This window comes from Chenopodium quinoa, unplaced genomic scaffold, assembly GCF_001683475.1.
Source record: "Chenopodium quinoa cultivar QQ74 unplaced genomic scaffold, ASM168347v1, whole genome shotgun sequence".
In the NCBI taxonomy this organism is placed as follows: domain Eukaryota; kingdom Viridiplantae; phylum Streptophyta; class Magnoliopsida; order Caryophyllales; family Amaranthaceae; genus Chenopodium; species Chenopodium quinoa.
Genome location: NW_018742484.1, coordinates 3375272 through 3519086, shown reverse-complemented (window position 1 = coordinate 3519086; position 143815 = coordinate 3375272). Strand labels below are relative to the sequence as shown.

The 143815-nt window shown below is 36.2% G+C and overlaps 10 protein-coding genes and 4 long non-coding RNA genes across 24 annotated transcripts; 6 read left to right on the top strand and 8 right to left on the bottom strand.

The window, feature by feature from the left end:
• Window positions 1–19246: 19246 nt before the first annotated feature.
• LOC110719424 lies at window positions 19247–21105 on the bottom strand. Its single transcript, XM_021898364.1, has one exon. It carries the CDS (start codon window positions 20402–20404, stop codon window positions 19397–19399), a length of 1008 nt encoding a protein of 335 aa, XP_021754056.1. The 5' UTR covers window positions 20405–21105; the 3' UTR covers window positions 19247–19396.
• Window positions 21106–45939: 24834 nt separating this feature from the next.
• Window positions 45940–49422, bottom strand: LOC110719423. 3 transcript variants are annotated; one of them, XR_002511095.1, is made up of 4 exons: window positions 48788–49422; window positions 48203–48271; window positions 47627–47761; window positions 45940–46801 (listed from the first exon to the last, which is right to left on the bottom strand). It is a non-coding gene; the product is annotated as an uncharacterized LOC110719423 (long non-coding RNA). The 3 variants fall into 3 exon arrangements; XR_002511093.1 differs by lacking the exon at window positions 45940–46801 and having other exon boundaries at window positions 47577–47761; window positions 48788–49411; XR_002511094.1 differs by lacking the exons at window positions 45940–46801; window positions 47627–47761 and having other exon boundaries at window positions 48118–48271; window positions 48788–49421.
• Window positions 49423–63228: 13806 nt separating this feature from the next.
• Window positions 63229–65186, bottom strand: LOC110719268 (expansin-A7-like). The gene is made up of 3 exons (XM_021898161.1): window positions 64894–65186; window positions 64100–64430; window positions 63229–63757 (listed from the first exon to the last, which is right to left on the bottom strand). The coding sequence occupies exons 1-3, from the start codon at window positions 65180–65182 to the stop codon at window positions 63445–63447; spliced, it is 933 nt and encodes a 310-aa protein (XP_021753853.1). The 5' UTR covers window positions 65183–65186; the 3' UTR covers window positions 63229–63444.
• Window positions 65187–70271: 5085 nt separating this feature from the next.
• Window positions 70272–76440, top strand: LOC110719421. Of its 4 annotated transcripts, none has more exons than XR_002511090.1 (12): window positions 70272–71235; window positions 72151–72503; window positions 72596–72664; window positions 72943–73609; window positions 73734–73869; window positions 73955–74044; window positions 74201–74967; window positions 75094–75283; window positions 75388–75480; window positions 75583–75939; window positions 76019–76091; window positions 76170–76440. It is a non-coding gene; the product is annotated as an uncharacterized LOC110719421 (long non-coding RNA). The 4 variants fall into 4 exon arrangements; XR_002511091.1 differs by having other exon boundaries at window positions 72151–72664; window positions 75583–75735; window positions 75833–75939; XR_002511089.1 differs by having other exon boundaries at window positions 72151–72664.
• Window positions 76441–81963: 5523 nt separating this feature from the next.
• LOC110719159 (expansin-A7-like) lies at window positions 81964–83387 on the bottom strand. Its single transcript, XM_021898063.1, has 3 exons — window positions 83219–83387; window positions 82477–82804; window positions 81964–82276 (listed from the first exon to the last, which is right to left on the bottom strand). Exons 1-3 carry the CDS (start codon window positions 83385–83387, stop codon window positions 81964–81966), a joined length of 810 nt encoding a protein of 269 aa, XP_021753755.1.
• Window positions 83388–88615: 5228 nt separating this feature from the next.
• LOC110719420 (histone deacetylase complex subunit SAP18-like) lies at window positions 88616–92728 on the top strand. The gene is made up of 6 exons (XM_021898363.1): window positions 88616–88900; window positions 90453–90485; window positions 91423–91533; window positions 91644–91739; window positions 92095–92169; window positions 92300–92728. Exons 1-6 carry the CDS (start codon window positions 88730–88732, stop codon window positions 92330–92332), a joined length of 519 nt encoding a protein of 172 aa, XP_021754055.1. The 5' UTR covers window positions 88616–88729; the 3' UTR covers window positions 92333–92728.
• On the bottom strand, window positions 92680–96489 carry LOC110719419 (PGR5-like protein 1B, chloroplastic). 2 transcript variants are annotated; one of them, XM_021898361.1, is made up of 11 exons: window positions 96158–96489; window positions 95454–95575; window positions 95259–95355; window positions 95041–95141; window positions 94824–94880; window positions 94494–94570; window positions 94094–94145; window positions 93871–93981; window positions 93692–93789; window positions 93526–93602; window positions 92680–93000 (listed from the first exon to the last, which is right to left on the bottom strand). In XM_021898361.1, the coding sequence occupies exons 1-10, from the start codon at window positions 96351–96353 to the stop codon at window positions 93533–93535; spliced, it is 981 nt and encodes a 326-aa protein (XP_021754053.1). In that variant the 5' UTR covers window positions 96354–96489; the 3' UTR covers window positions 92680–93000; window positions 93526–93532. The 2 variants fall into 2 exon arrangements, with proteins under 2 accessions (XP_021754053.1, XP_021754054.1); XM_021898362.1 differs by having other exon boundaries at window positions 92690–93017.
• A 1652-nt stretch (window positions 96490–98141) lies between these two features.
• LOC110719267 (leucoanthocyanidin dioxygenase-like) lies at window positions 98142–99783 on the bottom strand. The gene is made up of 2 exons (XM_021898160.1): window positions 99275–99783; window positions 98142–98725 (listed from the first exon to the last, which is right to left on the bottom strand). The coding sequence occupies exons 1-2, from the start codon at window positions 99778–99780 to the stop codon at window positions 98152–98154; spliced, it is 1080 nt and encodes a 359-aa protein (XP_021753852.1). The 5' UTR covers window positions 99781–99783; the 3' UTR covers window positions 98142–98151.
• Window positions 99784–102033: 2250 nt separating this feature from the next.
• On the top strand, window positions 102034–104681 carry LOC110719418 (sulfiredoxin, chloroplastic/mitochondrial-like). 5 transcript variants are annotated; one of them, XM_021898357.1, is made up of 6 exons: window positions 102034–102215; window positions 103041–103119; window positions 103218–103369; window positions 104057–104090; window positions 104219–104312; window positions 104399–104681. In XM_021898357.1, the coding sequence occupies exons 2-6, from the start codon at window positions 103050–103052 to the stop codon at window positions 104505–104507; spliced, it is 459 nt and encodes a 152-aa protein (XP_021754049.1). In that variant the 5' UTR covers window positions 102034–102215; window positions 103041–103049; the 3' UTR covers window positions 104508–104681. The 5 variants fall into 5 exon arrangements, with proteins under 5 accessions (XP_021754049.1, XP_021754048.1, XP_021754052.1 ...); XM_021898356.1 differs by having other exon boundaries at window positions 102035–102215; window positions 103036–103119; XM_021898360.1 differs by having other exon boundaries at window positions 102041–102215; window positions 103036–103119; window positions 104412–104681.
• A 2695-nt stretch (window positions 104682–107376) lies between these two features.
• Window positions 107377–109892, bottom strand: LOC110719417 (glyoxylate/hydroxypyruvate reductase HPR3-like). Its single transcript, XM_021898354.1, has 2 exons — window positions 109027–109892; window positions 107377–108037 (listed from the first exon to the last, which is right to left on the bottom strand). The coding sequence occupies exons 1-2, from the start codon at window positions 109498–109500 to the stop codon at window positions 107513–107515; spliced, it is 999 nt and encodes a 332-aa protein (XP_021754046.1). The 5' UTR covers window positions 109501–109892; the 3' UTR covers window positions 107377–107512.
• Window positions 109893–112398: 2506 nt separating this feature from the next.
• Window positions 112399–116135, top strand: LOC110719416. Its single transcript, XR_002511088.1, has 4 exons — window positions 112399–112615; window positions 112811–112936; window positions 115445–115705; window positions 115833–116135. It is a non-coding gene; the product is annotated as an uncharacterized LOC110719416 (long non-coding RNA).
• Window positions 116136–124077: 7942 nt separating this feature from the next.
• LOC110719265 (transcription factor bHLH36-like) lies at window positions 124078–126215 on the top strand. The gene is made up of 3 exons (XM_021898158.1): window positions 124078–124517; window positions 125183–125521; window positions 125995–126215. The coding sequence occupies exons 1-3, from the start codon at window positions 124155–124157 to the stop codon at window positions 126058–126060; spliced, it is 768 nt and encodes a 255-aa protein (XP_021753850.1). The 5' UTR covers window positions 124078–124154; the 3' UTR covers window positions 126061–126215.
• A 7294-nt stretch (window positions 126216–133509) lies between these two features.
• LOC110719264 lies at window positions 133510–134517 on the bottom strand. Its single transcript, XR_002511052.1, has 2 exons — window positions 134237–134517; window positions 133510–133800 (listed from the first exon to the last, which is right to left on the bottom strand). It is a non-coding gene; the product is annotated as an uncharacterized LOC110719264 (long non-coding RNA).
• A 5815-nt stretch (window positions 134518–140332) lies between these two features.
• LOC110719263 (transcription factor bHLH118-like) lies at window positions 140333–143295 on the top strand. Its single transcript, XM_021898157.1, has 3 exons — window positions 140333–141647; window positions 141895–142260; window positions 142492–143295. Exons 1-3 carry the CDS (start codon window positions 141231–141233, stop codon window positions 142552–142554), a joined length of 846 nt encoding a protein of 281 aa, XP_021753849.1. The 5' UTR covers window positions 140333–141230; the 3' UTR covers window positions 142555–143295.
• The last annotated feature ends 520 nt before the right edge of the window (window positions 143296–143815 follow it).

Here is a 143815-nt window from a genome sequence, read left to right as displayed (position 1 = left end):
CAAATGAAAGCGTAATTCATGCATTGTTAAAGTATTTAAATTAAACCTAATCATTTGATTTACAAATCTTAATATGTATTCCAGCAAAATATTTTAATGCATCTTACAACTTGAGCACAGCTGTAACACATTATTCATCTTAATTACTCATTTCGAAACCCTTATATAAAGGGTTGATATAATCCTACCATGCATATCATAAAATTAAAATCATAATTACTCATCCTTGTATTTTTTCCTCTCTTAATTACATATCCTACTCATTTTTCAAAGAGTTCGTGCTAAAAATTCTAAACAAAATGGCTCCACAACTCACAAAGTCTTTAATTTTCTTGGCAATGACAATGTTTGTCATGGCCTATGCTGTCTCAGCAGCCCGAAACCTGGATGAACTTCCAGTGTCAGTGACAGTAGATGCTAATGTAGGGCTCGTTCGTGCGTCCGGCACAACAAAATCCCCAATGAACGGTTGTGTGAATGTCGATGCGCTTGCCGTCGAAGCCTGTGGGAGCATGGGGCCTCCCATTGAAGGCCATGTTAATACGTTTTTAGATGGAAAACTTCCTGGCCAAAACTGATATTATTGCCCTCATCACCTCTAGTTGCATTGATTTCATGCACGGCTCTACTCACTATTTTACGTCTTGTTATGTACGATACCAATTTCAATTGGTAATAAAGCTCACAAATGATTTATGTGTTTCGATTTCAGTTTATTTTATACTTTGTATAATTTTTAAATTTGTATATAGGCCTTTATGTATACAGAAGGTGTTTAAATTAAATGTAATAAAGTTTAAAATTTTATGCTTTTTGTTAAAAAAATATTAATCTAGAAAAATCTAGAATATTTTGTAAAATAAATATCTAAAGGGTAGTCTAGAAAAATCTAGGAAGTATTATGTAAAAATATTTATGTAAAAATATCTAAAGAGTGTAGAAGATACCTAAGAATAATCATGACATGTAACATGTTGAGATGAATAATCAAACACATCAAATAAAATCATCATATTATCACATTACCACTCTCTCCTTTTGTCTCCCAATATTATCAAGCATAAATCCATCTCTAAACGTTGGTTAAAGTGTGCCTTTTTTTTTGAAACATTAAAGTGTGCCATTTTGTTTGGTTTGCATTCTTATAAAGTTATAATAGTTTACGTATAATAGATGTGTATGAGGTTTATTATCAAGATTATTATTTATTACGTTAAATAAATACGAGTAACTTTGTTTCCATCTCTAGCTATCTTCTTTACTTGTAATAACAATCTATCCCAATGTTAGGTTTACTTAAGATATTTAAAACTTTTGGTCTTTAAATTGGATCAGAGCTAGATTTTTTTGAAAGTAAATTAGAGCTAGAATTATAATATGTGAAGAAATGGAAGATAATAAGCAATAAAAGATTGAGAAAAAAAAAGTAAAAATTATTATTATACAAAAACTAGAAAAGGATTAGAACCCATAAAGAAACATGAAAGTATTACTTTATATATTTCAAATCTTATAAAAAACTACATTATAGAAAAACTGTTGTAAGAAAGTTCCTTATAAAATACTAATAAAGGAGGTGTTTGAGCTTTTTGGACCAAAAAACACTCTTTTTCTTAAAGCTTATATAAGAAGCTATTTGAAAGAGCTCTTAGTTTTTTGATTGTTTGGAACTCTAAAACAGCTAATAACAACAATTATTTAATTACCAAACACTTTTATACAAATAACTAGTCAAAATGACTAATGCAAACATCTAATAGCCGATCAAAGCAACTAATAGCTAAGAGCTAAAAGCTAATTGTCAAACAGAGCTTAAATGTTGGTTATTTGGATGGTATACTACAAGAGGGGGGGGGGTGAATTGTAGTATGTTCCTAGTGCCTAATTTTTGCGGAATATAAAACAGTTATTGTTAGGAACTTAAATAATGCAAAGCAGATTTTACGACCTATTACACACGGACCTTTCCCACAAGTTCCTACCCAGAAACTTGCTACACTCACAAGCTCCTACCCGGACACTTGCTACCCTCACAAGCTACTACCCGTATGCTTGCTACCTCACAGGTTCCTACCCAAAAGCCTACTACACTCACAAGTTCCTAACCGGAAACTTGCTACCTGATAGGACCCTATCCTACCCAACCTAAGTACCACACTTAGGTTTACACTGCACTCCCAGAGTGATCACACTCGGCTTCTCACTAGAAGCTCACTCATTGTGCTCTCACAGCTACAATAATGAGAATCCCCACGAACTCTCACACCCCAATTTACAAAACACTCAAACCCTTTTTCCCATTACAAAATCTCAAAGCATAACTCTAAATACATATATATGAATATAGAGAAAAAACTAATATGTTGGACACTCAAGATCAGTTAAAAACTCACTAGACGAACTGAAACCAAACCCTGATAGGAACTTTGACAAGGAGGACTGACTTAGCTTTGTGGTGAAGGATGAAACCATTAAGTACGACCACTTCACTTTGTCAACCTCTACTTTGAATGAATACATATGAGCATATTTATAGTACACTCGAATTATTCATTTCATCTTGAAAAAGATAGGTTTTATCAAAAGATAAGTCTAAAAGATATTTTCTAATAATAAGTTTTCCGAAAATATATCTTTTTGTTAAGAATAAAATCTTCCAATAATAATAAGATATAATTAACGTAAAAATCAGATTTTATTCAAAACTTATCTTTTTGTTTAAAATACTTTCTAAACAAACTTATCTTTTTCCAAAAGGGATTTATTAGAAAATAAATGTCTTTATCAGTAAAATCAAATCCCTAAAAGATATGCATGTATTAAGTAAATATCTATATCATTAAAACCGACTTTTAAAGACGTGCATACTTAAGTTCCTATTAGAATCGCAACTCTGACAATCTCTGAGTTCCTGATGAGTCAATAACTCTAATTTCATTGACTGTATTGAGATCCACTTTGGTTCCATAGATTGTTCCAGATCGACTTTTATGTCCAACATACTTACATGAGTCCTAGAGCTATATACTTCAATTTCTCTGTCTTCATGTTGCTTCTCTGAAACTCTTGTTCCGAAATCTTGTAGTCTTGATGTATTTTGGGTCTTGGGGAAACGTTCTACTTCTGGAACCGTAGGCCATGTTCCTCTAGAACTTGTTGTCATCTTCGCAGTCCAAGCTTTACTCTTCAGCTTGCCACTACAAGAATCAGGTTGAATACCGACGGACAGGTTCCGAGGAACACGTAATTCCGTCGAAAAAATCGGAATTGATTAAAAAATTCCGTCGGAAATCCGTCAAAAATTTTCGACGGATTTTTCGATCGGAACATTAAATTTCCGACGGAATTTCCGTCGAAATCTAATTTAAAAAAAAAGAAAAAAAACAAACCCTAAACATCCACCCCCCCTACTTCATTTCCACCTCTTCTTTCCACTTTCTCCTTCTCTTTTTCTCTCCTCTCCTTTCCTCTTCTTCTCGATCTCTCTTTCACTCCTCCTCCCTCCTTTTTCTCGGTCTTTTTCTCCTTCTCCCTCCTCTTTCTCTTCTCTCTCTCCGTCTTCCTCTTCTCTCTCTATCCACCACCAACATCAAGCACCGTCAACAACAACAACGCTACAACGTCTTCCTCTTCTCTCTCCGTCCACCACCAACATCAACCACAACAACAACGGCGCAATACCAACGACAACGGCGCAACAACAACAAAGCCGACAACCACCGTTGTGAGCCACCCACTCTCAAGGTTTTTTGTTTTGTAGATCTAGTTTTAATTTAGGTTAGATTGTAGATCTAGTTAATTTTTTTATGTAATTGTAATGTTAATTTATAAATTTTATTAGATAATTGTATATTTATATATTTCCTTTAATTTTTGTTGTTAAATTATTGTTTTTTTTTTAATTTTTTTTATGGAATTCTGATTAAATATGCAGATCTACTGGTTTTGGATTTTTTTGTGTGGTATTTTTTGATTTTGTTGTGTTAATTTTCGTTTTTTTGGGGTTAATTTTAGGTTTTTTTGCGTTTTTTTTTGCTAAGTTTCATTTTTTTTGGGGTTAATTTTTGGTGTGGTGATGGCGGCGGTGGTGTGTGAAGGTGGGATAGGGGCTGGTGTGAGTGTGGTGGAGGGTGAGTTGGTGGTTGGGGTCGGTGTGCAGTGGGGTCTGGTTGGGTGGGTCGGTGGTGTGGGCGATGGTGGTGTAGTTTTTTATTTTTTTTAATAGGATTTTTCGACGGAATTCTCGTCGAAATTTTCCGGTGGAAAAATTTCCGTCAGAAATTTCCGGGCCGGAAAATGTCTTCTGACAGAAAAATTCCGTCAAAAAACTGGTTCAGACGGAATTTCTGTCGGAAAATGTCGTTTTTCCTATAAAACCTCTTCTGATGGAAATTCCGTCGAAAAACAGGGTGTTTCGGGAAATAGCCTATTTTCTAGTAGTGTGTTGCCATGCTTCTGTTAGGAAGCTCCTTGTGTATACCTGGTAGGGAACACCTCGTGTACTTGTTAGGGAACATGCTCCAGCTCTCGTGGGAAAGCCAGCCAAGTTCCTTCTGGATCTCGTTGGAGAGTACCTTTAGGTTCCTTCGTGGTTTGGTTCTCGTGGAATAACCTGCTTTAGGTTCATTCATTCTCTCTTGTTCCTCTTGAAGTCTTCTATGTTCCAACTCATTGACTTCACCTAATTCAGTTCCTGTCTTCACATAAACACTTAAGAGAACATTAGATTGAAGTTTATTTGTCATAATTTAAACAGACTTCAAGTGAGAGAACTAATTAAAGTTGAAGCCACATATTTTTGTATATTTATATTTATCAAAACAAGAAAGAAAACTAAAACTAAACTAAACTAAACTAGAGCTAACGTAAAAGCAAACTAGAAAAACTAAACTAAATTAAAAGACTCCTACACATAAATGACCCATGTATGCATAGGATACTTACCTCATGAAGCTAACATATGCAAACACCTATTTACATAGTTACCTTCATGGTTCCTTAGCCGTCATCATGCTTATCAACCATAACACTCATCATTGTTCTTGTTCCTCTATTACACACACACACACACACACACACACACACACACACACACACACACACACACATATATACTTGTCATTGCCCGGGTTCCTTGTATCTTGTTATGAGCAGAACTTGTTCTTTCTATGCACAACTTAACAAACACGTTAGAATAATAATCATCATTAGTTTACAATCATCAAAACCTAATTACTCAACAATGCTGTAAGTTGCTACCCCGTGCCAGATTTGACAATGAAAGATAAGGGGAATTGGGGGCTGTAAGGGGGCTTATTTGGGAAACTAGGCGGGAAAAGGAGGATAAAGGAAGGGGAAAAGGTCATCATTTGTCTCTTATTGTAATCCCCCGTATTTTTAAATATTTTATAAATGAAATTTTATTTTATTTATAATATTTATTTGTATTTTTCCATAATTTAATTTTCAAATTATTAATTTGGGTCAAAAATTATTTTGGGCTAAATTATTTTATGTACATATATCCTACAATCCATTACTATAAAAACAAAGCCTAACCCATTTGTTTATTTAATTGGCCCATTATTTTCATGAGACCCAATTCTACCCTACAATTCTCTCCTATAAATACCCCATGAATCCCCAAATTTTCCCCCACACAAAAAGGTTAGTCTTATTTTCTTCCTCCCTCTTGTTTTCTCTTCTTTTGTTAATTCAACCCAAGTTTAAATCTTTATCAATTTTTGTTATTTAATTGTTATTATTATGGTTTGATTATGTATATGAATTATAAAAGGTTATAAATTTATAAGTTTTATTATGTTTAATTTATGCATCAAAATTTCAGATTTATTTAGTTAAGAAATTAGGGTTTAAAACTTGATTTTCATGGTTTTAGGGCTTAAAAACGTGTTGCTAAAGTTATTCAATTTAAGCATGATTATATTGTGATTCTACTATGATTATGGCGATGTTTAATTCAAAAGCAAGTTTTCAGTTTTTCGTAATCAATTTCTGATTTACGTTCTTAATTTCTATTAATTACGTTTAGATTCTAACTCGTCTGATTTTTGCAAAAAAAAAAATAGTGTTTTTCGTGTGTAAACAATGTTTTAATCAAAACTCATTACCTTTGGTAGTGAGCACCACCTTCTCGTGGCCAAATTCAGCCTCTAAATATGGTTTTCGGGCAGTTTTTGATTTTTAACGAAGGTTTAATGTTTAAAATAAATTTTCAGATTTTTATAAAGCTTTAAACTTGCTGTAATTTTATGAATAAGTATGTATTTTAATGTTTTTATGTAGGAAATTTTAAGAATAATATATAAGCTTTTAATTCTAGCAAAAAGGAAGATTTGAAAGTGTTGTTTAATTGAATTTTGAAGGTTTGATTGAGTTTTTATGAAACTAGTTGAACTCTAAATATATATTTCAAGTTTAGATTGTTGTATTCATACATTCTACTATTAAATTAAATTTTCAGATTTTTTATCTTGGTTTTAAATCATGGTTTATGATGGATTTTTAGGTTTTAAACATACTTACCTACTACATGATGATTATTTCAAGAAGAGATGTTTATGAGGTTGTTTTATAATCTTAAACTAAATTTCCGGATTATAATCCTTACTTTAAAGTTGCTGGAATTTTATGTTATAAGCTATATTTTCATGATTTTAACATATAAACTTATACTTGAACTATTGAATTATTAACTTTGACTATTGTGAGTAATTTAAAAGCATTATTTCAATGGTTTAAGGGGTTTTAAAGTAAGTTAATATTGCTGTAAATTATATTGCTTGGGTATTGATTGAATTATTATTGTTTGGTTTAGGAGAGGGCTTTGTAGAAGGCGATTTTTAGTTCCGTAAGTGGCCAACCAATTCGTGTACTCAAGGTACGTACAAGGATACGAAAACCTTGACTTTAGAAGCATGTTTAAGGACTTGGAAAACCTTAGAATCATGTTAGGAAACTTGTAGATTGGTTGGAATTGTATGGTAGTAAGTTTGATTGGTGATTAATGTGGTGATTGGCTTTGTTTCTTGTATGAGAATTGCGTATTAATTTATCTTGTAAGTATTATTTATGCATTAACATGCAAGATGAGCTTAGAGGCAAAGGTACGTGAATATGTGGAATGAATTATTGAATTACTCGTCCATGATTAATGAAATGGAATGAGTAAAGGAAGATTTAAAGTCTTATAAGGCGAGGTTGAGGATTGAGGTGCCTTATGCACTTAAGGTGTTTATACACCGAGGTAGTTAAAGGATTTAATACTAAATATTGTTTGTCACTAATAAATCAAGAATTGAATTGGAAATTTGAATTGTTTGAATGATGGATGTATGATTGATTGTATTATCTTGCATTAGAGTCATCACCAAGTTTGAACTGGTAAATCACATAAAGTGCAAGAAGGATGAGCAATAAAACTCTGGATTTGTGCACATCTGGAGTATTGACAAACAGGGGTTGGGGTACATGAGGTATTAGCCGTGTACTTTTCAGAGGCCGTCTGATCTACAAGTCTCTTGTTTTCAAATACTTTTAAAATTATAATGAGTTAGATGAGATCTCATACTAGCTATGGCCACGGAGTTGCGCCCGTCTGCCATTGGATGTTTATTAATGTTTCCGAAAGGAGGCATAAGGTTTTCTTTTATTAATGTTCCGAAATGGAGCATAGGGGGCAACCTGGTCTATTGCTTGATCCAATCAATGAATGAAATGAATTATTTATTATTAATTAGTGAAGTCTTAGTAATGTTAACAATTGAGTCATGTGTTCGAGTCAATGATTATATTGTGTGTGTGTAGATTGATTTTTAGTAACATGGTAGGGCTCTTTGCTATATTTCGTAGCTTGTATATACTCAGCGTTGCTGATTGCGTGCTTTTGTGTGTCTTTTCTTGGTCATGGCCTTCGCCTATCAATGACTCTGTAATGATCCAATTTTTACACTTGTAATATTGGGGAGCAGATTAATCACATGTCTTACCTAATCAGAACTTGCATCAAGGTGATGGGATTTTGAGTGGAGTGTTGGTTAACCTCACAGTTTATTACATTTCATAAGTTTGGATTTAATTAAACTTTGGTTTGATTTATTTACTACTTTTTATTGGGTTTTGAATAAGGGCCTTAATGGTTCCAACTTGTAAGACTAAATTTGGTTTTGAAACTTATTGATAACTGAGTTAGTTTTTCCTGCTGCTAAATTCTGAACTAGCCTTAATGTTTGAACACGTGGCAGTAGCACGTCAGTAATTCTCTTGCAAATTATTAAAGGTATTTACAAGTTTTTAAAGAGATAATTATTGGGGTGTTACATAATCAATGCAACAATCCAGCTGAGGGTAACTTCTTATAACATTGAGTGATTTATAAGTTAGTTTCTTTCAAAAATTTTGTATAAGTTAATTTTTCAAAAAAAAAAATAAAAAAATTATTCTGTGATACGGCACTCATATTAAACATAATATATAAGGAACTTTAATTACAGATTAGATATTCAGTGGAATCAAATGCAATCAATTAGCCAATGGGGTTATATGCAATACTTTAAGTGTGAAACTAGGTAATAATGTACTATGTGAGTCTAGAAGGCTCATGTGTTCCAAATTTTCATTACAAGGATCATCGTTTTTACAGTTGATAAAATGCAAAAATTGTGGATGGCAAACCAATTAGAGAATATTAATGCTAAATACTCCCTCCGTGGCTCTATATTTAAATAAGTGAAACGTTTTGACTTTTAATTTTTTTACTATTCATCAAATTCACTTTGATTGATGTTTGTGATTTATACATAAAAATAAATATATTCTTGTGAATACTTGTTGAAATCGTTTTAATGAATAATTTATTAATATTCAACTATTATAATTTAATTTTTACGGATTGATAAGGGCCAAATTTTCATGCTCATAGAGACAAAAAACAAAGCTTGCAATGCAAGCAAGTTTGATCGCTCAGATTAGATATTTGTACGTGTTAACCATTTTCATTTTGGATTTCAAATTACATTTTAAAAAAAGGTAGATGTTAAGAGCCTTGATTAAACGGGGAGGTTTACTGTGTCTTTTTTTTTTTAAAAAAAAGGCACCATAATATGATGATGTGTCATGTTATGATCAGTCAATTTTTTATTTATTTTTGTAAATACATGTTTTTTTTTTAAAGAATACGTATTTATAGTATTTTAAAATCTATTTTTATCTTTTTAAAATCATTTTTGAAAATTAAATTATAATTAAAATTTAGAAGATAAAAAATTCATCATTGTTCTTCATTCATGATCTTAATTAACCACCCCCAAAATCTTGTATAAGTTATTCGGAACTCAGACCAAAATTCCATCCAAAGATCGGATTTATTATTGGGTTTTGAATTTGTTTCCATGATTCGTATACAAATTTCGTTTTAGGGTTCGATTGATAATTTTGATTTATGTAAAAATCAAGTTGTTCGATAGTTTTGAGGATGAAAATAGCCTTAAGAGTGTGTATTATGATGATCTAAAACACAGATCTTTCAATTTTTTTTAACGATCAATGGATAACGAGGATGTGCTTAGAGTTCGATTTTTTTTTTCGCAAACCTATTTGATCTAGAATCGAGATCTGCGATTTTTGTAATCTGTTTGTGGTTAGGTAATTACCTATATTTAGTTAGGTCATTACCTGAAAAATTTATTTTTAATTACAAACAGATTATATATAAAACATTGTTTACCTTATGTAATGACCAAAAATAGTTTAGGTCATTACCTAAGCCACAAACAAGTTCGCGAACAAATCATTACATTTTTACGGATCAAACAGAAGGGGCTCGAAAAGAAAAAAAAACCGAAAGGTTGTCTTCTCCGATTATACTTTAGGAAGAACGCCCATCATTCAACCTAAATCACTATGCCACCGTCCACCGCAATATTGTAAAACACCTGTATGATTCTTCCTTAACAAATGCTTAAAAATGATATTGTAAATGAGAATTTTTTAATGAACAAAAACCTAAAATGAAATACTGCAAAAATTAAAACGTAAAAAACACAATTGATATACGAATTTTAATCCCGAATTAAGGCATTTTTACATAAATCAACAATTAACAATGATTTTGGGAATGGGTGGCTAATCTATGACATGAATGAAGAACGTTGATGAACAATTTTAATTTTGGTGTTTTTAATTGCAATTATAATTTCAAAAATTAATTTATAATAATGTATATTTTAAAAATACATGTATTAAAAAGAATACATTAAAACAATACAATTTTAATACATTATGGACATTAAAAATAATTCAAAATTAATATAAAAATTAATAAATATGGGCCATTCAAATTTTGCCACAACAACAAATTGTGGTGCCTTTTTTAAAGAATGACATTGTAGAATTTTTTTGATTTTAAACCTAGACAACTTAATACAATAATACTTATCCATAAATCCATTATGATCTTATATTTTTATATATTCATATAATTTTCCTTTGAAAAACAGATGATACATATGCAATTAAATGCTGGCTCTTAATCATCTCAAGCCTGTCTTACAAATTTAATAGAGAATATGCAAATGAAACGAAAGTGGAATTCACGTCCTATCATAAAAATACTTGGTATTATATATACAGCGAAAATCATTTGAGAATCAAATCCAACTCATAATCCATGATAAATTTTTTTTAATGGATCTAATATAACAACCTAAGCACAGATGCTAACCTTTTTTTTTTTTTTTTTTTTTTTTTTTTTTTTAAGGATTGTTCGTCGTCCTTACTTCCATTAAGTCTTCAAATGATAAATTATTTCGATGAAAGATGAGAAGATGGAAGAGTGGAAGACCATGTATTCATCTCATTGAGCCCTTATTAGGCCTTAGCTCCATTGTTGCCTTCATCTATTGTGAATTAATTTGGATCGTTCTCTGATAAATGTACGGGAGTAATACTTATGTTGAGTTCAGTTAAGTTTGAGCCTCTAGGGTTTGACGATGGCAAATTATGTTATTGACTAACATGGTTTCTATTTTGTGTTTTTTGATACGTCATCTTATCTTTTCACTTTTTATTTTTTATTTTTTTTGTATGAGAAAATTTAAGTGAGATAGATTAGGTAATGGTTAAATAATAGGGATGCTTTCATATATAACTCATTGCATTGTTATGTGTGAACTAAAAGAGTATTGCGATACAATCAACCAATAACATAATACTAAAACAGACATCAGAATTGACACGTGTCATTTCATGGTGCTGTTTTTTGCCTCCAAAACTCACCCTCCCTTTTTAGCAAATAATATTCTTTTATTTTTGGAATATTCTATATAATACAACTATAATAATATTATTCCAAATCTAATATATTATCTTTACATAAAAAATATTTTCGTTGTTTGATTAATATTTTCATGTTTATTAAAAGTCATTTATAAATAAGTCTTTAGTCATATAGTCACTAGATTGTATAGTTTTATTGGGAATAATATGCATCATTAATGTAATATAATGTATATATACTACTTTAAAATATTTTCAACACAACTAATAAAAAATATATTTTTTTTTCTCAATTGTAGTTTTTATAAATTTTGCCTAATTATTTTATTTTTCTATATGCATTGCATTTGTTTATTTTCCACATGAGTTGCCTCATTTTTATATTATTATATCATAATTAATTATGGGAAAAAAATTATTACTACCGTGCATTGCACGGGCACTAATCTAGTGTGATCTAATGAAAAGACCGAATGATATAGAAGTGGAGTGGGAAATGAAATCAATTAGGCAAGTGCTCTATGCTGATTAATTTGATAATTTTGTAATATTTGCATTTATGATTCTAAATGTAGATCATGTATATGAATTTAACATCTCGTGCCCGACCGTGTCCCCTTTTTTTAAATGACGTTTTCCCGTATCTGTTTTATATTTGTATCAGTGTCAATACCTGTTCTCGTGCAATCTAGCTGGCATCCCTAACTGATATTTGTTAAATTCAGTTGATGATCGAGACTAAATATTCCAAATTCCAATCTATAGTTCTATACTTATAAGATACAGATCAACTGAAAAGTGGAATTCACGTATTATCATTATAGTATTACAAAAAGACTGATCATTCATTTTATTATTGTTGTGCGACAGCGGAAGCAAAGGTCGTAAACAAACAAGAAAACAATAAAGAAATTCAATGCAAACAATAAGAACAACACCAAGAATTTACGTGGTTCACTATCGATGTGATAGCTACGTCCACGGGCACCGAGATCGAATGATTTCACTATAAACTGCAAAGATTACAAAGATGATTCTTGTATTTCTCAAGAACGGCTTTTCACTCTGTCTCTCTTAACCCTAATACTGATATTAGGGAGGTTTTATATTAATCCCTAATTAAAAGATACTTGGGCAAAAAGATAATAAAATAAGATAACCTAAAACCGCAAAATCCGCGTTCCGTATTTTTCCTTCTCCGCCCGGTCAGACCGGGCAAGGTCTGCCCGATCGGGCGCGAGAAGAAAACTCCATACGAATGCTTCAACGTATCCAACCCCCACCGCCCGGTCAGACCGGGCAAGGTCTGCCCGATCGGGCGAAGGCTCGCCCGGTCGGGCGAAGGCTCGCCCGGTCGGGCGCGAGAGCAGCTTCTTCAACGAATTTGCCAGGCACCTCTTCTTCTTCCGCCCGGTCAGACCGGGCAATGTCCGCCCGATCGGGCGGACAAAGCTACGAAGTACGAGTCACCTAATATACTTATCAACAATCTCCACCTTGACGAGAACTCGTAGTCAGCAAACGACCCCATCAAGACATAGTGAAAAAACATCTCAAGCCAAACCCGATGCAGGACTCATGCATAAGCCATACATCCCGATAAGTCTTCAACCAAGACCCATCACATACTCGTCTCCAAGTATAACAACTCATAATGCTCCACCTGCATCACAAGCCCCGGGCAAGCTCCACCTTAATGCCAACACACCTACACCAGGAGCTCCCCAACTTCGCCCCTCAGGGCCTACTACATCACGTAGTAATCAATATTTAGCAAGTCTAAGCAATGTTTAAACTTGCTAAACGGAACAGGCTTAGTGAAGAAATCAGCCGGGTTGTCAGCAGTCCCAATCTTCTTCACCTTAATCCTCTTGTCAGTACGTAAGAAATGATACCTGACATCAATGTGCTTCGTCCGATCATGGTGTACTTGATCTTTAGCTAAGCAAATCGCACTTAGACTATCACAATACACTGTAGCAAAATCCTGTGCAATACCCAGTTCACCTACTAGGCCTTTGAGCCAAATAGACTCCTTAGCTGCAGAAGTTAGAGCCATATACTCAGCTTCAGTAGTTGACAACGTAACTGATGACTGCAATGTAGACTTCCAACTAACCACAGAACCACCCAAAGTGAACACATAACCAGTCACAGACCTCCTGGTATCCACATCAGCTGCATAATCAGAATCACTGTACCCAGTGACCAAGCATTCCTTACCATTCCCGTACACAAGACCAATATCAGCTGTCCCTCTCAGGTAGCGAAAAATCCTTTTCACCCCTTGCCAGTGTTCCCTCCCAGGTCGAGCCATAAACCTGCTTACAACACTAACAGCATGCGCAATATCCGGCCTAGTACAGACCATAGCATACATCAAACAACCAACCGCGTTTGCATATGGAACTCTAGACATATAAGACAACTCCTCCTCTGATTGAGGTGACATAGACAAAGACAACTTACAACTAACAGTAGTTGGCGTACTTATAGGCTTCGATTTTTCAATTCCTGTCAAAACCTTGTGAAACCATAAAAGAATCAAACCTTTTGTACCACTGTCGGGGGGATTGCTTAAGTCCATACAATGACTTTAGCAATCTGCAGGCATAGTGTTCCTTTCCAGGAACTTCGAATCCTTCGGGCTGCTTCATCAGAATCTCCTCCTCCAAATCGCCATGAAGGAAAGCCGTTTTAACATCCAACTGCTCCAGCTCAAGATCAAAATGTGCTACAATTGACAATAACACACGGATAGAAGTATGTCGAACCACAGGTGAGAATATCTCAACAAAATCAACCCCTTCTACCTGACTGAACCCCTTAGCAACTAGCCTAGCCTTAAAACGTATTTGCTCAGTTTCCGACAACCCTTCTTTCTTCTTGTAAATCCATTTACAACCCACAAGCTTCCTCCCTTCCGGTACTTTTACCAGTTCCCACACTCTGTTCTTGTAAAGAGACTGCATCTCTTCACCCATTGCGGCAAGCCATTGCGCAGACTCACTACAACTAATTGCTTGTTTATATGTGGCAGGTTCAAATGACTCTACATCATCAGCTACACTCAATGCATAACCTGTCATCGCATCAACACAGCAATTTCTTCCCTCCATCTCTTCAATCAATCTAACAGGCTTCTTGATAACTCGTTTAGGCATCTCAAGAATGGTGTCAGGTTGACTAGATGACCCCTGATTAGATTGCTCCACCTCATCCCCAGAGTTAGAATGAGTAGGAGTAATCTCAGGTTCAGGAGTACCCGGCACTGGAACATCAGCATCATCATCAATATATTGTACCCGAGGTAAATCAGCAATGGTAGACTGATGTACCTCAAGTACCCCATCTGTCTGTAATAAATTGTCTCCTTCCCTTCTCAAATCTGAAATCTCTGCATTTTTAATTGAATACATGGTGTTTTCATCGAAAGTAACATCCCTACTAAGAATGACCCGACCCTCCGAAGGTGAAAAAATTCTAAACCCCTTCACACCATCCCCGTACCCAACAAAACACCCCTTCTTGGCTCGTGGATCCAGCTTACCCTCAATAACATGATAATAAGCAACACAACCAAAAATCTTCAAATTCGAAAAATTAGGCAACTTACCACTCCAGATCTCAAACGGAATTTTGGAATCAATTCCAGAATGAGGACCCCTATTAATGACATAACAAGCTGTTAACACAGCTTCACTCCAGTACCTCCTCCCAAGCCCTGCATTAGAGAGCATGCATCGAACTCTCTCTAGCAGTGTCTGATTAACCCGTTCTGCTACACCGTTCTGCTGTGGTGTCTTCCTGACAGTATGATGCCGACCTATACCCTCATCTGCACAGAACTGATTAAACTCGTCTTTGCAAAACTCTAGCCCATTGTCCGTTCGTAGCTTCTTGATCTTCCTTCCTTGTCGATTTTCCACCAAAGCTTTCCATTGCTTGAAAACTTTGAAGGCCTCATCCTTTGACTTAAGCAACCTAAGCCATGTGTATCGGGACTTGTCATCAACAAATGACACAAAATAGTGGTAACCTCCCATACCTTCAACTCTAGATGGACCCCAGCAATCTGAATGGATGTAATCGAGCACTGCATCAGTAATGTGAGCACCCTTGCTGAACTTTGACCTGTGTTTCTTACCAAACACACAATGCTCACAAAATTCAAGGTTGGCAACCTTGACCCCGGATAGAAGACCCCTCTTGGACAATAGCTGCATCCCCTTCTCCCCCATATGACCAAGCCTCATGTGCCAAATCTTAGTCATCTCCTGGTGAGATACAGATGCGCAAACCGCAGAACTAGGCAGTGTAACACCCTCAAAAACATAGAGGGTGTTCCTTTTGATACCCTTAAGTACCAACTCAGAACCTCTGAAAATACACAACTCCCCATCTGAAAACACACCATTGTACCCCAAGTCATCCAGGGTACCCAATGAAATCAGATTCTTTCCTAAAGCAGGAACATGCCGTACATTAGTCAAAGTTAACCTCCGCCCATCAACAGTCCTCAACCTCATGGAACCAATACCTGTGACCTTACATGGAGCATTGTTACCGACTATAACCATACCCCCATTGCGAGGTTCATATGTATCAAACCAATCTCGACGTGGACACATATGGAACGAACACCCCGAATCTAGAACCCAGTTATCAGATAAATCATCAGACCTAGCAGAACTGACTAATGCTAAATCTTCCTCTGAATTATAGCTCTCATTCGGTTTCTCTTCAACTACAGCAGCCTGGGACTTGTTTTTCCTCACCGGACAATTATTCCTAAAGTGACCCGGTTCTTTACAGTAATAACATGTTTTAGTAGTAGTTTTACTAGATCCATCCTTGCCGTTTCCAGCACCCGACCCAGCATTGTTCCCCTTGTTAAACCCCTTATTCTTTTTAGACTTTCCGGACTTAACAAATAACCCACTACCATTATCCCCATTATCACTCGTAGCTTTCATTCTGAGTTCCCTAGTATGAAGTGCTGCCTTCACTTCTTCTAAGGTTATAGAATCCTTACCAACAACAAAAGACTCTACAAAATTCTCAAAGCTAGACGGTAGAGATACAAGTAAAATCAACGCAGCATCCTCATCATCAATTTTAACATCTAAATTACGTAAATCAAGCAAAATAGAGTTAAGTTTTTCTAGATGTTCCCGTAAGGAAGTACCTGACTGCATCCGGAGGCTAAACAACCGCTGTTTCAGTAATAATTTGTTGGTCAACGACTTAGTCATATACAATGACTCCAGCTTCAGCCACAATCCAGCCGCCGTTTCCTGATCAGCAACCTCCGTGATGATTTGATCATCAAGACTAAGTAATATGGTAGAGTGTGCCTTCTCTTCCATAACTTCTAACTGCGAGTCAGTCGGTCCGTCTCCTGACTCCGAAGTAGTACTCTTTGGAGCCAACGGACGCCATATCTGCTGTTGTTTTAACAGAGCCTTCATCTTAATTTGCCATAGCCCGAAACTATTTTTCCCGGTAAACTTCTCAATTCTTATTGTTGAATCTCCTGCCATTGTTATCTTCAAGAAACTCTCCAAGGATTGAACCTGAGCTCTTGATACCAATTGTTGTGCGACAGCGGAAGCAAAGGTCGTAAACAAACAAGAAAACAATAAAGAAATTCAATGCAAACAATAAGAACAACACCAAGAATTTACGTGGTTCACTATCGATGTGATAGCTACGTCCACGGGCACCGAGATCGAATGATTTCACTATAAACTGCAAAGATTACAAAGATGATTCTTGTATTTCTCAAGAACGGCTTTTCACTCTGTCTCTCTTAACCCTAATACTGATATTAGGGAGGTTTTATATTAATCCCTAATTAAAAGATACTTGGGCAAAAAGATAATAAAATAAGATAACCTAAAACCGCAAAATCCGCGTTCCGTATTTTTCCTTCTCCGCCCGGTCAGACCGGGCAAGGTCTGCCCGATCGGGCGCGAGAAGAAAACTCCATACGAATGCTTCAACGTATCCAACCCCCACCGCCCGGTCAGACCGGGCAAGGTCTGCCCGATCGGGCGAAGGCTCGCCCGGTCGGGCGAAGGCTCGCCCGGTCGGGCGAAGGCTCGCCCGGTCGGGCGAAGGCTCGCCCGGTCGGGCGCGAGAGCAGCTTCTTCAACGAATTTGCCAGGCACCTCTTCTTCTTCCGCCCGGTCAGACCGGGCAATGTCCGCCCGATCGGGCGGACAAAGCTACGAAGTACGAGTCACCTAATATACTTATCAACAATTATATTACAAACAAATAAACAAAGTCGTAGTCCATGGAAAATTATTGAAAGCATCTAACAACCTGAGGATTAATCTTAGGAATTGATGTTAATAATTTTCAATCCTTTTTATTTGCGGCTCAAATCCCCTATAAATATATTCAATCTTGGTTATATTCAAATTCAACCTACAATATCGTCTATCAAACTTCTTTCTATTCTTAGAGTCTATTTATAACTTCCCATCTTATTTACTCAACACGAAAATGGCTCACCAACAACAGCTAAAAAAGTCTTTGGTGATCATGGCAATGGCAATGCTTGTGATGGCCTTGGCTGTCGGCTTCCAGACGCCTTGAAGAACAACTGCCTGTGTCTCCTATAACAGTGGACCAGGATGCAGGGGTTGTAAGGGCGCATGGTACTTCCAAAGCCCCAATGAACGGTTGCCTGAATGTCAAAGCGGCGGGTGTCAAACCTTGTGGCAACCTCACAGCTCCCGCAATCGGTGGCGGTCCGGCCCAGGTTGCAACCCCACCTCCTCCTCCTTCTCCAGCAGCCGAGACTGGATACTGATCATGTCATTCTATTGCTTGCTCGATAGCTCCCATGTTGCTGCATATATGCATGCATGCATGATTCATCATTTTCATTTGCTTCTTCTTATGCCGTTAATTATTACTCATTTATTTACTTCTTTATTGATTTTCTAAAACTTTTTTACAGCAATTACTTATTAGTCCACGTCCAAGTGAGGATTCGTAAAACAATCCCTCAAATTAAATAATTTGAATTGGACTAGTTGGTTAATGTATACCATTTTGGTTTGGTTTGTAATCTTATTAATAAGTTTACAAGAGGTGTGTGATTGTGATGAAATTATAACTTTATTATTCTTATACTAAATAAATTTATAAATGAGTTCTTTCGTTCTAACTAACGTGTGATTTTAGCTCCAATTCATTACTCCAATTACGGATTATGGTACTAATTTAATACTTTCATCGTTTCATTTTATTTGTCCTATTTAACAAAAACTTTCACAAAAATAACCAAACATTGGTAGTAAATAAGGTGAATGGAGTAGCATTTGAAATAGAACTATGGGACTAAAAGCAATTAGTCAAGACTTAAGAGTCCTCTATAATCTATACGACTCACCTATCATACATGGGCTGGTTATCAAGATAATGATCCTCCTTTGGCCCAAATTAATTAGACCATATACTTATCAAATTGATTGATAACGGATAAATTAAGACATGAAATATGCAGCCCTGTCTTATCATGCAATCGATATTAGACAAATTCAGCATTAGGCCTTGATCTTATGCTCGAACTCAAATGAAATTTTAGAAATCGCGTGCATCTTTTTTGATTATCAAGAAGAAAAATCCAACATGTTGAAGATCGTTTAATTAAAGGGCATCTTACCCGATTAGAATCACACGATAATCAACAACTAACCTTCTAAAGATCAAAGACAGAGGCATATTAGCTTGGGTGGGGTCAATTGACCCTGTAAATTTGATAATTTTGAAAATATTCTCTGTAAGATTTGAAATTTTATTTTAAGTGTTTCAACAAAACATTAAATCCATTCAAACTTAAATTTTTTAATTGACATCGATTTTTTAGATAGGCCACTATATGTTCATGTGTGTGATCGAAATAATTTCTATGGAAATTGATGTGGTATGTAAATGTTAATTAAGGTGTATTTAATGAGACACAGGGAATTATATCATACTATAAACAATATTTTCTTACAAAACTAAAACTTAACTTACAAACTACACTTAATTATGAAAAGAATTGATTCATCAACAAGACTAATTTTTAATTTAACAAAATTCAAAAGTATGGCGGTCTATAATCATGTTCAATTATGGGCACAGTTCTAGTTGCAGGAGCAATAGGAGCCCTAACATGCCCAACCATGCTAACTTGCAATGCTTCCTCTTCATAAGCCCTTCTTACCATTTCTTCCAATTTCGACCTCTTCTTCGCCTTCACAAGCATAGCAATCAATAACAACCCCAACAAGAAGGCACCCAATGCCGCCCCTACTGAGCTCCCTAGCGCGATTTTCCATCTACTTATCCCCTTCTTGTACTCCACCGGAGGAGACGGACGAGTTACCTTGATCACCAATCCAATATGGCCTTGCCTTTTGGCTTCACAAACATGAGGTGACACCATACTTGTTAGTGTCACCTTACCTTTGCCTTCAAAATTAGCACAATATGGCATTATACCCTTAATACTCCTCGAATCGATTCGACTCACATTGGTGAAATCTACCTTGATTGGATCTTTATCAGCAATAATCCGAAGCTCAAATGGGTCAGGTCGACTTACATTTTGATAATCATCACCACCATTGTAAGCTAATAGGCCTAAAATTGGTGTAACAAGTTCATACCCTTGTAAATTATAATTATCATAGTACATGTTAGACAAATTTAATCCTAACTCTTGTCTAATTAATATAACTCTCTCTACACAAGGAGTAATCTGAACTCCTTTGCGTAAGTAAAACTCTTTAACTCGAGCACCGTACCTTCGTAGGCTACCACATCGAAACCTCGCTGTATCAACCTTAATGCCGGAGAGATTTGTAGGTAATTGTACATTGCTCACCACTCCTGTTTGGAAGTTGTTCTTGTCGAATAACCCGACCGTGTAGTCTCGAACAACAAGATCAAGGAGACGAGGAGATCGAATGTTAATGACTGTTTTACCCTCCGTCATTGTTAGTCTCTCCGTACTTGATGATGGTGATAATGCCAATGACAAAGGTGGCAATGCCAATGATATAAGAGGAAGAAACACCAAAAACAGGGGAAAAACAGAGCCCATATGTATGTTAAGAGGGAATAACAAGGGGTTATTAAGGTGTGATTAACAAAATTGATTATGATATTGGAGCGGGTTTCGCATCGAAAGGAGTGTTGTTAATGAAAGGTAGCAGCCTTTTTGGGAAAAATCAGGGGGAATGAAGAAGAGTATATGAGAGAATGAGAGGGAAAGGTTATAGAAGAACAGAGTTGAAACAGGGAAAGAAAGAAAAAGAAATGGGGAAAGTAAAGTAGATGTTTGTTTTTCCATGGCATGGAAATTAATTGAGATAGAATAAACATTGAGTTGGGCCATGATAAAAACTTTATGTCAAAAGATTTACCTCCTCTTATAGGGTATGTGAGAGTGGCAAATGATTATGGGAGCATTAAGAGCTTTTTGCATGTTTTTGTAGGTTTTCTTTTTAAGCCATGGGTTGTATGAGATGATTTATTTTATAAAGTGACTAGTTTAGGATTGGTCACTATCTAGTGGATTTAATTGTTTTTTCTTATATGGGAAAAGGGGGTGTATAGATATATTTTTATATATTGTATTGATATTTATCATGTATAGACATAAATGGAACTAGACGATAATTTCTTGTCATAGTATGTGGACAATGAATTGAAGGTAAGTCCAAGTGGATTGAGCTTGAATAGAATATGGAAAATGGGTCACTTGGATTGAAATTAGTTCATGATTATTAGTTACATGTTATTTTGATTGAATATAATCATGTATGGACATAATAGGACTAAACAATGGTTTCTTGTCACAATATATGGACAATGAAATGAAGAAGTGATTGAGCTTGAATAGAACATGACAAATGGGTTGATTACTTGATTGGACTGAATTTAGTTTGCATTACTTGATTCAAGTTATTCTTTTGATGGTCATTTATGTTAGTCATTTAAGTTCGATGCACCTCATCACATATTCAAGTCTATTGATAATAATTAAAATCAACGTATATTATGCAAACTTTTATAGTAAGTCATTTCAAGTCTTGTCAAAAATTGTGTCATCTAGTTTTGTAACTATTCGAATTTAATCTATGTTTATTTCGACATAACTTGACATATCTCATACAAAATAGTTCAGGCTAGGCAAAATAAGTTTATATAGCTAACTTCAAACAAATTAAGTCAAATAAAAGTTTTAGATTGTGTTAGGATCAAAGTCAAATATGAGCAACTTTTTTTAATTGCACTTCTTTGCATTAATCCCTTCTTTGTCTATTAAAAAAAAATTCAACAATCAAAATACTTATGAATCCATAATTTAATGTCCTGTAAAGTTTAGTGTACCACAACTACCTATCATGTTTGTGGTTGTAAAAAAACTTTAAGCGATTATCTCCAATTTAATTTCTCAAACTTTTTGACAGAATGTACATTGCTGACAATGGATCTTGAAAAGCACTTCTAGTGTTGATCACGGTTTTTAATTTAAATAATTTATTTAAATCAAAAGTGGTGATCATAGTTAAGACTTATAGCAATGTCAAAGTATATAATTAAGCTAGTTGATCAAGTTAATTATAATGGGGTGTTTACTCTATGACCACTGAAATTTAAAAACTAATTAGATTGAGTAAAAAAGGATCTAAAAAGGAGAAAATATTGACTATTGTGGTGGAAAAGGTGAAAAGTAAGGTGACAAAAGAAGCAAAGGAATGATTTGGAGCATGAGAGTGATGATGATAATTCATATGATAAAAGGCTAATAAAAAAGGAGACTGGGGCGTGCTGGGAAGTACTTATCAAGGGATAGGAGAGAGAAAAAAAAAAATAGCAATGCATATGCAAGTTTCTACCTTTAGGGCTCAACTAGTTGATCATTGTGTTGGTGTTATGTCTCCTTAATCTAACCTCTTTTGTGGGGTGTGGTATCATCTTGTACATTTGTACTATGTTGTTCTAGGCTTTACGCTCTCATGTCAATGTTCTCGTGGACTCGTGGTCTATAACCACGTATCAAAGTTTTCGTGGACTCGTGAATTGTATAGAAATCATGCAACTTAAAATCATTAAAACTAAGTGTTATCATTGTTATGAGGTGAATGAAACTTGATACTCATGTTCAAAACTCGTTTATATTACATTAATATCTTTATGCCTCTATCTCCACACACATAATGATATTTTAGTGATGTATGGATACAACAAATTAAAGAGCAGAGTTGAAATAAATGTAAAATCAAATCAAACTCATGTTTAGCCATGTTAGAGTTTGGCTTAGCTTGACTCATGGTTAGTCTACTACAAAACTTTATTAAATGGCTTTACAAATATGCTCTTCCAATAATGTTATACGAATTATGTAAGACGGTTTTCCATTTTATAAAATAAAATTTCCAAACAAAAAAAAAATGGAAAAAAAAAACTACACTTGCTACATTTGTCAATAATAAAAATACATCATATTTTTTGAATGTCAAGTACAATATAAAACTACTATTTAGAGTTTGAAGTATAAAGAGAATCTTGTCCAAAAAGATTTGACAATACTAAACATAAGAGATTGTCGGTGAGAAGATTGATTTCATTCGAAAAAGAAATGTCAGTAATAGAAATCAACTCCAAACGCCAAAAAGGACACTATTTGATGAAAACACTTTTAGTGTTTTTTGAAAGATTGTTGATCCATAATGATGCATGAGCTTGGCAATTAAAAGTAGCTAGGCATGCATGCTTTATCCTCTGTGAATTGAACAATTTTACAAATAACAAGGGTGTCCAATTAGTGAAGTTGAGGCTTGAGGGATAAAAAAATAAAAAAATGTGTGTAGGCTTGAGGATTGAACAATTTTACACATAACAAGGGTGTCCAAAAATTTGTGTAATTTGACTCTCTGATTTTTCCATCGAAATATTCTCCGGCCTTTAAGAATTTAAGGGAACATCGATACCAAATCTGTTACTCATTGTCATTGTCAATACCATATAATTCTTGTAAGGCATCTATCCTAAGTGTATGTCTACCATGACATTTTTGTAATTTTCGTCAAAAAATAGAACAAACTCTTGTGTGTACGGTGCTAGGAAAGAGAAGCAAAGGCATAGATAACGAAAAGGGAGAGAAGAAAAATTGAAAGAGAGGGGAATACAGATCAGATGGGAAAGAAAAAGTGAAATCAGAAACATTACATTCATTGATAGTAAAAGAATGGGAGGGGAGAATAATATACCACAAAAAGATTTTACCTATATTACGCGAAGGTTTCACTTGTACCACTAGATCATTCAGCGGTTTAATTTACCACTCCATAGCTTAATACAAGTAGTTGTATATGGTATATCTTGCATGTACATCAAAATCAATGGTAATTAAAAGATGACATTTTTTTTTATCTAAAAGTCGTGGTATACATGATAAGCTACATATCATTAGGTAGGCAATATCACCAATATATTTCTTAAACATGGCCCATATCCTCCAACATTTCTATCTAGAAAGTAAAGGAGAAAACTCAAGATTTACTCTAAAACGAACTTAACAATATGAAAAATTGCATTAACATTTGTATCTTCGGAGCCACACATTTTCTCAATCGGCTACACTTAAGATACAAGAGATCTATTCAAGGGTCAATAGGCAATACATCTAAATAGGCGATGTTGCTACAACATTGACCAACCAAGGGAAAATAAAAATAAATACAGAAAATCAAGGGTGATGATTGAATCATCGGAAGTTAACTTTGGCTTGATAAGTCATGCCTACACTCCAATAAGCTGGGACAACGTTGTAAGCAACGATAGTTTCACGGGTGGAGTAAGATTGGATTTTGAAAGAAAGACATTGGCCTCCTAATTGACCAAATGCTTGGTATGATGCTCCCCAATTGTGGCTCATGCTAATCCATCCCGTTCTAGAGCCTTTCACCCACATTTTGGCAATGTCGCCAGCACCACCAACATTCATTACCGTCGTTAGTAGCCAGTAGTTGTTCCCTTGGAGGCTAAATCTTATACCTCCTTTCTTTCCACATGGAACCCTGTTCGGCCACCAATGAATATAAAAATGATTCGAATTGATTATTACCGATTATAAATAAGTTTTGACCAAATTATTGATCTAAGCTACACTTATGGTATATAAAAAAAGCTTTAAGAGAGCATAACAAAAAAATATATTCCTAAGAACAAATAATAGGGCTAACAAATGATATGAGCAAAGTTTATTACCTCCTATATTGGACTGGAACAATGCCGGCCCTATAAAAGGCGATTTTCTTGAATGCAGGCATGGAGAGGTCAAAGTGGGCTCTAGGAGGGTTGCACCACCCGCCGGCATTGCTATCCTGGGCCCAATTTGGAGGGCATAGGTTAGTAGCAGTGACGGTAATGGAAGTCGAGCCATGGCCATAACCATTACGGTTGCACCATTATGACCCAACACACATTATTTGATAACAACTACCGCAACCATATCCATTGTTGAACAATACGGTGCTTAATGCAGCTGTATTGGTACCATACCCATTGTTGAACAAATTTCCATATCCACATGCTCCTCCTATAAATAGAAAAAAAATTCATCAATAATTCATAGATAATAGTTATAAATCATACTTTGTACGACGTAAATGATTTATTATTTCACTAGGGTAAAGTATAAAGGGAGGCATTAGGCTCAAACATGCATATTTGTTCTATTTACCCATAAAGGTAAGAGAGCCATGCACGTCTATTTAAATTACGAATAGAAAAAGCTAGCCATCTCTAATAAGAAGGATTAGAATAACTCATATTTCATATAAAGTTAAAATTACACATCAACACTAGACAATGTTAAACAAGGGTTATGTACTCGTGTGAATTGAAGTGTTTCATAATTTAAAAAAAATAAAAAAATTCAATGATTTAGATTTTACCCATTGTTTCAGAGGCACTATCATCACCATAAAAAGTTGCATGAGCGTATTTCCATTTACTTGGCTTGAAATAAGTAGCATATCCATTTGACAATCTCACCATTCCTAATACTACCACTACTGAAAACAACAAGCTAAATCGCCTTGATTTTTGCAAAAGAGAAACCATAATTATGATTAGATAAATTGTTTAGGGATTTGAGATCGTCAATTATAATTCCTAACAATATAAGATTAAGAGATGTAGGGATTTTGAATGATGATTTAGTTAAAAGACTATGCAAGTTTTATATAGTGTTACCAAATAAAAACAAATGGGAATGTACCTAAGCTACAACTTAGTGATTCCCACGAATAATAGTAAGGCCGAATAATAGAATATACACAAAATAAAGTCTACGTTACGTTGATCCGTCTTAATCACAAATGTTCAATGTTTGCGGTGGAAGATCAACGCTATTTACGTGCTAGCAAGTTATATTTGATTATCTTATATGACTATATAGTAAGTTGGTTGGAATAATTTTGTTTTATTTATAATGAGCGGATATAGTTATATAATTTCACGATTGTTATTTGATCGTTGTTAACAGTTTGTGAAACATGCACAATTTATTTAAATACTATACGGTTTAACCACCCCATTTTTTAAAAGTTAAAGTCACGTAGTAGCAGCATATAAGCATCTCCTAGTCAATTTTTCTATTAGAACGGGTCAAGCTAAGAAATATTGTTCTAGCTAGTAGGAGTCAGTTTCCTCGCCCTCGACCTCTGTTGAACCTTAGTAGTTTTGATGAGGATGGAAAAAGCAAACTTCAACTAATGAGATTTCTCTAAGTATTGAACTAGTGCAGGTGAAATAGACTCAGGAAGTGGAAGTGTAATCTGATTATAAAGATTCCTAAGAAAAATAAGAGAAAGATAGAAAGTATAGAAGAAGAGTTCCACACTGGAACTAGACAGTGACCCTTAACATGAACACAAAGAGAAGCTTCCTAACAGGAACAGGACAACAAGCTAAGAAGACTAGCTTGGACTGCGTTGAAGACAACAAATTCTAGAGGAACTTGGACTGCGAGTTCCAGCAAGGCGCTGAAGGAAAGAAGACAGCAGGATTCCAACCCTGGTATGCGAAGAACCCAAGTTCCAATAAGCATTACAGAGCTCGATGAGACAATCCAATGATAAACTTGAAGACTTTCATTGAGGTTTATGATTTTATGATAAGTTAATTTTATTAGGTTTGTTGTAAATACGTGTTGGATTAATATGCATGAAACTTATAAGAAATTTGATAAAGCTTGGCAAGCTAATAAAACCTGAAGTTTTACAAAAGATAAGTAGTTATGATCTATGAAAAAGATTTTTGGGTGATTTAATCTTATAAAATCTGGTTTACAAAATATTTATCTTTTTCTACATTTTTGTACTCGGTTTTCATAAAGAATTTCATGGAATGATTCATTTCGTATTGGGTTTTAGTTGCGGCAGCTTTTAATATTTATCTTTTTATAAAAAAAACCTACTTAGCGAATGAACACCTCTTATAAATAGGAGAATTATTTTTCCAAGATTAAGAGCTTTTATCATATTAGTTTCGGGTTTCATGTGTAGCTTTCCAATCACATATTAGAGTTTAATTGTTTGTATTGTTTTGGGATTTGGGTGAGTGATTTATAAAGCATACATTGAGTAGGCTTCTTGTGTGAAGCTGAGTGTTAAGTGCTCAGGGAGTACTGAGTGGAACATAAGTCCGGGAGTTAAGTTGGGTAGGATAGGGTCCTATCGAGTAGCAAGTTCAATCTGGAACTTGTGAGTAAAGGTCTGTGCTTAATAGGTTGTAACTAGGTGTGTTACCCTATTACAGTGGGTAGGTTTGGTGTTTGAAATCCCTTGGAGGGTCGAGGCTTTACTTCCAGTTGGGCCCTGGAAGGTTTCCTCGTACATCACTGTGTGTTTTTCAAGTTCCTTTTACATTTGTTTTAAATTTCCTCAAAAGTAGTCACTTAGGAACTCAGTACAATTCACCCCCCTTTTGTAATAGTTCGTCTCAACAAACAACCTCTTTCTTGAATAAGCTGATATTACGCTTGGGTACGTAGTTACGTACTTGCCCATGTCAAGCCAATCCACAAGCCTCATGTTTGTATCAGAGCGCTTAACTACGTACAATTAGATGGTAACATGGATTTTAAACAAAAAAAATACTTGTAAAAAAAATTATAATAGATAACAATATAAAATAAAGTAATGTGAGCTAATAAATATTACGGATTTTTCACCACATGCCCCTAAGCTATTCATTTATTCACCATATATATACCCATGAAACTTACAAAATTCACCATATATCTTCGAGTTTCACAAAAATGCCATCAAATGACTCACGGACGTTAACTCCGTTAGTCATTAAAGGTAATTATGCCACGTGGCATCCTATGATGGGCTCTTTTTTCAATTATTTATTTAAGTAATAAAAAATAAAAATAAAAAACTTCTAAAAAAACACCCTAGCCCCTCCTCCACCCCTACCACCTTCCCAGAGTCCACCCCTGCCAGCCTCCTCCCCCGCTCTAGCGCCGACACACTCCCTCCCGCCGGCGCCAGGCCTTCCCCACGCCGGCGACCACCACCTTAACACCCCATCCCCACTAGCGACCCCATGCTCTCTTCCCCCAATCTCTCTCCACATGCACAAACCTAGCTCCTTCCCCGCTCTAGCGCCGGCACCACCTCCACCTAGCTTATCCCGCTCCCCTACGGCTGACGCCGCACCCTCCCTACCCAATCCTGTCGCCCCCTTCTCCTTTCACTACTAAAAATTAACTAACGTTTTTGCGACTGCTTCAAACGGTCGCTGAAAATAGCAAAAATGGTCGCTGAAAATAATTGCGACCGTCAACGATCATAACGTGGTGGTCGTTATTCACTTGGTCGCAAAAAAAAATTATTACGACTGGTTGACGGTCGCAATAAGAATTGCGACTATTTTTATTATTTATAACGATCGCATGGTAAACGGTCACAAATTATTATCTTTGCGACCGTTTTCACAGCGGTCGCAAATCTGAAAAATAGCGACCGCCAAAAATAGTTTGTAAAAAAATTGAAAGAAAAAAAAAAGAAAAAACCCGCGTGCCAGTACTTTGCAACCAGCACCACCACTATTCCCACCCCACCCACCACCATTCCCACCCAAACCACCTCAACCCACCATAACCGTCCACCCTAAACAGCCTCTACCCACCATCGCCACCCACCCAAAACAACCCTTAAACAAAAAAAAAACATTTGAATTTATTAAAAAAAATAGACCTTACAAAAAACCACAAATTTATCAAAAATCCGCAAAGATAACGAAAATCAAACTAAAATTAATGAAAATACGAACAAAATCCACAAAACATGAACAAAATCAACGAAAATATGAACAAAATAACCGAAAATATGAACAAAATCAAAGAAAATTCGAAATCAAACACAAAGTCAACGAAATTCAAACCAAATATGAACAAAAGTTCACGAAAATTCGAACAAAATCAACAAAATCTCAAAATCAAACCCAAAATCAACAAAATTCGAACAAAAACTCAAACAAAAATCGAAAAAAAAAACAAAGAAAATTGGTATAAAATAAACATGAAATTCGAATAAAAAAAACTAAATTAAACCACATACCTTTCCCAATATTTCTTCCTCTTTGGGTTAATATGGTCAAATTCGACCATGAAAACTCCAGATCTGGAATTTCTATGATCGAATTTGACCATAAACACCATAATTATTCGTTTGTTGACGAAAAAAAAACCGAACACCCAAAGACGTTTGTTGACGAAAATTCGAAGAAAAAGAAAAAATGAAAAAGAAAAAGAGAACGAAAATGAAGGAAATGGTAGGTGCTACAAACGCCGGTTAATGGAGCATAGAGAACGGAGAGAGGATAAGGAGAAAGGGAAAAGAAAGGAAAGAAAAGGAGATGGAGGGGCGTGAGAAAGGAAATAGAAGAAAGAGAAAGCTAAGGAAAGAGAAGGAGATGGATGGGAAAGAGAAGAGAGAGAAAGGAAGGAGAAGAGATGAACGGCGTGCGTGAGTGCTGAGTGAGAGATTAGGGTTTGGGAGAATGGGGTATTCTTTTAAATCCTATTTCTTTTTTTTTTTTTAAAAAAACCCTTTTGCGACCGCTAAAAGCGGTTGCAAATTACGACTGTTTCATTAACGGTCGCTATTTACGACCGTTTTTAGCGGTCGTAAAAAGGGTTATTTTACTTTAGAATTATTTTTAATTGGTCAAACATCCTTACGACCGTTTAAAAGGCCAAAAACGGTCACAATTTGCAACCGCTTTCAAAACGGTTGTAAAATTGCGACCGCGTAAAAAATGGTCGCAGATTTCATATTTTGTGACCATTTCCATGACCGTCGAAGAAAAACGGTCGCAATTTAACCGAATTCTAGTAGTGTTTAGATTGAAATCCCTTCACCCTTTAAACCATAGAATGAAAACCGGGTATAGTGGTTTAAGGGGAAAGAAGGGGGGGGGGGGGGGGCGACGCCGCAACATAGAGAGAGGGAGGGGAGAGGAGGGACCGCCGGCGCCGGGGGAGGGGGTGTTGGTCATAGGAGTGTTTTGGGCGGGGCTGGTGGTGATGGGGTGGGGAGGGTGGCTGGGGTTTGGGTTGAGTTTTTTTTTTTTTAATAATTAATTAAATAGATTCAAAAAACCAACCAATCATAGGATGCCATGTGGCACAATTAACCCTTAATAATTAATAGAGTTGATGTCCGTTAGTCATTTGGGCATTTGGTGACATTTTTGTTAAAATTGGGGGTATATGGTGAATTTGGAAAGTTTCATGGATGTATGATGAGTAAACGAATAATTCAGAGGTATATGGTGAAAAAACCGTAAATATTATCAACTACTTCCTCCGTTTATTTATAGTTGCAACACTTAGCTTCCCTAAAATGGAAATGTCACAATAGTTGCAACACACTATAAAGGAAGGTTTTTATGGTAAAAATTGTACAATTACCTTTATTTAAACTTCATGACCCACTTGATTATACTCCTAACAATCTTTTAATCCCATTTTAAGTGTATTATATCATGTGAGGTCCACTTTTCTTAAATACCGTGATAAAGTATGTGTTGCCATTGTAAAGAAACGGAGGAATTATATTTTAGTGTATTATGTTTATACTTTCATGTGATAAAGTATGTTGAAAATTTAAAATTAAAACTTGATCTGACACGTGAGGTGAATTTTGAGGCAGATAAAATATAGGCGGTAAGGTAATCAGATTGTGGACATCCAAGTGGGGGGTGTGAGGTTGGATGAATTTAGTTTTGTGTCTAGGAGAGTAGTAGAGATGGGATGAAGAGAAATTTCGTACCCGTCGTGCGTGAGAGGTGAGTATAGGGATGAGAATTATCGGTGATGATAGGGACGAAGAAATCAACATCCACATCCAATCCACCCCATTCACTACACGAATAGAGCAAATTGGCAACGGTTCAAACCCCCCCAAAGGCAACGGTTTTGAACTGTTGCGTATTAGAGGGTTGCCAAATCCCAAAATAATTGGCAACGGTTCAAAACCGTTGCCAACTCAAGCAATTGGCAACGGTTAACCGTTGCCAACTCAACAAATTGGCAACGGTTAACCGTTGCCAATTGCTATGGCGCCTTTTTTTTTAATTAAATTTAATGCAGTTGGCACCGGTTAACCGGTGCCATTGACTTGTTTTTTTTTTTTTAACACTTCAAAATCAGCATAAACATACACCATAATTGTTTCGGGGTTTTCTGATGTCCTGCGGGAAAGTTACAATTCCGAGACTGGAACCGGACGCCTGTACCTGCAAAACAACGGAGACTCCTGGTGGTGGGAGCTCCGCCTCCAACGGTCAAGTTAGTACTTGATTAAGGAGTAATTAATGCGGAAATTAAAGTGATTGGGTCTCTCTAGGTGAGAGTGTTTAATGTGAGTTTTTAGCATAATCTGCTTCGTTAGCGTGATCAGCCTATTATCTCTGTAATTAATGTGTAATCCCCCTTAATGAGGATTAAGGGAGGTATTTATAACCTTGGGAAATGTGCCAATCCTAGGTTTAGGATAACCTAGGGCTGATTGGGCTTCCCTCGGAAGTTGGGCCTGGGTGGCCGGTTTCTCCATTAGGCATGGAGTATGCCACGTGTCATGACATAATAGGTCCAAGGTGGACAAATAAGCGCGTGCCACGTGGCAAGCCCTGACAGTTCCAACTGGGGGACACTTGGCAGGACCTGATTGGCCCACGTGGCGCATTCCGATTGGTGGGAGCAAAATCCCCTAATCATTTTCCCCTCACAGGTGGCACGTGACTGGTCACGTGTTACATGTGACAGGTTTCGCACTGTAATAGGCGACGGCCTGCTACAGGTGTCAGTCAGCGAAAGGCCGAGAGATTTTCCCGCCCAAATTTTGAATTCTGAAAGTGACCCTTCGCCTTCTCACTTCGCCTATATAAGGGAGTGTTGACTTCAGTCATTTTCACACTTGAGAACTTTTTTAGAACATTCGGACCCCTGAACTTGCTCTGACATTTTGGACCCTTTCTGCCTACCGCCTGTTCTGACAAGCCGACTGCAAAGGATTTTCAGAACTTCATCAACCGTCACTCGTTCAGGTAACTGTCGGTTCTCTTACTCTTAATTTTCTTTTTATTCTTTTTTTGAAATGGCACCACGGAAGCACACGACACAACCTAGGTTAGTGATCAGCCAGTCACCGGGGACGGCTGAATCTAGGATTAGGAGTACCGCCTGCCCTTTTCCGGACCCATGTTTTCCCTTTATACAAAGTCCGACTGTATATGTGTCTATGCAGAGCAGGATGGCCAGAACAAAAAAGACTGCTAGGATCTCAAATTCAGACGGCTCCTCCCACAGGGTGCCGATTAGTGAAACATCTGACCAGGCGCCAGATGTGGAAGTGAAACAAGGCGGCTTGAAAGCCGGAAATTCTGAGGGAGGAGTCATAGTGACCCCTTCCCATTTTACAGTTAACAATTCTGCTCCTTTTCAAGGAGAGGAGGCGGGCCCCTCCGGGAGAGGGGAGGAGTCGTCCTCTTCGGACTCGTCAGAGGACGATTCCGAGTCTAGCTCTTCTGGCCATGCTTCTCTGGACACAGAAGAGAAAAACAGTCGCCTGCAAGAGGCGAGGCTTTCTCACGCAGTTGAGAAGGGGGACAATTGGGCGGAGCCATCCGCCTCTTACCGAGAGCAAAATACCCCCTACTACTGCACGGTACCTCGGGGCCGGATCACGGCCATGCAAGAGAAAGTGGAGAGCTTTATCGCAAACCACACAATGGGCCCCGACTTTTTAGTGTTTGTGCCGGATCCAGAAGACACAGTCGTCTGGCCGGCTGGTACCAGTTATGATAGCGCCTGCTTTGGCTGCTACGAGGCGGCCATCAAGGCTGGGCTGCGCTTCCCATTACATCCGGCTGTTCAGCGGATCTTGGATGGGTATGAGTTGGGGTTATGGCAGTTAGCCCCGAACTCCTGGGTCAACGTACTCGGCTATGTGGCCGGGTGCGAACTGCACGGGGTGGAGCCGAGCTTCGAGGCTTTCGCCCACATGAACTACCTCAGCCGGACCCCTAAGGCAGGCGGTACCGGCTGGTATCAATTGACGAGCCACAGGGGCTACCTCATGACGAGAGGTAAAGCAAACAAATGGAAGGACTGGCGGTGCACCTTCTTCATCATTGAGATTTTAGACACAGAGCTGAACAAGCGCCTCAACAGGTGGAACAGGAATCCGCCCCTTCTTGCAGGCGGTCGCAGCATGCCGCCTGTTCCCCCCAAGGCTAAGAAAGAGATCCTGGATAAAGGACTCTTTAAAGTAGAGTCAAGGGTCGACTCTACTTCAGGGGTACGAGAGCAAGTACCCCTGCACTGCGTCCCGAGCTTCAAATGGCTCTATGACGAGTACTTTTTGGCCGCCTGTGGCCTCAGCAGTTGGTGCTCAAGAGGTAGTCGGCCTGTCGAATACTCTGTTGTTCCATACATTTCTTGTTATGACTTATTAACTTTGCTATTTGTTTTTGCAGCGGACGCTATGAGCAAAATTACCGCCTCCAAGACTGCGGCGGCCATGTTGCGGGCCTCCATCATGAAACAAGCTTCAACCGACTCCCCCAAGAAGGGGGCACCCTTGGTGGGCTTCGAACCTTTCACCCTTTTTTTTTTTTTTTTTTGGAGTTGTGTTTATGCATATACTGACTTTTTTTTTTTAGACGGGTGCTCCAAGGGCTTCTTCTTCCCAACAGCCGGACCCCAAGGCCCGGAGGACGACTGTTGCGAGCTCTCCTGGTTCTGCCAGGAAACATGTGGCGGCTGAGAAACAGCCGGCCACTTCTTCTAAAACTCCAGCTGGGCCGCCTAGAAGTATGAAGTTGTCCTTGTAAGTTTTAGACTTGCTCCCTTTTTTACTAGGTCTAATCCGTTTGTTTATGCTTGATGCAGCCGGCCCTCAGGAGCCTGACTTGGTAGAAGTGGCCAAGTCTATGATCAGGGCCGTTCCTCCAGCTGAAAGGGAGGCGGTCAGGGGTGTCGGCACCCTTGACCTAGACGGGATTGCAGGGGTCCTTGCTGAGGTATACTTAGCATATTTTTGAGTAGTTAAATTCCTAGACGCCTGTTTTCTTTTTGTTTGGAAACTGACGCCTGTTCCTTTTTACTTAGGCCCTGCTACGAGTGAACGGCCTTCGCAAGCCGCTTGACCGGAAGAACAAAGAGGTAAAGGCTGCAAAAGCTATGGCCGCCTCCAACTGTGATAAGGCAATGTTTCAAATTGCCCAAAATGAAGTTCTGACCATTGATATTCTTTATTATCAGGCGCAGGCTACCGCCGCTATTCGGGCTCAGTTAGAGGCGGCCCAGAAGAGGAATGGCGAGCTGGAGGCGACCATCACCAATCTCAAGGCCGAGCTGAAACCTCTTCGCCTAAAGATGTACTCATACGAAGCCTTGGAGAAATCCTTGGCTAACGTAAAGGAACGCCTGGTGACCTAGGAGAAGAGTCTTACTCAGCAGCTCTCGGAAAAGGCCGAGCAAGAGAAGAAAGAGCTGGTCCGGGAGATGATGGAAGACTCTGCTCAAATCAAGCGCATGACTTGGGGCCGCCTCTTCCCCAATGCCGACTTTGCCTCATGGGAAAAAACGTACCGCCAGTGTTCTGATACATATAATCAAGAGATCCTGGCGGCTGCTGAGGAAGAGGCGTTGGAGGAAGCGTTGGAGGAGGAGGAGCCGGTAGTGGCGCTTGTACCGCTTGGGGGTAATGCATCAAAAAAAAGATGCAGCTGAAGCCGAGTCCAGCAAGAAGAGTGCTGACCAGGCGGCAGCTGCTAATATTGAAGATCTGCCCCCTTCTTAAGCTTTATGTCTTCTTTCCACGGCCTGCGTGCCGTTTGTTTTGTATTTACCCGGCCAGGGGGCCGGGGCTCTGAATATTTTGTCGGTCTTTAATGACCGGCTTCTTTTTAATGAATTTTTGTTTTGCTTCAAATTTGTCTAAGTATTGAATATTCGGATATCCAATTGTTCACTATACCGACTGTTTTACATGGCCGATAGTTGCAGACAGGTACGGATAGTTAGTCATACCGCCTATGCCCTTGGACGACTGGTTGTCTGTTTCCAGGCTAGACGATCAGTCGGCCATTTATCCAATCGGTATTCGAACCATTTTAAAGACTGAATCCCATTTAGGCAGGCGGTCCTGTCATTTGTAAAATTAACCAAGTAGGAAAGTGGTCTGACCAAGTAAACATGATTGTCACCTAGTTGCCAAGTAACTGAGTAGTAGAGGTATCAAGCGGTGGGTACCAATTGTTCACTATACCGACTGTTTTACATGGCCGATAGTTGCAGACAGGTACGGATAGTTAGTCATACCGCCTATGCCCCTGGACGACTGGTTGTCTGTTTCCAGGCTAGACGATCAGTCGGCCATTTATCCAATCGGTATTCGAACCATTTTAAAGACTGAATCCCATTTAGGCAGGCGGTCCTGTCATTTGTAAAATTAACCAAGTAGGAAAGTGGTCTGACCAAGTAAACATGATTGTCACCTAGTTGCCAAGTAACTGAGTAGTAGAGGTATCAAGCGGTGGGTACCGGTTGTTCCCTTTTATTCGCCAATGTTTGTTGGCTTTTAACTCACAAGTTGTTAACCTAGCAGGAGTAGTGGTTGAGAGCCCCTGTTTGCTAAAAACAGGCGGACGACTCATACCTTTTAGGCTCCATATTAAGTTTGAGAGAGTGACTATGAGTTAATTTTGGAGTTACTCAGTCGCCGTCACTCCTGCTTGAGTAGTAAAGGTACCAGGCGGCGGAGGCCGGCTGATCCTTTTGATTCGCCAATGTTTGTTGGCTATTAACTCAAGAGGTTACCTAGTAGGAATAGGGGTTTGAGTGCCCTTGTTTGCCAAAAAAAACAGGCGGTCTACTCAAACCTTTTAGGTTCCATACCAAGTTTGAGGGAGTGACTATGAGTTAAAGTTGGTGTTACTCAGTCGCCGTCACTCTTGTTTGAGAAGTAGAGGTTCCAGGCGGCGGAGGCCGGCTAGACCCCTTGATTCGCCAATGTTTGTTGGCTATTAACTCAAGAGGTACCCCCTGCATTTACCCCAAGTAATACAGGCGGTCATCTGACTCAGATGTCAACTGCTACCACTGGTTTGGTTAGTGATAGAGTTATCCTTGTCTCAAAAACGGCTACGTGGTTGCCCTTGGGGGCAGTCATATAGGTGTCGTGTAATTAGTTTATAGAGCAATGTTCCACCCAAAAGGGAGCTTCTCTCTGCGACGAATTTCATCCGGAGGGATGCCGCCGGAGGCCTGCTATGATGTTGGGACAGGTCGTATTAGTTTTGAAGATTTGATCAGTTGGCTTGGCGCCTGGTCTGATCATTCGGCCTGTGGCCTTGGTTTGTTCTTTGTGAACGTAGGTGCTAAGTAAAAGGAGGGTAGCCGCCTGTTAGGCACAGGGTCGGCCAGGCCCTAATCTTTTTAGCTAAGTATTAGGGGGGTGGCTATGTGTTTGGAACCAGTCGGCCATCTTCTTATGGAGAGTAGCCGACTATATGTCCAGACGACATGCCCCTATGGTGAGTAAAATACTCAATGGAGAGTAGCCGACTGTAAAGGTACAGACGGCATGCCCCTCTAAAGATAGAGTAAAATACTCAATGGAGAGTAGCCGATTGTAAAGGTACAGACGGCATGCCCCTTTTCAATAAAAATTAAACATGGAGAGTAGCCGACTGTTTTTCAGCAGGCATGCCCCTCTTAATACAAAATTGAACATTAAGTGCAAACTTTTATTAAGTAGCCCTTGACTATTTACATCATTCAAAAGAAATATTTCTTAAGATTGTCTACATTCCAAGTTCGAGGCAACGGTCGGCCGTCTGGTGTTTCCAGACGGTAGGTACCGTCCCTGACCTCGTCACAGATTCGGTAGGGTCCTTCCCAGTTGGGAGTTAGTTTGCCAGACTCATTAGCCCTACCAACTGCTTCCATTTTTCTAAGTACAAAGTCCCCCACTTTGAGTGGACGCCTGTGTACTTTTTTGTTGTATGATCTAGTCATTCTCAGGCGGTAAATTTCATGGCGCAAGACAGCATTGCCCCTCCTTTTAGGAAGTGAGTCTAATGCCAGGCGCATGGCTTCCCTGTTAGCCTCTTCGTCATATAGCATTACTCGAAGAGTCGGCTCGTAGTGTTCTATTGGAAGAACAGCTTCCGCACCATAAGTTAGGAGGAATGGAGTTTCTCCAGTCGCCCCTTTTTCAGTCGTCCTAATGGCCCAGAGAACATGTGGCAATTCATCCGCCCATAGGCCGCCTGCTCGTTCAATCTTTTTCTTGAGACCGTCTGAGATGATTTTATTAAAGGCTTCTACCTGGCCGTTTGCTTGTGGACGTCCGACAGATGCAAAGTAGTGTGCAATTCCTTGGTCACCCAACCAGCTTTTGAGAACAGGCGTCTCAAATTGGGGACCATTATCAAAAACCATAGACATGGGAACCCCGAACCGAGTGATGACATTTTTCCAAATGAATGAAATTACATCCTTCGTCTTGATTCCCTTTACAGCCTCCGCCTCTACCCATTTAGTGAAGTAGTCGACGGCAACAAGTATGTACCTCCTTCCGCCTGTAGCAGGCGTATATGGGCCCAGAATATCCATGCCCCACTTAGCAAACGGTAGTGGGCTATGAATGGAAGTGAGGTCAGTAGCCGGACGGTGAATTAGCTTGCCAAACCTTTGGCACTTGTCACATTTTTTCACCATCTCCATTGCATCTGCTTCCAAAGTAGGCCAAAAGTAGCCCTGCCACCTTGCCCGTTGAGCAAGCGTCCTACCGCCTATATGAGAAGCACAGTAACCAGAGTGAAGATCGTCTAGTATCTCTCGTCCCTTTTCTGGAGTAACACACTTTAAGAAGGGTTGAAGGTACTCCTTTTTGTGAAGTTCTCCTTTTATTATTTCAAAACTGTTTGCTCGTTTTTTCAGTGCTGCCGCTTGTTGATGATCATCCGACAGGGTACCGTCTGTCAGATATGCCCTGATTGGATCCATCTAGGTTGAGCTTCTGTCTAGGATTCCAATAGGGTCTTCCTCGATGCTTCTCTTCTCCATTACTTCCCAAAAAAACAGTTCGAGGAGTATCAGAGGAGGCGGATGATGCTAACTTTGAGAGTGCATCCGCCTGGTTGTTTTCTGATCTCGGCACTTGGATCAGATGGAAATCCTCAAGGGAGCCGACTGCTTGTCGGACCGCCTGTAAATACTTGATCATGGCCGGATGGGTTGCTTCATATTCTCCATTGTACTGACTCACTATCAATTGTGAATCGGAACAGGCGTCTATTTTTCTTGCCCCTGCCGCCTTGCACATGCGGATCCCGGCTAGTAAAGCTTCATATTCTGCCTCATTGTTTGAGGCCTGAAAACTGAAGCGTAGAGCATACTCGTACCTGTCGCCCTCCGACGACTGACATATGACGTCTGCTCCACAGCCATTTGAAGTAGAGCTTCCGTCCACATATACCTTCCAGACTTGGTCTGGAACTTAAGAGTCAGGAGGACGAGTCATCTCAACGATAAAGTGAGCAAAGGCTTGCCCCTTCACTGCTTTTCTAGGCTCGAAAGTAACTTCGAGGCTCTGAATTTCTATGGCCCATTTGATCATTCGGCCTGACGACTCCATGATGGTCAGTGGTCGCTTGATAGGTTGGTCTGTATACACGACGACTGCATGTGTCAAAAAGTAGGGCTTCAATTTTTTAACAGCCATGAAGAGTGCAAGACCAAATTTCTCCACTAAGGGATACCTCAACTCGGCATTTTTCAGTACATGACTGACAAAGTAGACCGGGAGCTGACAGCCGTCTCTTTCAGCAAGGAGAACAGCGCTTAACGCATGATCAGAGACGGTCAGGTACATGTAGAGTACTTCTTTGGGCAAAGGGCTGACCAGCCTTGGCAAGGAATGCAAGTGAACTTTCAATTTCTGGAAGGCGGTCTCAGCATCCGGCCCCCTTTAAAACCTTGCCTTTTTCTTAATTGCCTGGAAAAAGTATAAGCATTTGTCGCTTGATCGGCTTAGAAATCTTCCCAAGGCCGCCAGACAACCTGTTAACTTCTGAACCTCTCGGATGGTACGAGGCGACTGCATGTCAATGACCGCCTGCACCTTCTCAGGGTTCGCCTCTATTCCTCTCTGATTGATAAGGAATCCGAGAAATTTCCCAGACTCAACTCCAAATACACATTTCTTGGGATTGAGCATGACATGGTGCCGCCTGAGTGTGGCGAAAGTTTCTCGGAGGTCCGACAGATGATCTATTTGAAGCTTAGTCTTGACAATCATATCATCAATGTATGCCTCGACGTTTCTCCCAATCTGATCAAAGAACACAGTGTTTATCATTCATTGGAAGGTAGCCGGGGCATTCTTAAGACCAAACGGCATGACCGTGTAACAGTATAACCCCTGATCAGTGACGAAGGTCGTCTTCTCCTGATATTTCTTCCATAACGGAATTTGATGGAAACCAGAGTAGGCGTCCATAAAGCTCATCAAAGCATGGTCGGCTGTTGAGTCGACCAGGTTATCAATTTTAGGCAGAGGGTAACTGTCTTTGGGGCACGCCTTGTTTAAGTCTGTGTAGTCTACACACATTCGCCAGGTGCCATTCGGCTTTTTAACAAGCACCATATTTGCAACCCAGTCTGGGAAGTAACATTGCCGAATGAACCCTGCATCAAGTAATTTTTTAACTTCGGCGGCTGCCGCCTGACTTCTTTCTTCGCCATGGTTCCGCTTCTTCGGCCGTACCGGCTTCTTTTTCGGATCCACGGCAAGTTTATGTACCGCCAGATCAGGACTAATGCCTGGCATTTCATGGACTTCGAATGCAAAGATGTCCTTGTATTCTTTCAATAGTTTGTGAAAGTCGTCACCAAGGTCTCTCAGAGCAGTCGTCCCAACTTTGACTGTTCGCTCAGGACATGAGTCGTCTAAGATCAAGTCCGTATGCTCACCAGCCGGCTGAGGGCGGAATTCATCCGACCGCTCCTCTGCCAATGATTGCTATTTTTTGTCTTTTCTTGCGGCCCCTGTCTGGGATGCCTTTCTCTTCTTGCCGCCTGCTCTTTGAACAGGCGCACTCTCCTTGACTTTGTCAAGGTCTGTTTTTCCACCAGTTGACCCAGTGGCCATAACAGTGGGCTTGACATCCGAGAGATAGCACTCTCGGGCCATCCTCTGATCTCCCCTTAGGGAGCCGACTGTTCCATTATCCCTCTCAAACTTGAGCAACATAAGAGATGAGATTATAACAGCCTTGGAATTATTCAGGGTTGGTCGTCCCAGAATCATGTTGTAGGCCGAGAGTTCTTCTACAACCAGGAACCGGACTACCATGTGTCGTCCTTCCCCTTTTTTCGCCCAGACGGATGGGTAAATCCACTCGTCCCACTAGGTGGACGACTCCTCCTCCAAACCCTACTAAAGGGTGGGAGGCCGGATGTATGCAATCAGTCTGATATTTTAGTTTCGACAGACATTTGCTACTGATGAGATCTGAGGAGCTTCCGGTATCTATGAGGATTCGGCCAACTCTCTGGATGGCCACTTTACATTCAATAACGATAGGGTCGTCATGCGGCCCTCTTACCCCTCCTAGATCTTCTTCAGTGATGACAATCTCAGGAAATGAATATTTGGACGGCCGTTCTTGGTGAACGGAATTTACATCTAACCGCCTGATATTGTCTTTGTTGCCCCTAATAGTGGGGCCGCCTCCTGAGAAGTCGCCTGCAATGGTGTAGACGACTGCATCATTTGTATCGGAGCTGTCGGCCTGTTGATTCTTTTTGGCCGACTGCTTTTTGGAGGAAGTGTTCCCCGTAGATTTCTTGACATAAGTGTCAAGATCACCTTGCTCAGCCAGGCGGTCCAGATACCGCATGAGACTGATGCAGTCATTGGTGTGATGACCAACATCATCATGATAAGCACATAATTTTTCTTGGTTCCGGTTATTTGCAGAACCCTTCATGGGGATCGGCTTCTCAATTGAGATCCGTCCCTTGATTTCTTTTAGGATAAACTGGTTATCCTTGTTAAACGCATACTTTGGGGAGTATGGTTTGAATTCTTTTTTCTTTTTCTGGGCCGGCTGTTTAGAGGAATCAGCCGCCCAGACCTCTTTTCTTTTCTCGTCTTTGTTGGACGACTGCTTCTGTCGTCCTTCTCTTTTGTCGGACCTTTTACCGTCCGACTGTTTTCCCGTACTACAAAGATCAGTCGCCTGTATATAGGCTTTCGCTTCAATAAAGGCCTCTTGAAGAGTCGCCACCCTCTTTCGGACCAAATCAAATTTGAAGGTCGACCCGTCCTTGAGACCTCTGAAAAAGTCAGTATAGGCTACTTCATCCGGTAACCCTTGAATCTGTATTCTCATCAGGTTAAACCGCCTGATGTAAGAACGAAGCCCCTCCTTCTCGCCCTGCTGAATTGTTCCTAATCAAGGGTCGTTTTCTTCGCAGGGATGTTCATGGCGAAGTTGGAGGTGAATAAGTAAGCAAGCGTCCTGAAGCTATTTACACAACCAGTCGGCAGGTTGCCGAACCATTGTTGTGCGATTCCTTTGAGAGTCGCTGGGAAACACTTGCACCAAGTGGGATCATCCAACCCTTGAAGGTACATCAGGTTGGTGAATGCCATCAGATGGTCTTCTGGGTTAGTAGTGCCGTCATAGGCGCCTACTAATACATTTTCACTTTGGCCGGCTGAGCGGCTTCAGTAATTTCCTTGGAGAAGGCCGACGGCTGTTCACCAAGTCTAAGCAACCGTAGCTGCCAGTCCATAGGTTGGACGTTTTTTGCTGCATGTCCACCAAACGGAGGTGGCTGCAAAAAATACTGTTGTTGCGGCACAAACGGTAAGTTTGGTACCGCCTGGTCGCTATGAAAGCCGGACTGACGGGAGGTGCCGCCTGACTGACTCTCATGATACGACTACGTATGCCTCATTGAGGTATTTCGTAGACTGTGTTGGAAGTTTGAAGTAGAGATCGATTCTGACAATCGGTCACTCTTCTTCTGCTCTAGCAGTAGCCGAGCGTCTGTGAATGTTTGCTTCGACCCGTCCGCCTGGATATGACGAACAGGTTTCCTATTTCCTGTAGGAAAACGGAATTTTGTGAAATCAAGGGCAGGTGGCTCCCGTTTCCTAGATTTAGGATGAGGAGACGCCTCTCGCCCTTGAACTGGCCTCCTCTTCAGTGAAGTGGAGGGTTTCTTAGCCGACTGCTCCTTCACCAGAGCAGGCGGCTTCTTGTTGATCAACTCTTGAATCTCTCCCTTGAAGTCCCTCATGAAGGTCATGAGTTCGTTCCTTGTGATGGGAGCAGACCCATCAGTCGGCTGTTGCTGAACAGGCGGTGCGCCTGCTGGCTCGCTTCCTGTATGAAGATGTTCCCGTTCCCTCCTTTCGGTATGACGGGTACGTCGGGCCCTTAGGGTCCCGTCTGAAGCTGTGTGAGCTTCAACTTCAAATTCATCCTCAGTATCATGGTCCGACTGAACTTGAGGGTCGTCTAGGGGACGCCTCTCTTCAGGAGTCAGTACAGACTTGGATGCCATCTCAGAAGTACTCTCCCCACAGACGGCGCCAAATGTTTCGGGGTTTTCTGATGTCCTGCGGGAAAGTTACAATTCCGAGACTGGAACCGGACGCCTGTACCTGCAAAACAACGGAGACTCCTGGTGGTGGGAGCTCCGCCTCCAACGGTCAAGTTAGTACTTGATTAAGGAGTAATTAATGTGGAAATTAAAGTGATTGGGTCTCTCTAGGTGAGAGTGTTTAATGTGAGTTTTTAGCGTAATCTGCTTCGTTAGCGTGATCAGCCTATTATATTTGTAATTAATGTGTAATCCCCCTTAATGAGGATTAAGGGAGGTATTTATAACCTTGGGAAACGTGCCAATCCTAGGTTTAGGTTAACCTAGGGCTGATTGGGCTTCCCTCGGAAGTTGGGCCTGGGTGGCCGGTTTCTCCATTAGGCATGGAGTATGCCACGTGTCATGACATAATAGGTCCAACGTGGACGAATAAGCGCGTGCCACGTGGCAAGCCCTGACAGTTCCAACTGGGGGACACTTGGCAGGACCTGATTGGCCCACGTGGCGCATTCCGATTGGTGGGAGCAAAATCCCCTAATCAATAATCGTTATTCTCAAAAAAAAAAAACACCAGAATCGTATCATCATTCAGCAGTAATCACTAATGAACAACAATGAACACCATAATATACATGAATATATTATATTAAATAAATTGTTATTTTGCAATTTATAAAAAAATTATATAAATAAAAACGTAACAATGAAAAACAAAACACCAAATCCTTGGATCTTGAATCCTTCGTCTATGAGAAATTGTTGTAGTTGTAATACTACCTGCATCAATTAAATTAAAACCCCAAAAATCAGAAAAAATTTCGAACCAATAACCTGGAAACTAATAAACCCAGAACTTTAAACAAAGAAAAAACTATTGTTACGTTTTAGTCTAGAACCTAATAAACCCAGAAAAAACCAATAATCTAGAACCTAATAAACCCAGAATAAACTAACAAAAAACTAGAAACAAAAAACGCAGAAAAAACCAAAGTAATTCGAACCTAGAAAATTCGAAAAAAATTCGAACCCAGAAACCCAGAAATTTAAACAAAAAAAAACTAAAAAAATTCGAACCAATCAAATTCGAAACCCAGAAAACAATCCGAACCCAAAAACCCAGAAAAAACCAAAGGAATTCGAATCCAAAAATTCGAAAAAAATCCGAACCCAGAAACCCAGAAATTTAAACAAAAAAAAACCAAAAAAATTCGAACCAATCAAATTCGAAACCCAGAAAACAATCCGAACCCAAAAACCCAGGAAAAACCAAAGGAATTCGAACCCAAAAATTCGAAAAAAATCCGAACCCAGAAATTTAAACCCAAAAAATTCAAGAAACTAAGAAACCGAGAAAAAATCGAGAAAAAACAAAAAAAACCAGGTATTCGAACCTAGAAAAACCCCAAAAAAACGAAAAAATTTCGAACCCAGAAATTAAAACACGAAAAAAGCAAAAAAAAAATTCAAGAAAATACCTTGCTTGGTAGCTATAATTGAAGAAGAACGAAGGATTTGAGAGTTTAGAGAGATCTGAGGTGCATGCGGATGAGAGATGAGAGAGAACGAAGGAGCTCTGAATGAAAGATCAGAAAATAAAAGGAGAGAGGGTTGATGAGAGAGAATGAATTTGAGAGAGAGATAGAGGGGCTGAGGGAAGGAGAAGCCCGATTTTTTTTTTTTTTATAAAATCCTTTTATTTTTTTTTATTTTTTTTTTTTAAAATAATCAGTTGGCAACTCTAACCCTTTTATTTATTTTTTTTTTTTAAAAAAATTATCAATTGGCAACGGTTAACCGTTGCCAACTCTTACCTATTTTTTTTTTTTTAATTGGCGCTCATTTTAGTTGGCAACGGTTTTCATGAACCGCTGCCATAGGGGGGTGCCTATTTAGTTTTTTCTACTAGTGATTGTCATTCCTAGCCTACGCCATGTTGACACGTGTTGCGCTTTTCACAATAGTTGGTAATGACATGATCTATTTATTAATCAATAGTTGCACTTTTCACGTATGTTGTTGCTCTATTACACCTGCATGTAGTTGGTGTTGTTGAAACCCAATATTACCTTTATTATAGGGTTAGTTACATAATATAAATTTAGGGTCATTATTCATATATTATTTAGGGTTATTATTCATTTATTATAAGTTGGCTGTGTTTGGAAGGGAGATGACGGTTGGGTATAAAACCCATTACTTAGTCCCAGAATGTATGCAAGCAGTGTATGAAGCACAGCGTGCTCAGGTCGTTGCAGCTGCTCAACAGAATTGAAGTGCCAGGAAGTCTTAGCCATGGATGTCTTTTGTTTTTGGGTTACAATATGAAGTTGTAAGTAATCTCAGTAGGAAGTTTATAACGGATGTAGTTTTAGCCTTAATCTTAGGCATCTTTTGTTTATGCATCAATTTTCACTATAAAAATCATGTGGTGCAAAATGTAAATAACTATGGCATTAGCCTTTTAATATAATCTATGTTCTCTTTTTGTAAAAAAAAAAAAAAAAAAAAAAAAAAAATAATGAAGATATAACTTTAAATAACTATTTAATAGTCTGATAGTAACACCCTTAACATGACTTAAAGTTTTTGAGTTATATGCTAGAATGCACTACAAAAAATTGTCCATATAGAATCGGAATTCTAGCGACGGAATTCAATCTGTTTCTGAATTAGAGACGGAATTAAAAAAATCCATCTCTAAATTAATTTAGAAACGGAATTAAAAAACTCGTTTCTAAATTATAGATAGAATTAAAAAATTTGTCTTTAAATTAGAAACAGAATTGAAAATCAGTCTCTAAATTAGAAACGGATTTTTTTTCCGTTGCTAAATTAGAAAATGATTTTTTTTCGTTGCTAAATTGAGAGACGGATTTTTTTTTTCCCGTTACTAAACTAGAGGCGGATTTTTTTTTTCCGTTGCTGATATGAGCGACGGATTTTTAATTCCGTCTCTAAATTATTTTCGAAACGAATTATGTAAAATATTACTTTAGAGACGAATTATGTAAACTAAAATCCGTCTCTAAACTAGAAGTGGATTTTCAAATCCGTCTCTGAACTAGACACGGATTTGAAAATTCGTTTCTAAACTAAAGACGGATTTTAAATTCAGTCTCTAATATTTCTTTCACTTATTATCAATTATGTGCGTAGAAGTAAACAAATAATGTTTGGTATATTTACACTAGGCGAAAAATATAAATGGGCACCGGTTCAAAACCCCCATTTCGCACCGGTGTTGAACCGGTCCTTATTTGAGGGATGCCAAAAACCAAAAGATTTCGCACCGGTTCTTGCTGTGAACCAGTGCGAAAAATGGCCCAAAAAAATAAAAAATAAAAACTTTTAGCACCGGTTCTTTTTCAAAACCGGTGCCAGAAATGCCCCAAACAATTAAAAAAAAAAAAAAAATTTGCTTTTTTTTCACTTAAATTGATATAGAAACACTAACGTATATATAAAGTTACATATTTTCATTAAAAAAAAGGCTATAATATTACAATTAACCAGCACTTCAACATCTTTAGTTTTGGCTTTTTCTAACTTAAAATCAGCATGTGTTGCAACTTAAAACCAGAGTTACACCCTAAGCATACCAATGTTGCAATCTAAACCAACACTTGAAAATTCCATCAGTAATCCAGTCATAAGTTTAGAGTTGCTTGTAGGTGCTCAGTGGGCACAAGGAAATACCTTTTGATTTAAGTCAGGTGGCTGTGCAGCTTCCGGTTTAGGCTGCTGGTGTTTTGTTGCTGTTTAAGCTGCTGTTTTCTGTAGGCTGTGTTGCTTGCTTTGTGTGTGGTTGCTGGTTTCTGTTTGCAGGATGTGTTTTAGCTGTTGCTGGCTACTGCTTTCTGTTTCTGACTGCTTTGGCTCTGGCTGGTGTGTGCTGGTTGAGGCTGCTGGTTTCTGTGCTGCATGCTGCTAGCTTGTCTCTGCTTCTGCCTGCCTGTTCTGTTGCATGCAGTGTGTTGCAAGGTGTTCTGGCTGCTGTGTGTCTTTTGTCTACACTGCTACTGTTGTCCTGCTTCTGCACTGCTATGCTGTTCTACTTCTACTTGATGTTGTTATGACTTTTGCTACTGTTGTTTTGTTGTCTGCTCTGTCAGCTGTTGGCTCTGTAGCTGTTGTTCTGTTGCCTGCTCTTTCAGCTGTTGTGTTGCTGCTGTTTGGTTGTTGGCATAGTTTTGCAAAGCCTGTTGGCTATCTGCAGCTGTTGTCTGGTGTTGTGCCTGCCTGGTGCTGGCTGTTGCTGCTGTTTTGCTGGGCCTGGTGCTGTTACATTCACAAGCATAATCAAATTAAGGGATTAAAAACCAATAGAAATCTTCAACACAAAACCAAACAACCAATAGAAATCTTCAACACAAAACCAATCATTCAGAGGTAAACAAAAAGAGCAATATCCATGTAATCCTAAGAATCTTACCTAACATATCCAAACAATGTGCTACTATGAATCCATCATTAAGTAAAAAACAATAAAAATTGAGATCAATGTCAAAACCAATCTTCTATTCTAACTCAAAAGATATCTAACACATTGTTCGAATTCCCTAACCTGCTCCATTTGTTATTAAGCTATTGCTACACAGGTTTCATCACGAAGATCATTAGGAATAATAAGTTTAGACAAAAATAATGCACCCTTATAGTCGTTATAGATAGAGAGATGTGCCTATCTTTCATCTCTTCAACCAAAGCCGTATAAGACTTTAAGAGTAGTTTGTCTACTGTTATATGACTCTTAATCACTCTTAACCTGCTTTTTTTCTGCCCTTTCAGACTGATTACAAGTAATCTCCTCTGTAGCTAAACCCTCAAAAACAGAGAACAACCCTCACAATCAAGCACAGCTTACACATCTTGATCTTTAAAAAGATTAAACATTGACCTGAAGAGTTTTTCAAAAGCTAAGCTAGTGTTCACATTAGAATATAAACTACCAAATCAGACGTATCAACCAACAAGAGTGTCTATAACGCTACTTCAATGGCATAGAGGAAGAGATAGAAAGTAGCAACATTCAAAGAAACTATACTCTCAAGAAAGACCCCAAACATATAGCAGCAATGCACAACTATAGCAGCAGTGGCAAACCTTGGAGCATCTAAAACACCTTGCTTTCTCCGACCAGCACTTTTGATAACACGAACTTCTTCAATTTCAACCAACAGGCACTTTGGCGCTTTCTTGTTATGAGATAATGTCATCATAAGTCTAAAATTTGATTTCCTGTAATTTCAGAATAAGAACATTTGCATACACTAAAATAAGTATGAGCTGATGTAGCAAAGTATAGTACACTAAAAAAGAAAGTCCAAAATACACTTCCAAACAAAAAAGATTGGCTTTGAGCTCCTCTAAAGTATGATTTCAGCAAGTACACCTGTTTCAAGACTAGCATGGATTACCAAAAAATAAGAGCCAGAACTAATGCTACATATCGAAAAAATAGCCTTTTTATACCCCAAATTCAACCCTCTGACACTGATCAAGGTTCATATATAAAGACTAAAAACAACAAGGAAAGTATGATGCTCTATATGATTTATCAATATAAACACAATAATATGCATAGAAACCTTCACTGACAAATAGAACCCTTCATAAGACAAGAAACGTACAACCAAGTTCAAAACGTTTCAGTAAAATCTGATTTAAGAAGAAGAAAACCTTCAATGTTAAAGCCCATGCGTGGTTCCTCCAGCACAGCTTATACAACCACGAACACCATTTCCTCTCCTTCAATGAAAAGTAGCGCAAATCAGAATGCCTTCAAGTACAGACCAATGATTATAATTAAGCTAAAAAAGTTATAAGCTAAGATTAGAAACAACGAGACATAGACCTCACTAATATTTGAAGGGTCAGAACAGAAGCAAAATGCATCCACACCCAAAAGAGAAAGAAACCTCTAATTAACCCAACAAATATGATATGTAAATGGCTTATCGTAATCAACAAGACTACTCAAACTTCACGAAATTGCATAAGCACATAGGCCATTTGAAAAAGAAAAGTACTTAAAAACTAAAGCAACTTTGCAGATGAGTTAATATTTTAAATTTGAGTGTGCAACAGCAGACATGTAGCAAATTCTGATATTATTGAGCATCCAACTCACGAAAAAACAATGAACATAAGAACATATGATTACTGCCCATGAATCACAATCTATTGACACAATGTCTTACCAATATTTTGTCACTCATCCAATTAAACAAACGAAATATAAGAAATGAAGAAATAGAAACTAACCTGCCACCATTACAGCAACGCTTCCAGCCTTCCACCATCGGCGCACAAAATCAGAGCAACCGCACTAAACACCCACAACCACACCATCAACGCACAAAATCAGAACAGATCGCACAACTTTAGATTAATTTTCAAATGAAAATCAAAAAAATTAGATCTAATATAACTGAAAATTAAAAGCAAAACTAAACATGAAAACGATTAAAGGGCTAAAATGATTGAGGACTAAAACGAAAATCGATATTAGAATTAGAATAAAATCGAAAACTTCAGATCGAGAAAAAAAAAATTATCTCTGAATCCGCAAAAGTTCAGCAACAAACTATCCAAAAAACCATTACCCAGAAACTTAAATCAACTCAAAACTACATAAATTTGAAAAAATAAAGTTAAATCAACTCAAACAATCATCGGTGCTATTAACTCATTTTTCGCATCGGTTGGTTAAAACCGGTGCGAAAAGTCTTTCCCTCAATCCCGCCTATTTTTTTTCGCATCGGTTCTTAAAAATCGGTGCGCATTTTGCGGTGCCTATTTCATTTTTTCTACTAGTGTTATAGACGGATTTTTTTTTTCCGTTGCTGATATGAGCGACGGATTTTTTTTTTTTTTCGTTGCTAATACCAGCGACAGATGAAAATAATTCGTCGCTAAAACCAGCGACGGAAATAAAAAATCCATTGCTAAGTTCAGCAACAGAAAACAAATACAACGTCGCTAGTCTCATTTAGCGACAACAATTTTGCCAACGGAGTATTCCGTTTCAAAATCTGTCGCTACCTATAATTAGCGGCAGAAAAGTACAATTTAGCAACGGGTTTGATTTGTTGCTAAATGTCTATCTTTTTTGTAGTGATGTTACTTCTAAACATTTATCCCATAAGAAAAGAAAACATTGGAAAAGAAATTATTAACGGCTCGTTTTCGTTTTAAAGTGCATTAGACATTCATAACTTGGAAAAAAAACATTAGGAAACCCTTCTCATGAGAAAAATTCCTAGCGTGCTCTAATTTGAGAATAAAAAATAAAGAACTATTACAACAATGATTATCGATGAAATAACTAGATGACCAACTTTAGCAATTCAGCCAGTCCACTACTTGATTTGCCTCTCAATATATATGTCGTTGAATGCTCTAACTAGTCGGCAAAATTGTTTAGAGTTTAAATATCGATTATAGTATGCTTGATTTTTCATGCTTGATTTGCTTTTGCTATGAATGAAAATATGAGAGGAATGAGGAGATAAAGAGAGGGATAATCCCTCCATCTTTCCCCCAAGTGGTTGGGGGTTCGATTCCTCACCCAGCCCCCATCCCCCAATCTTGTGATAGGGTGGGGGGACCACTCCGTATCTTACCATAAAAATATACTTCCTCCGTTTCTTTTTAATTGACACGTTTTAGTCATGTTTGCTAATGCACAAATTCAATCGTTAATATCTTTAATTATCGATAACCAAAACTTATAAAAAGTTGATATTTTGAAAATATACATCCTGATAAATCTAACAAGACCCCACATGACTATACATACAAGGGTTAAAATATAGTACCTCTTAGCTTCCAACATAATACGTAATACCTTATAACAACGTTCATCTTCTTCCCCCGACTTATCTCCCCTGACTACTCTGTAAAATTGAAGCAACGACTAGATGAAGCAAAATCAACCATTAACTCTGAAAACATCAACCATTAGCCCTGAAATCAATGGGTAAGAGCAATATCTTACACTTTGTTTGGTTAGAAAGAAATAGAAGGAAAAGTAGAGAAGAGAAATGGAGGGAGATAAATTCTCTTATTTGGGTAAAGGATTGGGGGAAGGAAGGGGAAGGAGAGGGAGAGATCCATTTTCCCTCTCTCTTCAATAAGCATAATCCCTCCAATATTGGAGAGATTTGGAGGGAAAATGGAGCTCACCTCCCCTCCCTTTCTTTTCCCTTCCCTTCATTCTTTTCCCCTCCCCTTCCTTTCCTTCCTTCTTTGTTATCCAAACAAAGTGTTAATTTTTTCTACCAAATCTATTAACAAATTACTGCAAATTTTCTGACAAATCTATTACTTTTGATATTTTTATGAGCTGCAATTGGATTTTTTACCTAGATAATGAAAATTTAAATTTATATATTATGCGGTAAAGTGATTATCAGAATTCAAATGCAGTGAATTAGGCTTTTGATGTAGATGACAATATATCAATATGGAATTTTAGTCTAGCTTTATTGAAATAGGAAATTTCGAAAATTGTTGCTTATTCTAAATTTTGTAAAAGTATTTTGTTAGATGATACTCTTATATAGAAAGGATTTGCAATCACCAAAAGTTATTATTAGTCTTTGTTTTATGGTTCATGATTTTGGTCCTACATATACACCTTCTTAAACTGGTAGATACAGTAAGTGTTCAAAGTAGGTACAACAGTGTAGTACTAATTTGGGATTTGTTCAACATTGAGATACATCAACTAATCCGTATAGATACTTTAGCTTACATATAGAGATACATCGACAAGATCATAGGGATACACCATATAAAACTTTTAGATACATCATTGTAACATTTTAACAAGAAATGAAAAGTGTTTATTGATGTTCCTCATTATTTTTACTATGTTAGTCCTAGCTTAACTATGAAAGTAGCTAGATATTCGAAGAGGCTATAAACCTTGAAATTGAGATATTTTAAGTAGTATGTAAATTTAAACTCTTTGTTTACCTAGATGGAGATGATGTTCAGTGATACTTACGACCATTACATAGAGATACGTCATCTCAAACTTATAGATACATCATTCTAATATTGTAGCAGGAAATTAAAGTGTTTTAATTTTTTCCTGATTATCTCTATAAATATTGTTGTGCGACAGCGGAAGCAAAGGTCGAAAACAAACAAGAAAACAATAAAGAAATTCAATGCAAACAATAAGAACAACACCAAGAATTTACGTGGTTCACTATCGATGTGATAGCTACGTCCACGGGCACCGAGATCGAATGATTTCACTATAAACTGCAAAGATTACAAAGATGATTCTTGTATTTCTCAAGAACGGCTTTCACTCTGTCTCTCTTGTGTTTCTCTCTCCGTTACCCTAATAATGATAATAGGAAGTTTATATAGTAGTGATTCCTAATTAAGATATACTTAGGTTACAATATCACAATATGATAAATATTAAATTCGTAATCGCTGAAAAAACCCAGATCGCCCGGTCGGGCGAAGGCCCGCCCGATCGGGCGCGAGAACACGTCTTTTCCAACAACCGAAGTACTCCAAAAAACCCCTTCCGCCCGGTCAGACCGGGCAAGGTCTGCCCGATCGGGCGAAGGCTCGCCCGGTCGGGCGAAGGCTCGCCCGGTCGGGCGAAGGCTCGCCCGGTCGGGCGAAGGCTCGCCCGGTCGGGCGAAGGCTCGCCCGGTCGGGCGAAGGCTCGCCCGGTCGGGCGCGAGAGCAGCTTCTTCAACGAATTTGCCAGGCACCTCTTCTTCTTCCGCCCGGTCAGACCGGGCAATGTCCGCCCGATCGGGCGGACAAAGCTACGAAGTACGAGTCACCTAATATACTTATCAACAATCTCCACCTTGACGAGAACTCGTAGTCAGCAAACGACCCCATCAAGACATAGTGAAAAAACATCTCAAGCCAAACCCGATGCAAGACTCATGCATAAGCCATACATCCCGATAAGTCTTCAACCAAGACCCATCACATACTCGTCTCCAAGTATAACAACTCATAATGCTCCACCTGCATCACAAGCCCCGGGCAAGCTCCACCTTAAGGCCAACACACCTACACCAGGAGCTCCCCAACTTCGCCCCTCAGGGCCTACTACATCACGTAGTAATCAATATTTAGCAAGTCTAAGCAATGTTTAAACTTGCTAAACGGAACAGGCTTAGTGAAGAAATCAGCCGGGTTGTCAGCAGTCCCAATCTTCTTCACCTTAATCCTCTTGTCAGTACGCAAGAAATGATACCTGACATCAATGTGCTTCGTCCGATCATGGTGTACTTGATCTTTAGCTAAGCAAATCGCACTTAGACTATCACAATACACTGTAGCAAAATCCTGTGCAATACCCAGTTCACCTACTAGGCCTTTGAGCCAAATAGACTCCTTAGCTGCAGAAGTTAAAGCCATATACTCAGCTTCAGTAGTTGACAACGTAACTGATGACTGCAATGTAGACTTCCAACTAACCACAGAACCACCCAAAGTGAACACATAACCAGTCACAGACCTCCTGGTATCCACATCAGCTGCATAATCAGAATCACTGTACCCAGTGACCAAGCATTCCCTACCATTCCCGTACACAAGACCAATATCAGTTGTCCCTCTCAGGTAGCGAAAAATCCTTTTCACCCCTTGCCAGTGTTCCCTCCCAGGTCGAGCCATAAACCTGCTTACAACACTAACAGCATGCGCAATATCCGGCCTAGTACAGACCATAGCATACATCAAACAACCAACCGCGTTTGCATATGGAACTCTAGACATATAAGACAACTCCTCCTCTGATTGAGGTGACATAGACAAAGACAACTTACAACTAACAGTAGTTGGCGTACTTATAGGCTTCGATTTTTCCATCCCAAAACGAGACAGAATCTTTTCAATGTAGCTTTTCTGAGTCAAGAAAAGCTTACCTCTAGCCCGATCCCTGTAGATCTCCATACCCAAAATCTTCCTAGCTGCACCCAAGTCTTTCATGTCAAACTCCGAGTTAAGCATCTCCTTTAATCTTTTGTACCACTGTCGGGGGGATTGCTTAAGTCCATACAATGACTTTAGCAATCTGCAGGCATAGTGTTCCTTTCCAGGAACTTCGAATCCTTCGGGCTGCTTCATCAGAATCTCCTCCTCCAAATCGCCATGAAGGAAAGCCGTTTTAACATCCAACTGCTCCAGCTCAAGATCAAAATGTGCTACAATTGACAATAACACACGGATAGAAGTATGTCGAACCACAGGTGAGAATATCTCAACAAAATCAACCCCTTCTACCTGACTGAACCCCTTAGCAACTAGCCTAGCCTTAAAACGTATTTGCTCAGTTTCCGACAACCCTTCTTTCTTCTTGTAAATCCATTTACAACCCACAAGCTTCCTCCCTTCCGGTACCTTTACCAGTTCCCACACTCTGTTCTTGTAAAGAGACTGCATCTCTTCACCCATTGCGGCAAGCCATTGCGCAGACTCACTACAACTAATTGCTTGTTTATATGTGGCAGGTTCAAATGACTCTACATCATCAGCTACACTCAATGCATAACCTGTCATCGCATCAACACAGCAATTTCTTCCCTCCATCTCTTCAATCAATCTAACAGGCTTCTTGATAACTCGTTTAGGCATCTCAAGAATGGTGTCAGGTTGACTAGATGACCCCTGATTAGATTGCTCCACCTCATCCCCAGAGTTAGAATGAGTAGGAGTAATCTCAGGTTCAGGAGTACCCGGCACTGGAACATCAGCATCATCATCAATATATTGTACCCGAGGTAAATCAGCAATGGTAGACTGATGTACCTCAAGTACCCCATCTGTCTGTAATAAATTGTCTCCTTCCCTTCTCAAATCTGAAATCTCTGCATTTTTAATTGAATACATGGTGTTTTCATCGAAAGTAACATCCCTACTAAGAATGACCCGACCCTCCGAAGGTGAAAAAATTCTAAACCCCTTCACACCATCCCCGTACCCAACAAAACACCCCTTCTTGGCTCGTGGATCCAGCTTACCCTCAATAACATGATAATAAGCAACACAACCAAAAATCTTCAAATTCGAAAAATTAGGCAACTTACCACTCCAGATCTCAAACGGAATTTTGGAATCAATTCCAGAATGAGGACCCCTATTAATGACATAACAAGCTGTTAACACAGCTTCACTCCAGTACCTCCTCCCAAGCCCTGCATTAGAGAGCATGCATCGAACTCTCTCTAGCAGTGTCTGATTAACCCGTTCTGCTACACCGTTCTGCTGTGGTGTCTTCCTGACAGTATGATGCCGACCTATACCCTCATCTGCACAGAACTGATTAAACTCGTCTTTGCAAAACTCTAGCCCATTGTCCGTTCGTAGCTTCTTGATCTTCCTTCCTTGTCGATTTTCCACCAAAGCTTTCCATTGCTTGAAAACTTTGAAGGCCTCATCCTTTGACTTAAGCAACCTAAGCCATGTGTATCGGGACTTGTCATCAACAAATGACACAAAATAGTGGTAACCTCCCATACCTTCAACTCTAGATGGACCCCAGCAATCTGAATGGATGTAATCGAGCACTGCATCAGTAATGTGAGCACCCTTGCTGAACTTTGACCTGTGTTTCTTACCAAACACACAATGCTCACAAAATTCAAGGTTGGCAACCTTGACCCCGGATAGAAGACCCCTCTTGGACAATAGCTGCATCCCCTTCTCCCCCATATGACCAAGCCTCATGTGCCAAATCTTAGTCATCTCCTGGTGAGATACAGATGCGCAAACCGCAGAACTAGGCAGTGTAACACCCTCAAAAACATAGAGGGTGTTCCTTTTGATACCCTTAAGTACCAACTCAGAACCTCTGAAAATACACAACTCCCCATCTGAAAACACACCATTGTACCCCAAGTCATCCAGGGTACCCAATGAAATCAGATTCTTTCCTAAAGCAGGAACATGCCGTACATTAGTCAAAGTTAACCTCCGCCCATCAACAGTCCTCAACCTCATGGAACCAATACCTGTGACCTTACATGGAGCATTGTTACCGACTATAACCATACCCCCATTGCGAGGTTCATATGTATCAAACCAATCTCGACGTGGACACATATGGAACGAACACCCCGAATCTAGAACCCAGTTATCAGATAAATCATCAGACCTAGCAGAACTGACTAATGCTAAATCTTCCTCTGAATTATAGCTCTCATTCGGTTTCTCTTCAACTACAGCAGCCTGGGACTTGTTTTTCCTCACCGGACAATTATTCCTAAAGTGACCCGGTTCTTTACAGTAATAACATGTTTTAGTAGTAGTTTTACTAGATCCATCCTTGCCGTTTCCAGCACCCGACCCAGCATTGTTCCCCTTGTTAAACCCCTTATTCTTTTTAGACTTTCCGGACTTAACAAATAACCCACTACCATTATCCCCATTATCACTCGTAGCTTTCATTCTGAGTTCCCTAGTATGAAGTGCTGCCTTCACTTCTTCTAAGGTTATAGAATCCTTACCAACAACAAAAGACTCTACAAAATTCTCAAAGCTAGACGGTAGAGATACAAGTAAAATCAACGCAGCATCCTCATCATCAATTTTAACATCTAAATTACGTAAATCAAGCAAAATAGAGTTAAGTTTTTCTAGATGTTCCCGTAAGGAAGTACCTGACTGCATCCGGAGGCTAAACAACCGCTGTTTCAGTAATAATTTGTTGGTCAACGACTTAGTCATATACAATGACTCCAGCTTCAGCCACAATCCAGCCGCCGTTTCCTGATCAGCAACCTCCGTGATGATTTGATCATCAAGACTAAGTAATATGGTAGAGTGTGCCTTCTCTTCCATAACTTCTAACTGCGAGTCAGTCGGTCCGTCTCCTGACTCCGAAGTAGTACTCTTTGGAGCCAACGGACGCCATATCTGCTGTTGTTTTAACAGAGCCTTCATCTTAATTTGCCATAGCCCGAAACTATTTTTCCCGGTAAACTTCTCAATTCTTATTGTTGAATCTCCTGCCATTGTTATCTTCAAGAAACTCTCCAAGGATTGAACCTGAGCTCTTGATACCAATTGTTGTGCGACAGCGGAAGCAAAGGTCGAAAACAAACAAGAAAACAATAAAGAAATTCAATGCAAACAATAAGAACAACACCAAGAATTTACGTGGTTCACTATCGATGTGATAGCTACGTCCACGGGCACCGAGATCGAATGATTTCACTATAAACTGCAAAGATTACAAAGATGATTCTTGTATTTCTCAAGAACGGCTTTCACTCTGTCTCTCTTGTGTTTCTCTCTCCGTTACCCTAATAATGATAATAGGAAGTTTATATAGTAGTGATTCCTAATTAAGATATACTTAGGTTACAATATCACAATATGATAAATATTAAATTCGTAATCGCTGAAAAAACCCAGATCGCCCGGTCGGGCGAAGGCCCGCCCGATCGGGCGCGAGAACACGTCTTTTCCAACAACCGAAGTACTCCAAAAAACCCCTTCCGCCCGGTCAGACCGGGCAAGGTCTGCCCGATCGGGCGAAGGCTCGCCCGGTCGGGCGAAGGCTCGCCCGGTCGGGCGCGAGAGCAGCTTCTTCAACGAATTTGCCAGGCACCTCTTCTTCTTCCGCCCGGTCAGACCGGGCAATGTCCGCCCGATCGGGCGGACAAAGCTACGAAGTACGAGTCACCTAATATACTTATCAACAAATATCATGACAGAAGGATCCACAATGGTAACATCACCACAACTACTACCGCGTTCTCCTAGACCTGAAACACATCTAACTCCAAGTGGTATTAAGGAGTGGTTTCCTTGTTGTCCTGAAGAGGCAAAACCATGTTTGGGAAAGAGTTTTCAAACTCTACAGGATGGTATCGAGTTCTATAAGGCAGGTTTTAAAGAGGTAAGAAACAAGAATAATCAGGTTGGTCAAGATAAGAAAAGTAACACTCGTCGTCGTAGAACAAAGATTATAAGAACGGGTTGCAAAGCAAAGTGCATTCTGAAATACTATTCTCAAGATGGATTATATAGGGTGTTGGCTTTTCATAAAGGTCACAATCATTCTCTTGCTAGTCCTGTATCTTCTCAGTACTTGAAAAGTTCAAGAAAAATGACAATCTTGCATAAAAACTTCATAGCTAACAATGCAAGAGTAAATGTAGGTCCAGTTAAGTCATTTCAGATATATAAAGAACAAGTAGGATGCTATGGTAACGTTGGTGCTACACTTCAGGATTTCAAGAATTTTCACAGGGATATGAAAGAATACATCAAAGATCAAGATGGGAAGATGTTAATTGAAAAACTTTCTTCTGAAAAGAGAAGTGTTTGATGGATTTTACTTTGATTATGAACTTGATGAGGAGTGTCATATATCTCGACTATTTTAGGCAGATGCTATTTAATTTGTCGAAAGAATTATAGGTTGTTTGGTGATATGGTCTCTTTTGATGCTACGTACGACACTAACAAGTACTCGATGGCTTTTGTGCCTTTCACAAGAGTTGACCATCATAGGTCATGCGTTACTTTTGGTGTAGGTTTCATAGGAAAAGAAAATACAATCATTTGAATGGTTATCAAGGACACTCCTTCAGGCAATGGGTAATTATGAGCCTACGTGCATCATCACAGACCAAGATCCTGCAATGAAAGCTGTTATAAAGCTAGTGTTTAAAAACACTCAACACTGACTTTGTATGTGGCACATCATGGGTAAGGTATCTGAAAAAATCAGCTCAGAGCTTTGCCAAGATAAAAACTTTTTGGAAGTACTCGATGCTTGTGTGTGGAATTTGGACAATGAACCCAAAGAATTCGAATCTGAGTGGTGGGCAATTATAGTCTAATATGGCCTAGAGCATAATGAATGGTTTAATTACATGTTTTCAATTAGGGAATCATGGATACCAACATACTTCAGGGATCTCTTCTTAGGTGGAATCATGAGGACAACTTCTAGGTCTGAAAGTGAAAACAGTTTTTTCTGTAACTTTACAAATCCTCGTGTCACATTAGTTGAGTTCTTCATGTGCCTTGAAAGAGCAATGGATTCCCAATGACACAAGCAAGACAAGCTAAATTATGATTCCAAGCATTCACTTCCTCAACTAAAGACACATTTGCCTTTGGAAAGGCATGCCTCTAAGGTATACACCCATACAATCTTGTATATATTCTAAAAATAAATAACTATATCGTGTTTCTATTGTGGAATAACTGATATAACCAAGGAACATGATAAAGAGAGTTTTATAATGAAAGATTCTGCTAGAAGTAAGACTTATATTGTGTTATTCATTGCACAAAATTATCTTATATCTTGCTCTTGTAAGTTGTTTGAGCGACTTGGCATCTTATGTAGACATGCAATATGTGTTTTGAAAGCAAAAGATATAGAGGAAATACCAAGATCATATGTACTTGGCCGTTGGACAAAAGATGCACCGAAAAACCCTTTTTTCTACATGGATGATAATCTACTTGAAGAGTGTCGACAAATGAATACTAAGAAGAATCTTTTATGCGAGTGTTGGTCAGAGATATATAATTGTGTGACTCTTGGCGGAAAAAAATGAAGATGACTTGATTAGTCTTGTAGAGATTCTGAAAGGTTATAGCAAGACAATGTTGGAAAGAACTTGTAGATACATTAGCAAAAACTTGTAGATACACTAGCAAAAACTTCTAGATACACCAACTAAAATTTGTGCACACACCTAAATTTGGAATAATGAACTTGCATGTACATTACATAAAATAATATGTTGATTAGAAAACATTACTTACAAGATCGATATCTGAAGTACCAGGATAACCGGAGCATTTGAGCATGTTGGCCAATCTAAATTTAAATTCAATGCTACTCTTCACTATTTGCTTTTTTTCCAGAAGATTTTGAGTCACATCAACCTGTGAATGAAGTCATTTAGATATCCGAGTTCATTAAATATTCCACTTTTAATAATAATAATTTATATGTACAACTTGTATACTTACATAAGCTGTGGCACTATAGAAAAATCTCTTTGGTGATGCGAACCCACGACCTAAATCCTTTTGATTCAAAATCAATGCCTAGATATCAATAGCATTCTTTGTCACCACACCTTCCAAAAGTAATAAAACATGATGAATGTTCAACATAAAAATCTCCATTATGATAAAAGACCTCACTACATCCAATAGAGGAAAAAAAAATTAGCAAATTTGAGTATATATTAACAAATTAAATGCAAAAGAAAGAATGTTATCTTACTTCGAAACTCCGATATCCAAAACATGATTGCACAACATATTCTCAACCTCGGTCATCTTTTTTAGCACATCAATGTCACGATCATAATAAGGAGACCTATGATACGAAGGAAGGTTCTTTGGCTTCCTTTGAGGGCAATCTCTTTCAGCTTTATATTCATTTGTGCTTTCAATTTGATAAGTTGAAACATCTTTTTTGCCTTATGTCTTCCCACCTCGTTGATTCTTAACCACTACATTAATGTTGGGTGGCACGTCCACAGGTGGTGTGAGATCAATACCTAGGCTAAATGATGGAAGGTCATTCTCTTGCCAAGTCGGTGGACATGTTTTCTCACAAGCCTTTTTCTTAGAAGTCTTGTTAGTCTTGTCATAAGACTTCTCAATACGATCAATTTCTTCGAGAACTCCTGGTTGTCCAAGAAAAGCGTCAAAATCACTAACATCTGCTTGTATGTGAGAAACTTTAGTAAATTCCTCTGTGGCAACTCTTTGTATCTTCTTTATGTTTCCAATGCCGGAAAAATCCTTGTCACCCTTTGCGATCACTTCTCCTAACTCGACAAAAATCTTTGCTATTTGGTTGATAATAGAACAAACCTTTTTAGCAAAATCCTGAAATTTCAAAGGTTTAAAAGTTATAAATCATGGAAAATGAATTGATATGTTCATTGTGAATAAATAAATAAATAAATAAATAACTATAACAAGTGCATACCTCTTTTGACGAAAGGGATAATCAGCTTCAGATACATTGCTTGCTTCTTTCCTTTATTCTTCTTCTTTCTAATATCACTCAAGGAAGGCAAAATCCTGCCTAATCCAAACCTTCCTGCATTTAACTCGTCTGTAATTCTTTGTCCTATTGTAGATGAATTCCAGCATGAAATAATAGGAACCTTCCTATCCACTTTTCCTCCAATGAATTCTACTTTATCACAGTAGAATAACTGCTCAATAAAAAATGGAATGTATAAATAAAAACAAAAAAATAAAGAATAATACCATATAATACTTGCAGATACACTAACTATAAATTTCAGATACACTAGCTAAAACTTACAAATACACCAACTTAAATTTACAGATACACTAGCTAAAACGCATAGATACATAAGCTAGAAGAGTATGTGCAGAGTAATTACCATGAGAAATAGCACAGAGCCCTTAAAATTAGCACCTGGGTTCTCTCTCCAACACAAGACAACATCTACTAAGCTTTGGATTGTGTATTGGGACCAATTGAACTAACTTATCTCACTTGTTTTCATCTAAGAAAACAATATCTTATAGTTGCACTTTGCACCTTTATGACCATTCAAACAACTAGAAACAACAAAAACCACAAAGTTCCTTTTAAAACATCTTCATATCCGAGATTAAGAATCTTATACAAATTTGGCTTGTAGCAGGACTGCCGATCTTCAAACCCCATATATTCCTCCACTTACTTAGTAACTCACTAAACTCTTCTGTTTCATGATCATTTTCTGCTTCTTTCACTACTTTTGCACCCATCTGAAGACCAAGAGTCAAATGCACATCCTCTGCATCAATATTGATTTTCCCATCTTGTAGATACAAAGTGCAGCTATATGGGTCGAAATTCTGAACAAGCCAAAGGCTTAATTTAGGGAACAACTCCCCAAAACCTAGAGTGAGTAAAGCACCAAACCCGATCTCCTAGACAGCTCAACGTCGGTCATCATTTAATTTGTTGATCATATAGTATAGTTTGGCAGGAGACATCCGAGTACAAAGTGTATTTTGATTTTGTGTGTCTAAGTTAGGTAGCTTTTGGATTACCGTGCTTGTACTAGTATGTGGCTTGGACACTTCAAGATTTCTCACTCGTCTTTCCGTTGGAGCTTTTACATAGGTACTAAGTTCCAATCCTCTTGCATCTTCCTCTCGCGAAAGAGTCTTATGCTCAATGACACTCATATCGATCTACCATAAAATAAGAGAAAAAGTAATAAGACATTAAAAGTGTCATATTAAAGTGAACAATAAACCAATTTTAAAACAATAGGTACACAAATTAATTTCTACAATTATATATATATAACCAATTTCTACAATTATATATTAGTAAACAATATCAGATACAATAGAAACAGTAGCATATACATTATATAGATGATCAATCAAAGTTCAAGAACAGAGCCAAATATTGGATTCCAGCCATATTGTTGTCCAAGTTCCAGCCACAACTATAAGCATAAATTAAATAAAGACCATAACAATATTCTAAGAAGGCAACAGGAACCCCAACACCAGCGAACTCCACCTCCAGGGAAACAAAAGGACAGAAGCTCGAACTGCAGCTCCGCTAATGGAGATCTTCCACCAAGTATGACTAAATCAGATTAAATAATTATACAACTTATATAATAATCAGATTTTATATTATATAATTTAGTGAGTTGGTCTTATAAAGAAATATTAGATACATTATAATAAATCAATAACACATAAATTACAAACCAACAATGATATGTCGCTTGCTGTTTTTATGAACTAGAATTTGTCCACCATCATAAGCACTATAGTAATAATTTGGGATTTGTTCAGCAAATTTAACCAAAATTTGAGTCAGCTATAACAAGTTAAGATCTACTTAAATGTTACATAGGTAGGACCCAATAATGTATCATGCTCCTTAATGTTTTTGAAGTAAACGAAAGCTGACTAAATATTTTGCATCAACCATTTTAAGATTTGATTTCTACTAATTATTTTTCTGCAAAGTTTTGACAATTGATGAAAATTTACCCAAAAAACTAAGTATTTCATGATAACTACAATTGATTAAGTACCTTGATTATAAGCAACAATTACAGCAAGCTAAAGTGAAATTTAAATCAATTTAACATCAATTTGGATTATTACAGCAAGCTAAAGTGAAATTTAAATCAATTTATTAGCATCAAAAGAGGGAAAATCAAAACCTAGATTAAGTAAGCAGTAATGTTAAAAGTAATCTAAGACAATTAATCAAACTACAAAGTAATCTAAGACAACTTATCGATTATCCATACTGCAATTCAACAATCAAACTAAATTTAACAATCACAAAATATAACTATTCTATCAATTTACCACATTCATGAAATTAATCAAAAAAATTAACCCAACAATTTTTTGTGCCTCTAGTGATGGTGCTGAATTGTTAAGATCGGACTAAGCCATTGATTGAAATTAAGTTTAAAGAAATTGTTATGGCGGCATTTTTTAAGTAACTAGGATGGTGATCGAGGAAGGGTGAGAAAGACAGAACCTATTACTTGAGTGTCATTATATTGCACTTAGTTTGTGCACAAAGTGAATTTACTAATATAGTAGACAACTAGACATGTTATCTGCTCTCAAAAAACACGTTAAAAAGACAATTAATAAAATTCAGAGAAAATCAAATATTTACTAAGAGTATAAAACATCAAAAATGGAGATTTTGCATTAACTTTTGTATCTCGGAGCCACTCATTTTCACAATTAGCTACACTTAAGATACAAGTTTCCAAACAAAGGTTCTAAACCAAAATTATACAAAGATAAACATAAGATCTTACTAAAGGTCGAATATGACATTGCATCAAAAAATGCGATGAGTCATTGACCAAAATAAAAATAAAAATACATACAGAAAATCAAGGATGATTATTGAATCATCTAAAGTTGACTTTAGCTTGATAAGTCATGCCCATAGTCCAATAAGGTGGGACAACATTGTAGGCAACAATAGTCTCACGAGTAGAGTAAGACTGGATTTTGAACGAAAGACATTGACCTCCTAATTGAGCAAAAGCTTGGTATGAAGCTCCCCAATTGTGGCTCATGCTAATCCATCCCGTTTTGGATCCTTTCACCCACATTTTGGCGATGTCACCCGCGCCACCAACGTTCATTACTGTCGTTAGCAACCAATAATTGTTTCCTTGTAAGCTAAATCTTATGCCTCCCTTCTTCACACATGGAACCCTATTCCGTCACCAATGAATAAAATGATTAGAATGATTTTTTTACTAATAAAAGTATGTTTTGACATAAATACAAAATTAAACAATACTTCGTATAGTAATTTAAACCAGACTTAAAGTTGTATCCAAGTAAAGCCAGCCTTAAGACTAATCCAGAGCATTAATTAATGAAATTTTTGTTATGGAGTACTTTTATAAAAATAGTGCTACAAACAAATAGTCAAATAGTATGTAGCTTAGGTTGGCAAAAAAGATGAGACCTAATATAAATTTAATTTGTCTAGTTAAATAATTAAATGAGCATGTAGGATCGGTGTATTAGTGTATATATCTTAGTTAATACCTTCGGTATTGGACAGGAACAATGCCAGCCTTCCAAAAGGCAAGTTTCTTGAATGCAGGCATGGAGAGGTCAAAGTGGGCTCTAGGAGGGTTGCACCAACCACCAGCATTGCTATCTTGAGCCCAGTTTGGAGGGCATAGATTTGTAGCCGTGACGGTAATAGAAGTCGGGCCGTGGCCATAACCCATACTGTTGCACCATTTTGATCCGATACACATTATTTGATAACAACTACCACAACCATATCCATTGTTGAATAATACTGTGCTCAATGCAGCTGTATTCGTTCCATACCCATTGTTGAACAAATTTCCATATCCACATGCTCCTCCTATAAATAAATATATAAAAATCAGCGTTTCATATTTTCATATAATAATAGTTTATATTACTTCACTAGGTTAAAAACTATGAAAAGAGGTATTGGGCTCAATCATTTGCATTTTTATTTGTACCCAAAAATAAAGAGAGATATGTATTTAATTTCTATATATATGTTAATTGCATTACGAGTATTACTAAATCATTATGTATAGTTACATTTCTCATAATAAATTTAAACATACTTCGCATTACATAAGCAATTATGTATTTATTTAAGTTATTACACTTAATGTAGCACTAGTTTTAAATAAGATATGTGAGGGTTAATTTCTCAACCATCACTAGCTATATAAAATAAAAAGTTATACCTCGCGTATATAAAGTGTTACAGAAATAAAAAAGAAATAAAAAAAAATAAAAAAAAAAGAAAAAAGAATAAATAATAAATAATAATGATTTAGTATATATACCCATGGTTTCAGAGGCACTATCATCACCATAGAAAGTTGCATGAGCATAGCTCCATTTACTTGGTTTGAAATTAGTAGCATATCCATTTGACAATCTCAACATTCCTAGTACTACCATTACTGAAAACAACTGACTAAATTGCCCCGATCTTTTCAAAATTGAAGCCATAATTATGATTAGATTAAACACTTTGTGAGTATTTCGTTTTTTTACAATAAGATTAGGAGATGTATGAATTTGGAATGATATAGCTTGATAAACTATACATGGTTTATATAGTGTAACCATTGGAACGTATTTACGTACCCAAACTTAGTGCCACCCACGAATAGTACGGCAAGATAATAGAAAATAAAACACAAAATTAAGTCTAGGTTATTTCGTTTAATTAGTTAATCACCAATGTTCAATGTTTGGCGGTGGAAGATCAACGCTATTTACGTGCTAGCAAGTTATAATGAATATAATTATATTTGACTATCATAATTTGGTAGGAATAATCTTTTTTATTCATAATGAGTGGATATAGTAATATGATTTCATGAATTATATTAGATTGTTGTTAGCAATTTATGCAACATGCACAACTTATATAACTACTATAAGGTTTAACCACCACATTTATTAAATCAAAGTTTATCAAAGTAGCATATCACCATCTCCAAAATAATTTTCTATTTTTAAATAGGTTAAGAGACATTATACTAGCATTTTTGGTGTTTAATTAGAGAGCCACAAGGACGAGTTAATCGATCCCATAGTCTCTTAAAATCGGAAAAGAAGTTCTAATCACTTGAGTTATCCCTCAATTTCATTATATTAGCTAGCTATTACATACTAGTCAATTTCCTAATATTTGAGAAATTGAGATTACACTTGCATTGTTACGTACTTGATCATGCTTGAGCCAATTTACAAGCTATCCAGTCTTAACCAATAAGATAATGATATGAATATGAATCGTGCAATTTTTGTCGTGGCATGTCAAGGTAAAATTTTACTTCACTTAACTACATACATCATTTAACTATGTAAGTGGGTCAATTTCATTGGTGTCCTAGGCCTATGAAACAATCGTAACAATAGGTTTTTTAGTGCTTCAAAACGATATATTTGTTATTTGACTTTGTTTAATTTATGATGTCATATTCAATGTATGTTTGAAGTCGCTCTAATTCATTTATTTATTTTATTGCTACCTAAGCTCAACATATTATATATATCAAACACAGAATGTAGAAAACTAATTTATGATAATTTCATATTCAATGTATCTGTGTTTGAAGTCACTCTAATTAATTTATTTTATTACTACCTAAGTTCAACCTATTTTATACTCCGTATATCAACCGCAAAGTGTAGAAAACTAATCATTGCACTTACATGAATGACATCCGAACTACGGAGTAGCTTAGATACATAAATGATTCTTGTGTTGTTATGTATTAGCATATATGGGCCGGAAGGACCTGTAAGAGGTTCCGACCTCTTTAGACCCTTCTCCTTATCAACAAAAAAAAAATGTATTAGCATATATAATTTTATGAAGTATATATGAACTGTTACTTCCGTAAATCTATTTATCTATAATTATATACTAAAGGCGAATCAGGAATGTATGACACGTGTCATCTCCTGATTAAATATTTTCCCGCCTTTTTATCCTTTCTTTCTTTTTTTTTTTTTTTTTTTTTTGGATCAAACCTCAATATAGCTATACTATTTTCTTTCCATATTTTAGGTACTACTTCCTCTGTTCATTTTTACTTGACCCGCTTTGACTTTTACAATATTCACCACCCCTCCTTTGACATCTTTTGTGAATAATATGTAAGGAAAAACATATTCACGTGGGATCTTTTTGACACTATTAGAAAACAACCAAATTTCGACGGACACATTATTCCGTCGGAAAAGTCGAAATTTCCAACGGATTTTTATTTCGTCAGATATTTCCGACGAATTCAACAATTCCGTCAGAAATCCGTCGAAAAATTCCGACAGAATAAAAATCCGTCGGAATATTTGTACTTTCCGACAGAATTTTTCGTCGGAAATTTCCAACGGAATATAATTTTTTTAAAAAAAGAAAAAAAATAAACACCTTTAGAAAAACCTAAAGCCCTTCTCTTTTCCACCTTTTCTCTCTGTCTTTCCTCTCCTCTCTCACCTCTCCTCTTGTTCTCCTTCTCTCTCCTCTCCTCTCCTTCTCTCTTTCTCCTTCTCTCTCGTTCTTTATCTCTTTCATCTTCTCTTTTTCTCCTCTTCTTTCTCTCTTTCGACCACCTTATATCTCTCACCACCACCGCCAACACTAACCATCGCCGCAACAATGCCATCAACACCGACATCAACAATAACACCACCAACACCGACATCAACAATACCAATTTCCACCTTTTTTCGCCCTTTCTCTTTCCTCATGATGAAAACAAAGGTTTTCAGGTCAAATTCGACCATGAAAACTCTAGATCTAGAGTTTTTATGGTCGAATTTGGCCTTGTAAACCCAATTTCAAGGTTTTGTATGGTCGAATTAAGGTATGTGTCTCTTTTTTTTTATTATTAGAATTTATTGAATATATATAGTTGTGGTGGCTGTTGGAGTTCGGGTTTTTGGGGGTTGGGTTGGGATTTTAATATTTTTTCCTTTATTTTTATTTGTTAATTTTTGGGTTGTGACTGTTTGTTTTGGCGGCGATGGTGGTGGGGTTTTAGGTGGATGTTAGGGTGGTTTGTTGTGGTTTGGCCGAATTTGTTAAGGTTAGGGTTGTAGATCTGGGTTCGTTTGGGTGGTAGATTTGGATTTGGGTGGGTTAGGGTTAGGTGGGTAGGGAGTCTTGTGGAGGTTTTGGTGGTTGGGTAGTGGGTGGCGTGGGCTGGTGGTACGGGTTAGGGGGGCTGGTGTGGGCTGGTAGCTGGTGGTGGGTGGTGGTGGGAGGTGTTTTTTTTTTGTTTTTTTTTAAAGAATTTCCGACGGCATTTCCATCGGAAATTTCCGGCGGAATACGTTTCGTTGGAAATTTCCAACGGACTTTTCCGGGCCGGGAAGTCTCCGTCGACAAACTGAATTTCGTCAGAATTGAATTTTCGTCGGAAAAGGCCGTTTTTCCTACAAAATGTTTTCCGACAACCAGTTCCGACGGAATTTTTTCCGTCGTTATTTGCCTGTTTTCTAGCAGTCTGAATTTGTCTCAATAAGTACTATTATAATATATAACTTTTATAATTTTTACCTATGAAGAATTAAAGTTATTGATCGTTAAAGTTTTGCATTGGCAAGCGTGATAAAAGAAACAGGTCAAATAAAACAAAACAGGGGACGTATATAATTAGAATAGTATTTTTTAGCCAAGGACGGTGTATAATCATTCATTTTTATTTTCTCCAACTTTATTAATTTTGGCAATAAAGTATATTTCGATTAGTGAAGAAAATATTTTAGTAACATATATAATTTGTCGGGAATACAATTATTCCTTCCCTACTTCAACATAATAATGTTCGCAATAACCTATAAAAATTTAATTAAGAAAATGTTATTTTATTAATAAAAATTTATATATACTACTCATATATTATGTAAAAAGCTCTGAAAAATCAATAACTCTAAATAAAAAAAAATCGTTATTAATTATCACAAAGTAAAATAAAATAAAATTAATTTTCATAAAACATTATGTCGAACAAAATATGTTAACAAATTAGGGATAAAGGGTATATCCATGTATGTGTGTATCATATGGATACTAATCTAAATATTGTATAAAACCTCATAGTCCATACATTTCTTTCATTTTATTTTATTTGTTAAGTCTTTTTCATCAATAATCTTGACGTCTTTGGCATGGGTATAAATTAAAATTCTAGCTATTTTGTTTCCTTTAAAAATATACTCCGTATTTTTTGGTACATAATTGTTGCAATATAATTCACTATAAAATTTAGTAAAATCGTGCATGGCACGGGACTTAAGCTAGTACTGATGTTAAAACTCAATAATATTCTAGCACTTCTTATTGAACATTGTATGTGATAATTTAATACGTAAAGATACACTTTCTTTTGTACATATCTTGACAGTTGACACTATTTATAAGTTGAGAGAATTTTCTAAATCAATTACTATACTCAATATACTATACATAACATATTCATGTCGGGTCTTACTTAATTTGTGTGAATGAGTAGTTTATTAATATATATAACGGTTATATTATTTACTAATATGCAACTACAAATATTTATGATCAAAGTAATTTATTAACGGACATAGTTAAAATGGAAAAAACTTTTATGATTGAAAAAGAGTATGTACTGTCAAAATTGAGTTAGAAGCAAGAATAATGAGGGATGCATCTTTCAAGTGCACTGGGATGGTGAGGAAGGGTGGGGCGGGATAAAAAGATGGGATTTGATAGGCTGGGATGGAAGATAAAGAATGGTAAGTGTAAGATAGGATAATTCTCCTTGGAGGCTTCCGTTCATTATTCACAGAGTATATATACATTAGCATTCTATGGTTTACACACAGTACCCTAATAATTTTTTTTTTTGAAACCAAGAAAAAAGAAGCTTATATTGATAACTTGTACATCAAAACATACAGAGAAACCTCACAAGTTCTATGGTTCTCCCAAATTTGTTCACAACCAAAAGACGTTAATCGGGCTAAATTGTGGGCAACAACATTCCCACTCCGCTTAATGTGGCTCCAAATTACAAAATTAGAAGAGGAACTAGAAGATAAAATATCGTTCAAAATAGAGTCGAAATCAGAGAAAAAGATAGCTCTCTTGCTCAGCTGTTTGATGAGGATATCATTCACAATAACCTAATATATTCCAAGGCTAATATGGACTAATAATATTTACATATTATTATGTTGAATGAGGGAGAAAGATCTTTGAATATATAGGTCTATATAAGAGTGAAGGATAGCTTAAGTGGTTAGAGTTTCCTTCCTAATGTCAGGAGATCCTGGGATTGATTCTCATCACCCCCGCCCTTGTGGCTCTCTAAACACCAAAAAAAAAATTCATAGAACTATATTGGAGTTCCCTTGGAGAAAAAGGCATCTATAGTGTCAATGTGCCATTATGTTGTACTCTGTACTTAACTTAGCTTAATCAAGTGAATAATAGATACTTTCTCTGTTCTTTTTTACTTCACCTGTTTCATTTATCACGCTTGCTAATCAATAACTTTAATTCTCCATGATTAAAAATTATAAAAGTTGTATATTATGATAGTACTAATTGAGACGATTCTAACAACATCCCACATAAATATGTTTTTCATTACATATAACACACAAACGACGATCAAAAAAGATGTGGTGAATAGTGTAAAAGTTAAAGCGGATTGAGTAAAAAAGAATGGAGGAAGTATGTTACTAACTCCCAAAAACACATAAAAAGACGATAAAGAAAATTTAACTTTAAAATTCGAGACTTTGCATAAGTTGTTGTATCTCGGAGCATAAGTTGTTAAGGTTATTTGAGATTGGCCCCAATTTGATTTTTATTGTTCCTGATTTGGAAATTTGGGATTTAGGGTTTAGGGTTTGGAGTAGGGTTATCTGTTTGTTTGTCCTCCTTTTGTCAGAGTTTGTTTGATAATTGAAGATTCTCTAGGCATAATTGGATTAATTGATGTACTTTGGTACCGAGTTAAGGTTATTGTTTCAAGAGATTTTTTTTGATAATTTTGAGCTCTAGTTCAATGCTTTTGGTGTTTTTGAGTTAAAGGCCTATAATTTGTCGCTAGACTATAATAGGAACTCGTAGGATGTTATTATCTTGATTTAATTCACAGAAAGTGGGTAATCATTATACTCTGCCTATTAGGTAGCATTGCATATTTAGTATTTTTTTATACTCTGCCTATAGTCATAGCATTGCATATTTAGTATTTTTTTTATGCTAATGTAGCCATAATATAGCACATTGTAGCTATGGCAATTAGTGTGATGTCATTTGATGTGTAAGAGTTGAGCAAGTGGAGTCCATCTGGGCGCATAGCTGTTATATGCATATAGAAGGGCATAAAGGTAAATTATCAGCCATTGGTGAAATAAAAAAACTCGCTCACTTCTTTTTGATCCCGTTATTTTTTGAATTGTAACAGTTCCTCGTTTTTGGCAATTTTAATATTAAAGGTGTTTTATTTTCTCTTTCATAGTTTCTAAGTTAGTCAAATACTATTTTCACTCTCTCTGTCATAGGGGATATATCGCATGCATTGGTTGCCGGCGGTGTAGAATAAGGTGGTAGCCTGGTGCGGTGGTTTGAGGACAAATAGTTTTCGAAGTTCGAAGTTTTCTGCGTTGTTCTATTGAAGGTATGAGGAAAATTTAAATACGTGAATGATGATGGTAAATATGTGTTTGTAGATGTAAATGGAGTAGTTCATAAGTGTGAAATTGTTCAATTTGCGAAGGTATATGTAAATAAATTAGGGTTTTGCGCGAGTTCAATTTAGTGATTTAGGGTTTTTGGGTTTTGTATTGAATTCATGATTTTATGTGAGTTGAATTTTGCGATTAATGTTTTTTGGGTTGTATATTGAAATTAGGGTGTAGTCAGAGTTGAATTAAGAGAATTATGGTTTCTGGGTTGTGTATTGAAATGAGGGTTTTGTCCGTCTTGAATATTTTGATTTTGTGGTTTATGGTTTGTGTATCATTTGTAATTTGAGTTGGTGTGAGTGGTATATATTAATTTATGGTTGTTGTGGGTTAATGGAATTGTGGTTAGTTTAGCTATTGTGTGTCCTGCCGTGGTTGATTATTAATTGTCTACTACTAGTGTTAACAACTATTTTGAGTGTTGTCGCTTTCTGAATATTTTCTTATTTGTTAACCTTATGAAAGTATTAATTTGGAGGAATTGATAATGTTGGATTATTAGTAAAATCCCTTAACTTTTAATCATTATACTCCCTACATGTATTGATAATGTTTGAGTTAAGAAAGTAAGATTATACTCTTTTATTGTTGATTCTTATTATATGAATGTATTCATATAATGTTTTTTGAATATGGGTATAACATATGTATTGAGTTAAGGGTTTGGAATATGGGTTTGCGTTTTTGGAGAAGTTGATTCATCTTGGTTATGGGGACATTATAGGAGTCATTGAATGAAGAGGAAGAAGGGATCTGAATTAGTGAGTTACTTGGTAAAATGAAACAGAGTATGATTCTTCATTTATGGTGTAGTTTAATTAATTAAAGAAGAACTTGTATGCGTGTAGGTGAGGACAAAACCCGTAAAAACTCGGGAGGATGATGGCTCTAAAAAGAAAGTTGTTCCTAAAAGGAAGAAGAAGTTGAAGGTTGACCCTGTATTTGATCAAGAGGATTACCAGATTCAAATAATGAAAAGTTTGATGAAAGTGCTTCTGGTGGTTGTAGTTCTAGTGACAATGGTTTTGGTGATGGTGAGTCAGATGATGTTGAGGAGGATGAGTCAGATGAGGTATAGGAGAAAGAACCAGCAAAAGAGGGGTGGGAGGATTTGCTTATAGAGTTGATGCAAGACAAAATTGGAAGTGGAAAACGGAAGGGAGGTCCTTCTGTCAAAAATAAAGGAAAGGAGAAGCAAAAGGTATGGGTAGTTGGTTCATTGGAAGTTTAGCTAAATTTGTAGATGATGAGTTTATGAAGGAATTAAAAGTGTAATGTTATGACCAAGTACAGAAGACGAAGGGAGAGAAGGTGATCGAGAAAAGGGTTGTGGTTAAAACCCAATCACGAAATACGCAGAAGGTAATATTTTAAATTACTTTTGTGGTAAAAACTATGCTATGGTTGTGGTTACTACTTGTTTTGAAATGATTGTATGATTTGTTTTTGAATTGGTTGTTGTCATGGGTAAACTATCATGAATATATAAAGTAGTGAAGATGTTGAAAGTGATTTTGGTTGATGAAACATAAAAGGTTTTTAAAATTTTACAGAAAAATGTATGGAATAAAATATAAATCCCAAATGTGTATGGTTTTCTTTGTGAGTGAGTTGTTTTTTGTTTTTGTGAACTGGTGTAGGCCCCTAAACTGAATGGTGTGAAGGCTTTCGGTAGTGTAGTAAAGTTGTTTGACCCTTCTAAGCAGAAGGTGGTCACAGAGATGGGTTTTGGAGGTTTGTGAAGTATACCACTTACACATTTGCCCCATAAATTTGCTTATTGGTTGTTGACAAGGGTTATGGGAGATGGTTCCTTAACTTTTAGAGATGAGTATGTGTTACCCTTGAGTGCTGTTAAGATCCAATGTGTACTTGATTGGGATTCCAATAGGTTCCAAGGTAATGCCTTCTAGTATTCTTGAGGATGATTTGGAGAAGCAGGTGAAGTCGAAGAGGAATACGGGGTTGTATGCCAAGGGAGATAGCATTTCACTAGCTAATGCGTTGTCTGCATTGATTCGGAAGGATGCAGAAGGAAATGTGGTGCCTCTGTCAAATGCGGAGAAGGGTAATTTCAAGGTAGCTTTTCTTGTAGTGACTCTGGGTTACATATTGTGTTCTACGACAAATACAAGTCACCTTGCAGTGAAGCTTATACTGGCGTTACTCCTGTATGATGAAACGGAGGAGTATGACTGGTGCACTTTTATATATATATGGATGTGTACTGCGGCACGGAATTTTCAAAAGAAATTTGCTCGAGAAGGATTTGTTGCTGGATCAAGTGGATGCATTTTGTTCGTGTTGGTAAGTATTGTGGGTTATTTAAAATGAGCTTTTAGTCCTTAATTGAATATGTAATTTGGTTTTCAATTCCAAAGGCCATGTTATCAATCGATTCAATTGTTGTTTACCTGTATGTAATTTACAGATTTTTTATCTTGATCCCCTTAGTCGCATCACTTTGTCGGGGTGTGAGACCGAGGTAGAAGGCATGGTGTCAGGAAAAAAGCAGTGAAACTGTTGCTGATGACAAAAAAGAATCTAGTGACTATGGATGGCTGTCGGTCAGTTCTATCTTCATAGTGTTGTGATTTCATATTCCAAATTCAAGTTTTATTTAGGTTGATATTTTGTGGATTTGTTTTGAAGTCGCTGGATATTGCTTATGGTGAAGAACATCCATTGGAGCCTTGGGATGTCTCATCGCATAGTATTGTTGTCAAACAGGTTATATAGCAGGTATATTAAAAACGTTTGTTATGTATATATGTTGTACGCATTTGATGGTTGATAATTGTAGGGATATGACTTTTACTTATGTGTTTGTAGAAAATCCTTCATGTTTGATTGCAAATTGTGACATTGTTTTTCCCTTTTTGTTTTGGTTCTTGTAAGGTGATTGAAACGATTACTCCAAAGCTGATGTCTGCTATAGACAGGAAGGCAGATGAAGTTTTTTAAAAGTTCCACGGGATGTTGTCTGTGTGTATTAAAACAACCAACGGTTCAAGAAAATCAAACTTGCCCAAGGAAATTGTGAAGCAAGTAGAAGATGATGGTAATGTGAAGGTGATTGATAAGATGCATGAAGTGGTGAACCCTACAACCAAAGATGAAGGAGTTGTAGTAGAAGTGATAGACAATTCTTTGATTGAGAAGGGTTTGCAAGCACAAGATGCGTTAGGTCTTGATAGTAATGGTTCTCAGGCATCTGATGATACAATTTCAGGTGAAGGGGATCTAGGTCGTGTGGTTGGAAAGATTGCGGTTGATCCATATTTTGCAGAGGTTGGGGTTGGGGTTGGGGTTGAGGCTGAGGGTGATCAAGGTGTTGGCTCGGAGTTCTATAGCTCTTCTGATACTGAAGTGGAAGATGAAAACATTGTCCCTGGACCTCAAATTGTTGTTGGTTTGGTTGGGATGAGGGGAACTACTGTGTTGGTTGATGCTTAGTGCAGTTTGCCAAATTATTCTTCATCTGAACAAGAAGATGAGTCTATTGGGAAGGGGGGCGGAACTGTGGATAAGAGGGTGGTGAAACCTACAGAAGTTGCCTTGTCAGCCATGTTCACCAATGTGTCAAACACCCGAAGGCATACAACGCTCGAGGAACATTTTCTCCAGTTTGTAAAGCGTTGGAAAGGCCTGAAGGATCCACTTAGGTAATTTAGTCATGTTTAATGAAGTTAATAATCTCTTGTGTTGCCTGCCTTTTCTCAATTGTTGGTGTTACTTATAAATTCTAATATGATTATTTGTATACTTGCTGTTATGTTGTTGGTTGATAGCCTTGGCACTGTCTTGATAAAATGTGACCACATGGAAGCCAACCAAAGGGATTTCTTTGAAGTAGTGCACCATAAATCGCGAGTGTCCAGTGATTATATAAGAATGGCTAGTGTGCTATACACCAAGCAATGGGAGACTAAAGACTTTGTGAATAGAAGCAAGCGTATTTTGCTTTACCTAAGCTTTGCAGTAAGAGTTTTTTGCTTCATCTTATCTTTGCTCTATCATATTTACATGCACAACATACATTCATGGTTATTACTTTTTTTTTCTTTTTTTTTATTGCACCGTAGATGCAACTTATGTTGAAAGCAGGAAATGAAGAACATGTTGCTAATAAGTATGTCAAAGTTCTACTAAGTTCTAACCTTTCGCAGATTTGAACGGTTCGTTACTTACTCTCATACTTTTATTACAATGTACGCTACTTTCAAATGTCTTTCAAGTACTTACTCTACATTGTGCTTATGGCATTGGCAATCTATTAGGTCTTTGTCCCAGTGCTTTAAGTTCCCAAGGATTCCCCAAATGACTCGCAGTGGTGGTGCTTAGCTTTGGACATGAAGAGTCGAAAGTTATGGATGATTGATTCTATGTACCCTGACTCGTTCACCATGCATGCCCCAGTGTTTAGTCTTCTGGTGTTAATTTATATGCTTGTCATGTTAATAAACTAAACGAACATGTTAGTTAGTGGGAACCATTTGGTTATGTGTAATTTGTTTGTGAAATCCACAGGTTAGTAGTATCGATGTCCTTTTTCAAATGAGTGACTCAGAATGGAAAACCGGTCAGCTAAAATCTTGGACAAGATGCACTGTTGAGATCTTAGAGCCAAGGGATAAGTAGGCACTTCTGTCTTTATTTGGTTAAAGTGCAAACGTTTTGTAATTTTTGGGTTGATGGTGGTCCTCTAATGTGCAGCTCATATTGTGGTGTCCTGATGCTGGCTTGTATCTAGTTCTTTTCTCGAAGATTCACTAGTAGGTTCAGTGTGGTAAGTGGTCAAAAAATATGTTTTGTGTATGAAGTTCTCTGAAGAGGTAATTTACAGTGTTTGCTCATAAATTTATAGGGGAAGATTCCTAATGCTCGGAAGAATTTGTTTTTGGACGATGTGCTGTGTGATTTGAACGAACTGAAAGATGGTTTGGGCAATTTGATTCCAGGTTCTAAGAAAACAACGCGAAATCATTGATGATTTATGTCAATGGCCTTAATATGATGGTTTCTTTTTTTTGGGTTGAACTGTGGTGGTTGTAAGTAGTTTGTAATCAACATGTTAATACTTTTATTCCAACGTAATCTTCCATTAGGTGAATCGTTAAAAACCCATTTTTTGGAAATCGAAACAGATCCGACCTAATTTTTTCTAACCCGAAACTGAACTGAACCGAATTTGTGCGAATCGTTACTAACTCGAACCGTTATCAAGTCAAACTGTTACAACCCGAAACTGACAACAATTGGAACCGATTACTTCTGAACCCGATAATAACCAGACCCATTTTTAACCGAAAATCGTTTAAACCCGGCAAAAATCTGATAAACCTGAATCGGTCCAACTTGTAACCCGTTGTGATCGAACCATTTATAACCTGTAACTCGTTGGGACCGAACCGTTTCCAAACTATAACCCGTTGAGACCGAATTGTTTACGACCCGTAACCTGTTGAGATTGAACCGTTTACGACCGGTAACCTGTTATGACTGAGTCGTTTACAACCCGTAACCCTTGTTTATGATCAGATCCTCTTCAACCCACTACTCGGTAAACCTATCTTATTTATGACTTAACTTGATTATAACATGACCCGTTCCTACCCATTATCTGACTAACTCGATTCGATAATGATCCGACTAGATTTTAACCCAATATGATTTGGACTGAAACCCGCTTTAAATTGGGTAAACCCATTTCAAACCTACCAAGTTCAATCCAAACCGTTTATGACAAGAACCGATAATGATCGGACCCGATTTCACCCGATCTGTTTTGAACAGAAACTCATTTTCAAACCGACCCAGTTTAACCCAAACTGATTATGACCCAAACCGATTACAACCCGACCCGATTAGGATCCGAACTGTTTTGAACCGAAACCCGCTTTAAACTGGCTAAACCCGTTTTCAAACCGACCCGGTTCAACCCAAACTGATTATGACCTGAACCAACTACAACCCGATCGGATTAGGACCCGATCCGAATAGAAATCGTAATAAAATATAAAAAAATAAAATAAAAACAAACAAACCGAACTGACCCGATGTTTTTCAAAACCGACCCGCTAATCATTTCAACTCGTTATAACCCGAAACTGATAAACCCAACCCAAACCCGAACTGTTTACCCAAATTGACACCCCTATTCCTTGCACACAAGAGTCAAAAGAGCACATACTACATACTAAGGTGGCAACTGACAAGTCATGCGCTTATCCTTTTTTATATAAATAGTGTTGAGACTATTATACCTTCAAATATTTATTTACGTATTTACCCCTTTTAAAAGTATGACCACACTTTATGAATAGTGTTTAGACGATTATGTCTCTAATATATTTATTTACATATTTTCCCTCATTAATGTTATACCCCTAAAAATATTTTCTTACATATTTTCCCTAATTAATGCTAATAATAACTCCAACCGAAAGAACTTCCGGACATGGCTAGCTATGCGTGCACATGGAGCACGCTAGCCGCCCTAGCTAGTTAAAAGTAAAATTTTGAGTAAGCGCAACATATATCTGAGGTAGGCGCATGGTGAAATTTCTAAGGTACAGGCGGATGTACCCTATTTGGTACATTCTGCTGAAATTTCTGTTTAAATATTACTTGTGTTCTTTTTTATATCTCATATGTTCCTTTTGAATATCTGTCACTCCATCCGTTTCATAATAATCGCAACATTTTCCTTTTTCATCTGTTTCATAATAATTGCAACACTTCCTTATTTGATAAGGACCCTATTAAATTTTGAGATAATATGAAATGGGTCTGGACAACTCGAACAAGGAGGGAGTTTGGTCCACAAACAAGGCTAAGGAGGTTCCATACTAAAACCAATTCAATTGGCAATAGTAGGAGTAACGCTTCTACCTTATAAAGCGGAACCTTCTTTTCTCTTTCTCCAATGTGGGACACTCACAAGTGGGCTACAATGGGTTTCAACACTCCATCTCACTTGTGAGTGTCCTTAGAATTAGAGCACACTAGAAGGTACAATATAATCCTCATTGGGAATGAACATCGAATAAAGGCCCTTTAACTAGTGGCTTGACAAATGCCTAGTTATGAACGGCTCAACAAACCTGGGCTCTGATACTTGTTAAGTTTTTGAGATAATATAAATTGGGTCTGGGTAACCCGAACAAGGATGAGGAGAGTTTGGTCCACAAACAAGGCTAAGGAGATTCCATACTAAAATCAATTGGCAATAGTCGTAGGAGTAACCCCTTTACCTTATAAATTGGACCTTCTCTTCTCTTTCTCTAATGTGGGACACTCACAAGTGGGCTAAAATGGGTTTCAACAAACCCACAACTATTTTATTATTTCTCTCTCTTACAATTCTACTTATACTACTTTATTATTTCTCTCTCATAGTAACAATTAAATATATCCTCACTAAAAAAAATAAAAAAAAAAAAAATCCTCACTAAACTATACGGTTTTATACATTAAAAAAAATTCTCCTTTTGCTTCCCACCCTATAATTTTCTTAAAAGCTTGTGACAACCCTACTGTTCGGGCCGATTATTACGAAACGGAGGGAGTAAGTTCTTTTAAATGTTTTGTTTAAATATTACTTATGTTCCTTTTGTATATCTCTTATGTGTTAGGTTTTGCGATGTCCGGCACCGCGCGGAAACAAAACCCGATAACCGGATCACATGCATAATAATTACAACATTAACAAAATCACGCAAAAAAACACAAACACAAAAGAAGAGAGAGAAGAGAGAGAAAGGATACTCACCCTAGAAGCGTGCTTCGCTCAACCGATGAGCTCAGACTTAAAAGCTTCAAGTTCCGCAAGTGCGAGAACCTTCGACGGCTCACACCCTCGCTACCAAACCGTAATCGGCCCCTACCTCGTATCTTAGACGGGGCTAGACCAAAAATAACTTAGAGTTTACGAACTAAGGTTTTCTCGTTTTTGGAGATCCTTTAGAGTTCACCAACTCAAGTGAAATTTCCAATATCGATTGATGGGTATTTACAGGGAAATGTTTCCAAGATTTCCCATCATCTTTTAATGTGGGATAGTTGGTAAAGTGAGAAAATCCATGAATTAATTGTCGATCTAAGGGAGGGGTTAGATAAGGACCACAAACCCTCCCCTTGGAGAGTAAGCTAGCCTCAACAACCCCATGTGCATGGCATGCCCCTAGCCTTGGGCCTCAAGGTATGGTGTGCTAGCAGCCATGGCCTTCGGCTGGGCCTGCCTCACAAGCTCAGCTCGCTGCTGGTGCTTGCGCCATTGCGGGCTGGCCTCGTTGGCTAGCAGCGCACACAAGCGTGCTGGCCCAGCAGCGTTGCCGAACGCAACGGCGTGCTGGCCTAGCACACTTGTTGTGTGCTTGCGAGCTGGTGCTGCTAGCTAGCCTACTCGGCCACCTTGCCAAGCCAGCGCACATGTGTGTTGCTGGGCTTGCGGCCAAGGCAAGAACATGGCTAGCAACCTTGCTAGCCTAGCGCGCTTAGTCTTCGCTTGGCTAGGCCAATGCGAGGCTAGGTCTTTGCGCGTTGACTTGTTATTTGACTTATTTTCTTGTCTTCTTGATTTGTTGAATTGACTCGACGTTCGACACTCGGTTTTGACGCTCTAAGCTCGGAATCCGATGTCTTAGTTCGTAAAATCTATATCAACTTATTTAATCCTCCGAATTGATTTGTCGCTTCGGCTCGGTTACACGATTGGGTGTGACCCGAAGGATTCAGTCAAGATTAAGCTGTAATATTAATTATACATTAATATTACTGATGGAAGCGGCCTCCAACTAGGCATTCCGATCACTTGACCTCACTGAAATAATTAGCTTTCTAATTAATTCTGAACCCTCTATTGGAATAATACACTTGTTCGAAGGACACCATACCTTTCATTATGTTCTTTCACATGTTCTGTTTAAATATTATTTATGCTCTTTTTTGTATATCTCTTACTCCCTCCGTGTTTAAATAAATGAAACATTTTAACTTTCACGGAGTTTTAGAAAGGTTAGTTGAATTTATTAAAATACAAGTAGTGGGGTATAAGTTGAGGAGAGAGAAGAGAGTAAGAGGTTTTGTGGGGACCATTAGTTAGTAGAATGTTATTAAATAATGGAGAGAATATTATTCAAAATAGAGAGAAGTTAATAAAAAAAAGAAACTTTTCATTTATTTAAACACGGCCGGAAAAAAAAAATGTTTCATTTATTTAAACACGAAGGGAGTATGTTATTTTGTTATATACCTTATATTATTTTGTATTATCCCTTATGTAGTTATTCTAAGTTTTTGTTCAATTTGTTAGTCTTGTACTATATGTGTTTTAGCGCCGAGGTTCTTTGAATTTAGCCCTTATATTTTTTTTTTTAATTTGGCTATTATTTCTTTGAGGTATTGAGATACACATAATTTTGTTTTAGCATGTGTCATTCTTAAATAAGTTTTTAGCGTCATTTTTAATTATTATAATATAAATTTTGAATGTTATTAACTAGTTCAATGTTTTTTTAAGTATTATATACCCACCATGATGTACAGAAAAAAAATTTAAAGAACATTTCACAATAAGAAATAACAATGTGACAATAAAAGTACATTACACTTACAGTCAAAGAACATAGATATTTAAAATATTTTATCAAAAGATTTGATAAAGATCATTATTTGATATAATAATAGACATATGGAAAGAACATAGTGTTAATAGCTAATTGTACATTACATACAAATATATAAAGTACATCATGTTTTCTGATAAATAAAGAACATTATTTAATCATATAAAGAACATTACAAGGAATACACACGACAATCATTAAAACGTACAAAACATATTATAATTAAATATAAAATAACTATAATATTAATAAACATGATATTATTCTGTAATGAACATTATTTAAATTTAACGAACATGATCCAAAGACAAAATTTTGAACAATGAACAATTAGATTTTAAATTTTGAATTTTGAAAATGAAATCTTGAATTATTAGTAGAAGAAAATAATTTTTAGAGAGAAAATTATTCAGTGTAATTGAATTTTAAAAAAAATATTTACATTAAATGCGGGGTAAGAAGATATACTCCGTATTAATTATCTTTTACTAATTTAAAATAGCCGATAAAATTTTTTCGTATTTTTTTCACTCTAGCTATATGTTCATTAATTTTTTCACCTTTTTGTAGTATGTTTTTTCCATTATTTTAACTAACGAATGAACCATGCTCATGGTACATCCGCCTATACGAAAAAGACATTAGGCGCATAGATATAACGGTAATTTCATGCACATATTTTCACTATCACATTACTAAGGAACCGCATTTACAATAATAAAAAACATACTTTATATAAAGACAAAAAAGAAAATTTGGAGAAAATCAAAGACGTACTATAATACGGATAATTTCGGGAATTTTGCATTAGTTGTTGTATCTCGGAGCCACTCATTCCACAATAGGCTACACATAAGATACAAGATCTCAAACAAAGGAACTAAACATAAATTATACAAAGAGATCCTATTTAATTTAAGGGTCAATTAGCATGGCATCTAAATAGGCGATGTAGCTACAACATTGACCAATCATAAGAAAAATAAAAATAAAAATAAAAATAAATACAGTAAATCAAGGGTGATGATTGGATCATCGGAAGTTGACTTTGGCTTGGTAAGTCATGCCTACACTCCAATAAGGTGGGACAACATTGTAAGCAACAATTGTCTCACGAGTGGAGTAAGATTGGATTTTGAAAGAAAGACATTGACCTCCTAATTGACCAAAAGCTTGGTATGAAGCTCCCCAATTGTGGCTCATGCTAATCCATCCGGTTTTAGATCCTTTCACCCACATTTTGGCAATGTCACCGGCACCACCTACGTTCATTACCGTTGTTAGCAACCAGTAGTTGTTCCCTTGGAAGCTAAATTTTATCCCTCCCTTTTTCGCGCATGGGACCCTGCTTGGTCACCAATAAATATAAAAATAACTAAATTTAATTTTTATTGATTAATAACAAGTTTTGACCAAATTATCGACTTAAGCCAGACTTGTAGTTGTACAAAAAAAAAGCCTTAAAAGACTATTTTAAATTAAAATTTTGTTATCTTTATATACGAAAAATACTATTAATGAGCTTGTCGAAGGATAGTTTATTACCTCCGGTATTGGACTGGAACGATGCCAGCCTTCCAAAAGGCAAGTTTCTTAAAGGCAGGCATGGAGAGGTCAAAATGAGCTCTAGGAGGGTTACACCAGCCACCGGCGTTACTATCTTGAGCCCAGTTTGGAGGGCATAGATTTGTGGCAGTGATAGTAATGGAAGTCGGGCTGTGCCCATGACCCCTATTGCACCATTTTGATCCGACACACATTATTTGATAGCAACTACCGCAACCATATCCATTATTGAACAATATTGTGCTTAATGCAGCTGTATTTGTACCATACCCATTGTTGAACAAATTTCCATATCCACATGCTCCTCCTGTAAATAGGAAAAAAAAAAAATCAATATTTCATACATTGTAGTAAAAAAATGATTTCTTACTTCACTAGCTAGCTTAGGGTGTGTACAAAGAGAAGCATTAGGCTCGATCATGCATATAATTAGATTATTAGTTGTATTTTGTACCCAAAAAGAGAGCCCATGTATACACGCACATCTATTTATTGCATGTATACGAGTGTACTATAAAGTTGCATGACCCAAAAAGTAAAATGTAATCTCCAAGATGGAAATAAAAAGAACCATTCGTATCTCGTATAAAGTTAATATTATACAATCTCATTAGCATAATAAAAAATAAATAAATAAATAAATAAATAAAGGGGTTATGTGCTATGTATGAAGTGCATGTTATATAAATAAAGAAAAACAACAATAATTTAATTTGTTTACCCATGGTTTCAGAGGCACTGTCATCACCATAAAAAGTTGCATGAGCGTATTTCCATTTGCTTGGCTTGAAATGAGAAGCATATCCATTTGACAATGTCACCATTCCTAATACTACCACTACAGAAAACAACAGACTAAATCGCCTCGATTTTTGCAAAAGAGAAGCCATAATTCTGATAAATAAGTTGTACTTTGGGATTACAAAATAAGAGATATTAGAGTTTTGAATGATTTAGAGAATAACTATGCATGGTTTATATAGTGTTTCAAAACGAATAGGAATGTACGTAACTAAAACTTAGTGACTCCCACGAATAGTTCAAGGCAGAATAATTGGATATGCATGCACAAAATTAAATCTTATAGCGTCCAAAAACAAATGTTCAATGTTTTTGCTGATGGAATATCAAAGACATCTATCCGTAACGTGCTTACAAGTTATACTACACTTTTATGTAGTTATTATCTGATACGAAGTACGACAAAATTTGGTAGGATGAAAATTATTTTATTTATAATGAATGGATGTAGTATGTAGATTCATATATTTATTTGATTGTTGTTAAGAATATGTGCAACATGCACAACGTATTTAACTATATACTATAATTAAGGTTTAACTACCACATTTTTTTATTTAGTCATGCACGTAGCCTATCACCATCTCCTAGTCAAATATCCTGTTTGAAACTTTGAATAGATCAAAAACATCTGAGTTTACACTTATGTACTAGACCATTTCGAGCCAACCCACACGCTTGATTAGAATTGGACTATATAGCATATATCATGCAATTTATGTATGTTGTGATCGTGTTTTTTTTGTGTCAAAATAAACGATGCTGCATTGACTTGGGTTTATCAAGGAGGTTTTTATTCTCTTCAACTTATTCAAATATTTCCTCCGTCTCTAAGAAACATTCCTTTTTAACTTTGCACAATTTTTAGACTATTAATATTTTTAATTATGTATTAGCAAATAAAAAAAAATAGTAATTGATAATTTGATATTATAAAACTACATTTCTACATATTGAAATAAATCTAGCAATATCTCACATGCTATAGTTTTTAAAAATATAATAATGAGAATTTTATTTGTCAAAGTTTTTAAAGTTAGTTTGACCATCAAAAATAAAACAAAAACGTCATTTTAGGATGTACAAAAGGGGTAATTTTTAGTAAAAATAAATAAAATTTCATAAACATATGGCCTAAAACGTGCAAAAAAAATTAGCAGAACTAATACAAGATCCCAAACATAAATTAAGTTCAACAAAAATTTACTATTCCGTCAGTAACCGGTAACTCCATTTATCTAACTATATTTTTAAATTGTTTGAACTTATGAATTATCCCTACAAAAATAAGGGTTTGACCTTAATAAAAGAGTTTCCATAGTCAATGAATGTTTGAAGTCATATTATTACATCCCTCCTCCTTGTTCCTCCTTCCAAAACAAAGGTACATGGTGCATTGATTTTCTTACAAAGGAATTGTCTAACAAACCAATTTGCAAAATAATTAATGTAAAACCTAAATTTGACGAGGGTAGAGGTCGAGGAATCTAAAAGTTACTCCATAAATATTTGGAAATTTTGATTTTTACCACCTTCAAATAACGAATTTATTGAATTTACCACCTCCAAAAAAAAAAAAGATTTACTTTACCACCTCATAAAAAAATTAAACATCAGTTTTCCCACCTAAGCCTAACTCCGGTGACGGAAACCGCCAGTGGGGCCCGCCATAACAGCTAGTTTTTGAAATTATCCCCAAATTCTCCCGATTTCCCTTTGATTTAAACCTAACTTCTTCATTTCTACATCTATTTCGTGAAGATTGAAGTTTTTTTTTGCCATTTTCTTCACAAATTCTGATTTTGGGTGATCCTTAACAATCCCACATCCTCAAATTATCAAATTATTGAAAATTGTACTCGGTCCTGAATCAATTGAACTGTTCGACGGCAAACAGCGAAAAGGTAAGCAATTTTCATGAATTTTGTTGTAATTTTTTGCAATTGTTTGCGTGATTATGTTACAATTGCTAAGTATAATTGAAATTGCATGTTTTATGTTATTAATTCAACCCCAATTTCATATTGTAAATAATTAGGGTTCATGTAAGTGTAAATTAATTTGGGGGTTTTTGATATTTCAATTGGGCAGTAAAATTAGGGTTAGATTATGGTAATTGTGTTCAAATACAATTAACTTCAATGAAAATTTGGCAGTAGAAATGGTCACACTAACTCCGAATTACGAGAACAATTTTTTTTCCTGAAGTCGAATCTATTCTTCGTCGCCGTTTGTTTTCTGAAACCTCTGTCATATAACAATCAGGTTCAGGAAACAGAAATTGAAGCAGCTCAGGTATGAGTAATTGTTGTTGCTCATCCACGGATTCGGTATTTATAAGATCAAACACGTTTTTTTTTTCAATCCTTAAGCCATTAAGGATACAAATCAGACCAAAAACCAAGCTTTAAGCAAATTATAAGATGAACTTTGGCTCATTTACTACCCAAATTAAGGATTTGTGAAGAAAATCGCAAAAAGAAAAACTTCAATCTTCAACAATTTGATGTGGAAATGAAGAAGGTTGTTTAAATAGGAGGAAAATCGAGAGAATTTGGGGATAATTTCAAAAACTAGCCGTTATGGCGGGCCCCACTGGCGGTTTCCGTCACCAGAGTTAGGCTTAGGTGGGAAAACTGATGTTTAATTTTTTTTATAAGGTGGTAAAGTAAATCTTTTTTTTTTTGGAGGTGGTAAATTCAATAAAGTCGTTATTTGTAGGTGGTAAAAATCAAAATTTCCTAAATATTTTAAAGAGCTTGTAGCATTTAGTTAATGCATATTTGATATAGCTAGGTAAGCTACAAGGTATTATAGTTTACTATTGAAGATTTGAAGATGCTCTAATAAAAATTTAAAATTGTGCAATAATAATGCATCATCAAAGATAATTAGTTATTCTTGAAAGTTGCATAACTTAATATGACTTCGTTTTCGTTTTCCTTTTACCGTGGTAAGCCCTACATGTCTTACAAACATTTGTTTCAGAAATTTGTTCAATTATATACAAGTTGCAAACAAGGGTTTAATTTAATTACTAGTTTTAAAATGGAGGGTTGGCATAATTATTTGTGAATTAAGCTTGTGTTCCATTAATTAAAATAAAGTGTGATTGATTGTCTATAACTCGAGTGAATTGTGAGCACCCAAATAAATTATAGTAATTCAAAACTTGACTCGTTACTTAAATTAGTTTAAAACTAAACAAGTACGAATAATTAATACTAAAATAACAATCGCTGACATTATCTCTTTTCCCAAATTGTATATGTGTCAGCTTCTCCTTCAATTTTTTCCCGCCCAAATCTTTTTTTTTTTTTTTTTTTGGGTAAAGCTAAATATTGATTGCAAGGTAATTTTATACAAATTCTTAAATGAACCTGGTTTACACTAATTTATTGTGGACCACTAACATTAGAGAGACTATAGTTGTTTTATTAATTAAAAAAAGGGTTACTTTATTAAAATAAAGGTTATTACGTTGAAATAAAAGTCATTGTGGTATTATAAAGACTATAAGAGGGTTTTTTTTTTATGAAATTTTAATTTTTATATATTGGTCAATATGAATAATGAAGGTTACTGTGTTAAAATTAGGCCTACTATGTTCAACAAAAGTGTCACTATGTTCAATATAACGTCAGTTACGTGTGTATAAACCTCATGTCCACAATAATATTATTGTGAACCAGGTCCACGCAAGTTTTTTCCGTAATTTTATATAGTACATTATCCTAAGGTACACATAGCTAATCTTAAGGAAAGTAAATATTAACCTTTATATATGTGATTACTCCGTCTTATTACAATTAAAGTCCACTAAATTTTGTTGTAGACATGAATTTTCTTTTGTTTATATTATTTTAATTTTTGTAGTTTGGTTTATGTTTATATAAAGATTTTAATTTACATATTTTGAGTGATAAATTGATATTATGACTTGAAAATATACACAATCATAAATTCTTTTTATTATATTCGTGCAGTGCACGGGAGCTAATCTAATCTCTAGTGATAATAATATGATGCATACCGACACATCTATGATTACTACATGCACATTGAAAAATGTACATGGATACATGATTGACCTAGGATTCTAAAAAGACTCCTAAAAAATTGTATATAGCAAAAATTTACTTAATTGCCCTCATTAATGTTAATTACGTCATTTTTAACCCTAAAAACATTTGTTTACATCGCTAGAGGTGTCAGTTCGGGTAAACAGTTCAATTTCGGGTTGGGTTTATCGATTTCAGGTTATAATGGGTTGAATGCTTAGCGGATTGGTTTGGGTCGGTTTTGAAAATTATTGGGTCAGTTCGGTTTGGTTTTTTTTTATATTATGGTTTCTATTCGGGTCGGGTCCTAATCAAGTCAAGTTATAATCGGTTCGGGTCATAATTAGTTTGGGTTGAACCAGGTCAGTTTGAAAAAAGGTTTAGCCACTTTAAAGCGGGTTTTGGTTCAAAATAGTTTGGATCCTAATCGGATCGAAATGTAATCGGTTCGGGTCATAATCAGTTTGGGTTAAATTGGGTCGGTTTGAAAATGGGTTTTGGTTCAATACAGATCGGGTGAAATCGGGTCGGGTCATTATTGGTTTAGGTCATAATCGATTTGGATTGAATTGGGTCGGTTTGAAAGCGGGTTTACCCAATTTGAAACGGATTTAGATTCAAATCATATCGGGTTAACATCGAGTCGGATCATTATCGAATTGGGTTAATCAGATAATGGGTAGGAATGGATCAGGTTATAATTGAATTAAGTCTTAAATAAGTTGGGTTTATCAAGAAGTGGGTTGAAACAAATTAGATCATAAACATATTGGGTTACAGATTGTAAGCGGCTCAGTCATAATGGGTTACGGGTTGTAAATGGTTCGATCTCAATGGGCTACGGGTTGAAAACGGTTCGGTTATAACGGGTTACAAGTTATAAACAGTTCGATCACAACGGGTTACGGGTTGGATCGATTTAGATTTATCTGATTTCTGCTGGTTTAAACGGTTTTTGGTTTAAAAGGTCGGGTTACTATCAAGTTCGGACATAATCGGTTTAGGTTGGAAAAAATTGGCCCGGATTGGTCTTTGGTTTTCAAAAGTCAGGTTTTCAAGGTTCGAGTTTTTTTCGGATCGATTCGAAATAGTCAGATTTAACGGTTTGTGTTAGAAACTGACAGTTCTAATTTTCACTCATTAATACTGCTTGTGACATACTTCGAAAGGGAAAGAACCCCGAACATGACTAGCTATGACAGTAGTATGAATCAACCACTCTAGCAAGCTAAAAAACCCAACCTAATTCACATCATTCCCACGGTCCCACCCCCACGCGAACGAAGTCCTCCGTATCGCACAAAACAGGAGGTCGCCCAGTCAGTGAAGACTGAACAAACCAAAACTCGACCCTCGACAAAGCAGTAGCAATGGAGAGAAAAAGAAGCAGAGAGGAGAGAGAAAGAGTTACCGGAGGTGCCGGAGACCCACCTCCCAGAAACTCCGGCCGCCCTCTTCCACCGCCACCCCCTCTCCCTTCTCGAGGCTTTCCTGGGCCCCCTCCTCAGCGCGCCCGTTTCCAGCCCGTCGACCGCGAAAAGGTCATTCCTTGTCCTATCTTCTTTTTTTTCTGCTGATTCTTGGATCAATTCTTGCTATTCTCAACTTTTATTGGCCCCAATATTATTTTTATTGTTCTTGATTTGGAAATTTGGGATTTAGGGTTTAGGGTTTAGAGTAGGGTTTTCTGTTTGTTTGTCCTCGTTTGTCAGGGTTTGCTTGATAATTGAAGATTATCTACGCATAATTGGATTTATAGATGTAATTTGGTACTGAGTTAAGGTTATCATTTCAAGAGATTTTTTGATAATTTTGAGCTATTAGTGTTTTAGAGTAAAAGTCCTATTTTATGCTTTAGTAGAAATCACTCAGGATGCAATTAGCTTGATTTAATTCACAGGAAGTGTGTAATCATTATATTCTCTGCCTATTAGGTAGCCGAAGGCATTATTTGTTCGTATTTGAGTGAAAGTGGCATCGTCTGACCCCCTATATGCCAAACACCCTACTGGAGTATTGGGTAGTAGTTGAGCATAGAATTGCAGTGACTTGATTGAGATTACGAGTTTCTAGATATTACGAGTTTCTAGATATTACTAACTTAGAGAATGAAAGTGTGAAGGGATTAAGGTGGCCTTTCTTGCCTTAGTGTTTGAAATTATGCTTAACATCTTTACATTCTTGGATGTGGTTCACATATATCAATATATGAGATGTTCCTGTGGCAGTCAGTTGTCGTGATTTAAGTTTGGTGACGGGATTGGGGTTTGATAGTCTTTTTTACCTTTAATTTTGGGTATGTTCGGAAGCGTCATTATGTAGTGGTGCCACCAAAATTGGGGATGGTTTTATTAAATTTTGGGCATATTCGATTCAGAAATATGGGAATGCAAGCTTTTCTTAAAGTCTGTTGAGGAGCCTTTGATAGAAATTGGAAAGAAGCTTTTCCTAATCATTTTGGACAATTCATACATTCTCCTTATCTATTATGTTGAGGATTAGAGGCTATTGAGGAACTATAGTCATAACATTGCGTATTTAGTACTTTTTTTATGCTAATTTGCCGTAGCATAGCACATTGTAGCTACGGCAATAAGTGTGATGTCACTTGATGTGTAAGAGTTGAGCAAGTGTATCAATGGAAGTGCAATTTATTAATGTTGACAGATTTGATTCAATTAGAATTCTGTTCCTGCTGCATTGTACTTGAACCAGTGAGATTTAGAGTCGAAATCTGTATATCTCAATCTTTCTTACTCTGTTGATATGTGAGTATGACATAGTAAACATTGTGGAAATTGCCAATAGCTATTTACTTTATCCTTCACGTTCTATCATAAGCCTACTTTAAAATTATCAAGTTTTGTCTATGTTAGGCTTCCTGAATTATTGTATGCCTTTCGTGGAAGATTTGGACTGCAAATTGATATAACCTTTTGGTTGTGCTTTATTTAATTTCTCTTGCTCTCCAGGAAAATGTGTTGAAACTTGAAATGTAACCCTAACTTTAGTATGATTTTGTTGCGTGCTTTTGCTTTTTCATGTGATTTCGAAGAGCTACTAAACTGACTTTCTGTTCTTTTGATTATGCAGACTTGTCCATTGTTGCTTCGGGTTTTCACTAAGGTTAGTGATCATCCTTTAGGCTGTAGTTTGCAATGATCCTGGCTTATGTCAGCTATCTATTTCTGTTTACTTGTTATATAGTATCCCTGTTATCATTCTGCATTCTTATTATAGAACACTATTTTCTTGATACAATGTTGCACGGGGTTAGGGATTTCCTATATTTGTGAAACTGCTAAATCCTGAAACTTTCAATGAAGTGACTACTCTGATTTGTTATTAATTGTTTTTTTAGGTTAGATGTTAACTTATAAGAGGTTGATGACTTATATCATTTTAAAAGTGCTGGCTCATGCTTAAATTTGAGATTCACGAGTAGTTTAGAATATATACTATATAGTCTATAGACTTTTGAGTGTTGAAATGAAAATTTCATTGGATGATAAAATGGGAGAGAAATTGAAAGAATTATCTTACTCATTGGTGGAAATGCTATATGAATCTAGACAATACTTATCTGCTTGGTATAAGATTTTAGTGACTGCTAATCCTATCATTTTAGTACATCTTATTGAAGTACTGGATTTCTAAGAAGTTCTGTATTTCTAAAGATGTGTCTTGTCCTTGTTGTAAATTTGAGGTTTCCCTAGGTGCTTAAGATCATCTCGAGAAAAAAGAAATCTGGGACATATCAATGACCTTCATGTTGTCAGTTGTAATGTATTAAAAGAAGCTGGTACTGGAATTATTGAATTCTTTATGGAAGAGTAAATGATATTATATGCTGGCAGTGCCGCAAATGAATAGTTGTTGCAGCATATTCCTGTGAGTCTATCGCTCCAAAAATCTTATTTCTCCATGGCCATATGATATTGATGAGCAGATGTTAATGATATTGCTAAAATATACTGCTGTACTCTAGTATTTATTTCCTGGTTTGTCTAACTGATTTATATGGCAGTTAAGCTGAATTTCAATGTGATTTCTGTTCTTATAGATTGGAGGTCACCATACCCAAGAAGATTTTTCAGTGAGAGGCAAGGAACCCAAGGATGAGGTTCAAATATATACTTGGATGGATGCTACGCTTCGAGAGTTGACTGATCTTGTATGTTTGCCAACATTTGTTTAATACTTCATATTTGTCATTTTATCTTTTACCTCCCCTCACTTGTATCCATAGGTTTCATGTGTGATACTGATTGTTATAACCTTTAGGTGAAGGAAGTATCTCCAGCTGCCCGAAGACGAGATGCAAAATTGTCGTTTGCAGTTGTATATCCTGATAAAAATGGGCGTATGCAAGTAAAAAAGGTATCTTTTGCATTCTCTAGATTGTCTATAACTAGTCTCTCAATGCTTCCAGACTTCTCAATTGTCCTTTATAGAGCTGTCTCTATAAAGTGGGACATCAGTTCCTGTTTACAATGTGTGTGTATCTACAATAGAAAGTATTTCATCAACACAAATAGACCTGCAAGAACCACCGCGCCACACCACACCTCTCTCCCCTGGGCCAAAAAAAAAAAAAAAAAAGAAATAAAAGTAAATTAATTAAATTAAGGTGCTAGGATTTACCTCCGTCCTTGTGGAAATTTGACATGTCAGTAAAATATGAAAGTACTCTTGAGTTTGATTAAGTTTAACAGCATATCTCAACATTGTTTAGGTGGGTGAAACATTCTCGAATGGAAATAAGAGACGCTTAGATGACAACAAAGCCTTGGCTGAAATATACTTCCAGGTAACATTTGATTATGATGCTATCCTTAGCATTACATTTTCTCAGTCTATCATGGATCAAAAGCCTCAATTGTTTCAATATAGTTATCTTCTCCTCGGAATATTTGTTGAATGTTTATTATATTTTGTAGATTGGAGATTACTTGGATGTATCAATCGAGTAGATCAGGGATGGCTGCATCTGATGGCTGCATATGCAATGTTACCGAGGCATAGATGTTCTCAGCCAGTGTACAACTAGTTCTTTATGCATGGTTGAGTTGTGGTTATGCCCGAAAATTGGCATAACAGCATTGCATCAATCATTGCTTAAGTTGTCTTCTTGTATTCAAATTTTAATGTTAGTATGAACAGTAGTATCAAACTCTTATCAATTTTCTTTATAGCATTCAAAAGATGCCTAAATGATGTTGCTGATAAGAGCAAATGCCTCAATTCGCTTCTAACTGTATCCATTTGCTCAATTTCTTATCATTCTGCCTTGGCTTGTGCCGTGAATTCATGTACAATATCAGAGAACATTTACATAAACATATAATTGAGTTGGTGTTTCACTCGAATCCAATGGTTCAAGAGCCTGTATAAGAATTACATACAGAGAATATTCACTTTTACTCTGCCTCTAGTATGCAGGAAGCTTACTGTAATATACATAGGTTACCGAAATTTATTTGTGAACTATTACACCCTACAAATTTGCGACAAGCAGTTCAGAAGAGCCTGTTGATCTTAACCATTCCAATCTTCAAAGAAATACATATTACTGGTATAACATAAGTTCCTTACATTTCCATTTTCAGCTGAACATGCACTTCAATAGCTTGCACAAAGTCTGCAAAAAGCGGCCATCTTCCAAAAGATTATGATTTTATTAATACGAATCATCTATTTTGGCATGAATAATCAGAAATTTTAATCATTTTATTTATTCAAATATTCCCAAGTTTTAGAGGTATATTTTCGAAAAAGATTAAGTGCTTTTTTATATTTTCCTATCTATGTTGGGTCTTATGTATATTCCCTTCGTTCTTTTTTATTGATTACGCTTTGACAATTACTTTCTCACAAAAATATTCTAAACGTAACCAACAAATAGGAACGGAGGAAGTACTATATTAAAAAGAAAAATAACAATTTAAAAGAATTCAAACTGTTTCAATTTGCAGTACTCATAAAACCAAGGATCATGACAAACATGGGTTCATTCATGTCAATCACTTTTTTTTTTTTTTTAAATTTAATTTAACACATTATTGTAACTAGCCAAACAGGTGAGCAACTCTAAAACTTCAGCAGACTTATATCAGATGGTTTGGCAGGGGAATTTGCACTTTGTAGGCAGTTTTAATGTGTGTACCTTCTCCTTAAGCTTGGCTTCCTTCTGGTATTGTCAATAGGCGCTTTTTTGAATCGAATTCTAATTCCGTGCTACAGCTGCAGAAGATGTTTCATAATGATTATTATTCAGGAAAGAATATGATTCTTATGTTCCAAGCAAGTTTTAGCAGTAGAATTTTTCTTACTTTGAGCATTTCACATTGTTGGTGGCGCCACCACTGGAAACCGAAAGAATAGTCCCAAAGAAGGAGAGGTTCTCTGTACCACAGTTAGGACAAGTACCCTAGCAGATGGTAACAGTGTTACACACACGATTTGGCACACATAAATCAGATTAGTATGATTTAAATTCGCAGAGCATTACCTTCAAAATGAGGAAATCTTTAACAATAAGCTTTGTAATGGCCTGAGATAACCACAGTATTGTAGGCAGAGCAGCAAACCATGTGAAAATGAAACTAAAAGGCTCTGGAAGCTGCATAGACACAGAACAGAATGATCCAATTGTCGAAGTTACTAACGAATAGATAGAAAGTAATTTCAATAGACAACTCTGAGATTCTTGCAACAGGAAGCGACGTTATTACCTCCAACAGGATTGTGATCTCAAATCCAGTCAAATCATCCAGGAAGAAAAACCTGTTCAGGTGTTGAGCCATTTTTTACATTTCAGATTTGATCATATGTATTTCTTCTAGAGACAGATACAATCAAGCCAATGAGCATGCGTTACTATGTTACTCAGACTCGTCACTTCACCTCAAGGATCTGTCAGATCCTCAACACTCCAACTTAGGTATAGACTTGACACCTAACACTTCTTTTGGATCATTAATTGAAAAATTATTATAAGACAGTCTGGTATTATATGTGGACACATGGCATGCCTGACATGGGTGCTTAGGCCTGAATAACTTAGGCTGATATGTGGACAGGAAAGGGGGAGAGTGCAGTAAACAGATTTCAGAAAATCAACATAATACTCACACTCCAAGGGCAACGACAGCAGCTGGAACGTTCAACAGGAACATTTTGAAGTAGTCGACAGTGAGATCACTGTAAACCTGTCAAATGAGAGCTAGTCAGAAGGAAATTAATCCTCATGGATTCATGGACTCTTGGACAGAGAAAGAAATATGAAAGATACATTTGAACAATATAAGCTACTTATCTTGCAAATATTGAAATCTTAAAGAAATACAAAGCATTTGACATTCTTTTTGAACACAGTAGCATGTTGTTAATAATTGAGAAAGCGATACAAGCATCAACACCACAGCAATTGGAGCTTTAAGAGGCTAATGGAAAATTGCAAACCTTTCTACTCCTAAGACTGCATCGAGGACCCTCCACAACGATCATACTACCTTCCGTCTGGAAAATAAGTGAGAGGTATTAACAAGTCAAGCACAATTGACAACAGGTCAGAAGATGAAAACGAGTAGAGAAAAATACTTCAAGTTGACAAGACAGTTGACAAGAAAGAAATCTATTTCGAGCTGTCATAATATTGAGTTTATTTATAGATACTGACCTTAAGTTTCAGCTTTAGATCATCAAACTCTTTATCGGACAAAATTGGATTTCCAGCTACATAAGCCATGGAAGCTTCTAAAAACCTCTGCTCATCAGGACCTGTTTGATGAATTAGTCAAGAAAATGAAGCAAATTACGCTTATTAGCATCATGATTATAAGTCAGGAAACAACTGAATAACTTCAGATGTTTGGACAATGTATCATTGAAACTAACTTAGCATTACTACGCTGCTTCCTTCCCACATTAACTCTTCCTTGAGATTGTCGAATTCCTCGTTTGACATGACAGCCTTTCCCTCATAGTAGAATGACTGATCACAGAAAAGAGGTCGTGTTATAATGTCTGAACTCGAATGTTTTGTTCTGAATACTAAAGCAGGGAAAACAAAGAAAGGTAATGTATGCATACTTGCAGCGCTTGTAAGAATTCCTGTTCCATCTCCCCTATCGATTTCTTTCCTTTCTTCTGGTCAAGACTGCAGTATTGCAACATATTACTGTCTACCATTTCGTCTTCTGCTCCAGTTTGACCTGTAAATTACATTGACTCGACTTTCAACTCTCATTTTTCACATCAAAACAACTTACAAACATAACAGAAACATGTTTCTGAGGGAATTATTCCATGCTTTTATACTAGGAGAATAAAATTACTAATTGAAGAAATTAATTCGAATTGATGAGTGAGGACTACATTGAGCTCAAAAATTCATTACAATCCTTATCGTACCCACATCACTAATGTCGCGATCATGATCAAGAGGGCCAAGTCTTACACTATATGAGCATCACTAATGTTATATACGGAATACTAATTACTTATTTGCATAATCTAAATCATCATTATATAACCTCGTAATATGTTTGATTGACATGAGGGTTATGTTACTGATCAAACCTTTTACGGAGTATATTAACAACGTTATGACCAAATATAATGCTATAAACAATTGCTAATTGTCTAAAAACAATAATCTAACATCTAATTGTCTAAAAACAACAATTTAACATCTAACTATAATGGTCGGATCAATATTCAATACTAAAAATAAAATTAGAATAACAATATTTGAACTAGAAAAAAAATATATAAAGATGTCACTTGGGCAAAACCTTGCTTATCAGTAGCAGCGTTGGGGGTAAGCAGTAAGAATCTACGTCGAACCGCAAGACGGCGAACACCCATGAACTGAGCAGAAGCATCCTTGAATGAAGAAGAAGCAGAGAAGATTGTAACTGCGCGTTTTGGAGTTGGAGCAGTAAATATCCTAGGTGAAGTTAAAGCTGCTACACCTAGTTTGGAAGCCATTTTTTTAGCTTAAGATGCTAACTTTTTTTTTACCCTTTAATTATTATTTTTTTGAGCTCAAATAAAAGAGCATAATGTTTTAGTTGAAAGGAATAATGGTAAAGGAGTTTTCTGGGCATTTTGGTTTGGGTTTGGAGATAAGGCAAATGGTTGATTGTGTGGAGGGAAATGAAAGAGGGTTTCAAAAAGATCTCTATTTGTTGGAATTCTTGTTGGTGTTGTTTTTTTATTTTGGTAGTTAATCTGCCATGTCATCGAATTGGCCAGGTGGATTGTTTTCTATTGGCTCGTCGTTATGGGTTCGTCGACTTGTCTTAGGTTGACATGTGGTTGGATTATTATTGCCACGTGGTTGCATTGAGGTGGGCCTAATTGTACAAGATTACCTTTTAATTAATTTTTTTTTTTAAAAAAATACTCCCTTCATTCCATATTGTTCTTCCTACTTGAAATCTTTTTGTGAGACAAAATTAATTAAAGTAGGAAGAACAATATAAAATAGAGGGACTACACATTTTACAATTCAGACTACATGAATAATGTTAAAGGTGGTTGTGACTCATATCTCGTTTGGGTCCACGTCTTTGGGTTTAGCTAAGCTTAGTGAGCTACATGTCGTGCCAAATATTTCAAAAGGGTCGCCCGTGTACGACCCAAATCCACGTGCCACTGTGTCATGTTAGCATGCCTAAGCCAAAATTTTGTCATGTCAAGACATGTCATCATGTTGTGTCTTGTCATGTTTTTTCCAAATAAAGGCGGCTCACAATCCAAGATGCACATGCCATGCCTACACGTGCTTCCATCGAGTTATGCCATCCTTTTCCGTGCTTAGGCCGACCCGGTCCATTGCCTTCTTTACATGAATGTTCATTTGTATTTAGGTAAATACGAAGATAGCCAATATAGCCAAAATAAATGTATAGTGTATTCAATGGTTCAAGTAGTTTTTTGGGAAGTGGCAAGGGAGTCACTTAGAGTATACTTCTTTGTTTCATTTCGGTTGACCCATTAATTTAGACATATTTGTCAATGCACAATTTTGAACATCAATAGATAAATTTACAAAGTGTAAAAAGTTGATGTATGGAATTTATAGATTTGAGATTAATTTAACAACCTTCAATAATTCATATGTCAATCACATAAAGAAGTCAAAGTAGCTTTTGTGAATTATGTCAAAGTCAAAATAATGTCAATTAAAAAACAGATGAAGTATATATACCGTATAAGGTGGCCAACTGTACAAGACTTTCAAATTTAAGGGTCTCTATTTTGATTAAATTATGTCTACAAATAACTTCATACGGAGTACATAATAGATTAATTACACCCAAGTTTAGTTTTGATAAATTTAACACATTCATTGTAGATGCACTAGATAACAATGAAAATTGCTTTGGCTATGAGATAATGAGTGTTAGCTAGGCTTATAATTAATCACAGCAAATACCACTTTATCAATCTCATGTTTTTTGTGGATTGTATGATATGTTTTCAATAACAAAAATTACTTTAGATCTATAAAACAAAGATTCAATTTTTAGAAATCACATTTATTCACTACTACAGATACTGTGGATATCTAAAATTAAAGTAGTCTATGTAAATCATTATGCATGATTAAGTCACACATTATCACAAGAAGTTTGACAAATACAACTATAACTTCATAGGCATGATCATGGAATACATGCTTAGATAGAAATCAAAGTAGAATTAATCAATTAAAAACATCCATCACAAAGAGTGAAAGACATCCTTAATTAGACTTCTTCTCATACGTACAATGATCAACTTAATTTTTTGTGATTGCTGTTTGTGGACCTTGAGTCTTCCTGAAGAGCTTGTACTGAACATGTTGGGCGAAGGTTCGAGGTGGATAACGAGCAGGCTCCTCGTCGCTCACGAGGTCAGGCAAGGGCTTAAGGATGATCTTCTCCTTAGGTGGTTCACAGAAAACTGCCCAAGAAATCCTTACCTTCTCCTTATTGACTAGTCCTCTATGAAGGATACTTTTGTACTTTCCATTGCTAAGGATCTCAATAGTGTCACCAATGTGCATGATAATGGAGTTAGGGACACATTTTGCAGTGACCCATTTGCCCTCATAGAAGAGTTGAAGGCCAGGAACCATGTTGTGGAGGATGAATGTGAGGGCACTTACATCGGTGTGAGCCTCAACTCCTAGAGCTAGCTCCGGTTGAGGGCATTTTGGGTAGTAGTTGATCTTGAATTGTAGAAGGAGCTCTTCTAAGCCTCCTACTTCCTTCTCTAGCCTCCCTTCTTCCAACCCTAATGCAAGCGACAATGCTGAGAGGATCTTAGTAGCTAAGTATCTTAGTTCTTTGGAATACTCTGATACCGCAGGACTGTATCAATTATATGATGAGAAAATTAGCAAAGATTCTTTTGTTTCTAAAATGTAACTTTTTTTGAGGAAAATCCAAAAAATGTAACTAAACATATACGATTTGGGAAGTTAAAGTTCCGCAAAATTGACTGTAATAAAGTTGTCAAATCATATATTCTATTAGGATGCTTATTGGCAACTCTATTTAAATGAAATTGACTATAATATATTCATTTAACGAATTACTTTAATTAACTGGCTAGATATTTAATTTATACAAAGTAAAAGTATATTCTATTAGGATATATAAGATAAATTGAAACTAAAAATAGTGTACTTGTTCCAAATTGTCAACAATAATCAATCTATATATAGATACAAAGTAACAGATTTAGAAGTAGCTATCGTATTGCTTACATACACCACTAAAATCATATGTGTAAGTTCAAGTTAAAATCACATGGGTATTATATCTCAATTTCATTATATATCACTTTTAAAATAAAAAACCAAATCATCAAAATAAATTTGCATAAATGAAAGAGTTATTGAGTATATAGTAACTTACATGTAGTCGGCAGGAGTCTCAGGCCAAATGGACAAGTCTCTTTTGTCCTCAGGGTAACTGAGGTGAAAATAGTAGTCCTCCCACTCAAGTCGCCCACTAGCACTATTTGCTAGCTTACTTCCATACCCTTGTACATTCCCTGATGCTTGATCATTAGCATATTTCTCCTTCTCTTCAACCGGTAGCTCGAAAAATGTCTGTCCGGCCACCTTAACCCGATGGATTAGCTCATCCGAGATACCATGGTTGACAAGGTGCATTACACCCCATTCCATGGCAGCCCTATTGAGCTCTTGGATTGCCTTGCCTCGTACTTCTGGATCCTCAGACGCGATGTCCTTAATGTCTATTGTTGGAACTTGAGATCCCTCATCTTTCTTTTCCTCCTCAAAAACGTTACCCATTGAGGTTAACTCCTCGTTAAGCCTCACGTACTCCTTAGGGATGGATTCAATGCCACTACTTGCTAGGCTTTCAACCCTAGAAGGAGCAAATGTGGCCGTCATTACTATAATCAAAATTGCTAAACAATTTGATAAACAAAATTTGGAAATGGATTGTGAAAATGATTTATATGTTTGTATATTTTGTGAGACGTGATATAGTGTTTTTATAAGAAGAAAAATGACATTAAAGATAATATTAGGTTGTGACAAGTTGAGAATACACTAGCATATCATGAAGGGAATGTGCGTTTAGATTGGACCCTTAGATTCCAAAGGTAAGTAGTTGTGATCTAAAAAAATGTGAAAGATATATAGCTCATCACGTGATTGAGTGTATGTGTTTACCATTCATGACTAACAATGCAAAGGAATACTAATAGGAATGGACGAATGGTAGTTGGCGAAGAATAAAGCATGCATGGGGGGTAGTCTTCCTCTAACATTCATGGATATGACTCATATGAGTGGGTAGATTGGCAACTTTTGACAATTGTTAATTTTCAAGTGCTTTTATTTTAAGTTTGTCTCATATTAAGCATAAAAAAGCTCGAAAACGCTCTTAAGTGCTTGTTTTATTACAAACAAACGGAGAATAAGTATGAGTTTCTGTATGTAATTTCTTGAATGTGTATATGTGACAATAATTTGTTTGGTTGGCATGAAATAGTTAAAATAAGGGGAGTTAAAATTTTCTGGGGAATTGAAATTCGTATAGGACATGGGAATTGGTTACCTGATAGGTTGTTACCTACCATGCATGAATATCAATTACCATCCTTTAGTATAGTAAGTCACAATTTCCATGAAATTAAAATGCCTAAATAAAAAACAAAGTTATTTCTTAAGGGGGTGTTTGGTTGGGGGGTTTAAACAAAGGGAAAGGGAATGATTCCCTTTGTTGCCGTTTGTTTGGCAAAAAAGTTCATTCCCTTTCTCCTTTTTTATTTTTGGTTTTACCCAAAATCTTCCTAATATCATTCCCCACCCCCCCCAAGCCTTTTGCATTCCCATTCCCCTTCATTACCCACGCCCCTCTCTCTCTCCTCTCAAGCCTTTCAACTGACCTTCAACTAAACCTACCACGGTCGAAGACGCCGTCGGTGATCTGTCCGACTACTATTGATCATCGACCGTCGACCCTAGCCGTGAACGTCGAACACCAACGCCCCTCTCTCTCCTTTGAGCTTCTCAAATGAACCTTAACGAGCTGTTCTTGGTTGGGTCGCTAGTTGTCGTTGGTGGCGTGGACGTCGGAGGTTGGGTCGCTGGTGGAGTGGTCGTTGCCAGCAACGGTCGTCGCCATCTTGTTAGGGTTTGGTTTGTAGTAATGGAAAGTTCTTGAAATCGATTTAGGGGTTTTCTGAAAAACCCTAACAATTGAATACCCAAGGACCACCGTTGAGTCATCGGAGCCGACCACCAGCGACCCAACCTGCTATCTTCACCAGTGGATTTTTTTTTTTTTTTTTTAAGGTAGTGCAGTAGTAGCAGTTTGTGGGATGTTGGTGGAGATGCTTTGGTTCCCTATTTTGAACCAAACAGTCACAAAGGGAATTAATGAGCAGTTCATTCTGTTTCTCAGGCATAACCAAACAACCAGGCCAAATTAGGGGAATTTCTTTCCTTTCTCCTGCATTCCATTCCAATTTCACTGTGCGAACCAAACGCCCCCTAAGTTCTTAATGCAAGGGAATTAACTTTTCGTGGACTAAAACTTTCCATGGGATTTTCATGATAGGAAGTTTGATACCCATGTGAACCAAACAAACATTGAATGTACTTAAATCTTCATTGAGAACAAACTTTTGTTCAATCCTTGATCATACTATATATTACTGTTACCCTCCTATAATTTATAAATGAAGTATTTTTTCACATAGATGTTTTTGTGCATAACTATTATGATTGATGAGCTTCATAAATTTCAAATTTATTTCGGGTTAAAAAGTCAAATTTACTTTAATATAAATTTCAAATCTATGCTCTACCTAGAATCATTTACACTAATAAGAAAATTGTACAATCCTATAATAGTATCCATTGTAATATCTTGTTGATCCATACCAATCTTGATCAAAACTTGTTATCATCATTAAATATCCTGTTGGGTAGGTGTTCGGTATGATTTATTAGTATCCATTGTAATATTAATTTTTTTTCGAAACTTGATATAATTATGAAACTAGTACTCGCAGTAATATGAATGGTCAAAGTCGTGTTAAAAACCGCATATATTTTAAGCGGAAAGATCTTTAAGAAACGAAAATGGTACTAACAATTTGTTGATAAACATGACAATGATGACACGTAGAAAGTGTTACCTGGCCGGTGCATACCAAAAAACAAGGATCAATCGCATTCAACCAAACCAACAAGCTTGGTTCATAACTTTCAACACAATTATACATCCCAAAACAAAATTCGTCCCCCAAATTTCTCATTAGTTTCATTGGCCTTATTTTCCTTGGACCCTTCATCAATAATTCAATACTAAGGTACGGAATAATATCTTCCTGTCTCTTTGAGCTATTGTTTCGTCCAACTGTATAATTTTTTCAGCTATATATCTGTTCAATTTTTATTTTTATTTATGTATGTTGATGTTATGTAGTGATTTGAGGTTGAAAAGAATATATTAACTGAATTTCCTGCCAATATTTGCTAAGTTTATGTTTGATTCTTGTAAGTTTTGATTACCTATTTGTTGTTTTTTTAATTTTAATTAGAACCTGAAGCTTAATTAAGGTTGAAGTTTAACTGATAATCATAAAATTATTGAAGTAGGACCTCATCCAAATTTGTGGTTCACATAATAACTTCTTTCTTTCTTTCTTTTTATTTTTTTGGCTGAGTGATTGTTATTCCAGTCTCCAATAATTTGGCTGGTACAAATCATCTTCACTACTGTAATTTATGAAGTCCTTAGCTTATCCATTAGTCCATTACACACCAACACCTGTCTTAATTGGCATGCTTAAGCTTAAGAAGACAAACTAAAATGTCACTCCCTCGGTTTTAGAATAAGCACAAGGGTGCAAGCTATGCAACACTTGTTTATGCACATAGAATTATGCAACTGAACTAAGGTGCGTATTATAATGTTTAAGTGGGTAAAATTAGGAATTAATTACGTTTTTTTATAAAGAAGAAACTAATAAAGCTTAGTTAGACTACCCAAGCGGGCTAGAAATTAATACAGAGCCCTTTGTATGTTGATAAAAGGTGAGTGGGGGGATATTTTATTCAAACGTCGTACATACGTTTGGGGTTTTTAAGGTTTCTGATATGCTAATGATATCTTAATTTTGATGTCAGTGAAGTGTTTGTAGATGGCAAGCCTTTACCTCCCAGGCCCGGCTACTCTTAGAAAATTTTCGCTGTCTGCTTCATCTAATAATGGTATATAAGTGTTACCCTTGCTCACCTTGTTCTGAATCTCCTTGATTTAATGGTTCTGTGTTTTCTTTCATGATGTAAATGGTGATTGCTGCTTGCAGGAGCTCCTTCAACAACACAGCAAGTAGGGCCAGTAGTCTTGGAGCTCCCCCTCGATAAGATACGGAGACCACTAATGCGTACAAGAGCAAATGATCCCCAAAAAGTCCATGAACTCATGGATAGCATTAAGGAGATTGGTCTTCAAGTCCCTGTAAGTACTTCATATTCCGGGCACATCCTTATTAGGAGTTTGTAATGATAATAATGTGCTGTAAGAAATTGAGATCAGTCATTAGCTTGGATCATAGTTTAGCAGTGTTCTGTGTTCTCTAGGTTGCACTACTATAGTACTATTATGTACTTCCTCTGTTCTTTTTTACTTGACTTGTTTATTTTATCACGCTTGTCAATGCAAAACTTAAATGATCAATAATCTTAATTCTCCATAAGTAAAAAATATTTAAGTTATAGTACTTATTGAAACGAATTAAAAAAATCCAACATGAATATATTTTTCCTTAAATATTATTCACAAAAGACGGTCAAAGGAGGGGTGGTGAATAGTGTAAAAGTCAAAATGGGTCAAGTAAAAAAGAACGGAGGAAGTAATTAATTACACTACAATGAAATAGATTGAAGATCATGGCATCCGCCTTTCTTAGAGCAAAGCAATATAAATGTTACTCCGTATACAAGTATACTTTATCTTTAAAATGTCACAATTCACACAAATGTTTTTCCTACTGACCGCCAATGTAAATTATAAGAAATTTCTGAGTTTTGATGCATCACAGAATTCAGGGAAATTTGGGGGGAAACTTATTTTGTGCCTAAGATTTGAATCACTTTGATCATCTTAATACTCTTGTTACAACTGAATATTTTCTGTCTTCTGCAGATTGATGTTCTAGAGGTTGATGGGGTGTACTATGGTAAGCCAATAACAAGTGCTTTTGCCTTGTGCTTCTAAGTTCTAACATGTCAGTATTGAGGAGGTTGATCAGGCTTGTTTTATAAATAGGAATATAACTAATTGTTATTTTCCTCTTCTTACTAACAGGTTTCTCTGGTTGCCACCGATATGAGGCCCATCAGCGATTAGGCCTCCCAGCAATTCGCTGCAAAGTCCGGCGTGGAACAAAGGAAACATTAAGGTTGCCCTTGAGTAGATCTACTGATGTTCTGTTTTATGCCATTTTTTATTCTGAAAATTTCAGCAGAGATTTTGAAACCTTTTCAGATTTATCTTGCAGGCATCATCTCCGGTAAATACGTTGGAGTTGTATTCATTTTCAATTCCCAGCATTATCCTCTGCCTCGAGGGAAGCCGGATGATAATATTTGACTGAAAGCATGCATGGATAGTTTTAAACAGCAATAAGTAAGCACATACATGTATTGTGGCTTTGAACTTATAATTTGTAATTCTACAACTCTCCTACCACGTGGTAGCATATCTTTCTCGACAACTTGTGTAAAACACAAAACTAATGTAGCAATATATTTTTCTTCTCAAAACTTAACCATCATGTGCATTCACATCTAAGAAATATACACCCATCCTCCATATATAGTTAACAAAAAATTGCATCAACCGTCAAAACTAAGGATTGACAGGACATTATATAAAAAGACCATTCAAAGTAATTGGGTCATTTCTATGACTTCAACTCTCTCCAAAACAATTAGAGTAGTGGCAATATTCTGTATTGAGAAATCTTATCATAAACCATAAATATATAATGAAAGGTTATAATATTATCTGGAGTTACTCAATTTGAGTAACAATCCATGTTACTCAAGGGACACGCTGGTCATTTAACCATCTTAGGTGGGGGTAAATTAGTCAGACCTGGTTAAAGTAAAGAAGATGGAGTTAAGGTGAGGAAAAACCGATGAGAAGGAGAAACTGAGATCTTCATTATTCAAAAATTGGCGGTTGAGCAATTTTTCAACAATGGAGGAACACTCACAACCAATGACAAATGCCTACCATCTAGGGGTAACCATGCCCTTAATTGATATATTTTTCTTACGGTTTTTCGTTAAATTCAGCGGCTTCTTTGCCGCCGGAAGTGGTGTGTTGGGGTCGGAATTTGTTGCGGTGTTAGTAGTGTTGAGGACGATCTATATTGTGGTGTTGGTGAATTCAAGAAAATTCAGGGTCTATAGGCCCTCTTTGCTAGGTTGTGAGCTTGTTTCACCCACTCCCTTTTAATCTTGATACACAAACAGAAATTAAAATCATTAGCTAGGACTTTAATACTATCAACTATTGGTCGGATGTAAGCTGGGGCGAGCTCCGGGTCTGTAATCATTCGAACAGCATCTTGACAGTCTGTCTTGATGATAATCTGATGGTTAGTTTCCCTGGCTATATTGAGGCCATACTCAATGGCCCTGCATTCTGCTTGTAAACACATCCACTGCTGCCACTATGCTTGCACCTGCATGCTGGTGTTGTATTTCCTGGTTTGCCTGCCATCCAATTGCTGCCCTTGTTCTTCTTGTTGCTGTCTTTCCCTTCTTCCACACAGCATCAACCTGCATTTGTAGGATTGTGGGTGATGTCAAGTACCCTTGCCTCCAAATCCAGAACTTTCCCCCCACCTTATTCCTTCCATGCTCTGCTTTGTGATCTAATCTCACAGTCTTTAGCCATCTATCAAACTGTGACAGCTTTTCCTGAATCACCACTTCCGGATCAGGACTTGATTCTTTAAATCTAATATGATTTATGTGTATCCAGATAGACCATAGTCAAATCACAAAGTCCACCATAGTTGTGCCTGAGTGTCCATCCTGCTTAGAGAGAATGGAGATCATATGAACCATCCAAGCCTTTAAATTCTGATCACGGCTTTGGGTGGTAATCAAACCCAATGGGCTTGCTGCTCATATTCTCGATGAGAACTCACAATCTTTGGGTGGTAATCAAACCCAATGGGCTTGCTGCCCATATTCTCGATGAGAACTCACAACCTCTAAAAAGATGTTGCTGAGATTCTTCTGCTCTTCCACACAAAACCCACATCTGGTTCACTATAATGCCCCTTTTCCTCAGATTATCAGCTGTTGGAATTGCATTATGGACAATCTTCCATATGAACAGCTTCCATTTTGGAAGTAGCTTGGACTTCCACAGAATCTTCCAGAAATCTGTCATCTCCTTGTCTAGCTCTTCTTTCTTCTCCTGCAGCCAGTATCCTGTCTTCACTGTGTATATGGCAGACTTGGAGTGTTCATAGCCATCCTCCTCTATTGAAGGAATAGGCATAGAGAGAATGTTATGAGCTGTTTCAAAATCAAAAAGTCTTCTGATAAGGGGAACATTCCACAATCTGTCATCATTCCAAAGTTCCCTCACTGTTGATGGCAGACTAACACCCCTAGGCATATACTGCTTGAAAGAAATAGGAGTTGTTCCTACCCAAACATCTCTGTTTATTTCAATGGAATTTCCATCCCCCAAGGTTCTTCTAATGCCTGCTTTCAAAGAGCTAATGTTTCCCACCATGCTTCGTGCTGCCTAAGATGACCCAGCTTTCAAAACTCTTCTTGAATAACCAAGTGACACTGGTGATGCCCCATATTTAGCACAAAATACTCTACTTGCCAGAAGGTCTGGATTAGTATGAAATCTCCAGGCTTGTCTTGCCTGCATAGCAGTATTAAGGGAAGTTATGTTTCTTAACCCAAGTCCACGTGCAAGTTTATGAGTGAAAAGCAATTCCTTCTTCCTCCAGTAGATTGGTTTTTTACCATGCTTAGATCTCCACCAGAATCTTAGCATAGAAGACCTTAATTTTTGTGCCACTTTGGCTGGGCACAAGTAGATAGATAGCACATGCATAGCAAGAGAGACTATAATGGCATTAAACAAAACAGCTCTACCACTGAGACTGCAGAACTTCCATGACTCAATCTGTTTGGTTACTTTTGTCTGCAAATCTATGAACTTGCTAGAAGCCCTTCCATCTACCTCCACCATTGTTATAGTCTTGCAGACAAGTGAAGAAGGCAGAAGAAGAGAGAGATGAAGAAGGAAGGACTGGCCAGCTAAGGACTGTCATGCACAAATTTCAAGACTAATATTTACAAGATTGCCATTTGAATAACAATATTTGTTACTCAAATTGAGTAACCTGGGCTCCCTCATAAATTTGGGATCAAGATATTGGTGGAAATAATCTCTGACAAATGGGAAAAAGAAAAGGATCAATGTGAAAGCAGGGAGAATATTACTAATCCCTGAACCAATACATTTTATTTTCAAATCAAGATTTTGATCACTGTGCTGCTAATACCATTTGATACAATAATTTATGACAAAATGTACAATATATGACTGCAACTAATCCCATCTTATAGGAGAAACTAAGGGCTTGTTTGAAACGAAGGCCTCCAAGTTTGCTATCGAAATGTCTTCTGCAGCCTTGAAGGAATCTGGAGTCAAGACAGCTTGATGAGGGGAGAGAACTACATTATCTAAACCAAACAGTTCTTTAGGAACATTAGGCTCATTTTGAAACACATCAAGACCGGCTCCTCCAATTTTGCCTTCCACCAGAAACTGCACCAGTTCTTTCTCATTGATTAGATCCCCTCTGCCGATGTTAATGACTACTCCTTCCTTTCCTAATGCATTCAAAACATACTCGTTGATCAAGTGGCGAGTTTGATTGGTCAATGAGCAGCACAGGATGAGAATGTCACAGTCAAGTGCTAAGTCATAGACATTGGCATAGTAGGGGAAAGAAACAGAGGGTTTCTTCTGCCTAGAGGTGTATGCAATGCTGCAACCAAGTGGAATAAGTCTCTTTACAACCCGAGAACCAATGCTTCCAAGACCGACTATGCCTACTCGCTTTCCACCTAACTACAATTGCCATAAATCTAGTTATAGTAATTGAAGTAGCAAATTGCAGATTAACACTCAGGAGTTTAGTATATATCATAAACTCAGGTATATATGACTAGCTAAATAGTACTCCGATCCGTATCTAGTTTAGTAATTTAAGGGGTAGTAAAAGCATAGAGTTTTGAGCATAAATTAAATTCATCAGTCAAGCTCTAATGATGTTTTTGGTTGAAAAGTAAGGGCAAGTTGAATTACTCGAATCTTTCAGCTCCGTAGAGATTCTAGCATGTAAATTCAGTCATTTCCACTACACAGTACATCTTCTTGGTTTTCTAACAAGATTGCCTTTTGATATTCATGTCGTACAACCGTACAAGTGCATCTCTAATCAAATAAATGAGGTTCGATTTAAATAGAGCTAAAAATTACTCCCTCTGTGCCCTTTTATTTGTCCAATGAGTTTATTTCTTTTCTAATTTAGGTGGGAAGGGTGTCCTAATTCTCCTAGGGGTTCGTTTGGTTCAATATTAGTAAAGGAAAAGAAGAAAAAGAAAGGGAAGGGAAAATAAAGGAAAAGGAAGATATTTTTATTTTCCAATATTTGGTTAATGAAAGGAAATAAAGGGAAGAGAAATAAAATTTATAAAACATAACTTTTATTTTTCCCTTTTCAATCGAATTCCTCTGATTTTGAGAGGAAAAGCTAATAATTTGTGAAAGAACTTTCCTCCCACTTCCCTTCATTTCCTCTAAATTCTTATGTTATTAATTCAACCAAACATGAGAACAGGATTAAAAAAAATTTTTTTTTCTCTTTTCTTTTCCATCCAAATCCTTTCAACCAAAAAGGGCCTAAATCATGTGTATACAATTCAAATAAACGGAGTAAAATGGAAAATGGGACAAACAAAAACGAACAAATGAAGTAAAAGTAATAAATAACTACTCCACATAATCAGCAAGTAAAATTGAAGATTTGAAGCTAGAGAAAAGGAAAGACAACTCACTCTAGACCCAAGTGGAAACACCCCTTGTTCGAGCCAAGACCCGGCCCGAACAAAGCGGTGAGCAGCGGAGACCTTACGAAGCACATCAATCAACAACCCAACAGCACAATCAGCAACATCATCCGAAAAAGCGTCGCCAACATTAGCGACGGAGATTCCTCGACGACGACACTCAGACAGATCAATATGATCATAACCAGCGGAGGAAGCGACTACGCATTCCAAAGAGGGCAAACAATCTAAGGTGTCCTTTCTCAAGGGAGAAGGTCCGATGCAGAGGACAGCGCGCGCGGCGGCGGCGTTGTAGCGGAGGAAGGTGTGGGCGGCGGAGGAGTCGGTGCCGACGGCGGTGATAGGGTCTAGGATGGTGAAAGTGGGTGTGAGGCGGTGGTGGAAGAGGAATTTGAAGAAGGGTATGCGGTTGATTACGAGGAGGGGTTTTTGGTGGGAATTTGGGTCAATGGAATCCGCCATTTTTGATTGGAGGTTGGTAGTTGGTAACTTGGGAAGTGTACAGGATTATAGAAAGAGGACAATGTTTTGTGTGATTATCAAGTTTTTTATAATTTTTTTTCTTTTTGAAAATTTTTAGATTTCTAGTTAAACACAAATTCTTATTGGGGTTTCTTAGTAAATGTTATTAGAGTTACTCGGTCAGTGTTATAAGGGGTTACTTCATTATTGTTTCAACTGTTACTCGATCAATATTTTAGGGGTTAATTCGTAAATGTTTTCTAAGCTTATTCGGCCAGTGTTTTAGGGATTATTCGGTCGGTATTAAAGGTGTTACAAGTAGTCACACTTTTACAAGCGGCCACATGGTGTGGTCAGTGACACATAAAACGTGTTGCTAATTAAAATAAAGTTTTTCATTAAAATAATATTATTTTAGGAAACAGTAAAAGTCAATAATTTTAAAGAATAAATATTATAGAGAAAAAGTAAAAATAAGTTTTAATTAACAAAAATTTAAGTTTAACAAAACTAATTTAAGTTTGACAAAAATAATTAATGTTTAGGAAAAATAAGGTAAAAAAAAACAAGGTCTTACTTCAAATGTTTCATCTTACATGACATAGAAAATGTAATATGGTCAATTAACTTTATGGATCACTTCATTCAGCCATGCAATGAGATTGACCTAGTTTAATCACATGTGTACTTATTTAATTTGTACTAAGTATTTCACTTAATTACTTTTCCTTGTAAACATAAAATTGATTAATTGGGGTAAGAATTTGTCTTGTATTGATTATGTTAGTGGTGATACTTAATTCTAGATGTTTTTGTTATTTGATTTTCTTTCATTAGTAGTAGTATAATATTTCCAACCATATATTTATTTGTCTCAACTATATTATTATTCATAGCAACCCAATATTGATACTACCTTATCTGTGGGATCAACCCTGACTTACTCTACTACATATTAGGAGGATTAATTAGTTAGGCTTTTATTATTTTTTAATTAAAACTAACTTTTAGCTTTTATGCAAGTGATGATATAAGAAGAGCACCTCCTATGGTTCATTGCGATTAATTTCTAGGCGCTTGACCTTATTAGTTCAAGAGGTTCACTTGCTAGTTTTCACCCACCACGCCATTGGTATACTCTTTCCTTTCTGTATCTTTTCAAGTTTGTGTGAAATAATCTCTTTCTGCCATTTGTTTTGTTTTGACTTGATTAGTGTGAATGAAGAATTTGTTTATATATACCATGTAGCATTAAACGTCGTCCTTGTCCTAAATGAATTTCCAAGTCAATTTGTGAATCGAGTGATTTTAAATGAAAATATTTTTCTTTGTTTTTGTCATAAGTTGATTGGCATTGGATTGATGAATTATGGAAGATGGCATAAATCCTTTATTGGCAATGGTATGTGGTAAGATAGATTCGCTTCCCCTTGTGCGATGAGACCTTAGTGGAGGGCTACGAACCTCGTAAGACTCCCTATCTCTTTTCCCCCTTCTTGATCACCTAAATTGGGACTTGCATTTTAGCATCCCGAGATCGATGACTAAATTACATTGAAGGACATGATTGGTGCATTTCTTCTTATTGTTTAGAGCTTTCAGATTACATCATTAGGATTTTTTATTTTTTTATTTTCACATCTATCTCTTGTTAGCCATCCTGAGCCTATATTATTTTCTTTACTACCATACTTTACAAGCATGTGGTTTTACTATGAGTTCAAGTATTGAAAAGTGGATGTTATTGTCAAGATTTTTTTTTTAATGATATGTTATTCAAGTGGACGTTGAAAGGAAAAAAAAATGCAATGTCGAAAAATATGTGAAAAAAGGGCAATTAAAAATAATGAGAAAAAAAGAAGTTCAAAAAAAAAAATTGAAAAAAAAATATTGAGAAAGATTGAATGGGAATGGTGGAAAATGAAAAATAAGATTTGTTGATGTTTAGAAATATGTTATTTAAATTTCTAGTTGTAACTTTTGTAACTATTATATCTCACGGCCGGAGGTGTTTTGTGTTATTTTCTCCACTAGTTTATTTTCTTATCACCACATTCCCAAATTACATTTCCCACCTTATCACCCTAGCTCACCCTTTAAAAGTCCTCTTAATCTTCATCATGTGGTTTGGTCCCAAAACGGTGGAGGGAAAGATTTTGTGCAACTCCTGATGAGGGTCATCAAATCGAAGTGAGGCATGAGCAAATATGGTTGAGCATCCCTAAGGAAGATTCAAGCTTGGGGGAAGGAAGCGGTAAGATTGGTTGGCCATTAAAGGTGCTATTAAACTAGTATTTCATCTATGCTTGTTAGCTTGTGATGCTAAAGTTTATGAACAAATTTAATTTTTTTAATGCTTCTCACTTGGATGATCTTATTCATTTTGGAAATTCATCACTTGTTTTGACGTGCTTTGCTTGAGCACAAGCAAAGATTTAGTGTGTTTTAGTTGTTATAACTAAACGTATTTTAGTTGTTTTAGGTTAGTTATTAGTCGTTAGTTTTTTAAATTTTTTATTTTTATTTTGGCTTTATGGGTATGCCTTCTGCAAACCTTCACGAGACCGAACTCATCCTTTAGGCTAGCCTAGGGGTTTAAAGGGCTTATTGCACATGCTAAGTGCAATCGTGATTCCTATGACAGTGAATATTAGATTTTATTGTTGTCTAGGTTAATTTTAGCTTTGTTTACTCGAGGACGAGTCACTACTACATTTTTAATCAAATGCAACGGCTAAAATAGAGCTAGTGCAACGGCTCATTTTATTGTCGTTGCATTAGATAAGCCTAAACAATGGCATAAACTTTGTACATCAAAAGATGGAGCTAACGCAACGGCTTTAAGAAGCCGTTGCATTAGGTGTACTAATACAACGGCCTGAAAAGCTAATGCCACGGCAGTGATATTAAATACTCCGTATGAAAATGCGCTTAAATTTTGAAAATCCCTCTGATTTTTAATAAAATTTGGTGAGTCACTATTTGGAGGACGGTGAGGACCCTCTTTACTTATTTTCTCTCTCTTCCGCTCATTTTCTCTCTCCTATCTCTCTTTCTTTCCTCCATTGAAGCGGCGTACTCTGGTCTTTATTTCCTCCATTGAAGCTGAGTTGAGGTATTTATTCTTCTTCATAATCATCAAATATCAATTTGACAATATAGGGTTTCACTATCATTGATTTATTTGTCAGTATAGACAATCTAGGGTTCTTAGGTAGATTATCGAACTATTTTTTTAATCAACTCATTTGAATTTCTAGTAATTATTATTTACTCACTATTTGTACGTTTCACCTGTTACTCTGAGAAGATGGAGGGAGATCTAGTATGCTTCACCAGACCACCGCTGCACCGCACCACCAAAAGTCAGTGCCACCAACGCCGCCACACCTCCTAGCCGACACCACTAACACAACTGACACCGCAAGGGGTTTGGGTCAGTATTTTTATCCTTACAATTTCAAATCCCACTTGCGGCTCTTAATTGGAAATGCAATTTATGTATTTAGATTTCTTTTTTCAAATTGTATATTGAAATTAAAATATATTTGCTTCATTGTTTTACATTACTTTGTTTGAGAATTTAGAATTGTATTATTTGATTAAAATTTTGAAATTTCAAATTGGAGTTTATAAATAAAAAAGATAAAATTAAAAAAAAAAATATAGGGATTGTAATTCTATAAAGCAACACCCATATTGTAATATTTTATGCTGGACATCATTATGTCTCAAAAGGCTTGATTGTAATTTTGCTCGGGATTCTATTTTTGAAACTGTAATTGTTTTGCAATTTATGAATAATTTATAATCCTTTGGAACTATTAATGTAGCTCCCGTTTTTAGTGCTCCTCCCTCTAAAGATAATATGTGGTACACTAATACTTTAATTTTAGGGTCCATCTCAATCTCCTTATGGAGGTTTTTCTTAAACCCTTCTTAATTTCTTAATTTTTTTGTATTCCATTTTTTATTTAGTTGAAAACTTGAAATTACATGTATTTCTTGTTCTGGTTTGTATTTCCTTAATGTATGACTGTATGTCCTAGTATGAGAATTTGCTATTTCCTTAGTCACGAATCTTTAAATTCAATGCTATCAGGCTATTGTTAATTTAGTCCAATATATATACTTGTGTATTACTGGCGGTTGAATAGATGTGTTGGTTAAATATATATTATTTTGTTGGGAAGAATAATGGTTTTCTAAATTCTTTTTCTAATTTTAGATGTGACTAACGTATGAGGGGTGTCTTCAAGTTGGATTAGAGTTAGTTGTTTATACCAGAAGATTACCTAATGGCTACTCAAAAGGAAATTATGCATTCAATGATTCTTTTAGTGTCTCTGAAACTGGTTAACTAGAATCACTAGATACCTCAATCTAGCTGGAACATAAGTCAACCTCACAACTACAATGCACATAAGTAATTTGCCCGAAAGAAAGAAGCAAAAGAATTCGAAGAAAAAGAAAAGAATCTTAAACATTGAAAGGACCTTCTATAAACATATAAATGCTTTTAATGACTGTTGGACTTGATGTGGTGTAAGCTATAAGCAAATTGACATTTTTGTTGGTTATTTTTCTCTGACTGATATTTCATTTCAATAAATGAAGTATACTGCTTAACAATGTGATTCTTTGTGATAATGATCTATTTTATTTTAGAACAAGTCTGGTTCTAGCTTGACTAAAATTTATCATCCAAATATTGATAATGTGTGAACCTACTCTTAACCCAAGTCCTATGACATGCTATAGTTTGATTCCTTACAAGATAATGTGAATAACTACTATATTGATTAGTTGGTGTGCTCAGAAGCAGTACTATTGGCACGTTCTTACATCGTGTTTGCTTAATTACTTTCTGTTTTTGCTACACTTGGTGGCAAGTCCTCAGCTCTAAGTTAGTTTGCTTACCTTCTATCATGCTTCAAGGCTTAATCTGCAGCAAGCTAAAATAACTTAACGGTTTTTATTAAGAGCTTATTCTTTATCTGATACTGTAATAAATGTTGTTGTAATACTACCATTTTATTTTTCGGCTAACTGAAATAGGATTATAAATAGCAGGTTTCTGCTGGGATGATCACTGACCCGGGAGTCTAGAGAGGACCTAAATATTTCTCATACTTCCTAACCATGTATCACTACATTTGCCTTGTTTCATTAGTAGTATATATTGTTTCAAACCTGCCTAAACTTGGTAAAGCAGGATATGTACTGCTCAAATAGTAAGGAGCTACAACGAGTGAACGAATGCCCTGATATTATAGTCTCAGAATGACGCTTGCCCATTATAGTCACAATGTAGAGTTAACCAATAATGTACAATCTTAGCTCTTATGAGTCAAAGTTTAAAACTTAAAGCGTAGTTGGTAGGTTAATTGTGAAATATGGATAGTTGAACATGCTATAGTTGAACCATGAACTAGTAGAAATGCTGGAACTCGGTTGTATGAATTTAGAACCTTGTAACAGTGTAAGTCTATCAAAGATTATATAGCCATTAGAATGTTCAAATTTGCCCTTTAATTAATTATCTAAAAATTAATGACTTCCCTGCTTGCTGATTATTAATTTTGCTTGTCCACAATTAATGTACTGGACTACATTAATTTGTGCCGCTTGGGTGAGAATATACCTTGATCTCTATTGTACAGAGCTTCAGATCATCTTTGAATTTCCTCAATTCCCTCTATTTGGCATTCTGATTTACATTAATATTGTTTAGATGTTAGCTAGCATATAGTGCCTAGAAATATTTACATATTCTTCATGTGATCATCTTTGCGTTTTAAGAATCTAGCTTAAACAACCAGAGATTTATTAAAGTATTTGCTATTCTGCTTCTGATTGAATAAGGAGGCAGTAAAGTAACTTATGAAAGATGTATGCAGAAAGCAGAAAATTGACTACACTGATTTTTTGACTCCTTTTACAGGTATATAGCTTTCAATTATTATTCATGAGCTAATCAGTTTTCAACGATAAGCACTGACTTAAATTAGGATGATGTAAACTGTTTCCTGAGCACATCAATGATTGGTATATTTCTACATTATGATGATTGATGAATAACTACTAACTCTCAAGCACGACAAAGGGATATGCGTACTTGTGAAACCGTTAATTTGATGCTAGCTTAAAGTCACCAATAATAGGTACTTTGTTCCATTTACGTGAGCTCCTGTGCAGCTAAAAGGTAAATTCTTGAACATTTGAGTAAATGTGGTTGAACCAATTTCATGTGGAATTTGATGTAATAATATCTGTTTGTATTTTCTGTTTTCAATGCGGTTATTTTAAAAACTAATGATTGTTTTTTATAGGCTTTGGTCATTGCTCATCGACATGATCTACAGTTGTGATGGCTGGGAGAGTACTGTTCGTAGAAGCTGGTAGGTTGCACGACATTGAGTAGACGACTAAGGATAAAAGGGGCCAATTATAGAGTTTCAACAAATTATGAAGAAACACCTGCTTAAGTTTTTCATACTATTAGCTCAAACTTATGTCAAAATTATGTTATAAGGAATATACATGTAGTTATAGGTGTTATTTGAACTTGTAAATTTTTTTTAAGTGCGACATTATATTTATGTACTCTTAAATTTTTAAATCCAATAATATTTTCCTTTATTTTGTCATATCTAAATAGATTTATATACATATATATTGGTTCATGTATAATAATTTTAAAAAATAATAACAATTATAATAGTCTCTGCCGTGGCATTCGGTCTCAATATTATGATGTTTTCAGGTATTAATCTAACGCGACGGATAAATGATGCCGTTGCATTAGGTATTAAGCTAATGCGACGGATTAATGTTGTCGTTGCATTAGGTGTCAAATGCAGATGCCACGATACATGGTCGTTGCATTAGGCCTAATATAACGGATTTTGATACCTAATGCAACGGATTTAGGGGTTGCAATAGATAAAAAATGTAGTAATGAGTAAAGGTTAATATCACAATATTCAAAATAATACAACCCAATCAATTTTGTCAAAAAAAAAAAAAAAACAATACCAACGTTAAATACAATTAATATCACAATATTCAAAACAATAAAATTACCAATAAATATATCACAATATTCAAAACAATAAAACTACCAATAAATATATCACAATATTCAAAACAATAAAACCCAATTAATGCTAAAAGTAAAACTCTCAAACGTCAAACACAAAATGAATGTCAAAGTTTTCAAATAAAACAGTTGCACACAATTTAAAACAGTAAGTAATAACCGACCAACAAAACATTTTTAAGCCTAAAGTTCAACATTACAAAGGGTACAAGTAGAGGCTTAACAGGTCGTCTTCGCATTTGAACATAACAACCAGCCCCTAGTCCTTACGAATTTCATGCTTTCGTATGTAGTCTCCGACACCAGAGATAACACAACGGGTTATCTTACCATTTGAATATTCCACCACAACTCTGCCTCCGTCCATTTGCCACCATCCATTATTCCGAAGAAATTTTACCAACAACTACCATTTAAATGATCACTTTTAAAAACAGCTACCATTTAAATGACCAATTTTGAAATAACTATCATTTATTTTTTTTATTTTTTTTTTTGAAAAAACTACCACAAAAACACAAAAACTTTAAGTAGCACTGCCACATTTAATTTTTCCGGCAAAATCTCCGTTTCAGGGGCCTATTTTGTAAATTTCCCTCTAAAAATCCATATTAAATGACGATATTGATATACATTAACCCTAAATTGGGTAATACATTTTAATTGCCCTAAATCCCCCGATTTCTTAAAACCCTATTTTTTTTTTTTTTTTACCATGAACCCTAATTTTAAGATTAAATTGAGAACTTCAATCAACTACAATGCGAATTAAAAACAATTTACATGTAATTGTGTTTGGCTACCGAAATTCCCTTATTTTCTCTATCAAAATTAATTGAAATTTTATAAAGTACGCTCCAGAGATTCTTACCGGAAAATTAATTTAAATGTGGTAGTGTTGTTGAAGTTTTTGTATTTTTGTGGTAATTTTTTTTTAAAAAAATATTTATTTAAAAGGTAGTTGGTCTCAAAAGTAAAAAGTGGTCATTTAAATGGTATTTGTTGGCGAAATTTCCTTATTCCAACAATTTAATATCTCTCGAAGTCGTCTTGGTGAAGGTGTTTGTTGGCGAAATCCAAAGGGACATTCTGCACAAGTGTAAACATAAATTAAGTATTACCAATACTCATGAAAATATGGCAATTAAATTACATTCTTAAAAATAAACCTAAACTTACAATAATTCCTAATCTGATGTATGATTTGGTAACATAATTGCATAACCCGGCTTTAAACCATATTCCCTAATGAACTTTTCCACACTATTTCTTATACGTATTGTTATGTTGTTGATAAAGAACCCGCAAGACAAAATTTTCTTCCAAGATGAGATCCACTACCCAGATCTAATTCCTCGGGTTGATAGTTATCTTGAGGATGGAGGACCAACACATTCCTTTTAACTTTGACGTGCAATTCCCCTTCAAAACAATAGTACAAGGTTAAGATGTCCCCGTTTTCTAGTCCATTGTCTCAAGACGAATATATCCCACCCTACTCCAAGGGCATAATTTGTTACAAAAATATAAAGAAATAAAGAAATAGTAATTTTAAATTAACTATTTAATATGGAAAAAAATATTATGTAAATTCAAAATAATCTAAATCTAAGTACACATATGTATATATGTCAAATATATACACATAATATACGTACAATATAAATCTATATATATATATATATATATATAACTGATAGAGGAATGAGATGAAGGAGTGAGACAAAGGAGATGGGAATGGAGAAAGAGGAGGAAGAAATAGAAGTAACTTCCTATAGAGGAGTGAGACGAGGGAGATGAAAACTAAGAAAGGGGAGAGAGAGAGAGTGAGAAATAGAGAAAGAGAAGTGTGTACAAAGTAATACATTTGATTTGATTTTATAGTAGATGAGGAAGAGGGGACATTGGATTCCTTACAGTATTACCTGTTTCAAAATAATTTCCTACTAATTCTTTTCTTAAACTGCTAAACAAATCTTGAATGTAAATTAAAGAGTAAAAGAGGCAGTTTTTATTTTTGAATGTTCCTCTTCCAACAAAATCCAACTTGACTTTATAAATTACAAAGTTAATATTTATTTTTGAAACAAATTACAAAGTTAATATGGATATTTATGTTTTGTTTATGTAGGTTTTTTTAATAAATAATTGAGTTAGTAATTCGTTTAATTGATCCTTAACACTTAACTATTAATAGTTCGACCTTACACATTAATGACTTATTAGCCATGTTATCCCATTCCTAACATTACTTATTTTTATTTCAATTCTTAGTATTCACTCATATAATTTTCCAAAATTAATACATGCAACACAAACCATTCCCTATATGGCTATAAACCGTAGCAGCGTAGCTTGTATGGGAAAAGGAAATGGGGTGCCTTTTGTACGTAAGATCTTAGTTACACAAGTAGGCTACATCTTGGTGTCTATCACTTTCCACTTGAGTATCTAATTTGAAAATACAGAAAGTGAATAATCCGTTACATTCTAGACTTAAGTAAATTTCATCCGTATATTAGAGAGAAATTTATAATTGTTAAATTGTAATTAATTTTCGTACCAATTTAAGTATGGCTTATATCATATTGTATTCATGAGGTTAACCAAATTTTTTTAGGTGATATTATATACCAAATCAACTAGTAGCCACATACAACTTGTAGATATGTTTATCAAAATAACTTAATCCCATGAGATTACAACAATAATAGTAACAACATTGTATGCATTGGTTGTAGCGTCTAAAGTCCTTTGTCTTCTGTTGTCATTTGTGGAGATGAATCTAGTTCCACCGCACGTACCCACACGCGCTATGTGGAGTCGGTGGTATGATATAATAATCGTCGTCCTCGGAATTGCTAAAATCCTCCAAAATAGTACTTACCTTTAGGTAGGTCCTCATAGGCTCATATTAAAGCCCTGAAAGTTTGATACCAGGCTGCATGCATGACAAGTAAAAATTAGACAATTAGAATCGAACCTAAACCAAAATGCATTTAAAAAACTAGTAAATGACTCCAAATCTAAGTTACAATTGTGTTTAACGACATTACATGCCTGAATAAACATCTGCCCTTGTGTTAGAAGTATGGTTAGTTCTACACGGCTATCCCAAGCCACGACAACGCCCTCCAATCCGGACGGTGGCCCTATCGCATTCAACTTGTAGTCCAATGCAATACCATTCCTTACAAAGTCCACCATGGGATACTTGTTCTTGCTTCAATAATCACCACTAACATTGAATGGTATGCTTCACGCAACTTGTTAAAGTTGTCGAAGAATGAATGCCTATGTACGCTTATTGCATTCCAAACAACGACAACAAATCCTTTTGGAAACCCACCATGAATGGATATTTTCTCAACCCTTTCATCTCTGACTGATACGTGAAAATACCATACACCTTCAATTAGGTTACCAAGTGTTGTTTTAGTCTATACCTTGGCAGATACGAGGGAAAAATTGTTTTGCAACTCCATTACGTGGACTCCCCCCTTCAGTACAAGAAAACAGGCCATTTTCGACGGAAACATCCTGTTTCCCGTTGGAAAACCTGTTTTCGACGGAATTTCCGTCAGTACTGGTTGTCGGAAAATTTTTTGTAGGAAAAACGACCTTTCCGACGGAATTTCCATCGAAAACATTTTTTCGAAGGAATTCAGTCATCAGAAAATATTTTATGGCACGAAAAAAGTCCGTCGGAAATTTCCGACAGACACAATTCCGCCGGAATTCCGTCGAAAAATACTGAAAAAAAAAACAAAAAAAAAATGCCACCACCACCCACACCACCCCAGCCGTCACCCCACACCACCAGCCCGCACCCCAGCCCCCAACCCCCACCACCAGTCCACACCACCAGCCTCCATCCCAGTCCTACCAGCCCCACACCACCTCTACTAGCCCCCCTAAACACGTACCAACCACCAAAACTATCACCCACAACCCAACCACCAAAACCACCACCAGAACCCCACCACATCCACCTTTAAAACACACACACACACACACACAAACCAGATCCCTACCCACCACACTAACTCGGACTACACCACCACTCACCCTAACCGATCCACCCTACCACCCACCTAACCGAACCAGACCCAACCCCCTAACCCTAAACGACCTGATTCACCAATCCAGATCTACCACCCAAACCAAACCATACCCAACCCAGATCTACAACCATAACCCTAACAAATTCGGCCAAACCACCCATGTTAAGCAAACCACCCCACCACCCACCTAAAACCACCACCACTACCGCCGAAAACCACAATCACAACCCAAAAATTAACAAAAAAAAAAATAAAGAAAGAAAATTAAAAACAAGAAAACATACCTTTACAACCGAAGCTTTGAATATCACCTCGAAATTGGTTTAATACGGCCAAATTCGACCATGAAACCTCTAGATCTAGGGATTTCAAGGTTGAATTTGATCGTAAAAACCGTAGAGAGGTAAAGAAAGGTGTGAGAAAAAGAAAGAAAGAGAGCAGAGGAAGTAGAGGAGAGAGAAAGAGAAGAGAAGAGGAGAGGCGTGAGAAAAAGAGAAGTAAGGAAGAAGAGGAGAGATAAAGAGAATAGGAGAGGCTTGAAATTTGAGGAAGAGGAGGAGAGAGAAAGAGAAGAGAGGGTTTTGTTTATTTTAAGAGAGGAATGAGAGCGTGAGATATTAAGTATGAGAAACTTTTTTTTTAAAAAAAAATTTATATTCCGTCGAAAAATACATAAATTCCGACGAATTTATATTCTGTCGGAAATTTCTGACGGATTTATATTATGTTGGAAATTTCCGACGGATTAATTAAATCTGTCAGAAATTTCGAATTTTTTGACGGAATGGCACGTTCGTCGGAACCGGTCTGTCGAAAATGGGCTGTTTTCTAGTAGTGCTTGTTTGCCCCAAGTATGATATCCCATGAAGTAGTAGGAAAAGGCAAAGACTGTGTTGAGGAAAATACTGTTCTTTACCAACAAGTCAAATACCCTATCTTGTTCTAGAGTATTAAGGGGTTGCCCCTCTTGCTACTGGTTTCAAAAGATTGATAACCTCGCTAACGTAAGAAAACAAACAATAAAGAAGCTTCCCAATGAAATTAAATAAGTTAGATTGCTTAAAGAAATGAGTAGACCAGATAAACATATGACAAAAGATGCAAATGCTCTCCATTAATTAAAGGATAAAGTTAGGTCTACAATTGCACAAGTTGAAAGAAAGGTTATCTCCATGTTCATACAATTGGAAAAAACAATCGACCTTCAACACATGCTAAGGAAAACTAAACTATTGCTTGCCTATTAAGCCAAGGGAAAACTAAGAAAGATAAGAAGGAAGCTTAAAGAAAATAAAATGTTTGTTGTTGATTGTTTTGCTGATATCCTTCCTTCGATTTCTTCACTTCTAGCTATTTGTAGACAATTTAGGGTCCAGTAGCTGTTGCGCAGTTACACCTCTTGGCGCCAACCCCTTTTGAAATCGAATTGCCTTATTTTGCCTCCAAAGTGATTCGTTCATCTTCTTGGGCCTTTTAACTGAATCCAGCACAATTCTCCTTACTTCCATTGTCTGACAAAAGGCCCTTAATATAATTCTAAGGTCCATTTTCCTTGGTCATTAGGTCAAAGTCAAAAATTTAAATTTTGGGTGTAACAAATGCCCCCCCCCCCCCTAATTTGGATGGTTGATGTCGTTTGAAACCAAACAAATTATGACTTTCTTGCAAAATTTAAGAAGTATTGCGTATGTCTAATTGCCAATGGAGAAAACACAAAGCATTAAACACAAAGTATGTCTAAGGCAATCTGTGTGTGTCACCTCCTCTTACAGCCAGGCTCTCTAAGATCTGGGTGCGTTTATGTTCATTAGGGGGGTGTAATAGGCTCACATTTGAGGGGGAGATTGTTAAGTGCAAGTGTGATTATTATTTGTCCCATCAAGGGCTTTCATTTTATAATCCAAGTGGGCTACTTTTTCTATTGCAAATTAGTTTTAGGATGAAACCTCACAGTAGGTTGTGGTTTGTGGGCTTCTGAACTTCTCTCCCTTGTATTTTCCACTTCTCCCCCCATATGTTATAACATATTGTTAATAATCAACCACAACACCACATTTTGATCTTTTCCCTTCCTTCATTTTTCACCCAAAATTTGTTTATCAAATTCTTATTCATGCTCAAAAGGTTTTAGGATTTTATGGGGTTGATTTGATTTTTTTTTTTTTTTTTTTTTTATTTTTAAATGCAAATGTATGGATATGGAGATGTTTGTTTGAAGAGCTTCTGATGCTGAGATGGCGTTCTTCATTAAAGTTGTAATGATGGCTGCTTTTTGCTTAACCCATGAGAAGGCGTTTCTTTTTTTTAGCAGCTAGAGATGACTAATTTTATTGAACTAAACTAAACTAAACTGAGATAAAGTAATTGAATTAAAGATAAGTAAAAAATAATAGATATCTCGTTTACACATTACAAAGTAAATTGCTCGAGTAATATTCGCCTCTCCTCTCCTCTTCTCTCCTCTTCTTTTCTAGGGTTTCTCCAAATTTTTGGTCGTTTAGGTCGGAAGTAGACTATTTCCGACCCTTTTTCCTTAATTTTCCTTAGTTTTGCAATTTCGTTTTCAATAAATCTATACGAGTAGTGTAGATATTTGTCCATCTCCATATGGTGAAGTCGTTAGTTTTTGTTAGTTTTGTTGTTTGTTTTTGTTTATGGTTTTTTTGTGTGTTAGGGCCTATTAAAAAGGTAATCATTTTTTGCCCTATTATCAGTTTGTTGGTAAATAGTTGTCTGGGATCGCAACGGTTGTCAAATCTCCAAAGGCGTTTAAGTGAATTAGATGAAAATCATCCTTACGGCTACAACAAATCGTTAGACGTCTCTCCGAAAAGGCTGTATATTCCAGCGATGTGTGCGAGAGATGTACCACAGTGCAAGATCTATTCAACGATCGTAGCTTTGATGAAGGAAATTTGATTTAATTTCATATATTTGTTGATTTAAATTTCATTTGTAGATGTCGTATGGCTTTTGATTAATGAATTGATTTGTTAAAAAAAAAATTAAAAAAAAAAGTAAAAAACAATAGGGCCTAATGATTTTTTATTTTTTTTATTTTTTTAAAAGCATAGGGCCTAAGTTTTTAATCTAAGGGACTAAGTTTTTTAATGGAATTATTTAATCTTTTACTAGAAATATCACATCAATTCCCAAAAGGTACATAAAGATAACATAGTCTACAAATGGTGAAAGATCAAATAACAAAGTCTCCATTTGTGCCTTAACTCGTTAATTGACACACTTTTATTTAAGAATAACGGGAGCATTAGATAGATTTACTAAAAGACAAAACAAAAACTTGCAGAAATGTTTTTTTACTTCTAGTCTGAAATTACAGATTCAATTTTGTTTTTAAAAAAAAATTAATGTATGAATAAACTTTCTTTCTTTTCACTCTACTCCCCTACGTCTACTATAAGAGGAAAGGAATAGAATGAGACAAAAGAAACATACCATAAAACTTGAATAACCTTTCTTCTTCAATTATGTTTGATCCTTTGTGTTCACAAAATAATGAAATATTCCTAGATATTTCTGATTTTGTACCTTTAACTCAATTTGAAGGTGGTCAAATAACCCCAACATTATTAGAGCAACATAATAATGATCTTGATAATCTCCTTAACCAAATCCCCTCTTTTATAGATGACCCTCCTCTAACACCAAACCTTAATCGTAAAAAACGATCATTAGCCATTGATCGTGATCAAGAAAACAATGGCATAAACCCTTACGATAGCAAGAAAAAGCAGAAGATTATACATAGAGAGATCGAACGAAAACGAAGACTTGAAATGTCTTCCCTTCATACATCTCTAAAATCTCTACTTCCTGTTGAATACACTAAGGTAAATACTCTCTCGATTTCGTGTCACCTATACACTTTACTAACTTTTAAACTTTGTATTACATGCATTTTTATTACTTATTGTATGATTTTAAAATGTGGTTAGATTATTGCAATGTATAATTACCGATCATTTCTCAATGCATAACTCTAACAAAAAAGCTATGAGTAGTTTATTATGTTTTATTCTTTGGAAAAGTGTATGTGCGCTTGGGAAGTAGAAAAATATCAAAAAATATATTAGTTGTCTAGACTTTTTTTTTTTTTTCAAAAAATAGACAATTATGTTAGAAATTTGTGTAATTATCTCTAGCTAGTAAGCTCATTAATTACTTGAAGAAACTGTGTGATCGGAAAAAAACGTAACATGCTAAGTTTTGCATTGTGGGGGCTTTGTTTTGAATACTTCTTCTATATTAATTTTGTTGTTCAATAATTTTTTTTGAATACATACTTGGTAGAGCATAAATTAAAACTAATCCGCTTAATCTATTGATTGAGTTAGTTTTTTGATGATTATATAGTATGTATTGAACTTTTTGGACATGAATTTTACTAACAAAAGTAAGAATGATCTCTACTCCGTAGTTAATAAAAAACTTCGATTGTTAAGAAATTTATTCGAAATTTGAATTTGGATGGAAATAAAAACAAATAATTTTGTAGGGAAAGCGGTCGATATCGGATCATTTGGGAGAGGCAGTGAAGTATATACAGCAAATGCAACAAAAGATGAAAGTGTTGAATGAAAAAAGAGATGCCCTTAAAGAGGAAGTGTCAAAACTTGAAGGGCACAAAAAAAATGTTAGTGATGTGATTGTGAATGTTTTGAAAGAAAGTGTAGAGGTGATTGTGAGTACTTATTGTAGAGATGATGATGAAAATGAAGGTCAAGGGTTACCTCTATCAAAGGTTCTTCAATGTCTAGTCCAAGAAGGGTTAGATGTGGTCAGTTCTTCTTCAAAAAGAGTCAACAATATTTTTGTTCATTCTATTCAAGCTCAGGTATTGTACTCTAATGTTACACTCTTTGTCTACTAATCGTCACATCCTCTCATTCCCGCTACCAAGTTAAATATTTTCAATAAATGATTTTGTCGGAAAATAATTTTGACACACCTTTAATTAATTTTGTATATTAGTACTCTTTTTTTTTATAATAAAGAGTATCGTAACTATATTGTCATAAAGAGTGTCAAAATCATGTCGAGACAACATTTAATATTGTCTTGGAGGAATCGTAACCCTTGTTTCTAAATGAAAGGAATATCATATAAGCTATCATAATTAATTTGATTGATTGATCTTTCAATAAAAAAAATAATTTGTTTGATTATCATGAGACAATGACGGCCGACATCTCAATGATTTTATTATTATCATATAATTTTTCATCTATTTTGTTTGGTGGTATGGTTGAGAAAATATTTTCATACATAATTGACTTTACTGACCAATTATTTTAATCTTAATGACAGGAAGGAGAGGATGGCAAGATTGCCATTGATGCAACAAATCTGAAGAATAAAATACTACGTAGTTGATATCCAGAGATGAACGTTATTGTATTTTAAATTATTATTTGATTTTAAACTTTGAAAATAAAGAGTGATGGGGAATTTAGGAGTGATGGGTGTACCTGGTGTTATGAATTTATGATGTTTAATGTGCTAAATAAATAGGATCTTGCACTACCCAAGATTATTTGATTTTGTGTCGCATAGTGGACCCATGCTTATCTAAGACATGACTTCATTTTGATATCAACAAAGCTCTAGTGACCAACTTACACCATCTCTATTGGTGAGACTCACTTTGAGTATTGAAATACAAAATGTGTTGTTTTTTACCTTTAATGATGATACCCAACACACTTTTCAATTTAGCAACTCATGTGAAGTCTAATTTCTCAATGGTGAGACTCTCTAAAGTATACTAATGTTACTTTCAATTTATGACCCATCAAATCCATATTGTAAGTTTTTCAAAAAAAAAAAAAAAAAAAAAAATTAAACTTAAATAAATTACAAAATATGTTATAATATTTGATAAAGGGCCCACATACACTTTTTGTCAAATGAGACTCAAAGTTGAGTATCTAAACTTAGCAATTTTCTTTTAGAGTTGCTAAGTTTAAATACCAACTTATTGGTATCCTTTGCAAAAAATACTCTCTCTCTCCTAAAAAAAACTCCCTTAAGTCTCACCTTGGAGATAGTCTAACGCCACAAATAAATTTGGGCAATCTGCAGTAGCGAAGGCAGGATTTGAAAATTAGGGGACGAGACTTAACCTATTAAGTCAACACTTTTGTTTCATAAAAAGACGATTGTTTCGGGTTTTTTTGAATCCCTCGGGAGAGTTACAATACGGAGTATGTGCGCCTGACGTCTGTACCTGCAAAACCACGAAACTCTGGTTGGGTGGAGTTCCGCCTCCGACGATCAAGATAGTATGATTCCGGATGGGTAAAAGTGCGGAAAGTAAATAGGGTTTTCTCCCTGATTTAGAGAGATTCCGCAATTAATATTGCTCGGGTTTTGTGTCTGTATTTCTGCCTCTCCCATAAATGAGGATGCTTCCTCTATTTATAGCAGATGAGAATCTGCTCTCCCATTGGGGGTACAATGCCATGTGGCATCCTCTGATTGGATCCCTTTGGGCCTGTATGAGGGTGACACGTGTCGGTCCCTCATTGGGCCACGTGGCGGGGGGTAATTTTTACCCCAAACAACGACAACAAAAAAAAAAAGATTTAGTTTTTATACAAATTAAATTAATAAATAAATATTTCATTTTATAAATTATCAACGATAAGAAAATGATTCTACTGACTAAATTACCAATTATAATTAATGTTAATCCACAACTTCTGCATTTTAAAATATTTTTTCGGGGTCTACTTAGGAAATCAAAAGGCCTCCACCAACCCTTGGCTCCACTCCCTGCTTATATTATCACCCTTTGCTAAGAGATCCCGAGGGACATCACCAAAGGTTAAGTTATTTAGTCGAAAGATGGTATGGACTATGGGGTATTACTTTGTGTGAACTTAACCTAGTTTCACATTAACAAGAGGAAGATGAATGTTTGGTTAATTAAGATGGTTGTTTAAACTACATTACTACATCTATAATTAACACCTAATTTATTTATCTTTTCAAAAGTGTTGTAAACCCTAAGGATGTATTCTATGTTGTATGTAATGACTAATGAATGATACAAAAAATAGAGTAAAAGGCAATGTTAAATAAAAAATTTACGGCGGTGCCCCATAATATCTATGTAAATCGCTTCATAATCCCTCAAAATAAAAGTTATTGGCTATTAATTTGCTTGACTTCATTGACTAAGCTAGATTTATAAAAGTTGAATCAAACAAACAAAAACATTTGAATAACAATATTTGTTACTCAAATTGAGTAACCTGGGCTCCCTCATAAATTTGGGATCAAGATATTGGTGGAAATAATCTCTGACAAATGGAAAAAAGAAAAGGATCAATGTGAAAGCAGGGAGAATATTACTAATCCCTGAACCAATACATTTTATTTTGAGGGATTAACCCGAGAATTTAAGACCCGAACCCGAACATGAACCGACCTGGAGATGACCCGACCCGAATATGACCCGTAAATTATTGACCTGAACCATTCCCGACTTGAACCGAGATTGACCTAAACTTGTTTGAACCTGTCAAAACCCGAATTTAACCTGGTCTGTTACTAACCCGACCCGAATTCATCCTGACCTGTTACTAACCCAAATCGAATTTAACTCGACCTGTTACTAACCCAACCCGAATTTAACCCGACCTGCTACTAAACCGACCCGAATTTAACTCGACCTGTTACTAATCTGACCTGAATTTTACCGACCTATTACTAACCCAACCTGAAATTTAACCCGATCTGTTACTAACCCGAGCCGAAATCAACACGACTTGTTATTGACTCGACCTAAATTCAACCCAAATTGTTCCTGACCCGATTTCAAATCACCTTAAATTCAATTTAGACCACCTTATTAATATTGATCAAAGTATAGTTATATAGTTACGTTGTCACTTGTGTAGTTGTGTGCTTGTACAAACGAGTTACTATGATAAGTTCAATAGTCAATAGTTCAAAACATACGACTCCTTACATAGATTAATTATAGCTATTTGCTCATTTCTAATTGTTAGAATATATTTATCATATATACAATAATTAGAGAATATATGCTAAATATATTCTAAGCTACTCGTAAAGTCGTAATTTAGTAAGGCTAAAACTACTCTATATTAATATTGATCAAAGCATTTTGGCTTGGATGCAGGGAGACCAAGTCGGTCCAGGCCAGCAAAAGAAAGAAGCATCATCCCCAAATTTAAGAGTTAAATATAGTATATATTTGTTGTATAGTCAAAGGAGATAATTAACTTCCAAAATTATAGGCTATAGTTCCCTAGTATGTTGCCATATATATTGTTGTATAGTCAAAGAAAATAATTAGCTTGATAAAAATGATAATGATTTGTTTATAGTTAGCTAGAGTTTAGCCTATGATGATTGACAAAGGCATGTATATTGTATATATGCAGTTATTTTCTTAATGATAAGGAAGGAAGATATTCCCTTAATCTTTCAAAGGACTTTTTTTTCCCCATTTCTCCCTTAGACACAGTGGCGTATCCAGGATTTCCGAACTGTGGGTTCAAAATCTTAAAAAAAAAACGATGATCATATATTGATTAAAAATTCAATACATAAATTCAATTTTTTATTACAAATTATAATCATAGTAACAAAAGCTCTACAATCTACAATTATACACAAAATACACAATTAATTATCAATTAAAATCACAAGTCCCCAATAAACACAAATTTGACAATATAAACTTCTTCTAATTATCAAATTTCAATTAATAGAACAAGTAAAAATTTATAATTCTAAGTTTCTAACTTCTAACTTTCTACAATTCAATTTCTCAACAATTCAAGAATTCAACAATATATCAAAACCATAAACCAAATTAAAAAATAAAACAAGCAAACCAAGATTAAGAATTAATAGGAGTAGACTAGTAGAGGAATAAGAGATTAAGAGGACTCACAATTGTAGAACTAGAAGAACTTGAAATCTGAACTCAGAAGAGTAGAAGACAGAACAGTCGTGAGTCGTCCCTCGTCCACTCGTCCGTGTCTCCGTCACTCCGTGTGGACGTGAGGTGGTCGCCGGTCGGTGTCTCGGTGTGCGGTGCCGCGGCGGCTAGTGGCTACTGGCTAGGGTCATAGGGTGTCAAGCAAGGTTAGGGTTTTGGTGTTTGGGAATTTGGGGAAAAAAAACTTCTTCTAGTTAATCATCAATTATAATCATAGTAACAAAAGCTCTACAATCTACAATTATACACAAAATACACAATTAATTATCAATTAAAATCACAAGTCCCCAATAAACACAAATTTGACAATATAAACTTCTTCTAATTATCAAATTTCAATTAACAGAACAAGTAAAAATTTATAATTCTAAGTTTCTAACTTCTAACTTTCTACAATTCAATTTCTCAACAATTCAAGAATTCAACAATATATCAAAACCATAAACCAAATTAAAAAATAAAACAAGCAAACCAAGATTAAGAATTAATAGGAGTAGACTAGTAGAGGAATAAGAGATTAAGAGGACTCACAATTGTAGAACTAGAAGAACTTGAAATCTGAACTCAGAAGAGTAGAAGACAGAACAGTCGTGAGTCGTCCCTCGTCCACTCGTCCGTGTCTCCGTCACTCCGTGTGGACGTGAGGTGGTCGCCGGTCGGTGTCTCGGTGTGCGGTGCCGCGGCGGCTAGTGGCTACTGGCTAGGGTCATAGGGTGTCAAGCAAGGTTAGGGTTTTGGTGTTTGGGAATTTGGGGAAAAAAAAAACTTCTTCTAGTTAATCATCAATTATAATCATAGTAACAAAAGCTCTACAATCTACAATTATACACAAAATACACAATTAATTATCAATTAAAATCACAAGTCCCCAATAAACACAAATTTGACAATATAAACTTCTTCTAATTATCAAATTTCAATTAACAGAACAAGTAAAAATTTATAATTCTAAGTTTCTAACTTCTAACTTTCTACAATTCAATTTCTCAACAATTCAAGAATTCAACAATATATCAAAACCATAAACCAAATTAAAAAATAAAACAAGCAAACCAAGAGTAAGAATTAATAGGAGTAGACTAGTAGAGGAATAAGAGATTAAGAGGACTCACAATTGTAGAACTAGAAGAACTTGAAATCTGAACTCAGAAGAGTAGAAGACAGAACAGTCGTGAGTCGTCCCTCGTCCACTCGTCCGTGTCTCCGTCACTCCGTGTGGACGTGAGGTGGTCGCCGGTCGGTGTCTCGGTGTGCGGTGCCGCGGCGGCTAGTGGCTACTGGCTACGGTCATAGGGTGTCAAGCAAGGTTAGGGTTTTGGTGTTTGGGAATTTGGGGAAAAATGTCTGATGTTTGATTTTTGAAATATGAAATATTGAAATGTGAATGTAAGGAGTAATAAAAAAAAAAAAAAAGTACAAAAAAAAGAGGGCAGTAGGAGTCGAACCTAAGACCTAATATATTAAAGGGGCGCGCTGCTCTATTATTCAGAGAATTACCAATGCACCAAACTTACCCATGTGATAATTATTCTCACAAAAATTTCTTTTAAACCTTTTTTATTTTTTTTTTAAAAAAAATTAAAATTTATAATTTTTTTCCAAAAAATCTGTGGGTTCAATGAACCCCCTTGAACCCCCCCTAGATCCGCCCCTGCTTAGACATATATCATGATGATGACCTTTGTGATGTTCTGTCAACAAAACAGAGATAAAATAGATGAGCAATTACTATTTTATTTATAGAACATCCATAGTAGTAGTAAGATGAAACCGCTGAAGTAAATATAGCACGGGAGAATTTTATCTATGGGAAATTTTTTTCATGAATTTGCTTTGAGTTCCTTAGGCTTGGAAAGTTAAAAGCTTAACATTATATCCCTCACTAACACTATCTGTGCTTTGCTTACCATAATTACCTCATGTATGTCTAATACAACTCCTATGTCTATTACCATGTTCGACACTTCATTTCAATCGAAGTGCCCTTGATTATTGACAAATTGACACTCTTGCATGGGCATGGGCGCCTGACCCCTCATACGCAGCTGTTAATGTTCAAAATACTCTTGCATGTGCATTCTAAATGTAGTCAATTACAGATTACGAATACTATTTGACCTTAGGCTTGTTTGTTTCATCTTATATTTTATAAAAAAAAAATTATAATTTCATATAAAAAAAAATAATTTCGGATAATGATTGAATTGAACGTGATAATGATTGAATGCGAGCATGAGTATATGACAATGACATGATAATAATCTGACCTGAATAATTTACCATCGATCATGACTTGACTTGTTTGGACTCAAGAAAATGGTGACCCGAACTAGAGCTGTTAAAAGGCTTTTATTGGTCTTTTATTTTTCTAATTTTATTATTCATTTACCTATTTAATCTTATTTAAATGTTTTAAATAATTCCATTCAAATGTTTTAAAAAAAAATGTCATTAAAAAAAAAACGTGAACTCGGATATGAACTCATAAAAAATAAACTAGTTTAGATAATTTCAAATAAAAAAAGTTTAGAAAAAAAAAGTAATTGTATTTTAACTTATCTAAACTAAACCTATTTTAACCGAATTTATATGAACTTATTATATTTTATCTAAACTTATTTGAACATGTCATCTCGAATATGAACTTATCTGAAATTGTTATCCTTAAAATGAGTGGAATCAATGTGAATATATTAGAATAGGGTTTGAACTTATCTTCTAAAAATCTAAACTAAACCTATCTTAATGGAATTAATATGAACTTATTATGTAGATCTTATCTAAACTTATTAGAGCTTATTAGCTCGAATTTAAACTTATTTGAAATTATTTCTCTTACAATAAATGAAGTAATTTATAATGGTTAAATGTGAACGTCATTACATGAACTGTTAACAAACCGACCCAAAAAATGTACCCAAACCCAATATGACCCGACCTTAAATCAACTCGAAACCCAGATTAACCAAATATTTGAGACCCGAACCTGAACACGACCTGACTTGAAAATGACCCGACTTAATTATAACCTACAAATTATTGACTTGAACCAACCCCGACTTGAACCTGAACATGACCCGACCTGATTGTAACCCGCAAATTATTGACTTGAACCCAAGAATGACCCGACCTGATTATAACCTGCAAATTATTGACTTGAATCGAACCCGACTCAAACCCGAGAATGACCCGACCTGATTATAACCCGCAAATTATTGACTTGAACCGAATCTGACTCGAACCCGAGAATGACCCTAACCCGTTTTAACCCGAATTTAACCGACCTATTATTCACCCAACCCGAATGTAACCCGACCTGTTATTAACCCGACCCAAACCCGATAAGATGTATGACCCGACTTGACCCGCCTCAAGAATGACCCAACCCGAACTCGACCCGCATAGGTTACGACATTAACCAAAATTGATCCGACCCACATTTACTCAATCCAAACCTGACCTATAGAACGGAATTGACAACTTTACACATGTTAGTAAACTTCAATACTACAAAAATGGCCTAGGAGATTGGGCAAAATATGCCTAAGAAACCGGAAAATTTCGGTGCCTAGGTAGTAGGTCTCTTACCCTAAGAGACCGGAAATTTGGTCAAGTATCTTAGAGTAAGCAAACAAACCAGTTATTTCTTAAAACAGGTCTCTTAGATTCTTCCAAGAGCATAAAACAACCAAGGCAAAGGCACCGAATATTTTTGCATCACCGGTTTCCTAGATATTGTTTAATACACCTGTTCCAAGAGATAACCACTCTTTGATTATTTTTTGAAAAAAAATAAATAATGATTTCAAGGTTGTTGCTTTGTCCCACGATTAATGCTCCACATATATCAACACTTATTATAGATTTATCTAATTAAAAACATACAGAGTATGAATTAGTCAAGCCCAATTACAAATCTTAATTATTAAAACTGTAATACTTCGTACATCAAAGATTCAAAGCAATAAAAATGCATTACTCTAATACATGAGCCTCTAATTTTCATAATTCAAAGCAAATACATATCGTCGACTATAACATTGATCTTGACCAGATTCATGCAATTAAGCTGCTTCATTTCACCTCTTTCAATTGCATACATATCCATTGTAACTTAATCAGATTCAGTGTATATACTGCAAAAACATAATAGTACATGTAAGTCGATTGAATTTCAAAAAACAGATTTAATCTTCTGTCAAAAAAAAAAAAAAAAAAAAAAAAAAAAAAAACAGATTTAATCAAATACTTCAAAATATGAAATTAAATTGAATTTAAATAAATCAAAATTGCATACGAAGTCGAATTTTTGTGTGTATAAAATTTTCTGGAAGCATTTCTCATACTTGAATTATATGGGTTTTTGCTATGGACCTAAGATTACATACACAAAAAAAAAAAAAAAAAAAAAATGTTTCGAGGTTCATAGAAATTTTTTATTACGAAATCAATTTTCTTTCTTGAATACTACTATTAAGTGAGCATTAACAAGATTAAAAAAAAAACTGAGATAGATGAAATTAATTTGTAAAAATAAAAATTTACCATGTATTTAAATTGAAAGCGGCTTACCTGGAATTCGACGGAGGTTATTGACGATCTCGTTGGAAATACGACGATGGGACGAAATGACGATAGCTCGAAGCGTATCAAGTTCTTAGAAGTTGTTAATCTGTTAAGGTTTTTTTTATTATGAATGAAAGAGTTAAGTGATAAAAATTATTAAGGAACAATAGAAAATTTAGAAAATGAAAATGAGTAAAGGGGAATTGCAACTATATTACCGAGAATTTTTTTTGTTTTGTTTTTGAGAGCATATTACTGAGAAATTAATGGGAGGTTTTTCTTTTTTATTTTCTGTATTGAGGTGGGCTGTTTTTTTTATGGAGAATAAGGGGGGCGGTAAGGCAGTTTTTATGGTGTCTTTTTTGTAGTAGTTCCTTAGGCCTTTTTTTGTAGTGGTGCTTCAAGAAAATGAAAACAATAAAGTAAATAAATCAAATATGAATTAACATATAGATTTGGGACCAAACCCTCATAACTATCAACTTTTCATGTCGAGGTCGAATGCAACGTCGAGTATGGTTTGGGGTATTCGAATCACGCAAAGGAAGTATTGCGTTTGTTTTGGGGTGTTTAGGCTAAGAGCATTGGAATTGAGAATTTCGGGTGTGATGAACTCTGGGTTATGAGGATTATGATGAATGTTGATGATTGTTGTTGATGGTTGTGACTAATTTGAAAACGGAGAAACCAACCTCTATTTATAAGAAAAAAAAAAGAGTCTGAATGATCAGAAAAGATCATAAGTTCTAAATAAAATAGAACAACTTTTGACGTGACGCGATAGGATTGTTGCGTCGCGCTAGGTGCTGTCGCGCCACGTCAAGACTGTCACAGTGCGATGGTCCTGACGTTGTGCGTTGTTCTAAAAGATTGCAAAGTTGTACGGAGTTTGATTTCTAGTGGAACTATGTTTGTAGAAGATATTCGAACGTCTTTGTATTCGAATAGAACAAGGATTATCATTTGAGAAGTTTTATTCAATTTTGAACTTCTTTGATCTTTATCTTTTTGGAAAGGATATATATAGATTAGAACCTTCTAGAGGATTCTAAAAGTTCCTAACTAATTAGGATTGGGAATATGATCATATAGGGCCTAAACAAAATATTTGGACCCCATATAATCATTGGGTCATAGGTAAGGTGGACCTAGACTCGACTTGGGCTCGGTTTAGTATTTTGGACATAACTTATTCGTTTTAAGTCGAATTTGGGCTTATAATATATCGTTGGAAAATTCTTTTCAAGCCTCATCCAACTAAGAAATAATTGGACCAGGAATATGGACCAAAATAATCAGGTTTGGACGTTTTTGTAATTTAGGAACAAAATGAATGTTTTTAAAGACACGAAATGGATGATTTTGGTTTAAGGACACGAAATGAATGATTTTGAATTAAACATTTTAAGTAAGGTTAGAAATATGGTCGAGGCTTAAGGAAACTTTGCGAGACTATTCAACTCTTTATCGAACTCGTTAATCTAAACATGAAAGGTACTCATCACTAGGTTTGGTTTTTGGGGAGACACAATTAAGTGTCTACAGGTGATAATGTGCACAAGTAAAATTGTGTGGGTGATGAGATGTGCATCACAAAATGATGTAAAAGCAAAAGTAAATTTCGTAGAGGTCAAACGTGAAGATTGAATAGTCATTGTAATCCAATTTGAAGAAAAGGGGCGTGTTGGAATATTTGCTTCAAATTGTTAGTGGTTAGTTAACTCCTAATGTATAGGAATATGTTCTACTAAGTATTAGTTTGTGTTAGTGGAGTCATAATAGTTGTGGGTTAGTTTAGTGGGTTAATGTTAGCATGATCAATGATCATGGGATCATGTTTCTTACTTATAGCTTAGTTATTTTGCACTATATATATGTTGCTATGTAGTACGTTTTTCATTGGATTGAATATATAAAAGTTATTCTTTCCCTTCTCTCATCTCACTCATTATAATTTTAACAAACTAGGGTTACTCACAAGTGTAAAGTTGAACCAAATGTAGACTAATTTTTGAACACCAGATCGATTTGGATTGGTTTTAGATTTTATTTTATAAACGTATTAAACTTTTTGTATAATACTCCATTCGTTCTTTTTTGCTCTTCCCATATGATATCTTGGCACTATTTATACGATGAAATAATCTTCTAAATTACTCACTATATATAAAATACAATATATATAGTCATGTTGAATTCTAAACTGAATTATTATTATTATTATTATTGTTGTTGTTGTTGTTGTTGTTGTTGTTGTTGTTGTTGTTGTTGTTGTTGTTGTTGTTGTTGTTGTTGTTTTTTAAAAAAAAAACTGACATAGTCAAACAACCTACAAAACATTTGTGGGAAGTTGAGATACAATCTGAGCTCCCACTCCTCTAGCTATAGCAAATTCTAATCCTAGTGAAGATATGGGTTACAGCACGTGCCCCAATGTCTTGAGTCTTCGAGAATTTTTGAACCCGCTTCAACAATGCAACATCCCCCCTTCTCTAATTCCCCGAGAGAAGAAAAGGAGAAAGGAAGGAAACCGTACCTAATCACCCGACAACTAGCTTCATACTTAACCCGCTTACGATGAGCCGCATCAGTCACAACCCGGCCAGGAACAAAGTCATGCAACTCAGACTGAGTCAAAGGAGGTTGAAGACCCTGTCAAATCAACACACTCATCGCGACCCCGCTCCCAAGAATAAAGTAACACATCTGCAGGTCCGAGGCCCCGTCGTTCCCCCCAAACAAGCTAATGTTAACCTCCTTTTATTTCTTGCTGAAATCCCAGACCGATAGCAAATATCCCAAGCAAAAACCCTTGAGCAAGGAGAGCACGACGCCAAAATAGAGAACAAAGGTACACCCAACCGGTAACACAACACAATTCACAATAAGTCTTAGTGTTTATCATCTGACCCAACCCCGAAATAGGGACCGCCCGAAGCCAAGCCGAGGTGTATTCTCCTTGTTGTGACTTCCACAACACAAACTGATGAGGAGGTAAAGAAAATGCGGATTCCGCAAACGCAGTAACCTTTGTGAAATATATATCTGCCAATTTCTTCATAAATTTTGGGGCAGCGACCTCAATAGGATTACTTAAAGTGTCATACTCCACATTTCTATTAAATAAACTCAGCCCATTGTCAAAGGCGCGGCCAGAGCCAACAATACCATCATGCCGTAGAAGCATAGTTTGCAAGCCAGTAGACTATAAACGAGAAGCGAGAAAAGTATAGTGCCTAACAACACTCGCGGAATAAACACCTAGCCCACCAAACGCAAAAGGTAAAGTGGCAAGTCGCCACTGCCATTTGCTAAATCGTGGCCCCAAAGTAGTAACAATCTGCTCTAAGGAAAACTGGAGAACTCCATCAAATGAGTAGTAGCAGCAGTAGTAGCAAGAGTAGTAGCACCAATAGCAGGAGTAGCACCAGCAGCAGTAGTAGTAGCAGGACTAGCATTAGTAGTAGTAGCAAGAGGAGCAGTAGCAGTAGCAAGAGCAGTAGCAGCAGTAGTAGTAGCAACAATAACAACAACAGTAGTAGCAGCAGTAGTAGTAGCAGTAGTAATAGTAGTGGTAGCAGTAGTAGTAGCAACAGTAGTAGCAGTAGAAAATACGTCTCAAAAATACGGGGTATTACAAGCCCATCCACCAAAACTATCCTTTACGCCACCCCCACCGTAAATCACCATCAAGCACCACCAACCACCAAATTAATTACCACCAAAAACAATTTCCCCTGCAACAACCATACCAACAACTGTAGAACTGGAAGATGAAGTGAGAGACGTCGAAGAGGGAGGAGATGCGGTTGATGGCGGGGTAGCAAATGGGATGCAGGTGTGACGTCGCAGTAGAGGGAAGGGAGATGAGGTGAGGTGATAAGGAGGTGGTGGAGGTCGGGGGTTGCTGTGGTTATGGTGCAGCAGTGAGAAAGTGTTGGGTCCATGGTGGTTTTAGGGAAGAGAGAGATAGGAGCGTGTGATATGATTATGGTATGCAACTTCCAACTTAGTTTAGATGTTGAAATTTCTGGGAGGTGGGGGTGATGATGACTGATGAGGTGGTGGACAGAAAGGGTGGCCTGGTCAGTGGCAGAACCAAGGGGGGTTGTGTTGGGCCATGGCCTCCCCCTTGGTTTTGGTATGTATTAAAAATTGCAATAATTTATATTAAGTGTGTTATAGTTCAGTTGATAATAGAATAATTAGATCTATTTTAGAGGTCTTAAGTTCGAAACTTGCTCCTAACATTTCTTTAGCTTTTATTTAATATTGCTCCTCATATTTTTTTTTCAATATTATATTTGTGCACAATAATACATATATTATGTTTGGCCCTTCTAATAAAAAATTATGGCTCCGCCCCTGGGCCTGATTATTAGTGGTTGCGAGTTTTGGGGGTGGTGGTAGTGGCTATGGAAGGGGCTGAGGTTGTAGGTGAATGGTTAATTAAATTAAATAAATAAAAAGTTAATTCTCTAGGAAAAAAAATTAAATTGATATCACAGGTTGTAGGTTAAAGAGACTAATTTTAGAAGGAACCCCTATAGTTGAGATAGATTATTCTAATTTAAACTGTAATTGGGATTAAAATGAGAAGGGAGATAATATTTTGGATTATTTTGTTAATTTTTCCAAAACTTTCATATTATCTCCAAATTATGATTTAAAACAAACTATTCCAAACCAATCAAATGAAAATTTCTTGTTCGTCACGCCTACTAACCAATTGGTAAAGGGTCATACTATTTTAGTTTTATATAGTGGGATTTGTTGTATGATAGTGATATAACATTCAACATATAAACAAATAAACAATCACAGATTAGTTAGTTTGATGTTATACCCCTTCAAATTCAATCACAAGTTTCACAGTAACGAGCGAGACAACATTGTTACTTTATGACATTTTTTCAACAAATGCAGCCCCTAATACTTCCTCCGTTTTTTTTAGTTACATTACTTTTTTAAAACGAAAGTTCGAATTAGTTGTATCACTTTTCTTTTTAATTAATAGACTCTCTCTAATTCTCTAACTCTCTACTATCACATGGGTCCATCTTTTTCTATATTCACTATCTCTCTTATCTCAAAAAATTGTCTAGGAGTCCAAAACAAAGAAAGTATATTTTACGTACTATTTATTCAAGGAATTCGATTTCTTTGTTTCTCTCTCTATTTTTTTTCCAAATTATTTTTTCCCAAATATTTTATGATCGATAAAAATAGAATGCAATAAGTATTACTCCATCCGTCTCATAATAAAAAGTTTGCTTTCCTTTTTAAGTAAACCAAAATACAATACATGTTTCTATTTAAAGGTTATACTTTTTGACATTATTACCCTCTTTTTGATGAGTTGTCATTTTTTTCCTTTTCTTTTTTGTATTTTTGACATCAATTTCCAACACTTTCTCTCTCTATCTATTCAATTATTCTCAACTACTTTTTCTTTCTCTCTATTTCTCTCTGACCCCACATGCATATATGTAATTCTAATCATTAGTTTCAATGAATTTATAACTTTCTTAATTCCCGTAAAAAAAAACCCAAATAGATTTTGTATTGTGAGACGGAGGGGGTACTAATTTGCTATATTATTGGTGGGCTGCTTTACGCCTTCACCTATACTTGTATTAATATGAAGTTTTAAACATGTGATTAAATGAATCTGAAATATATGGCTTTATTGTAATTAAGCACGTTTAAAGCGCCTCTTCGACTTTTTCTACACTAAACTGAGAAACCAAGATAAAAGTATTGTAAATGACTGATTGAGCATGTTTGAATTTTTAAAGTTAGTTATTTTTGCCTTTTATTTTCTTGATCTAAGGCAATTTCAAAACCCCTCCAGGCCTCGATCTTGCATTTTTCATATTATCAACGGACAACGGGTTCAATACTTGTTGGGAGGGTTAATGGCTATAATCATATACTACGTATATTTTTATGATATCATGATAAATTTTAACTTTTAACTTTTAAGTACGTATTGCACTAAGCAAAAATCTGCATAATAAGAAGAGAGATTGACAGCACAATGTCAAAAACACATTAGTAACAATTTAAATAACCCACCGACTTTATGAGTTAATCATCTCTTTATTATTCTGGCTAGGATAATACTCATAATAGTCTCAAGTCACATATCACATGTGGGTTAACTTAATCACTTTAGAAAAAGTCTCTCTCTCTCTCTCTCTCTCTCTTTTTTTTTTTTTTTTTTTTTTTTTTTTTTTTTTTTTTTTAAGGTTGTTGACAAATAGCAAAAGTCTAAATTTAACCCTTGAGATGGGTTGTTACTTTACAGTAAGGGCATGTATTGTTCACCTTAGATTCACTTATTTCAAGTTTAATAAGTTCAGATAAGTTAAGTTCAAAAAAAATATTTTTGATATACATAAATACGAATTACTACTAACATAAGTTTAGGAAAATGGTTTCCAATCAATCTTAAACAATCAGAACCCTAACGTAACATAAAAGAAAAATGTAACTCTTGAAAGATCGTAAATATGAAATAGAGGGAGTATTGGTACCGAGGTGCATGTTAAGTTAGATAACCCGAGGAATTGAAACTAATGATTAAGTTAGTTCCAAATAACGTTAGTTCTGCGTGTATATAAATCTCACATTATTGTGGACCAGGTCCACGCAAGAATTTCTAATTACTACATAAAAAAATATAATAAATATTAATCCCCAATCACCCCAACTTTCTACTTACTTCATAAAAAATTATAATAAATATAATTTTTTTTGTCTATCTTGCATCTAAATCACATCCAAATTCCAAATTATCATATTATTATGATGAGATACTATACATGCATTGTTATCGTCCTCAATTATTTGAATTATTATAATTCCAAACATTTATATATACATTTAATTTTATGTTACAATCACTATAAATTGCTATAAATCACGAAACCTTAAACAAAAATCCAAAGAACAAAACTTTACTCAGACTTTATCAACCTCGTACTATTAATAATCCATGGACCGCAATCCTCCAACTTCATCGGATCCCTTCGATTACGATTTGATATCACTAGATGATGGGCTAATGCAGCTTATCAATAATGTTTTTCCACAAACCCCTCAAAATCATGATGTTTCAGCTTTGTCAACTACTTCAACAGAGAATCAAGCTCAGTATTCTCATGATAATCAATTGAGTTTTAGTAACTCATTTCATGCTTCAACTCAACTACCTCAACATAATGTTGTGGAGTTCAACTTTGCCTCAGCCCCCGCCCCAGCCCCTACCCCAGCCCCGGCCCCGGCCCCGAATAAGGATGAGGCCGGGAAGAAGAAAGCGAAGGCCATGGAAATCGAGCGGAAGAGGAGGCATGATATGTCCTCCCTCTACCAAGAACTTCGGTCGTTACTACCTCCTGGACTTATTAATAAGGTCAGAACTACTTTATGTACTTCTCGTGATTGTATTAAAAAATATTTTCGCATTAATGTGATCATTATTGTTCTCTAGAATTTTCGTGTTTGTGATAGATTTGTTACAATGGTTCAAAAAATGAGCCCCTATATACTACAATATATATCGAATTAAGATTATTGTTATTTATATGGTTAATAGAGCTAAGAGTAAGGCCGTTTTTTCCTAATGTATATGTTGCATTATTGTCCGATTGATGTAGCAGAAGAAACAGTCGATTTCGGATCTCTTGCAAGTGACAACAAACCATATAAGCAGCGTGGAGGAGGGAATAAAAGCACTAAATGATAAAAGAGATGAATTATTGAAAATGACATCAGGTGCTGGAAGTTCAAGCAGTAGTAGCACTTCAAAACAGCAGCAAAGTCATCATGTGACAGTAACACCTTGTAAAGATGGACTAATTGAAGTTATTGTTAGTACAAGTGTATTGGATAACGACGATCATGAAAATAACAGAGGTTTTCGCCTTTCGAAAATGCTCCGTTTACTCGGTGCAGAAGGGCTAAATGTGATCAACTGTGTTTCATCAAGAATTGGCAGTAATGTGGTTCACACCATACACGCACAGGTAATATATATACGTACGTACTTCATGTATTGCCCCCTCCATCCCCATAAGATTGCCCCGTTAGAATATATATTATATTACTGGTTTAAAACGTGTTTTAGACATCATAAAAGTTTTACCAAGCAATTTTTAAGGGCCGACAAAGGAAATAAACCGTATTACTTATATGATATGTATATATTTTGTTTGTATTTGTAGTTGATCTGATTATCAGTGACTATGTTCCTGCAGGGTGATGATGGGAGAGGCATTGATCTATGTCTATTGCGGCAGACATTGATGGATCACTCATGAATTATTATGAATGATAAAATTAATAAAATCATATTCTCATACTATTTTGTACTATATTATTATAATATATGAGTATGTGGCTTTATTTTCCTTGGCGTAATTATTTTCTTAATCTATTTTAAGAGGCATCTTAGCCTAGTTTTTAAGTAGGACAAAGAGTTGGACGAATTTTATTGAGAGTAGGTACAATAGTATTTCCCCTGGCCTATTATTCCTTAATTAATGTACTTTTTATTTGTTATAAAGTGGGATGTTTCTTATATAAAGTGGATCATGTAACCCACTAGATTAGATCATTGAAGTATAGATAAGTAATTAAGTATCAAATACTTCCTTTTTTTACAAAAATACAGTTGTTTGGGAAGGCTATGCCTCAACACTCACCATTACATGTAAAGTCTCTCAGCTCTAATATTGTCAAATATGATGTTTCATGGGTCAAAGCGCATTGTTTCACTCAGCTCTCCTCAGATGGATAAGTTGGCCTAGCTGTTATTGACCTGGTTCCGACACCATGCATGTTAAATTCGGGCAGATGCCACACCTTCACCAAGAGAAAAAGTCATTTCACAAGTTCAAAGAGATTCCATTCCAAAAACATATGGCGATAGGATGGAGGAGTAGCCCCTTAACTTTATAAAATGTTTTGTTCTCCCATCTTTTATCAATGTAAGACATATACATGTATTTTTGAGAAAGTTATGCCAACATATAAACCTGTATTTAACTTGAACTTTTGAGTTAATTGGAAATAAGGTGATATGAATATAATATGAATTTGATTACTTCCATCGTCTTTTATTAGATGACTCCTAGGCAATTTTTGGAGATGATAGAGATAGATAGAAAGAAAAAGGTGAGCCCGTGTGATATATATAAGAGAGATATATATAGAGATTTTACAAACCAAACAAGAAAGTGATACATTTAAATTAAATCTTCCAATTATAGAAAGTGATGCATCTAAAAAATATTAAGGAAGTATTTTTTTATTGTTCACATTATGTTCACATATTCGAAAAAATAAAACTAAATAAGATTTAATAAGTATGGACAAATAAGATTAAATAAGGGTTAGGGTTACTCAATTTCAATACACACTTAATAGAATTTAATAAGATAAATAGTTAGCTTTTTAGATATATCTTGATAGTGATGTATAAGGCCTAGTTTACTTCACCTTATTTTTGCTAAACTAAAATTAATTTTACGGAATTAAAATTATTTTTGCTGAACTTAAATTATTTTTACTGAACTGAAA

What these genes read in the sequence shown, in the direction of transcription:
- LOC110719424 (XM_021898364.1), bottom strand. Translation starts at nt 20,404, where the DNA reads ATGGGCTCTGTTTTTCCCCTGTTTTTGGTGTTTCTTCCTCTTATATCA.
- LOC110719268 (XM_021898161.1), bottom strand. Translation starts at nt 65,182, where the DNA reads ATGGTTACACTATATAAACCATGTATAGTTTATCAAGCTATATCATTC. An exon ending in TAGTGCCTCTGAAACCATGG is followed by an intron (nt 64,431 to 64,893) that starts GTATATATACTA and finishes ATTTATTTATAG; the next exon opens with GAGGAGCATGTGGATATGGA. An exon ending in GTTCCTGTCCAATACCGAAG is followed by an intron (nt 63,758 to 64,099) that starts GTATTAACTAAG and finishes GTGACGGAATAG; the next exon opens with GGTTCCATGTGTGAAGAAGG.
- LOC110719159 (XM_021898063.1), bottom strand. Translation starts at nt 83,387, where the DNA reads ATGGCTTCTCTTTTGCAAAAATCGAGGCGATTTAGTCTGTTGTTTTCT. An exon ending in CAGTGCCTCTGAAACCATGG is followed by an intron (nt 82,805 to 83,218) that starts GTAAACAAATTA and finishes TCCTATTTACAG; the next exon opens with GAGGAGCATGTGGATATGGA. An exon ending in GTTCCAGTCCAATACCGGAG is followed by an intron (nt 82,277 to 82,476) that starts GTAATAAACTAT and finishes GTGACCAAGCAG; the next exon opens with GGTCCCATGCGCGAAAAAGG.
- LOC110719420 (XM_021898363.1), top strand. Translation starts at nt 88,730, where the DNA reads ATGGAGAGAAAAAGAAGCAGAGAGGAGAGAGAAAGAGTTACCGGAGGT. An exon ending in AGCCCGTCGACCGCGAAAAG is followed by an intron (nt 88,901 to 90,452) that starts GTCATTCCTTGT and finishes TTGATTATGCAG; the next exon opens with ACTTGTCCATTGTTGCTTCG. An exon ending in TTCGAGAGTTGACTGATCTT is followed by an intron (nt 91,534 to 91,643) that starts GTATGTTTGCCA and finishes TATAACCTTTAG; the next exon opens with GTGAAGGAAGTATCTCCAGC.
- LOC110719419 (XM_021898361.1), bottom strand. Translation starts at nt 96,353, where the DNA reads ATGGCTTCCAAACTAGGTGTAGCAGCTTTAACTTCACCTAGGATATTT. An exon ending in AGATCACAATCCTGTTGGAG is followed by an intron (nt 93,982 to 94,093) that starts GTAATAACGTCG and finishes GTGTCTATGCAG; the next exon opens with CTTCCAGAGCCTTTTAGTTT. An exon ending in AAGATTTCCTCATTTTGAAG is followed by an intron (nt 93,790 to 93,870) that starts GTAATGCTCTGC and finishes ACCATCTGCTAG; the next exon opens with GGTACTTGTCCTAACTGTGG.
- LOC110719267 (XM_021898160.1), bottom strand. Translation starts at nt 99,780, where the DNA reads ATGACGGCCACATTTGCTCCTTCTAGGGTTGAAAGCCTAGCAAGTAGT. An exon ending in GAGACTCCTGCCGACTACAT is followed by an intron (nt 98,726 to 99,274) that starts GTAAGTTACTAT and finishes TAATTGATACAG; the next exon opens with TCCTGCGGTATCAGAGTATT.
- LOC110719418 (XM_021898357.1), top strand. Translation starts at nt 103,050, where the DNA reads ATGGCAAGCCTTTACCTCCCAGGCCCGGCTACTCTTAGAAAATTTTCG. An exon ending in AGATTGGTCTTCAAGTCCCT is followed by an intron (nt 103,370 to 104,056) that starts GTAAGTACTTCA and finishes TGTCTTCTGCAG; the next exon opens with ATTGATGTTCTAGAGGTTGA. An exon ending in GGAACAAAGGAAACATTAAG is followed by an intron (nt 104,313 to 104,398) that starts GTTGCCCTTGAG and finishes AAACCTTTTCAG; the next exon opens with ATTTATCTTGCAGGCATCAT.
- LOC110719417 (XM_021898354.1), bottom strand. Translation starts at nt 109,500, where the DNA reads ATGGCGGATTCCATTGACCCAAATTCCCACCAAAAACCCCTCCTCGTA. An exon ending in TGTTTCCACTTGGGTCTAGA is followed by an intron (nt 108,038 to 109,026) that starts GTGAGTTGTCTT and finishes TGGCAATTGTAG; the next exon opens with TTAGGTGGAAAGCGAGTAGG.
- LOC110719265 (XM_021898158.1), top strand. Translation starts at nt 124,155, where the DNA reads ATGTTTGATCCTTTGTGTTCACAAAATAATGAAATATTCCTAGATATT. An exon ending in TTCCTGTTGAATACACTAAG is followed by an intron (nt 124,518 to 125,182) that starts GTAAATACTCTC and finishes ATAATTTTGTAG; the next exon opens with GGAAAGCGGTCGATATCGGA. An exon ending in TTCATTCTATTCAAGCTCAG is followed by an intron (nt 125,522 to 125,994) that starts GTATTGTACTCT and finishes TCTTAATGACAG; the next exon opens with GAAGGAGAGGATGGCAAGAT.
- LOC110719263 (XM_021898157.1), top strand. Translation starts at nt 141,231, where the DNA reads ATGGACCGCAATCCTCCAACTTCATCGGATCCCTTCGATTACGATTTG. An exon ending in CTCCTGGACTTATTAATAAG is followed by an intron (nt 141,648 to 141,894) that starts GTCAGAACTACT and finishes TTGATGTAGCAG; the next exon opens with AAGAAACAGTCGATTTCGGA. An exon ending in TTCACACCATACACGCACAG is followed by an intron (nt 142,261 to 142,491) that starts GTAATATATATA and finishes ATGTTCCTGCAG; the next exon opens with GGTGATGATGGGAGAGGCAT.